Below are 141,453 nucleotides of genomic sequence, written 5' to 3'. Positions count from 1 at the left end.
TACATAAAAAAAAAAAATCTATATTTAAATTTCATAATAGGTGTGGCTTGTGATCATAGGGGTACCAGCTGCTGTGATACATGTGGCATATTAGAGCAATTTTCAAATATTCTCCTGTTTAAATGCATATTGCCTGTCGTGCACATTCTCAGCGGTATAAAACATGCTGCATGTTTTAGAGAGGTCGACTTTGACCAGTAAATATATTCAGATGACTTTGATATCGTTATTTTAAATTTAATTACATTTAAACATTTAAAAGTGGCTGTTTATAATACACTTCCATAAAATGTATGCAGGCATATTCCTCTTACCTGACACTGATATTAAAATAATTTTTGCGGTTTCTGTGATTTGGCTTTATTTTTTATTATTTTTTATTTAAAAAAAATATTGAATGCCACACATATTGAAATAAAACAAGCATGCTTTTTGCTGCATAAAATTGGCGAACAATCACAAGCTACGGTAGGTCAAAAACACATAAAGAGAAGTGTAAGGATAATACAACTTCAGCATTTGGAAAGTATTCTGCACTCATTTTGAAATTGACATTTGACATCATCTGACATAAAATTAATGAATAAAATGTAATTGATCTCATAGATGTGAGTGTTGTGGTTCCTGGTCATAGCAGCACCAGTTGCTGCAGTTAATGAGGTGAATTCAAATGACTTTGATATAGTCCCTTTATTTATTTTTTCCCATATTAAATGCCTATTGGCCTGCTGTGCACAGTTAAGCTGATGCCACCGGGGTGGCGGTGCCCCCGGCTTGGGCCCGTCATCGCTGCTCGCAGCTTTAATATATTTTGACATTGTAGCCCATTGACTTTATTTTGATTGATTTCTCAAAATATCTTTTTATGTACTGCAGTATAAATAAATGCGTACAGATTTAGAATGAAAGGATAGAAGAAAGTAAGTCATACATGAGGAATGAGTGAGTTTCTAGTTTTTAGACTTTTGAAACTAACTTGTTTTAAATGTTTTCAAATCATAAAACTTTATTTCCAGATATAAATTAAATTAGTTTTTCAATGTGATCGCTGACTTTCAGAACCCACTGTACAAGAGACAACCCAATTTGCTTACTTGTGCACTATTCAATGCATTTTAAGCATAAATAGTGCAAGTAGTGTGTTCACTGAAACTTTCAAAAAGAAAAAGTGCACTTAAATGCCTGAATGATGGACTTTTTTAACCCGTAAGTAAAACACTTATTTTTAAGTGTGGACTGTCGACCACTTCAACATTTAATAACGTAATTGATGGGGCAATCAGATATCAGACTGATGTTAAATGACAAAACAACCTCATAAAATTCATACGCAAGCCAGTAGATTGCTTAGTGCATGAACTGCATTATCTAATCATGTTCAAACTCAAGAGTGCTTGAGGGCATTACTTAAAAGAACTGTATGTAAGAAATGTATTTCAGTTAATCATAAAATGGCCCTGATATGTCACTAGACATTAAGAAATCATGTTAATTTCATATATTTATATCACTGACAACAGTAGTCCGGCCAGGATAGTGTCATTTAAAAGTTGTTGTTGCAGCCCTCAACTGATGTTGATGTTGTGTGTTGGTCTGAAGCTCCGCCCTCCACCTATCTACCAATCTTTGGCCACAATCTTACATACACTTCCTTTAACTTTTTCACAGGTCCAGGGGTGAGGCTCTTTGTGTGTTTTGAGTGTGTATCTGTAGAGATTTGGACAGTTTGTGATGAACGCTGTTATCACTTCTTGCGAGACCACACAATAACAGTGAACCTCTTGGAGCTTGACGCACTGCTTTGCTAAAGCTATCAGCGCAGAGTTTAGTTCAGGAGACGCGGTCGTCTGCAGCTCCAGAACCTCCAGAGTGCTTGCGTAACACTCCCCGACTATCTGAACCTCATTCAACAGCACTGTCCAAGTAAGCAGCCGAAGATATCGAACGGGGATGCTGGGCTGCAGTACACCTGGGACGTGCAATTCGGGCAGGGTGTGGTCCAGCTCAAGTTCCACCCAGAGACGAGGGTGTCTCAGTTTTAACTCTAACCATATTTGGTCACAGAGAGGCAGGGTGTATTTGAGTGAGCGTTCGCAACGGAGCTCTAGTTTCTTTAATGCTGGTCTTTCTGGCAACATGAGATCTTTAAAGACATCTTGTGATAGACTAGCCTGAAAAACTCCAAGAACACTGAGTGACCGGCAACACTTCAGCACTTGCCTTAGTGTCTCTGCGTTGATGCCACACACCAGAGAATGATTGTTGATGTAAAGACTTAGCAGAGCAGGGCAAAGCATGGCAATGCTCTTGACGAAGGAGTCGCTGAGGGTAAAGGGTACACCCTTTAGGTCAAGCACGGTTAGGGACGACCCATTCGTCAGTATGTCCACTAAGCCTTGCTGCAGGTCCTGACCAGCATAAAAGAGGGGTGTGTTTCCCTCACAACAGATGGTAAGTCCTTCCAGCCACCCATCACCCCTGGCAAGTGCCTGCCGCAGCACCCTCAGAGCTGTTTGGCGATTGGCTGGATCGGTCAGATTTATTATCAGTTTCAAATTTCTGACCAGTGGCAGAAGAGCAGAATATCTGTCAGGGACACTGGTTCCTGACACACACCTAAGACAGAAATAAAATATGTAAAACAAAGCAAGGCAGGCATCATCTCAATGTTGTTCATGGGTCTGTGCTGCGGTTCATTTGGTCAAATATGAGGCCAAGACGAAGAAAAAAAATCAGTAAATTGTTTCTCCAAGACAGCCAATAATAGTATTATGAAAACTGAAATTGAGACTTTTTCTTATCTATCAATCAATCAATCAATCAATCAATCAACTTTATTTATATAGCGCTTTTACAATCACGATTGTGTCAAAGCAGCTTCACAGTGTCAAACAGGATAATATTGCAACAAAATTAGATTTGGCTGTACAGTCGTTCTGGAGAAAACAGTGATGTTGTCAGCTTATTTTAATTTATCATATAGCAACAATGTTGGCAGATCAGTATTATAGTTTATAGAATTAATTAAAACCTAATTCATACATTTTATTTGTATAATTAGTTGAATAACTTTGATCATAATTTTAGTGTACCCAACTTAAGTCATCTGCTTTTCAAATGTTCTCACACCCCAAAAATCTCACACTGGCCAACTATGTCTCAAACTGTGCTCTGATTTTGCCAAGATCTCAGTCAGCAATCAAAAGAATTTCAAACATTTATCAAATTATCTTTATTTAAATTTATGTTTATGTTTCTATTTACATGGTCAGCGCTAGGTGTACTATTATTTCTCCTGAGAATCCTTAGAGTAACATGTGAGACAAAGCTGATACTATAATTAATTTCTTAACTTAACTTATCTGCCAAGATAAGAAACGGCAACATCTTAGTGATAAAATGTATTTCTGGGAGGGTTTCCTTGTATCTCTTACCTGACTTCGGTGTCTTTCCATGAGCTTGGATGTGTCATTATATAAGACCAAGCCTTACAAACAGTAAATGCATTGCATTTGTCCTGTAAAGGCAGGAAAGAAAAAATATGTGCAAGGATCTCTTCTGGCAGATCCATTCCATTCCCATTCAAGCCCAGTCAGCCGACTGTTAAAATACGCGTACAAAAAGGTTAGCTTATAATTTAGCAAAAATATCTTAATCCAGGGAAGTTCAAGATGACTGCTCTCTGCATGTCTGTCAGACTTCTAAAAAAAAGCGTTCTCAAACTTCAGTACTTCCTCCTGCGTCACGAGTTCCGTTGTTAAACACAACAATAAAACCAGATTCGGAGCTTTAAGCCAATCACCATTGAATGCGTGAGACAACCTAGCCAATCAGATCCTTGGCTATTGTAATGGGTGTGTCTTAATAGCGGCCAAGATAGTGCATCGACACCTCGAAAGTTTCCTTCGTGTATGTCTGCAGGCCTGATTAGACTTCCTTATCATTCAGACAAAGTTCACCAAATCGTTGTCCAAATCGTGTAAGTAACAAGTAACGTAGATAACAAAGCGCAGGTTTCATATTCGCTATGTAAATCGTGGGTTGTAGGGTTGTGGTATGTTAAACTTTTGTTCACGTGAACACTAAATGTATACAAAAATAAAAGTCTCGAAACCTGCGAGCGAGCATTTGAATATGTTTTATTAATTGATCTCTCAAAACTGTAAAAAGGAAGAAGTTATTTTTGACGCATCACATTACCTGTAAACATGTGCATCGCATATCTAGAAATCACCAACGTCTGACCTTATTTGTTTAACAGTATCGACCATTGAGCTCACAACCTGATAAGGAAGTGATTACATGATGCTGGAAACACAAAAGAATGTGTTTTTGTGCTCGTCTAATTAGATCTTCGTGAAATTATCCTTTGCTTTCACAATTTATTTCTGTTTTACAAACTAATTTGTTCACATTTACAGAACTTCAGACAAGAGTTTGATCAGAAGATGGACAGTATAGACACGAAGGTACAAGTGTTTACTTTTGTGTCTTTCCAGATGTTGAATGTGAATTAACAGTGTGTGTGAATGATTTCATCTTTACCTGCAGAGGTTAAATGACAACAACGCCAATGATCGCGAGTTTTCAGGGTGTGCTGTACTCTTCCTGGGGTGTAGCAGTCCAGAACACAACCTTCTATCGCTTTACAAAAATGAACAAGGGAAATTCACTGTGTTCAAAGTTATTAAACTCACCCTTACAGGTAAGAGTTGATTGTAGTGGCCACCAAGTACACACCAAGTTAATGAAATTATACCGGAATTAAAAGAGTATGTCGTTTTATGTATACAGGTAGATTTGACAATGTATTTGTGTTGCAAATGATACAATTCGATTTATTTTTGATCCAGATTCTGTTGGTGGACTGGAGGGGTATGAAATCCTAAAACTGCACGATGCTGATCCCTTCCTTGGGGTGGAACTTAAATTCATGTCCGTGCCTCCATGTCAGCGATTCTTAGAGAGCTATGCATGTGGCTCGCTTGCTCAGTTTCTGTCCCAGCATGCCTCACGCCTGCTTACGCTTCTTGATGGGGTTGCCATGGAAACACAGCTCAAAGCAGGAATATATACACTGGACCAAAACCTTCAAGACCTAGATATCTGTCTGGAGTACATACGCCAATCACAGGTACGTGTGTATGTTTATTCTGAAATGACCATCAGGATAGCTTAATACAAGCAGCTTAATTAAAAGCTAAATTTGCATATGCATTTTCCAGTCTGCTTCACAAACATTTACAATTTTACAATGCTTTAAAGGGGTGGTTCCGTGGTGTTTTTCTAGGCTTGGTTGTGTTTATGGGACGCAGTATAACATGTCTTGATACTTCTTCTTTTTTTTAAACGCTGTATTTTTCTTATATTATTATTCCACACCGCTGTCTCCACTGTCCTTTAAACGGCTCGTTTGCTTCCTGCTTCAATGAAGTCCATCCCTCCGAAAAACGCAATGGTCTTAGATTGGTTAGATGGCCAAATGTAGTTTCATGTATTATTATTGGCTGAAGTGCCAAGATCTGGTTGTCCGGAAATGCCACGGCCCTTACCATTACGGGCAGAAGTCACATCTGCAAAGTGTAAATAATGGCGTCAATATTGGCATACAAATATGAGCCCGAATCAGACCCAAATAGCAAAAAGGGTCCATCTGCGTGGGCGTTCCCGTCATGAAACAAGAACACCTATTGGGCATTCCTGGTACCGTCTCATCAACCAATCGCGATGAGTTACTCAAGGCACATGGGTATGATGTCATATGCGTTATTTCCCCCCCCCCCCAAACCAGTTCAGTGGAAAGCCTTGCAAACTGATTCTAAACATTTAGTTTGGCCATGTCAATCACAATAACGATTGCCTATACCTAACCCTGATCTCTAAACCTACCCATCACGAGATATATTCTGCATTTTTACATTGTCAAAAAAACATAATTTAGTACGTTTATAAATCCATTTACATTGTGGACACACACACACACACACACACACACACACACACACATAATAGTAAGTATTTTAGTTTTTCAAGTATTTTTGTAGTGTCACTGCTGTTAGTTATCTTTTCATATTCTGGTTACAGTTTTACCGTATCCGAATACACGACTGAGTAGTAGCTTGTTTGTAAAGGCATTGTTTTATTTGTAGCATGAAAAACTTGTTTATATAATATATTTTATATAAATAAGCGATGTTCGCGGGTGTGAGTACAAATAAGTTAATTTGTGTTTATAGCCGTTTGTTGGAGAAGTATGAAACAATTTAGTTAACTGCCTAGCATAGCCCGCGTTGGTCTTGATGCAACCAAAACACCCACATAAACTACACATTTAAAAGACATGTACTTACAGGTTTAGGCCCATAAACAGCAGCTTCTGCCTTTAATGTGGGAACTGCTTCATATTTTAGTATGAGCCTTTGAGCAAATCCAGTATTGAACTCATGAAGATTCTTGAAGCTGTCTTATGTGAAATGTGCAGCACAGATGGCTAAATTTGCATTGTAATCAGCAGGAACTGAATTAAACACAAATTGTAACCATTGCCCCCGTAGTTCAGCGTCCCGAAGGAAGTCCGTACACAGAAGTTGTGCACTTGGCATGAAAATAACGTATTTTTGATGGCTTGTCTGCAACACTAGCCTACTACAACAGCTCTTTCTTCTGTAATGACTGTGACGCGGCCTCGTCCACTTTGTTGCGTGTTCGCTTGTTGTTGTCCAATCCGGCTGTTTTTGTTGGCAATAAACTGCCATAACTTTAAAAGACAATATCTCCGTTTGCATTGAGCTTTCAGTGCTGTAACTTTGCCGATACTGTTTATGCTCAAGCAGCAACATTACACACTATCTAAAGTTAAAAAAGTGAAATCGCATGCAACCACCCCTTTAATCTTCAGTGTAAACATGGACAGTCTCCCTGATAAACCCATAGAATAACACTTTTTGAGTGTGAAATTGCTCAAGCCTTGAGTAAGGATTTCCTAAGAAATTTCAGGATGATTCATATTTAGTTAAAGTTCATATTGAGGCCAAAAGGTTGTTAGTGTAATTGGTGCTGGGAATTCCTCAAATCAAAGAGAGGCTTTAATTTGCCTCTGACATTGCAAGGAAATTCACAGCTTCAATAAGGATAGCACATAAGAAATGTTAATCAAGCATGTTCTTGACATTTTCAGCTCTGAGAAGAAACTACAGGTTCATAGATCGAAGATAAGTTGATTTGGTTATATAAGCATGTTTCAAACTGCTGCCTCCATTTGCCGGTTTCTATACAAAATAACATATGTGACTGTTAAAACGTATGCACTTTTCTTAAACCAGTTTATTCTGGTTGTGTGGTAAATGTGAAAACAACTGTGTAGTGTCAGCAAATTAAACATTTAAAATTATTGCAATGTGCAACATTATTGTTTTTGCTTTGATTTGGTGCAGTGATCCTTAGCTGTAGGTTCAGTACCTTGATTTCACTTTAGACATAAAGTGGAGATCCAACACACAACCAGATTGATATGCAATCAAACATTGAAATGTATGAATACAACAAGGTTACACTTTAGTTTAGGGTCCAGTTCTCACGATTAACTAGTTGCTTATTAGCAGGTATATTACTGGGATATTGGCTATTTATCAATATTAGTACTTATAAAAGACATATTAATGCCTTATTGTGCATGTTCCCGCAACTCCTACCCAAATCCTAAACGGAACAACTACCTTACTAAAATAAGCAGTAATTAGCAGTTTGAGGCAAAATTCATAGTTAATAGTAAGTGAAAATGTGGCCCTAATCTTAAGTGTGACCCAACAAAAATATAGGCTAAATAGAAAAAGGTTCTAATCGACTTGCTTGTCAATAGAAGTGGATGGTTAAATGCTTCTCTCTAATGTTTTTGAGGATAATTGGATGTCACACAACTGTCATGTGCTGGCAACTTCTACAAAGCTTAATTTGTGCTGTAGAGTTTAATTGGGGGCACTTGCTTGACTTGATGTCAACAAATAAGGCATCGGGAGCATTTTCTCCTGCTTTTCAAATGCTGATAAGCATATTTATTTCGCAATACTATCAATCTATCTACAGTTATGTGGTTGCATTTTAATAATTTGTATTTAGACTGTTTTCCTCCTGTCTGCAGCCCTATCAAAACAGAACTGTGAATCGGTTTAAGTGTTTAATTTTGCACAGTTAAAATTTAAGTGAAAATGGAAAATTTCACTTGAAGTTGAAGTGAAATCGTCCTTTGCTCTTAATTTTTCAGACTCATCTGCAAGTAAACATTTAGCAAAAATAATTAACCACTTGGGATTTGTCAAACCTTTTCCTTCCCAACTTTACATTTCACTAATATAAAATCAGAAATGCTTATTGTTGGACTGAGATTTCAGAGCTTGTTGCTGAAAACAAACAAACAAATGACATGTACACAAAAAAACCAACAACACTGAAGTGAATTCAAATTGACTTTTGACAAAGTTACTTGTAAAGATGGTCTGTTGGGCTTCTCATTAACCTCCTATTGCCCAAACTAGTCAGTTCTAACATCTAAGGGATGTAACCAGAAGACCTCTGACTGCTTGTATTGTCCAGTCACCTTTGTTTATATAGCACAATACACTTAGTTTCAAAGCTAGTGTTATAGTGTTAAACAGATAAATAACGATCAGTAAAGTAAACAGAGTTCAGTTCTGCAGTAAAGCAGATCTAGAAAGAAAATAGTGTCTTTGTTCAGTTGGGTGTTGTGTTGATTGTGAAATGTTGATTGTGTTCAATAACTGTGTAAAGTTCATCAATTATGGAATGAGTTCATTGATGTCATCATCCACCTCAGTTCAGTTCTCATCCGATAGTATCGGTGCAGTAAATCAATAATATTGCAGAATATTAAGTGTATGGCTCTATAAAGCTATCTTTCTATTTCCTGATATCATCATGGACTTTGTGTCTGCAAACATCTTTACAGTAGAAGTATGGTGGTACCTGAAACAGTATGAAGTATCAGTGAGAGAATATATCATTATTGTGAAGCTCCTAGTGGAATAAAGTTAAATCTCTTTTTTTAACTAAACTGCTAATGGAGGAGCCTTTCCTTCTATGGATGTAAAAAAAATTGTAGTTGAATTGACTGATGAATGTTTTGTAGCCTGTGCGTTTGCGTGATGATGAGGTCACACAGCTGGAGCAGCAGCTGCAGAACAGCTACGGTCCTCCCAGTCAACCGCCACAAGAGCTAGCCAGAAACTGCTTTCTGTTTCAGAAAAGAGTTTTCGGTGAGTGTTACGTATTTCAATGTGTGTGAGGACGCACTACTTAGTGTATAAATGTTTTACATTTGTATTTCTATGATCACAGACTAGTTTTTACATTCAAAATGTTTTCAATATTCTCCTCCGTCCTTATTCTCTCAGATGATAGGCCTTTGACTTCAGCAGACCAGCAACGGTTTGCTGCTCATGTGGGACGGGATTGGAAACGAGTGGGACGGGCTTTACAAAAGAGCTGCCGTGCCCTAAAAGGCCCTGCTATCGACAATCTGGCCTATGAGTACGAGAGGGAAGGGCTTTATGAGCAGGCCTATCAACTGCTTGGACGTTTCATCCAGTCAGAGGGCAGGAGTGCCAAACTGAGCCGTCTTATCGGTGCACTAGAGGAGACAAAATTGACCAGCATGGCAGAGATCATGTTGGGCATTCAGCAAAGAGATTGAGACTATAAGAGAGTGAATGAATGTTGTGTATGTGTTGTTTTTGTACATGTGACTGTTACCAAGATATATAGCTACATTTGAAGAGTGTGCACTCTCAATTGTGTGAAATTTGATTTTTTTTTTTTTTTTATATATATATCATGACCTTATAATTTCTATCTGTCTCCTACTTGAAATGTTCACAATCACCTGTCATCTGCCCAAAATGAAATACATTTTGAATAAAGGGTTTTTCGTGCATATTTCATGCGTACTTCCAGATTTGTCCTCCGCGTTGTCCTGTCTACATCTACGTCAACAAGCTGAAGATGCTAAAAACAGCATCACTTTAACTTCCAGAACTTTGAATTGCCCTCAGTATTGAAAGGAGCAGTGCTACTGTTGGAAGGCACTTAGTGTTGCAGGATAAGGATATGTGGATTGACTTTTAATCTGTACAATACATGAAATCACTCATACGTTAAAGACAACTGGAAACACAGAGCTTGACACCACTTTAAAAATTAAATTGTGAGGACCAAATTCCTGTTATGCATATTAAGGATATTGCTGAACTATAGATTACTTTCATAATAATGTTTCTAAATAAACTGCTTTCTAGTCCAAAAGCATGCTTAATCTGATTATAAAACTGGTCCACTGAGTATAGGTCACCTATACTGATCAAATGGTTTTTTTTTAAAGACTAGGAAGGATAAATATGAGATGAGGCGTTATTAAAGAACCCTTGTGGAATGTATATTGCTTTCAGAAATTCAGTCCTGAAATCAATATGCTGCAGTTCTATAAATAAACACCAACCTTATGATAGGGCATTACTACTTTTTCTGATAAACTGAAACACTTGAGGAGAAGATTGAGTATTTTCTGTTTCCCCCTCTGATCTGAGAAAAAGGTGTAGGTGTGACGAAGTTGTCATTAGTCAAATAATCTGTTAAAAAAAGGCAAAAATGAAACAAGTCAACATCTGGATCTGATTGTGTTTTAATACGCTATGAGATGCCATTATTCTTAGAAATTAATTTTAGCTTAATGGTATCTATTGAGGGCGGTCAGATTAATGAAATGGATGAGGCCTTTCTCCATTAAAGCATTACGCAGACCTGCCATTAAAGTATTACATGGTTAAGAGATCATATTCATTTTAGTTATGGGGATTTAGAAGCTCCTAGTCGTTTTCTAGAGTGAAATCTAACATTTTCATTTACGAAAAACCTGGTGATTAAATAACAGAGAAATTGTTGCTCAACGGTTCCGTTGTTACATCCCATGTCACGTTTTGTTAAATGTTTTATTTAGGATATCATTTAGCAAGAAATGTAGAGATTTCCATAATTTATTTCACTCAAAATATAAACTCTACTCACATATGATTATGTAATGATATTTCAACATACTTGTGACGTTACAGCTTATGGAGGAGGGTCTGTGATTTTGTCGCCATCCTGGTAATAATGATAAAAGCATGTTAAGCAGGTTATGTGGCTCGATATTGCTCTTATCTTAGTAAAGTAATCCATCAGAGTGACCTGTGTGTGTGTCACTGGTGTGTTCAGACAGTGAACAGTCCTTTGCAGTTGGGGCTGGGATTGGCATGAAATCAAAACTGAAGTTATGCATTACATTCTCCCCTACCCACTGGCACATTTCAAAGAATCAGATATTCATCTTTACCTAGAGGTCTATGCGTTTTGTATATGTGCATTTTGTATATGTTTTACAATATTAAAATGCACTTTATTCTTTTTGCAATAAGTGACAGCCTCCCCGATAAACCATAAGAATAATACAGTTTCTACGTGTGAAATTATTATGTATGTGCATGCATTTATTTTAAAGCCATGAGTGAGGCTATACTAAGATTTCCAGAGATTTGCACTACTAGTAGATTTTAAAAACTCCCGGAGTGGTCTCATCTTTCAAAGCATTTCACCCATATAAATGAAGCACAAACTCTTAAAGTATTATTATGTGTTGAAATCCAACAGCAGAACATCTGGCTCATATGCCAAGGGTTAGGTATTAGAGAAATCCACAGAAATCTTTTAGAGCTAGAGTGAACATTTTTATTATATATTTGAATATCTGTGCTCCAGTGTTGTGGTTTTATAGGCCTACATATTAAACTTGTAGAGTGTGGCACTTGCAACACCAATTCCATGGGTTTGGTTTCCAGGGAAATATATATTATGTGTCTCATCGTTGTGTTGGTGCATTTAAGGGGATAGTCCACCCAAAATGAAAACTCTGTCAACCTGAAAAGCCTGTATGGATATCTTTCTTCTGCTGAACACACACTGTAAAAAAAATCAGGTCTCCAATGGAAAAATTCCTAGTGACTGATCACATCTACATTTTTCAGGTGGCCAAACTGAATTTCTGTGAATTAAATTGCATCAGTTCACGAAATTCAAGAAATTCAATTTGGCCAATTGAAAAAAAATTATGTGATCTGTCATTAGAAAATGTTCAATTGGAGACCTGAATTTTTTTTAGTGCAAAGGAAGATATTTTAAAGAATAGAGTTGACTTCCTTATTATGGAGGGGGGAAAAAATACTGACATTCTTCAAAATCTTATTTTGTGTTCAGCAGAAGAATTACATTTATACAGGTTTAACAACAGCTTGAGAATATGACACATTTTTTGTGTGAACTTGCCCTTTAAGCAAAATCACAACAAGAGTCACACACAATTTTGACAGGAATATTACATTTATACAAATAATTTTTAGAAGTAATGATATCACCTTATTTTCAGACAAAACTGACCCAGTTTATTTGAAAATTTCCGTATTAGAAAGTTCTGAACAAAGCTAAAGCATTTAATTTTTGCGTCAGAGTCCAAGTGCAACTTAATAGGAAAAAGAACATAATTGTTTTATTAACGGTTTTAAATTAAAAGTAGCCTAATAATAATTGTATTAAATAAATTAAGCCCTTAATAAAAATAACTCCACAAAATGATTAAAAACAAAGCAATGAAAAAAAACTAAATTTTATATTTTGATTTCTTTTTATTGAAATACAAAATATTAGAACCATCCAAACATGGCACCCATACTGAAACAGCCACCCTGCAGGAAGACTCTGCATATTGCACAGCACAATACATAAACAGGCTTGCAGTTATACCACAAAACATACAAAATTAAGTAAAAGAAATAAAACGTGTGCAAAACCGTGGGACACATCCGATATACAAACATATCAAGCAAACGCGGTGCTTTTTATTTCGACTGCCACAAAACAGATGTTCCCGAGCCCTGCTCCTTGTGTGACGTCAGCGCGATGAGAGGGGTTTGCCCCTCGCGCATTAGGAGGGAACTACAGGATGAGACGAGCTCGTGCAGGCTGTCACTGCCGCCGCCCAATAGACACCCGCGATCCGGAGCGCGAGCAGGACGACCTCCTCCCAATCAAGAGGCCGGAGTGTGAGCCTTATCCTGACCTCAATTCGGCTTGGATGCTTTAGCTACAATCGGCAGACTGAGCAAGCGAGAAAGGAGAGAGTGTGGGACAGAGACGGATATTTAGGATTCAGCTCTCGCGCGTCCCTACTCCCTGTCTTGCAATGGGATGCACGTTAAGTGCAGAGGAGCGCGCGGCTCTGGACCGGAGCAGAGCGATCGAGAAAAACCTGAAGGAAGACGGATTAAGCGCAGCCAGAGAAGTCAAATTACTGCTGCTGGGTAAGTCGTGAGGTTTCACTGGCCCATTTGTAATGAGTGCATTGAATAAGGATGCTGCAGGTATGTGTGTGTGACACCACTGACACAGCCTGTGTCTCCGCAGGCGGAGGGGAGTCGGGGAAGAGCACCATCGTCAAACAGATGAAGTAAGTGCGTTTTTTTTTAAACATTCTCAATGATGTTGTGCCTTTTTTGTCGGTTCCGCCATGCTTGTGAGCGATTAAAGGTGGGGGACTGTTTGTCGCGCGCTGTTCATTGTGTGGTAGTGCTGAAACACAAGCTTACCCCAAGAGACAGAGCTGGGTGAGTGTGTATGTATGTATGTATGTATGTTAGTCGCATGTGTGCAGTGAAGCTCGACAGTGCGCGTGTGCTTTGCCGTTTTTTCTGCCGGCCTGGGCTCTAAAGTTCCTTAATGTTTCACGCTTTTGTCATGTGCCTTTAGTCTGGGGCCGGTTTTTGTGTATTGTGCCATGTTATGCATTAAGGCCTTGTGTTCATTTTGCCCTCTACGTGTGCTTGAGAGAGAGAGAGAGAGAGAGAGAGAGAGAGAGAGAGAGAGAGAGAGAGAGAGAGAAAGAGAGAGAGTTGGTGAGGCATTAGAATCTTTCTCTGTATTAATCTTAATGGGTGGCTTTTAGTGCTTGATCCCTGCAGTCTCGTTTAGCGTTATCCGCCCATTAAAAGGATTTACCGGGACTATGCCACCTAACCTTACATTTTCATAACTACAGATGCACACACATCTACAATCATTGCATTTGTCACCAAATGCACAGTTTTATTAAATGTCTATATAAATAAAATACAAGTTTACAGATCATTTTAATGCACCAGTATCAGTGCGCATTTTTGTATTTTTAAGCAGACACATCTTAATATCAGACCTAAAATATATTTTGATGTTTTCAGTACACTCTTACCAGTTAAATTTTAACTTTTTATTACAGTTATACAGTTATTGCATAGTTACTCTTTAACCTGTGGTTTAAAATATTAAAGCGACCAACAACTTGTGCTATGCAACCTGTAGAAGCGCATCATCATCATACTAGTACTTTTGCCACCACATACCCCAGTCACATACATATATGCGCATTATTGTGTCAGCACTGTTGACCCATTGGGTTTGTGTGATGCGCATGTGTCTATAATGGCTCTGTTGTGTGTTTGCGTCAGGATTATCCATGAAGATGGGTTCTCCGGAGATGATGTAAAGCAGTTTAAACCTGTGGTCTATAGCAACACCCTTCAGAGCCTCGCCGCCATCTTGAAAGCCATGGAATCTCTTGGCATAGAGTACGCTGACAAGGACAGAAATGTATGTAAACACACATGCAGCACACCCTCTTGTGAACTGACTTTAAAACTCCTACACTACACAGATAATGAAGTGCAAGTGGTGTGATGGAAGATTATTTAAAATATTCAGATGCAATAAATGTTTTATTGTTTGACCCGCAAACATTTTCAAAGCAATTACTGTATCTAAAATTTGTTCTAACCTCTTAATTCTTAATAATGTTATTACATTGATACAACAATGCAAGGAGGCCGAAAAAAACAGTTAATGCACCTTCTGTTAGTGTACCTGTGCACACTTGTTGTGATTTGCAGTGTTCTTTAATGTTTGCATTGGATTTTCCTGGTGATTTACCTCACCTTGCATTACCCAAACCCTTCTTCTCACATGATGCACTGAGCTACAGTGACACCTAGTGCATGAAATTAGAAAACATCATTGTGGTTGCCATTGCAGTGCACATTTAGTGGGTGTGCTTCTACACTCATTTAACAGGTTGTTTTTAACATTTTGCATGTGTTTATAGGCAGATGCTAAGATGGTATTTGATGTGGTTGGTCGAATGGAAGACACAGAGCCATACTCAACAGAACTGCTGAGTGCCATGATACGTCTGTGGACTGATGCTGGAACTCAAGCTTGCTTTAACCGCTCTCGAGAGTATCAGCTTAATGACTCTGCCCAATAGTGAGTTCCTCTGTTTTACACTCACAAATACAATAAGATGGTCCATGTCACCATCAGGTGTAATGTTCAACACCCTATATAAATCATAATACCCTATAAATCTGTGTTTCAGTTACCTAGACAGTTTGCAGCGCATTGGATCTCCAGATTACCTTCCCACTGAACAGGATATTCTCCGAACCCGAGTCAAAACTACTGGCATCGTTGAGACAAATTTCACCTTCAAGAACCTTAACTTTAGGTATCTATTAGGTTATGCATTTGATGTGAATTTAATATATTATTTATTGTACTCCTATATTGTTATCCTAAACGCATGTTATGGCACCTTATCAAACCTTTTATCTGCATAAAATTAGTAAATATATAGAGTTGAATCTCAACTGGTTTCATCTATATATATATATATGTATATATATATATATATATATATATATATATATATATATATATATATATATATATATATATATATATATATTGTCATATGATCCAGCCCGAAAACTTCTTAGTGTAAATTTAAGACATTATAGACATGCTAATATGAGTTTCTACAAAGCTGCATTAAAACAGTGTTTACTGAAAGAAAAGAAAAAAAGTGTTATAAAATCTGACTTGACTCATATCTTTAATTTCTTTACACTTTAATTTATCTTTAAAATATTATGTTTTAAATGTGAATGCTAAAAGAATTACATGGGAATATTTTGTTGAATAAAAAATAGTAGTCCGATGTTAGTCTTTATAGTTATTGTCTATTTGTGAAGGAATTTGAAAATTAAGATTTCTTTTCATTCTCTTTTAGATGCTACAAATATCTGTGGTCGACCTATTTTTTTTCTTAACATGCATTATGAGTTTTGACTTGATTGGACAGTTTTTTTGTGTGTGTGCACACATGCGTGTACATGGCTTCACATGTGTCTTGAAAGTGTGTGATGTTTCGTCCCCAGGCTGTTTGATGTGGGGGGACAGAGATCAGAGAGGAAAAAATGGATTCACTGCTTTGAGGATGTGACAGCCATTATCTTCTGTGTGGCACTGAGTGGATACGACCAAATGCTCCATGAGGATGAGACCACGGTGAACTACTACACTCAGACTTACACCTGATCATTAAGACAGCTTGCATACTGATATTATGACATTTAATGGTAAAGTAACTTTAAGCACTCTTGAGTTTTTTGTATTTTGACATTTTGTTCTCTAAAACAATCCATTGACGATCAACCTAAAATGGATTTGAAACACCGAAAATACAGAGGAATCCTATAGGTTTTACCAACCATATATACATTTTATAAAAAAGCATTTATTCGTGTGTGCTAATTGTGCAGTTCCAAAAGTGCAAGTATGTTTGATTCAGTGTCTTCTCTCTCTCTTCTCTGCAGAACCGTATGCATGAGTCTATTATGCTCTTTGACTCTATATGTAACAATAAGTTCTTTGTTGACACGTCCATCATCCTTTTCCTCAATAAGAAGGATCTTTTTGGAGAAAAGATTGTAAAATCTCCCCTGAATATCTGCTTCCCAGAATACACAGGTACAACAACCATGCACAAATCTATAGCCTACAAGACATTTACAGATTTAAAAAGTCATCAACTTTTAAATTCTCATCATGTCTTCATTTTTCCGACAGGCCCAAATACATTTGAAGCCGCCGCAACGTATATACAGGGTCAGTTTGAAAGTAAGAATCGCTCTCCTAATAAAGAGATCTACTGTCATCTAACCTGCGCTACAGACACAGGAAACATCCAAGTGGTCTTTGATGCTGTTACTGACATCATCATTGCCAATAACCTGCGTGGCTGTGGCCTCTACTGAGCACCGACTCCACTTGTTGCCCTTCGAAATGGTAACAAGTGACTGAACTGACACCCCTGTGACTTTGGCCAAGGCACTCCCTTAATTCATTTCACACTGTCAATTTTTGTCTTTTGTTCAGAACATGTATCCCTTATTTTCTTTTGTAGTTTGTCAGTACATTGCTGGAGTAAATAACGTATGGGTGTGCATGTATAGTGTAAAACGAGTGTTTGGCCGGGCATAGATGCTTTAAGCATGAGTGCATGTGTGTGAGTGTCAGTCACAACGAGTGAGAGTGTTTGTCAGGTGATAACACACAAAGGTTCTCTGCTGTGTAAGAGACTTCCAAGTGCTGACTAAATGATCCTAAACTAAAATGATCTCAAAAACCCGAAGGATCAGTGTCTCTTGCAGGCTTTTCTTAAAAAACCCAAAAATGTCTGTAGAAAAACAGAGTGACTGAGAGCAAGGTATATGGTGAATCATTTAGCAGAGCTGAATGTCATTTCAGAAACTGAATGTTGTCCAGGGGCAGCTCTTAAGCCAAAGTTGTTTGAGACCTGGCATCGCCCCTTATTGGGTCTCTCTGCTCACTGGCTTCAGGCTGTGACGTAAAATGCCTTTCAGCTAATGAAGCCTCTTACAAAGTGTGATGTTGACAACATTCTCACTCAACATGAGCACAAATAGTTCAAAATCTGTTCGTTTCTGTATAAATTTATTCTGTAGTTTATTTATTTATATAATTATAAGCGCATGTATTTACATATTTTGTATCGCCCCACACTTTGTGCACCCTATCAATGTCGGGCTACGAATACAAACAAACTAGCTTGCAGACTTTAGATGGAGAACAGCGTAAATATTAAGACAGTAATTCAGACTCATATATATATATAACTGAATTGCTGAACGAATGAGCTATTGCTTCTTTTCATCTCACTCTCTTCAACTGATGACACAATGACGTGTGAGAGTGTACATATGCGTGTGTGATGCATGCACACTCTTTATTCTACCATGACCTGTTACTTAACCCAGATTTCTTTTCCCAGTTTCCTCCTTTTTCTCTGCTGTGGATGAATTTTTTATTTATTTATTTTTTTAGGTTTTGTTTGGTGCACTGAATGTTCTCCTTTCTTCCCTTGGGGTAATACTGCACTGTACTGCTGGGTTTAGTCTTCTGACCGACCAATGAAATGTTTACATTAAAAAAGAAAACACTTTAGCACCATCTACTGGCTGTGCACTGATTTGTCTGTAAATCCTTTAACGTGGTTACCGGTAGGTTATTTTAACCTGCAGATATACAATACAATTATTATAATTACAGCAGTTGCATAAATAGATCAAATAACGTCAGTTTTGGGAAACTCATAAGAACGTTCTGGAAACATTTTTTTGGTAACCGAAGCCAAGCTTCCCAAATTTTTACAGGGAGGGTTATTTTAATAACCTACACAGAACCTTATCAAATTGATATTTTAGGTTTTATTTTATATTAACCAAAAACTATTATGCTGGAAACTAAAACTGTTTGCTGGGATACCTTGCTTTCCTTTTTATATGTGTCTATTCCTACATGACTACCAAATGAGATCCCGAGTTCATCCATCAGCGCGCTCACACTCTTCATATGACGTTTACACGTGATTGTGACGCACGAACGAGCGATTCCATTTATTTCTACCAGACAGATTTTTCCAAGACAGCATCGTACACACGTTGAAATTGAGGTGGGAAAATGGACCAGTGTGACTGTTCTAAAAGTAAGTATATAAACCAAATATAAATAAATGTATATATATATAATCGAAATAATAGCAAGAAACGCGGTGGTGTGCACGCGTCTTCTGGAAATGATAAGACCTTTGTCTTGTAGCTGGATCTTGTAACTGCGGGCAGAACTGCAAATGCACCAACTGCGCGTGCGCACATAGCAAGAAAAGTGAGTCGAATAACCAGCGCTTTTGGGTTGTTAAACATCACTTCACCCAGAGTTCTGCAGAATTTAATCAATTTTCCCCCTTTCGACCCGGTAGGTTGCAGCACTTGTCCATCTGAATGCAGTAATAAGGGCACGAAGGGCTGCGAGAGCGCGTGCAAGGACAAGGAGAAATCGTGCGACACAAGATGCTGCAAATGAAAAGGCTATATATGCGCTGTGACACTGTGCTCATTTAATAATAAAAACAACTCTATCGTGTACTCCCGCATTTGTTGTGATTATTCATAAGCTAAAAGTATGTATTTGACCTTATTTCTCACACATAGCCTGTCCTAGGATACGCTCATGCACACTGAATAAATACAGAAAATAACAGTCATGCTATAAGAACAGCTTGTTGCAAACTTCAGAAAACTAATTGTAGCATTCTCACACAGTTCTCGTTTCTCTTACCAATATTTAAATATATTTTCCTAAAAATATTTGAATATATTTAAGGTGTGTTTATGTGTATACATTTTTATTTGATACTGTTTGATAAGGTAAAAAGACAACCTGACAACTGGAACCTCGACTTTAGGTATTATCAGAATCAGTTATTTAAAATTAATTTAATAATCATAATAAATTAAAATAAGGATGTTTTATTTTATCACATTGTTGAACTCATGAGTTTTATGACCTTATAAATAAATACCTTCAAAATGTATTCATTTAAAATTGATCCTAGAGCTTGTAATAGCTAGGCCTACTGAATATAATTGGAGGACAGAATTCAAGAGATCGTAAAAAGTAACAATAAAAACATTATTGGGTGATAACGACAATGTAGCATAAAACAAGACAGGAAATTGTGTTTTAATGTAAAAACTTACAAACTAACAGGGCTACATTACTCAAATATTTGTCAGTTAATAACAGTTTGCTTACAATCAGGATAAAGAACGTCACATTAGCCACGCCTCTTTAATGTGTCGAGCCAATGATATTACTGCACACACTTGTCACGCAGAAGAGCTTGAAGAGACGCTGTCAAATTACGGACGTGTTTATATTTAATTTGTTTACAAGATTCGCAAATTGGTGGACGCTTTTGTAGCTTGAGTGTGTAGCAAATGGCTGTATGACCTTTCTAGTCGAGACAGTATTTTTCATGTTGTCATCATAGCGGCCATCACACGTCTTTGTCTGCGGAAGTTGTGTTATCCAGTTAAGATCATAACGATAAGATCATTTAGACTGGAATGGACTTTGAATTGAAAGGTATGACGAACTCTTTTATCATTCCTTTATGTTATAGCGTGCTTTCTTAAGAATGAATGCACCATATATGCAATAGACTGTCCCGGGGTCAGTGACCGGGCACATGCCGGTCAATATGTTTGGATTTGGACGCCTCTCCGCCGAGGGAAAAATCGGAATCGCGTCCGGGGTTGTTTTTTTCTCTATGCTTATGTCCAGGACATTAATATCGGAGCGTGTTGACATAGGCACGCGTGCTTTGCTGTTTCGTGTTCAGTTTCTTCTCTTCATCAACTCCCTGCTGCTAATCGGTTCTCTTTACATCTGGAAACGCGTGGTGAGGCGGCTGTGCGGAACCAGGGGAGCTCCTTCTGTCCCGCAGAGATGTTGGCGTCTTCTTGTCCTGCTGTTTCTCACTGTCGTGCACGGGAGCTACCTATGCATGTTTTTCCTCGTGGATACTGAGCCACACTGGTTTTCATTGTTGAGTTTTTCCTGTTTGGGGGTTTATGTCATCCTACTGTTCTTCCTGTTTGTTTTTGGCTGCCTAACCCGCCTTCGCAGGCTTCTCTCCCGCAGGCGAAGTGACGAGGATGCGGGCGCGAGCGGATCAGCCAGCCAGACCGTGTTGGCATTGATAGTAACAGCGATACTGGCAGTGTATGGTTTGGTAAATGCAGCCCAGCCTCCACTGGTAATTGAGGTGGAGATCCCAGTAGAGAAGCTCCCTGAGTCTTTGAACGGGCTCAGGTTAGTGCTTTTGTCCGACATACATCTGGGACCTACAGTAGGCCGCTCCAAACTTCAGCGCATTGTGACTATGGTGAATGAACTGAGCCCAGGTAATTAGATTACATCTTGTATCAGATTATTGTTTGAAATATTTAAGGGATCGCTCACCCAAACATTTAAAAAAAAAAAATGTCATCAGTTACTCACCCTTATGTTATTCCAACCCAATTGCTTCTGTGGAGCATAAAAGAAGAAGATATTTTTTAAGATTGTTGGTTAACAGTTTTGGTTCCTATTAGCTTGCATTGTTTGTTTGTTGTTTGGTTCGATGGCCCATAAACTGAAAGTCAATGGGAACCAAAACTGTTTGGTTACCAGCATTCTTCAAAACATCTTCAGAAGAAAGAAAATCATACAGGTTTGGAGTGACTTGAGAGTGAGCAAATAATGACAGAATTGTACTTTTTTTGCTTGACTATCCTTTTAACGTGTACCTGACATTGAATTTTACTCTTTGTTGCTGCAGACATAGTGGTTATTGTCGGTGATCTGACTGACTCTCAGGTAACTCGATTAAGGAGCGCTGCCGAACCACTGGGACAGATGAAGCCTCGACTGGGCTCCTATTTTGCTACAGGTAACTTAATGACATAAAGGGAAATAATCGTTTATATGTAAATAAATGTTTTTTTATTACATGCATTTCTGTATGACTTCCAGGCAATCATGACTACTACACTGCTGATGTTGAAGGCTGGTTTGAGCTCTTGCGCTCAATGGGGATTGAAGCTCTTCACAACAGCAATGTGAAGGTGTTCCGTCCTGAACAACCTGAAGACTGTATTTGCCTCGCTGGGATAGACGACCTCGAGGCCCGCATGCTACGGTCAGTCCAGTGATATCGTCTCAGGCTCATTTAAATGTATGCAAATCTGGTGTATGTGCTTTGCACTGGGAGTCATGTCAGTGGTGTTGTTTTGGTTAAAGATACCCAAGCCATGGCATGGATGTTGAGAAAGCTCTTAGTGGCTGCAGTGCAGAGAGCCCTATTATTCTTCTTGCACATCAGCCTCATGCTGCCAAACAGGCCCTCCAGCAACGGCCAGACATCAACCTTGTACTCTCAGGTATGTAAATGTCAACAAAAACATTGTGGTCTTACAGATGCTTTTAACGTGAACATTTAGGAGTGTACTGCTGAAGAGTAACATATGCCCTCCATTGAGTACTGATCTCTAAAATGCAATTTTGTGTTTGTGTAGGTCACACACATGCCGGTCAGCTATTCCCCCTCACCATCCTGGCATTCCTGCTGAATCCATTTTTCTGTGGACTCTACCGTGTCTCTGAACACACTATGGTCTATGTAACCGCTGGAACCGGTTATTATGGCATTCCAATGCGAATTGCAAGCCGTTCAGAAATCACAAACATTATACTGAAACGTGCTTGAGAGCACTCAAATAGTGCAGGGATCAAACATACATTTTCGCCCATACATATTCATTACCTCATCACCCTGTACACTGTCACACAATTAAACATGTATTACATAGTAATGTATGCATAATTCTGTGATACATCAGTCACATATACGATGTTCAAGTTTGCACTGATTTGCTTAAGAAAAATCGTATTTACTATTCAAAGAATGAGACACATTTAGCAAAATTTTAGTTGTCATTTTTTTTTTTAAATGAGTGTAGTATTTTAAATCATTTGCCAAACATGCTAGAAATTTAAGCACTTTATTTTGAGAATATCCATGTCCCAAAGTGCCAGTTTTTAAAATTAATTTGTATGTATTTGTACTGTTTTAGCCATTTAATTACAGACCATTACATGCTACCGGAAAGCATCAGCCTCAGAATTTCTCTTTTCTACTTATAAGTTTTTATCCAGCAAAAAAAGCCAGTCATATTGCAAACATGCTTTTATATATTTGCAAAAGTACTAACTGAATACAAAACCAATGGGAAAAAAGATAAAAGAAAATATATTTGCTATGGCAACTGAAGATACGTTTATTTAATTGGTACTACATTTACACACTTAAGTGTATAAAGTTTGATAAGCAATGCATGCAATAATACATAAACTTACAGTTTTACAATTTTAATTTCCTCAACAAGAAAAAAAGGATCGTTGCAAGCAAACGTCTATTTCTCGGGTGGAGGAGCTTTTTTCTTCACAGACCGCGTCAGAGCTTGCTGTACCACCGGATAGAGTTTGTGACAGCCGTCCATGCAGGTTCTCACAGCATCAGTCAGTGTGTCTTCCCGCATCTCCCCGTCAGCATTCAGACCAGACACTTGATTCAAATTGGGAAGCAGAGCCACGGTGACACATCCCCGATTCTCCTCGTATCCCTCCTGCCAGCTCCCACACTCCTCTGAGTATGATGGGTCAACAAGACACGTGTTTCCATTCTGCCGCAGTGCACAGCCTAACACCACATCATACATTTCAATACCGCCATCCGCCAGGGCCATAGAGGCGCAGGTCACCGCATGTGCTAGAGTCGAGCCGTCATTCTCCAGAACGATGACATTAACCTCAATCTGTGAGCGTGGGTATCTGTGCAGGCAAACTCCAGGCTGCAAACTTTCGAGTAGAGTCGCGGACAGATCTTTTTCTTCGCTGCCTTGGATCCAGGCACCCCGTTTCACACAGGAAAACGGCGCGAGCCTAAAGTCGCAAACAAGGCGACCGGTTTTCATGTCTGTTTCGTCCTTGCGTTCAATTTCCCTCGGTCCGTATACCGAGCATATGATCTTGGTGTTTCCAGCCTCGAGGTACGCAGAGCCCTTTGCCTGGCTGATTAGCCCGCAGCGCGCAAAAACCGGCCGCACGTCTCCATTCCCGCGAACGCCCTGCCTGCTGCTGGCTTTGGGAATTTTGTCTGGGGACAGAAAGAGCAGCGGGGACTGCGACTCCTCCGGTCCACGGATACGTCTTGTGTCAACCGGCATTTTCGATAAACCCACGTGTTTATTAAAACATAACTTCAGGAGTGAAACCGTTCAGGTCTTGTTCTAGGAATTGTATGCTACAGGACACTGCCGATTATGCTCTACCGCCATCTGTCGAATAGGCGGACATGACGCACAGTAGGGCATGAAGCTTGTTGCAATATTCAGCAGCAAGCAACACACACATACACACACACACATATATGTATATATATGTATATATATCAGTGGCGATTTCTTTAAGACTGCAAGGGAAGCTCGGCTTCCCTTATTATGTCACAAAATTAATGGTCAAATATGTACTATTATATTAACATTGTATTGACTAAAAATGCGTTAGAAAACGTTCATCTCAAAGACGAGTTCGTTCAGAATCAGTTACATATAGCAGGTCGGCTGACTCGATTTCCTTCTCATACATTCCCGCAGCGTCACAGTGCATTTCCCTATTGAAGCCCAGCGTCCATTGACTTCAATGGGGCTGCTTTGAACGGTTTTTTTCAGCGCTTCGAAACTAGACGGTCATTGGATAAACGCTGCGATTATGTCCCGCCCACGGACGCTCAGCGTCTCTGGGAGTGAATGGGGAGTGGGCTGGCCCGGACGCTGAGCTTCTGCGTGATGATTGGAGGGTCTGCATCTCCTTTTGACTGACAGCGATTCTGTACTATAAGGAATCACTGAAGCTATTCGCGCTCAGTCCCATCGCGGATTTCTCAAGTTCAGTCGAAATAAAAACTTCTGCAACCTATTTCTTTGATATTTGCTTGGCGAAATTGCTTGATTTTCATCATACATTTCACACAATTATACACCACATTCCTTGTTTCAGTTTTACAGAGTTTAATATTTTTTTTAGATCGTTCATTCATTCACAGGGTAAAAGACCATTTTCTTGAAAAGGAACGTAGGGCAGAATTTACTTTTAAATAAATAAGACAATTGGCCAAAAATGAGCTTCCCCTCTCTGACAGACCAGTAGCCGCCACTGATATATATGTATATATGTATATATATATATATATATATATATATATATATATATATATATATATATATATATATATATATGTATATATATATATATATATATATGTATATATATATATATATATATATATATATATATATATATATATATGTATATATATATATATATATATATATATATATGGGAACGCTTCACAGATGTAATGGTTTTGTAAAAACAAAATAAATACAAACCGAATGAAAAAGACAAAACAGGCACTTTTAATTGCAAAAGATGTGGAACAGTGCATGCATCACGCAATTCCCCTGCATATGGCAAACAGTGCAAGAACTGTGATAAAATGAATCACTTTGCTAAGATGTGTAAATCAAAAAAGTGCGGTTGATGATGTCACAGAACAGAGACCTAGGCCCTGTCCCAAATGGCACACTTCATGTGCACTTTCTGTCTTGGGGACTTACAATGGCCATTGCGTGCGCGTGTCCATTAAGTCCACAAGACCATAGGGTGTCCCATTCGTCATTTAAGCTTAAAGAAGTGTGCTCGTGAGCGCCCCCTTTGCGGCTGCTATGCGCCCTCGATGCGCACTTCAGCTAAGCCCTCAAGTTTGCGCGCTACGCAGAAGACTTCTACCCGGCAGTCAAAGCGGCATTACATCGTGAAAGTGCGGACTCAGAGGAAGACTGTGAGGGTTTAGGGTGCCATTTTGGGACAGGGCCCTAGTCTCTTCATAGGTGCAGTGGAAACGCAGACAGGGACAGGTGAATGGACAGTTGACTTGAAACTGGAGCACAAACATGTAAAATTTAAACTTGATACTGGTGCGTAAGCCAATGTAATCCCTTACAGCCTGCTGCTAAGAATTGGAAAAAAAGAACATACTTAGACCCACAAATGTGAAACTGTCAACTTACACCGGAGACAAGATACCCATGAAAGGAAAGTGTAACTAACTGGACAGGGAAATACAAAAAGAAAACTCATGTACTGGACTTCATTGTGGTGAAATCAGTTGCTAAACCAATATTAGGAATTAATGCATGCGAACAAATGGGGCTCATATGGAGAGTGCGGAATTGAGCAAAAGTGATAAAATGGATATCTTCACAGAGTATGTTGATGTGTTTGAGGGCATAGGTTGCCTGGAGGGTGAGCACACGATCCGAATAGATTCAAATATGGTTCCCAAAGTTCATCCACCTAGGAAAATTCCAGTGACCCTGAGAGAAAAACCTGAAACCCCGAAATGAACAGAATGGAAAAACTGAAAGTAATAGAAAGAATTGAAGAGTTCATTTTTCAGTGATTGTGGAAAAGTCCAAGGGGTAATTAAGAATATGTTTAGACCCCAGAGATCTCTACACAGCAGTGATGAGAGAACACTATCAGCTGCCAACGGTAGAAGAAATAACCAGTAGACTCAAGGGGCCAATTACTTTACAGTGTTGGATGCAAATTCAGGTTTTTGGCATTCGCCTTTGTACATTCAACACTCCTTTTGGCCGCTTCAGATTCCTCCATCTCCCATTTGGGGTTAACTCAACTCCAGAAGTTTTCCACAGGACGGTGAAACAACTTTTTGAAGGAACTGAAGGCTTTGAAATGTACATTGATGATCTGTTGGTCTGGGGAGAAACAAAAGTGCAGCATGATAACAGACTGAAGCAAGTGGAGAAGGTGAGAGTTAAGAACTTCAAGCTGAATAAGGAGAAATGCAAGATAGGCCTAGAGGAAACCAAATATCTCGGACACATCTTCGCACGGGTTGGTTTGAAACCTGATAAGACCAAAATAGAGGAAGTCAGAAAAATACCTAGTCCTTAATGCAAAAAGGATGTGGAGAGATTTTTAGGTATGGTCACTCCAAGTTCATTCCAAACATGTCACAACACACTGAGCCATTGCGTATACTGACCAGAGATGACGTTGCAGTGAGAGGAGGAACATCAACGCGCATTCAACAAATTGAAAATAATGCTCACTGAGGCCCCCTTGCTCAGATACTATGATGTCAGTCTACAAGTAACCCTTTCTGTCGATGCATCTAAAAGCGGACTGGGTGTTGTTTTACTTCAAGAAGACAAGCCAGTGGCTTACACATCGCGTACATTCGAAACAGAACAGCGTTACACGCAAATAGAGAAGGAGATGTTGGCAATTGTGTTTGGAGTAGAACATTTTCATGGTAAATGGTAAATGGACTGCATTTATATAGTGCTTTTAACAGATGTTTGGCCATCCAAAGCGCTTTACATCTTGCCTCACATTCACCCCTTCATACACCGATGGCGATGTCAGCCATGTAAGGCACCATCCAGCTCGTCGGGAGCAGCTGGGGTTAGGTGGCTTGCTCAAGGACACCTCGACACTTGGTCAAGTGGAACTGGGGTTCCAGTACATGAGTTGATGATATTGTTTTCATCAATATGTTTATGGAAGAGAGGTAGATGTACAATCTGACCACAAACCGCTTGAAGCAATAATGAAAAAGCCGCTGAGCTCCAGCGAGAATACAGAGACTGCTGATAAGACTACAAAAATATCAAGTGAATGTGTAGTACAAGCCAGGGAAAGAGATGTATAGCTGATGCATTATCCAGAGCGTCATTACCTGAGACCGGCTCTCCTGATCAAGAAATAGAAGTTCAAGTGCATATGGTAATGTCAAACTAACCTGTGTCAAATGAGAAACTAGATGAATTCATAAAGGAAACCAAAAATGATGTGATTCTGAAAAAACTCAGAGACAGTGCTAAATGGATGGCCTGAAAGGAAGAGTCAAGCAGCAAAAGAAATACAAGGATATTGGAACTTCAGAGAGGAAATATCAGTGATGGATGTAGTTTTGTTTAAAGGAGTAGTTCCAGCATCAATGAGAGCAGAAATGTTTAAGCGAATTCATGAAAGTCATCTAGGCATAGAAAGCTGCAGACGGAGAGCGAGAGATGTGCTTTTTTGGCCTGGAATGTCACAAAGCATAACAGAGATGGTAAACAACTGTGATGTATGCAACACATACCAGAAACGCCAAGCCAAAGAGCCATTACATCCACACAGCGTTCCTGAAAGACCCTGGCAGAGTTCATTTGTTAACCTTTGACCAGCAGGAGTATCTACTCTTAGTGGATTATCACTCCAAATTCATCGAAGTAGAGTGACTGAGGTCAGATACAAGAAGTACAACAGTCATTGCCCATCTGAAGTCACAATTCGCCAGACATGGTATTCCTGAAACAATAATTTCAGACAATGGGCCACAGTTTAGCTCCCGTGAATTTCAAACTTTTGCGAAAGAATGGGAATTCATGCACAAAAACCTCAAACCCCCATCAGACTGTTATACATATGCTAAAGAAGGCAAAAGCTGATGGTAAAGATCCATAACTGTGTCTGTTGAACCTGAGTAGCACACCCATGGAGGATATTGGAGCATCCCCAGCCCAACTGTTGATGGCCCCGATTTGCTGAAGCCTAGCATGGTAACTAACCCAGTCTAGCAGGTGTTAGAAAACAGGCAATAGAAGCAGAAGGAATATTTCGACCAAAGATCAAAACCTCTTCAGAAACTTCAGGTTGGTGACAATGTAAGAATATGGCAAGATGGCACATGGAATCCAGCTGAAGTTACTGGACTTTCTGAGCAGCCAATATCTTATGTCGTTCAGACACCAGAGGAACAGGTGTACAGAAGGAACAGAACGGTTTTGATGAAATCAAAAGAACAAAGAGACACACCAAGGAAGGACGCGGACAAACAAAATGTGACTCAAGAAAATGAGTGTGACAACAAAGAGCAAAACATGAAATGGACACTCAAACAGGGGAAAGAGATGTCAGCCCCACCAAACTCTTAAGCCTACCTGTGAAAACGGCATGTGGACTAGTTTTCTCAACCAAGAAGACTTATTGAGGAGTAGTTCAATGATTTTTCCTTACGTTTATTCGGTCACAGTTAAAAGGACAGGGTTATGTTAAATAAAATCCTTGAAAAATAAAGCTGTTTAGTTATGATGTGCAGTGGGGGGGGGGGTGTGTTTTGCCTGCAGAATGTCAAAAAAAGGGGGAGATGTCATGATACGTAATACATGAGTCGCCTATTGACACCCTGAATCATGTAATGTTGGAGTTACGGGGTGGGGCAAACTCAGATGAACAAGAGCATGGCTAAAACCTTGAGGAGGTCTCGTGTCTTCGATATACAACCCAACAAAACAATTATAAGCTTGTTTCCTCACTGGGAACTCAATCTAGGTCCCCACAGTGACACAAGTCTTACATCTATATATGGGATGACACTGGTTTTGTTTGTGAAGTTCCTTGCTTTAATTTTTTTTATTTGCTTTGTGTGGCTCCACGCAGGTATATTGATAGCTTCATATTTTTAGATCAATTTTAAATCCGAGTTATATGCAATGGAATGTTACATTTAATTTCTTTCAAAAATAAATAAAAGTAACCTAAACAGTGCAAATTAATGAGCTCACAAACAAACTAATTTTTTGTGGTCCCTTTAAAGAGACACGTGCCTCAAGTATGTGCCTCAAATTAATATTTGCTCAAAGGGTTCAAACAGGGTCAAGACGAGCACTAATTGAATTTTGCTGCAGTGTTTCACGTTAGAAAATATCACCGTCCTGACGTGAATTCCTGTTGTTCTAGACAAAACGCAGGTCTCATTTGATAAGTTGCTGTAGTCGCTCTTGTGTGAAATCAGAAGCAAATTCCTCCTGGCATGCATCTGTAGAGAAGCAATCATTTAGACTCGGAACCCACCGTTTCAAACGCTAGCAAGGCTTTACAATATTTCTCACCTTAGGATGACATTTTTAAGGGGTCTTACTTGAGAGAGGCTCACTCGCTATAGGCTACTAAACAGAACAGTGATTTTACAGCAGACAAGTGCGGATGCATTGGACATATAAAGCGTTTCATTATTACGCAGGGAAGTTTCTTGCATTGTTTTCGTCTTAGAATACAGAACTGTATAATTCTAGTAAGCCTATTCGTTTAGCGAACTGAAAATGGAGGAACTGGCCCGGGAGAGTATACGCAGCATTAGTCTGCTATCCAAACCTGCGCGGGGTTCGGACGTCCCGCGGCTGGGCTCGTTTGGGGCCATTTTCATCATGCTTAAATCTGCCCTCGGCGCGGGACTCCTTAACTTTCCTTGGGCTTTTGCGAAGGCTGGTGGCGTGAACACAGCTGTCATTGTGGAAATGGTGCGTTGTAATTAATAAATAAATGTATTTATTTATTTATTGAGAATTAAGCATTTGTGTCATTTTTCAGTCAGTGAGTGAGAATGTGATAGGTATATTTAGAAAAGTCATTAATGTTCATTCAACCCTTTAGCAAAGAAACAACTCACATAAAGCAATACTAATGTTGATACAGTTGAAAATGAATGTGTAGATTGTGGAGTTTCAACGCATTTCAAAATCTTTCTCCCTTTCTCAGGTGTCTCTGGTATTTCTGATAAGTGGGTTGGTCATTCTTGGCTATGCCTCATCAATCAGTCGGCAGAACACGTATCATGATGTGGTGCGAGAGGTGTGTGGACAGAGGATCGGCCATCTGTGTGAGATCTGCTTTGTTTTCAACCTCTTCATGATCTCTGTGGCCTTTTTGGTGGTTGTGCAGGATCAACTGGATAAATGTAAGTGTGTGTGTGTGTGTGTGTGTGTGTGTGTGTGTGTGTGTGTGTGTGTGTGTGTGTGTGTGTGTGTGTGTGTGTGTGTGCTCTGTGTGGTTCCATATGAGTCATTATGTTTCAGTGTGAGACAAACAAATGTGTGTATACACATGACAACGAGACAGATATATTTTTCCTTTGTTTGTGTTTGTTTCAGTGTGCCTGTCTCTGTATGAGACAGTGACGGGTAACACAGAAGAAGAGATGCCATATCATTGGTATACAGATCACCGGTTTGCGCTCTTAATCATGTGCTTTATTATCATCCTTCCACTCTCAATACCCAAAGAGATCGGCATCCAGAAATACACCAGGTGCATTGAAAGCTGACATAAATCTGTGACTCCCTAATTATTTTTACACAATATAATTCCATCATCAATTAAATTTGAGAAGGACTCACAAATCATTTGCTCTCTCACCTCTGTCCCATGTAGTAGAGCTGCTGTATCTATCATTATCTCTGATCTCTTAATGTTTCTTTATGTTTAATTGCCAGTGTATTGGGAACTCTGGCTGCTACATACCTGAGTGTAGCTGTAATTGCAAAGTATTATCTAAAAGATGAGCACACAGCAGACCTCACACCAGAGCACAGTAAAGGGTGAGTTATATGTACGCGCTTGCTGTAAAGTTGTGTGCATGTGTTCATTATTCATATTTATTTTGGCTCTTGTGTTTGTAACAGATTGGACTCATTGGCCTCCATGTTCAGTGTGGTCCCTACCATCTGTTTTGGTTTCCAGGTCAGAATCTACAAAAAAATAAGAATTTCTTTCTTTACATCTCTGATGCACATTTGCAACTTTCTCTGTTGTACTTTTGAACATTATGATTGCTCAAAGCTGATACGCTGTTATCATCATATGTATTGCAGTGTCATGAAGCTTGTATTGCAATCTACAGCAGTATGGAAAACAAAAAGATGACACATTGGGTTTTCATCTCAGTCACGTCTATGATTTTCTGCCTGCTTATTTATACCCTCACAGGTGAGTCAAATCAATATCCTCTAAATATGCACATATGTAGAGCATATTATTACCTGTAATAATATTAATAGTTTTTGTCTTAAATTGAGAGACTGACACTTGGTTGGAATATGGCAGGTGTGTTTGGTTTTCTTACATTTGGACGAGAAGTAGCCTCAGATATCCTGATGTCCTATCCTGGAAATGATGTAGTGATGATTATTGCTAGGCTGCTGTTTGGAATTTCGATCATCACCATCTATCCTATAATACTGCTTTTGGGAAGGTACTGTAAAATATAATAACAAATAAATGTGTATAACTCACTGCACACACACACACACACACACACACACACACGCACACACACACATACACACACACACACATGCACACACACACACACACACACACACACACACACACACACACACACACACAAACACACACACACATTCATGTGTCAATGATTGCGTCTTGTTCACAGGTCAGTGATTCTAACACAAATATTACGCTTTTGGGAAAGACGGGCCATAATGACGTCTGTGTTTGAGAGTCGGTGCCGTCTGATTCTAACACTTCTCTGGATCACTGTGACTCTCCTCATCGCCATCTTTGTACCAGACATGAGTGAGGTCATCAGCGTAATTGGAGGAATTAGTGCCTTCTTTATATTTATCTTTCCTGGTGAGACACTCAATGAAACAATTACAATCTAAAAACACACAAGCATGCATACATATTCTATACCTTTGAGTTCGGGGTTGGTAAGATTTCTTCATCAAGGCTGCATTTCCTTCAGAATCATTCTGATATGCTGATTTAATGCTCAAGGAACATTTCTTTATTCTTCATTATCATCATCAATGTTAATTAGATTGAGGAGGTTATTGAATATTTTTGAGGAAACCGCAGATTCTTTGATTCATTTAAAGTTCAAAAGAACAGCATTTATTTGAAATAGAAGGCTTTTTGTAGCAATGTAAAAGGCTCTTCTCACACATCTTTACTGAAAAAAGTATACGCACACACTAACACGCACAATAATAGACCATGATATGGCATTGACCAAGCTGTTTGTTTGCAGGATTGTGCCTCATTTTTGCCATGCAGACAGAACCTATAAATTACAGAGTGAGGTGCGTAATATATGTTGTCCAGATGAAACAGCCAGAAATAAAATCACGTTCTCTGTTACACATTTCTTTCTTTCTTTTTTTTTCTTTTTCTCAGAACCTTCTTGACAGGTTGGGGTGTGGTGACTGTCATTACTGGAGCTTTTATCTTTGGACAGAGCACAACTATAGCTGTTATGGAGTTGATGCACAAATTTTAATTTTCATCATCATCATCATCATCATCATCATCATCATCATCATCATCATCATCATCATCATCATCAGCAATATTATTGTCTCAGAAAAATGGTGTGTGTGTGGCTAAGACAATGCATGGGAGGATTTTGTTTATATATTTTTATATAACCTATTTGTGTAGGTTTATACAAGAATAATACACATTTTTCAAATGTGTTATATGGAATGACTGTGAACTGTATTTGGATAATAATGGAGAATATGTATGCAAGTGTTAAACACAGTAATTATTTATATTTGTAATAACTTATTAAATTGAATTAACATTTTGCCTCATTGTGAATGTGAAATTAAATAAAACTGTATTTAGCGATGTTCATTATTCTGTAATGAAATGTTAAAAATGAAACCAGGCAAATTCACCAATATTTTACTTATGTTGTGTTGATTAAATAATATCCAATTAAATAATTTCATTTTTAATAATGCAGTTTTGGATGAGAATGAGATAAAAAACAAAAGGTTGGTGTCTAAATAAGGTGAAAGATCTATACTATAATCGAGAGTTCTTGCTTTTTTAAAATTGGTTTAAATGTGGCTCAAGTTTCTTAGGACAATAGGAGGGTAAAATAATGGTGGTAAGAAAAGGAATTCAGTGGGTGAGGTAAGAAAACTGATATGAATATGATTCCGAAGCACATGAGGTCACGTGACTAGGAACCGGAAGTAACCTTAGCCGTTGTGCTGAACTGTTTCACGAGCAGCGCTGAACCCACTTAACCTATTTCTAAGAAAACGGGTACAATAAACGCTTCGATATCTCTTGATCTATGTTGCTTTTACGAACCGATTGACAGCCGTATGACTCTCTCATGGATAAAGTGTGTTGATAGCCTCTGAGGGTGAAGTGGCAGTCATTTGAGTGAATTAGCTGGTTAGCCGAGCTCCATCATGACAGTGGCGGTGTTTTTCGGATGTACGTTCATTGCTTTCGGCCCGGCCATCGCCTTGTTTCTGTTTACAATCGCCCGGGATCCGCTGCGTGTGATCTTCCTCATAGCAGGGTGAGTACCAGGGCAGATGTGCCTCCCTCCTCTCCCGGTGTGTGTGCGGCTTAGTGTCGCTGAAAGTCCCGTGATGCAGCACTTCATCTGTGCTGAGAACTGCCCTTCACATCTGTTGCTTTAGTGAAATCACTAGCATCTGAAGCTTATTGGAAATATTATTACAACATGACAAACTCACTCAACTTTGAATGCATGGAGGAGATTTTAAATCTTAAGATACTGAAAGGAATACTTAACACAAAAACACAAACTACTGTTCCAACGTTTTGGGCTGACATATCTTTATATTTTTGTTGAAATTAATAATTTTATTCGGCATTAAATTGATCCAAACATTTCGAAATTATATCGAATAACTGCATCCTTGTGTCGTGAGCATAAGACATTTCTTTCAAAAACACATGACAACATTTCGAACAACTGTGTGAGAAAATAATGCTAGAAGTCATTTTTGGCTGAACTAGTGCTAACAAGCAGTGGAATGGGGAAGTGCGACAGTGTTTGTAATAAGGTGATGATTGTATTTGTTTTAGGGCATTCTTCTGGCTCGTGTCTTTGCTTCTGTCCTCTCTTGTGTGGTTCATCACGGTTCAGATCAGCAACAAGAACAGTGCCACTCAGCAGAGAGGGCTGCTCATTTTCGGAGTCGTGCTCTCTGTACTGCTCCAGGAGGCTTTCAGATATGGTTACTACAGATTGCTGAAGTAAGTATTAACCAACCCTTTTTCTGTGTTTGAAAGAAGCTACAATCAATAAACCTAAATATAGCGGCATATCATGTTCTTGAGCATTGACTGCATTGATATAACACTTAAGTGGCAGGGCTGTTTTGTGTTTGTTTTAATGCCATCTATGCTAGTTTACTCTTAAATATAAGCAAAATTCACCTTTAGATATACTAATTTGAAATGTACAGCCTTTCTCTTCTGTGGTAATGGAAGCAAAAATATCTATAATAAATCATGTTGCACGATACAGATTTCTGTCCAATCAAATGCTCTCTAGAATGAAAATGTTCCTTCACTACAACAGACCAAGAAGTAGTGAATCATGGGTAATGGCTTTGACATAACAAAACATATTTGCTTTTCTTGGGGGAGGGGATGGGAACTACCATTACACATTTTGGGGTCAGTAATAAAAAAAAAAAAAAAAAGAAAAAAAAGTGATATTGTGAAATATAACAATTTAAAATAAATTGGGGGGAAAAACATTCTTCCCTGTGAAGGCAAAGCTGAATTTTCAGCATCATTACTCCAGCATTGTCACATGATCCTTCAGAAATCTTTCCAAAAAGCTAATTTGCTGCTCAAGAAATGTTTCTTTTTTTATGAATATTGAAAAGAGTTGCACTGAATAAAGGGATAGTTCACCCAAAAATGAAAATTTGATGTTTATCTGCTTACCCCCATCCAGTATGTAGTCTTTTTTTCTTCAGTTTCAGTAGAACACAAATGAAGATTTTTTTTAACTCCAACTGTTGTTTGTATAATGAATGTCAATGGGATGTATTTCTATGAGAGTCAAAAACACACAACATATGAATCCTTATTAAACCCTGGCTCGTGACGACACATTGATGTCTTAAGGTTACTTCACCGCTTTTTCATATTAAACTGTTATTCCCTTAACTAAAACAAGTTGATACATGCCTCTTTCGTCTGAGTGCGTGCTCTTAATCTCTCTGGCGCGCGGTGACATTCTGATAGCATTTAGCTTAGTCCACTAAGCCCAGTTCATTCACTGTAGTACCAAACAGAGATCAAGTTAGAAGTGACCAAACACCTCCACATTTCCCCTATTTAAATACAGTTACACCAATAGTTGAACGATCAACATCACATCTCCCCCTCCCCCCTATTGACAGAAATGAGAGTGAGGGAGGATTTTTCAGGCGGGACTTTTTTCTGTACTCGAAGAGTACTCGAAGAGAGTCGAAGTACTCTCAGAAGTGCTATTCCGCCATACATTATAGTTCTCCTTTTTAATCCACTTGGAAAAGCGGCACGTTTTATTTTGTCACCATACATGATCGTTCAACTATTCGTGTTACTGTATGTAAATAGGGGAAAACGTGTATGTATCAACTCGTTTTAGTTAAGGGAATAACGTAGTTTAATATGAAAAAGTAGTGAAGTATCCTTTTAAGGCAGGAAACGATTGGCTTCTGTGAGAAACCCAAGAGTATTTGTTGTTGTTGTTGTTTTTTACCTCATAGCAGACAAATCTCATCTAGTATTCCCATCGCCATTACTTAAGGTCAAAAACCTAGCGTGGTCATAGAAATATTTATATAGATGCCTCATTCGACCGATCTGCGCATGCACTAATGAGGCATATATATATATATATATATATATATATATATATATATATATATATATATATATATATATATATATATATATATATATATATATATATATAATATCAGTAATTCTTAAAGTGTGGTCCGCCATCGACCCCTAGTGGTCCGCGAAAAGATGACCTAAACTAGGTAAGTGTTTATAAAATCGTCACTTATTTAAGTAGATTTTTAATATACTTGCGAAACAGTTCTTGCCATTCTGTTTTAACAACGTAAAAATGAATCTAAAATCCACAGATCTATTAGTTTTGTAATGTACTAGTTTTTGTTTCATGTGTAAAATCCCAGTAATTTCAGTGATATTGGACATTAAAGGCCCTTTTAACGCCGGACGCGTAAAGAAAAAGCGAAACGAATAAGCGAATATTTCGCATGCAAATACTTTGTGTCAAAACTATTCACATCAGCTGCGACACGAATTTGCAACGTTCAGAGCTCCAACATTCCAAAACATTTGCTGCATCAGCTGAGAAAACACGGGCAGTGAAGATGAGCTTTTAATTTGAATTAAAAGACGGTTTCGGGTGCAACCCAGTCTTGAAGGACAGAGAGTCTGAAGGGGAGTATGCTAATCATGTACAGGAGCTAAAACTTTATCATGGCCGGTTCTGCACTTAGTACTTTCTTAAGTCTGTGGGACAATTTGAGGATCTCATCCCGAGACAGCAGCGCATCTGACGAGACAAACCGCGCTCTTCAGGAACCAATCCATCCGGTCTGTTTCCAGTTCAGTCACAATGTAAACATTTCAGTGCCACAGACATACTGATGGCAACACATTCACTTTCCATAATCGCGGACATAAGGTAAAAAAAAAAACGATATATAAAAGGTTAACTTTATTATTATTTAATTATTTAATTATATTATTTATTAACGTTATTGCTGTCTGTAAACACAGTAGTAAACACAGCTGCAGATGCACAGCTTTGACTAGACCTACAGCTGTAATCTCATGAGATATGCCATACCTGGCAATGGTTAATGTTGACTGAATAGCTCATGACATCAGCTTGACATTTCGTCACCTTTGTTTCCTTGTATGTGATTGGTTGAAGCCGTTTTTGACGCCGCTAGAGTAAAAAAAAAATGAAACTGAAACGAAAAAAATAAATGCCGTTTTTTCGCCGCAGCACATTCGCGTTCGGTGTGGAAGCGCTCATTACACAAACAGCTGACCAAAAAATAAAACCATTGTGTTATTCGCACGTCAAAATCGCGTCAAGTGTGAAAGGGCCATAAGGGGAACATTCTTTTCAGCATTTTATTGTTACCGTAGTTACAACCATAGACTTCCTATACCCAGCACCTCAGTTTTAAACTAATGGCTCTTTGGAATGGCATTAAGTGGGACCTGGGCTGCTACAGTCTGTTTAATTGCAGTTTTTTTTCTTCCACATGTGCAGTTTGTTGTACTTATAAAGCTGCAACTCATTTCACATTTACTTTTTCAAATTAAATAATAATGTATATAATAATTTCTGATCATATCATTGCATTTGTGTTTGAATAATTCGTTTTTGACTTGAAACAGTTGCATATTAAACTTAAATTTAGCTTATCCTTCCTATTTTGTTGGTTTTTGGGGGCGTGTTAGAGTGGGATTCTGTAGGTGGTCCTCAGAAGAAAAAAAATTGGAAGATATAGTGGTCCTTGGGCTGAAAAAGTTTGAGAAACACTGATATATATATATGACTTTTTTCTAGGATAATTTGGTAATTGAATTTCAAATGACCAGTGTTTATATTGGAATATATAAATATTTTGTAACATTAAACATTGTCTACAGTCACCTTTTCATCAGTTTAATGAAAGAAAAAAAGGGTGTATAGCCCACCAAACTATGCTTTAGTATGAAATACTCAACACAGGACAAAGCATTGTTGTCCTCATCAGGTTTCATGGAGTCTTTAAATAACAGAAAAACTACGTCAGTGATTCACATTGGCATTCAATGTTGGTGTTGTGTAGGAGGATGGTTGTTAACGTCTGTTATTGCATATCTCAGGAAAGCAAATGAAGGCCTGTTGGCGCTCAGTCAGGAGGACACCATGCCCATCTCCATGCGGCAGCTAGCTTATGGTAAATGTCCATCACATGCTTCTCCTAGTAGACAAATAAACAGCTGATTTTTGTTTAACTGGTTGTGTCGCTGGTTTGCAGTCTCGGGTCTGGGCTTTGGCTTCATGAGTGGTGCGTTCTCTGTGGTCAACATACTCTCGGACTCCTTGGGTCCAGGAACTGTGGGTATTCATGGTGACCCTCAGCATTACTTCATATCCTCAGGTAATGAAATGGCAGTTTGTGAGTGAACCCACATAATCGAGATTCAGACATTCAGAGTGTGCTTTTTCTCCTCAGCCTTTATGACCCTGGCCATTATCTTGCTGCATATGTTCTGGGGGGTTGTTTTCTTCGAGGCGTGTGAGCGACAGAGATGGTGGGCCCTTGGAGCTGTGGTCATCAGTCATCTTGTAGTGTCATGCCTGGTAAGTCAACACACAACATGCAGTAAACTTTGTCATCTGAACCCCTAAGTTGTAAAATATTTACATGTGGTATCCCCTGAATTTTAAGTTAATATTTTAATAATTGAATGTCACATTTGCATGTTCATGGTTTTCTGATGTTGGTTAAAAATGGATAAAACCTGTTCTCTTTTTTCAGCGTGTTTGTTATTTTAGTTTTCATGTTCATTATAGTTTATAGTGATAATACTTTTGTTAAGTGCTTTTGTCATTTCATGTCATAATACATTTTTTTAAATATTGCTATGTACGTTCTATTTTTTATGCTTATTTTTTAGTTAGTTTTAGTTCAATTATTTCCCAGTTATTAATTTTAGTGCTTCAAACTAATTTCAATTTATTGCCAAGGCAACATTTATTTAACAACAAACAAGTTTAGTTTTTTCAACTAATATTTATATCTTTTTTTACTTCAATTAACATAAATGTTTTTAATAGTTTTAGTTTAGTTTTTGTTTTAATTTTTTTTAAAGTAAGATAATATATTACTATTAATTGCCTATAAAATAAAAAATATATTTGATAATTATAGACCTATTAATTATAGTTTACACTAAAAATTATAATGCTAATAATAAATAATAATAATAATTTTTAAAAAATTGTTAATGTATAAATAAATTGAACCATGCCCAAAGTGCATGTTAAAGGAATACTCCACCGCTGTTTCATATTAAACCTATTGACAGAAATGAGAGAGAGAGAGGGGGAGAAGTGAGGGAGGTTTTTTCAGGTGGGACTTTTTACTGCGCCGAGTCAAAGTATTCTCAGAAGTGCTATTCTGCCATACATTATAGTTCTTATTTTTAATCCGCTTAGAAAAGCGTCACGTTTTATTTTTGTCAGCATACTTGATCGTTCAACTATTGGTGTAACTGTGTTTGGTCGCTTATAACTTAATCTCTGTTTGGTACCATAGTGAATGAACTGGGGTTAGTGGGCTAAGCTAAATGCTATCAGAATGTCACCGCGCGTCAGAGAGATTAAGTGCACACACTCAGACGAGAGAGGCATGTATCAACTCGTTTTACGCCCATTTCACACATACTCCGTCTGCAGTGCGTGTGCGGTGCGTGTTGCGTTGCGTGTGCGTTGCAGGAGCCCCACACCCTGTAGTGCTTTCACATATGCTGCGTTTGCAGTCCGCAACTGATCCGCTGTTGCATGCCACAAACACAGCATTTATTCATTATTTTTTATTTAAAATCCAAAAGTTTTTACTGAACATGCCTCGTCAGAATTCCAATTCTCTTTGTTTACTCTTTAATAGAAGTCAGGTTACGTAGCCTACTACATTTAAACAACATTTTATTAAATTAATTTATTCATATTTATATACTTTAGATTTAGCTCACACAAGTGGCAAAACATTTAAACATAGGTTATAGCCTAAATCACAAACATTTTAAATTAGAAACTTACAATAGTCTATTCAAAAACAGCCGACTCTCGTCTTTTCTTTCGTTTTTACACCCTTTTAAAAGAAATCGTGCAGGTCAAAAAGAACTTTGCTTTTCACCTCCAAGAAAGTAGGCTACGAGTGCTATCCATTATGACACTTGTTTTTACCTAAAGGCCAGGTAAGGTGTCGTTTTGTTGCTTTACTTGAGAAAAAAAGCCATGTGTTGACTTTGAAACGAGTATATTTTAAATGATATGCATCTGTGGTGAAATTACTAGATTTTCGTGTCAGTACATGTTTATTTTAATGCGAACAATGTTTTGCCGCTTTAATGCAGCAACGCAGCGCAGCAAAAATAGACTCGGTACGAAAACGATCCGTGCACTGCTGCAGACGCAACGCTCCTGGAACGGACTGACGGACCGCATCCGCGTTCAGTGTGAAAGCTGTCATCCGTTAACATGGGTACAGAAAAAAATACGCACCGCACACGCACTGCAGACGGAGTATGTGTGAAACGGGCGTTAGTTAAGGGAATAACAGATTATTATGAAAGCAGTGGAGTATCCCTTTAAAGTGCACACATACATCTCTGGTTAGTGAGAAGCAGCATTTACTGAAGCTTAAAACACTGTAAGCTGCACATGTTTAACACAGTACTGCTCTTCAGTCTGAAACATGCAGCGCATGCAGACTGTACTTATCTAAATCCAAGTCAGGTAGCACATTTAATCTTTTTAATTGTACATTTGCTTCAATTATTGGCTTTTCATCAATTTACAAATCCTCATTTGGGAAACCCTTCGGAAATGCATTACTATTAATAGTCTATTACTAGTATAGCAACAGACACGACTAATACAGCTGACTAACTATTATTACAAGTGATCATGTGAGACTTTTTTTTTATTCCCCACAGACTTTTGTGAACCCACACTATCAAGGCAGTCTGATCCCAACATACATCATACTGTCTGTTATGGCGGCCTGGGCATACTTATGTGCTGGAGGATCTTTGAGGAACCTCAAACTCTGCCTCACCTGTAAAGATAAAGACTTCCTGCTGGCCAATCACAGGCCTAGATAACCCATCAGCTACAAACAGGACTTTCTACAAAGACCGGCTTACTGAGTCAGTAGGTCGACAACACGGCCAGCAGCCCTGGACTCTGGGAGGCTTATGGTCTGAGTAGTCTGCATAAGAATGGTTGCCGAGTAACAGGAATTTCATGTCTGCAGATCTTGCACTTTCTGTAATTACCTCCTCTTCTGTTTTCTGTTCTGTACCGTGTGTGTGTGTGTGTGTGTGTGTGTGTGTGAGAGAGAGAGAGAGAGTCACTGAAACCATGTCAGAGAGAGAGAGAGTGTGTGTGTGTTTTATACTAAAGAAATATGTCTAGAACTGCTTTCATATGTGATTCTTTCCTCTGTAGAAGATTTTAAATGAGGTCTTATAAATGGGTTTGGCCTTTAAATGGTTAATTCTCCTCTTTATCAGGGTTTCCCCCTGTAGTTTGTTTAACTGACAAATTAGGCTCAAATCATCTGCTAATATCATGTCATGAGTCTTAGAACAGATCGTTAATTCTCTGCTGATCAAACCCTGGAGTGTCCTTTTAATTCATGTGTCTGTAAGCTTGTCTGTTAAAATATCCTCCTCAACCCTCCCTTGGGCAGCAGTTTAATTTTCCCGTGTATCGCCATTCCAGTGGTACTTGAATGCATTTAAACTGCTTGTGCTTTAAGTGAGCAATGCAGTGGCCAACTCTTCAATAAAACCACTAATCTCTGAATCTACTCTACAGGAAGCTCAGTGATTTTTAACACCTAAGTGGGGTCAGTGGTATCTGTTTAGATGTCACTTTTATTGGACTCTTGCTTTTAGTTTCCTTTGTAAGATGTAAAACATTCAAGTCATAATAAAGTCACTTGAGCTCAAATCCATTGCAATTTTTTTCTGAATACATTTCTAAAGTTTTTTTTCCCTCCATGTTAAATGTTTGTAAATAAGATGACAATCATTCCTGATGTATCGAATCATGATTTAAAGGCACAATATGTACTTTTTGCAACTAGAGATCACTTATTCAAAACAAAGGCATAGCTAGAGTTATCGCCTTGGAAAGGAATCTGACAGACTCGGGCAAAAATCATGTTCATAAAAGAGCGAATGTATTTAATTGTGAAGCAGGGCAGGCCTTGAGCTGCAGGAAGAAAAAAAAACCAGCAGGCAGCAATTGGTGCTATTGCTAATGTGCAAGGTCTGCGTGCAAAACGCATCGCGTATGGGGTAACGCAGTGCTCTTTTACATAAAACGATCATGCTGAATATGTTTGTGTGTTGGAAGTTATAAAGTCTGCATTCGCCTTGTAGTGAGACACCACTTTGCAGTAATCTAGATTGATATTAGAATATTTCTGGAAATCAAGGGTAGCGCAGCTATGACAGGCGACGCAATGACACGATCCGTAACACTGGTTAAAATAGCTGATTTCTCTGGATTTAAACTGTTGGAAACATTTGGGATAATGTAATTATCCCGACACAGTTCACAGATCAACAAAATATATAACACTGTTTTATATTCTAGTTAAATATAATTATATAGTATCTAGTTTTTTTTGTTGAAATTTCAATCTAAAAATATATGTTGTGCCTTTAACCCCCAAGCTTACACATAAAAGATTTGAGTGCTAAATGTCAATTTCTGAAACTTAGAAAAAAAAACTTACAAAAAAAAAAAAATTATTTGAATAAAACCAGTAAACCTGAAAATAATAATACATTTAAATATTAATATAAGTTTTCAATTTTAATATAAAACAATATTAAAATATTGTTTTTCAAATTGTTATTTATGCCTGTGAGGGCCAAGCTTAATCAACCATTACATCAGTCTTCAGTGTCAAGTGATCTTTCAGAAATCAATGTTGATTTGATGCTCAAGCAACATTTCTTTTTAATGTTGAAAATTATTGTATTGAACAGTTTTCTATGAAAAGTCTTCTTCTGATTCATTTCAGGATTCTTTGATGAATAGTTAGAAAGAATATACTTTACTTTAGATATTACTAGGCAACGTGGGGGAGAGGACGCTGGCGTTGTCTGTTCGCCGCTTCTCCACCCACAACAAATCATGTTAATGTACTATTAGATTTACATTTTATTTTATTTCCTTATGTTTGTGACTAGTCTAACAGTCAGAGCTACAATTGGGACTGTTGCTGATTGCTGGCAGCCACTGAGAGGACGTTGTTCGTCGTTTCGCCGTTTTCAACCGCTTCTCTAATGTTTATGTTTGAATTGCTGCGGTTGGTTTCTGGTTTGGAGGACATTTGATGTTTCTCGCCGCGGGTGCTCACTGGTGGTCTCCCTTGGGCTTGGGCTGCATGGTGGCTGAAGTTTGCACCGGGCTAGCGTCATCCGGGCTCTCGTCGTCGGCGTCCGGCATGATGTTGAGATGTTCTGCTTCTCGGCTGCGCCGCTGTTCCGTCCTGCATTGCGACCGTGGAGCGACATCTGCGCCGGCCCCGGTGTGTCCACAGAAGTGCCCGGAGGAATGTTCTGCCTCCTGCATGGTGCTGCAGCGATCCCCATCGTTTGAATCACCATGAAGAAGACCCATCATCTGGTCTTCAGCTGTCGTGCCTCGGCGATGTCATCGGGACACTGCCGCTGGGAGAAATCTGAAACATGGAGTGGACCACAGTGTGCTGCGGAGCTAACAGAGACTTCCACCATCAGCTGTTTTCTGTCCACCATCAGCTCTGTTTCTGTTCTGTTTTCTGTGTTGGTTGATTGTTTGTAGTATTCTATATTTTTACTTGTTATTCATTTTGTTGTTATTCCCCCCCCCCTCCCCCTTTGTTGCACTTTGAGATTCTTCGGAATGAAAAGTGCATTATAAATAAAATCTATTATTATTATTATTATTACTTTGGAAAAAAACCCTGAAACAAAAGATTTGTCATGTTTGATCAATGTTTCATCCTTAATGATTTTTTTCTCCTACTTATTTTGATTTGTGACCAATAATACACTGAAAATAGTTTCAGATTCAAACATTTATTGCATCTGACATAAGAAACCTGGTGTAGGCAATTCAAAAAAATCAAATAAATACAGATAGTCATGTAAAACAATTTCCTAATGAAGCATTATACACAATGTACAATTTTTTTTTTTGTTGTCATTCTATACAATTTTTTTTTTATTAAATAAAACACTTTCATGCAGAATAACCTGAAAAAAGGCCAAAAATCAATGGTGGAGAAAGACTGCGCTTTAAAGTAAAAAGAAGGAATATACAATCAACACACGTGCCCGTGTGTGTACATGTGTGTAAACAGATTGTGTGGCCCACCCAAGCTTTGCTTAATTGCTAAGAAATGAAAGGTGAAATAAAAACACTTGATTATGTGTTTAAGATGTATATGCAATCATAAAAATCCTAAAAGCCTGCACCGAATGCTAAACTGAGTCCTAACAGTGTACACTGTTTATGTTTGCACATAAGGTCAGTAATCTGTGTCAGACCCCTCTGCATTGTCCACATTGCGGGAGAGCATGTAGTTATCCATATCGATAGAACGGCAGTTATTAATAGCATAACGCAGCCGTTCCGCCATGACCGGTTGGCTAGAGTAAGGTGGGAGGCGGAGCTGGAAGAAGCATGTCTGAGAGGTGGGAAGACTGTCGTACGGCTGAAAGAGAGCAGAGATGCACATTAGTCACATAAACGCAAATGCATGTTCATCCAGAAAAACACGGCTACATTCTTACCCGGTCCACCTTCATGATCTGGAACCTCTGGGATATATCAGCCGTGTTAGCTGGCAGACGGGAGCGTCCCGAGACAAAGCGCATGAAGAGCACTCTCTCCTCGTTGGAGAACTCCTCCAGCGTCTGCCAGAACCACTGGACCAGCTGCTGCTGCTCATCCACCTCCCTGTACCGGACCACCTTCTTCAGAACCTCCACGCTGATCTCCGGCAGCCCGCAGACCATCTGCTCCAGCTGCCGCGCTGTTAATAAGGAGAGCAAGGGTACGGGCACGATCCAGGACATGCCCTCACGCACAGCCCCCACCTAACGCACATTCAGAGGCAAAAGCAAAAGAAAAGATGAATAACAGGATCAGATGACAAGTCATTGACGGGAAGACACAATTGAGCATTGACTAACACACCTGGCGATCGATTTCATGCAGACGATACTCTATGGCACGCTCTACATACTCCTTCCTATTGGAAAAGGTCAGCGGTATGCTGTTTCCTCCAGGGATGATGGGAACCATTTTCCCATCAGCACTTTGGCCAACAAATGAATCCAGTGGAATCATCTATTAAAAAATGAAAAACAATCTTTATTTATAGAAACTGCAACTCTAATAAAATATATAAATATTACAAACCATATGTTTTATAATAATAATATTAAAATAATTATAACAAAAATTATTCAATTTCATAATTTGTAACAGCTAAATGTTCTTCAGGGTTTAAACTTTTACCACCATTTACATTACTTTTCTAGCCATTTGTAATCAAAAAATGTAAGAAGTATTTTTTGCTTATAATTTCTGCCTGATAAAATATATTACAGCTTGACACTACTAGAAATATGTCTTTGAAAACCTGGATAGAAGTCTTTAGACCTGGAAAATATGAAATCTTACAAAGGCTGCAGGAATTCTGGTTCTTAAACAAAAAAATAATTTGTTGAGGGAACAAACTAAAATATGAAATATAATTTCAGCTAACATTTGCTTTAAATGAAACTAAATTAACTGTAAATTAATATACAGTAGTCTTTTTAGGGGCCCCTTAGGTTAAAAATCACTGAGTTAAAGGACAACTCCGGTGAGAAATGATCCTAGGGGTAATTAACAGATGGTTGCTGAGTAGATCGTTCTCTGGGATGCGTTTTCATGAAAATCGAATGTAAAGAGTTTTATCTCTAAACACAGATTAGCTTATAGCGCTTGTCTATGGGGCAACGGGTAGACACAGGGTAGTAAAATTAAATCGCTAGTTAATACCACTAACAAGGCTCAAAATAGCCTCACACTAACACAGTAGCATAATGAAGGTCCCTACATGCAAACCGAAGCATTGAGAACTTTGTAAGTGTACAAACAGTTTAATAAGAAGATGATTTATAAACACAGTACATTACGCGTTTATGGTCAGGTGCCATCTTAGAACAGCGTTCGTCGTTCGACTAGTCAAGACTGTTTTCCAAGTGAGCTGGTTAATAGGAATTAAGTTTGTGAAATCTAATAACATGGACATTTTTATTTGTATTTATTTATTTTCTCTGTTGCGTTCAGTGCTTTCTTCCGGAAACAACGGCCCATATGAGATTCCAAGTCAGTTCATCACTTAGTCTTGACAAGTCAAACCACGTACGCTGTGCTGTTTTCCAAGATGGCGCCTGTCCGTAACTGCTTAATGTACTTTGTAAGTGTACAAACAGTTTAATAAGAAGATACTTTATAAACAAAGTTCTCAATGCTTCGGTTTGCATGTAGGGACCTTCATTATGCTACTGTGTTAGTGTGAGGCTATTTTGAGCCATTTTAGTGGTATTAACTAGCAATTTAATTTTACTACCCTGTGTCTACCCTGTGCCCCATAGACAAGCGCTATAAGCTAATCTGTTTTTAGAGATAAAACTCTACATTCGATTTTCATGAAAACGCATCCCAGAGAAAAATCTACTCGGTAACCATCTGTTAATTACCCCTAGGTTCATTTCTCACCCGAGTTGTCCTTTAAGGCTTCAACATACCCCGTAAGAACAGTGAGAAAAAAAAGTTCTCCTCGCTCCCAGGGCTGCGGAAACAAAATGACGTCATTTTATTCTCGCAGCCCTGGTTTGAGAGTTCTCGCAGCTTGTTCTCGACACATCGCCTAAGCAGAACTTTTTTCTTGCGGGTGTCCGAGAACTATTGTGTGATTGGTCATACATTTAAAGAGGGCGTGGTTAATGTGGAGAAACGCAGATGATCGGCACCTGCTTTTCTCGTTAAGTATGAATGTACTGGCCAGAACGAACTTTATTCTTGTTCTTGCCACCTCGAGAAAATGAACACATTTCTTTGTTCTTGCAGAGTATGTTCCAAGCTTTAGAACACATGTCTGAATATTTTATTGGCATCCACTCCACCTCATGGAAGTTCTGCTCTGTGATGCCACTGTCCTCCAGGTGCAAGATGCTGTTGAGTGTCTGTACGTAGAGCAGATCCACTTCTTCCAGATCCTCAAGGATGAGAGGAATACAGCACAGCTGCTTCCACACCATTGGGGCGAGATGCAGGTCTAAAGGCTTCTTAGTGCGGATGGCCACTCCCATCAGAATACCCAGAAACTTGAACTGCAGCAGGTGCTCTTCCAGACAGGCTGAAGGATTCAGCAAGAACCTGAGGACACGCCAGGTTCAAGAAGATCTGATCAGTTTATTAGTTTAGTGGAATGCAATATTCAGACATTTGTCTGTCGGCACTCACCTGTCTCGGTTGTAGCCGACCTCTGCTGAAGCGTTGGGAGAAGGGATAAGAAGGTCCACCACTCCTGTCTCCAGCTCCTATACAGAACAACATTCCTCAATTAAACACTCATTTTTCAGGATTGTCATTTTGAGATTTGAATAGAGCAGCTGATGTGAGTGCTGTCGATCGATAAAAAGCAAAAAAAAGCAAAAAAAAAGAAAAGTGATCGCATATTTTCCTGTAATTAATCAAACCTAAAAGTATATTTTTTATGGCAGTATCTTGACTGATCACCATCCAGTCTTGAATGGATTTTCTTTCTAAGTTTCTGGGGATGAGTAAATTATTCTCTATTGTTTAATGGAGATAAAGTCATAATTTGTTGCATTTAATAGGCTTAAAAAGAGCATGTTAATTGAATTGAACTTGGTTTTTGTCAAGATTGTTTTGTCACATTTAGATGTGCCTTTAATATAGTGTATATAGTGCGTTTTATGTAGCGTATATAGTAATATTATGATGTTTCTGTCTCTGTCAATATCAGCTCCCTCTGTCGGCCGTGGAGCTGGTGAGCAGAACCTAGATAGAGTGAACATCTACTGGAACACTAGCCAAAGGACGTGAGCAGACATTAGCATAGCTAGTTCAGGAAGGGAAAAAAGGATGCTGCGTTTATCACGTTAAATATAAAATATTAATTGAAGAAATGAATACATTGTTTTCAACAGGCCTATACAGATTACAGTCGGGACACAATACCTGGCACATCTCTGTGATTGTGTCGTCAAACACCCCTCCCGCATCATCTGCCCCCTCCCCCACGAGCTTGACTTTCCAGGCTCGTGACGGCAGCCTCAGATCAGATGCGTTCAATTTCACAACCTGCCTGGCGATCTGCACGAAGATAGGTTTACACTTTCTCCCTCTGAGAAAACAGGAGAGAAAAAATAAGATGTTAACATTAGGATGTTCTTATATTCTACCGCTAATGAAAAGTAGGCAAAGATTAAGAATTAAATGCAGTGTTCTGGCTATAATTCTGGACATGACTGACCGTGTAGAGATTCTTTTGACTGTGATTTGTGGGCCGTAGTTCTTCCCCTGCACCATGGTTTTACCAATGGAGCGCACCATGGGGAGTGTGTAAACTCTAGGGGCCAGCAGGGGCCTCAGCTGACCCTGGACTATACCCCACGTACCTGCATTATAGCGTGACGTGCAGCTCTGAAATTGAAATAAGTCATGATTGCTACATCACAAAAAGTGCTCATGTGGTTTTGTCCAACAGACTCGAAGTAATGAGGAGGCAAAACATTTAAAAAAAAAACTTTTTAGTGAGTATTGAATGTGTGTATACCTGGTTGTTGGGGCTGAGGTTTAGCAGTCTCCATGAGGAGTACATGAGGTCAGAGAAGTGGTAGAGCAGGCGCAGTCGGGCTCTCAGAGCCTCCATACTGACCTCTCTTAGGGCACTGTACTGAGGAGGCACACACACAGGCAAGCCCAGCTGCAGAGGCACTGATGAACCTAAACACAAACAATTCATCACAACAAATATGTTTGTTTTGTTACATAATCATATTAAACTGAATGAAATGTAATTATTGGGTCTAATTACGATTTTCAGAAATAACTGATTATTGCGCATTTAATATGCCACCCAACTTCGGATTTTTAAGTGACTATGCAGATAACAAGGTCTGTCAAATTCATGCAAAACTAACAACACGTTACATAGGAAAGGAGCAAAACAAAAAGCTCAAGAAGGACAAGGCATACATTGACTACAACATAATCATCATATAATTTATATTTTGTCGGTTTTCTCATGCAGGGTATATACAGCAATCCTTAAAGGGATAGTTCACTTTGAAATTAAATTTTGATATGTTTTAGATTACCTCATTTTTTTTTTTTTTTTTTTTTTTAACCAGGAAAATATTAATTATTCATTTTAGGTCAAACTTTTCTTGTCTGTGCCTCACATAATGCAGGTCTATGGCCACCACCTCAAATAGCATACACAGAGAAGTCCAAATTAAACAATCCCCCATTGTAAGTACACACTGATGGCCTAAAACACGAAACGAGCAGTTTGTGTGAGAAAACGAACAGTATTTATCTCGTTTTTGCCTCTTGTACATCACTACGTCCGACTGATCCGAGGGCGCGCGTGCGTGTTTCCTGTGGTGTACAAGAGGTAAAAACAATATAAATACGGTCCGTTTTCTCACACAAACTGCTCGTTTCGTGTCTTAATCCCCCATCATAAGTACACACTGATGGCCTGTTTAATTTGGACTTCTCTGTGTATGCTCTTTGAGGTGGTGACCATAGACCTGCATTATGTGAGGCACAGACAAGAACGGGTTGACCTAAAATGATCAAAACTGAAACTACTGGGGAAACAAATACTCCTACATCCCGGATGCCCATGAGGTAAGCTAAAACATATCAAAAATTTAATTTCAAAGTGAACTATCCCTTTAAGTTAAATTTACTACTTTTTAATACCTTTTTACTACCTTAAGAATATTTTAAAACCATCACGACACTGAATTGCAAGTGTTAATCAGCAGCCTTTCTATTTTTTACACAGATTTTGACATATATAACATACAAAAAAGAATAGATTTAGAATCGACACCAGGAGGAAATCTGTTATAAGTTATCATTCAGACACAGTAAAATAGATCTCAACATTCACAAAGGTTGGTTGAGGAGAAGCATTACTGCATACACATTTGATTTCAATTAATAATTGGTAATTCAACAATTAAATAATTTAGTTTTTTTTTCCAACAACAAAACCTGAGCCAAATATTAAATTTCTATAACTGTGATAAGTTGTTGAATTTAACAAAATACTAAAAACTAGTGCTGTCAATCGATTAAAAACTTTCACTAGATTTAATCACAAATTTGTTCTGTGATTAATCGCAATAAAAAAAATGTTTTTGAACGTTTTTAATATATTTTTTAATATAATTCACAGTTAATCAAATAATGTAGAAACAACATAAAGACAGTATATTTTAAATACTTTATTTAAATAGTATAGTTTAAATGGCATCTTTTTATGAATGAAGGCCAGTATTACTGATATTAATACAACTACTGATTTTTTTTTAAACATTTATTATTAGGCTTCAAAAATATAACAGTTTTTAATTTAAGCAAACTTAAAACAATGCTAACATAAACCCATAATAAATGTCATGTTTACTCCTGCCCTTCCTGTCTTAACAGTTAGGAAATATACAGAAATTTAATAAAGTTATATACGGTCTGCATATATATAAATGAAATAGTTAATCCTTATTAAAGCTACAAAAGTTATTTAGTCAAGTGCAGCAAGTCATTTTCTCTGTTCCCTTTGTTCTTTAACTTTACTGACAGGAAGCTTTATTGGCTGCTGTCCCTTTAAGAGCAGACAGACACACGGATCTCACTGTTTACTGTCTAAGAATCTCGCCTCATTCTCTCAACTCTTTTTGCTAATTTGAGAGTTGAGACTTTATATAAATCATTTAAGATTGCTCTTATGAGGATAGTCGTTGAAGATATGCCTTGAAGCAAGTCTAAAATGAAACGTAAGCCAGCCACTTCTGTTGAGCGCGCAGTGTTCTGAGATGATGTCGAACTCTGAGAACACATTTAAAACTTTTAATGGCCTTAAATTTGACAATTTTGATTTATCTCTTTTTAATACTTTTTAAAACCCCGCGGACACCCTGTCATGTTTCTGCACGTTTTCATACAAAACAGCCTGCTCAAAAAAGGGTGAAGATGTCAATTTTACTAGGACAAAAATTGCTATAAATGTAATCATATTCTAATTATATTATATGCCAGAACCACATGGATTCCATGTGGTTCTGGCATACAATATATAAAATAGAATCAGTAAAAAATAAGCCTATGTAAGCCAGTGTTTGTGTGTCTGTACCTGGAGCACGTGGTGGTACAGGCGGTGCAGTCCATGCTGCACTGTGGCAGCGTCCTGCAGATATCTGCTGGATGTTTTTGCCTTGTAAAGCACTGATGAGTGTCGGCTCTCTGACATGGTTGGTGTGGCCCAACCCCAGCTTTATATACATATATAACAAATAAAATACAAAAACACAAACTGTTGCAAACCACAAGGCTGTTTAGATAATACATAAAAACAACTGAAAATGGGAAACATAATGAGTTTGTAAAAGGGTTAGTTAATCTAAAAATGAAATTTCCTTTATTAATGACTCACCCCAATGTCGTTCCACACCCGTAAGACCTCTGTTTATCCTCAGAACACAGTTTAAGATATTTTAGATTTAGTCCGAGGCCTTTCTGTCCTTTGAATGTAAGTGTATGCCCACTTACTGTCCATGTCCAGAAGGTAATGAAAACATCATCAAAGTAGTCCTTATGTGACATCAGTTAGTTAGTTAGACTCTTTTGAAGCGTCGACAATACATTTTGGTCCAAAAATATAAAAAAATATGACTTTATTCAGCATTGTCTTCTCTTCTGCGTTTGTTTTCAAACCTCAAATAAAGAATCAAACGGTCGGGAATCAGCAGATTGATTCGTGATTCATATCGCCAATGTCACGTGATTTCAGCAGTTTGCCACACGATTCGAATCTTAAATCATGACTGTTTGATTCTTTATTTGAGAAACACAGAAGAGAAGACAATGCTGAATAATTTTTGTTATTTTTAGACCAAAAAAACCTAAATTAATTTAAACCAAAATTGACGCTTCAAAAGAGTCTAACTAACCAACTGATGTCACATATGGACTATTTGATGTTTTCATTACCTTCTGGACATGGACAGTAAGTGGGCATACACTTAAATTCAAAGGACAGAAAGGCCTCGGACTAAATCTAAAATATCTTAAACTGTGTTCTGAGGATAAACAGAGGTCTTACGGGTGTGGAACGACATTGGGGTGAGTCATTAATGAAAGAAATTTAATTTTTTTAATTTTTTCTATCCCACCTTTAATACTTTAAAGGTGGGATAGGTAGGACTGATCTAAAACACTTTTATCCAAATTTGTTTAAACTTTTTTTTATATGTCAATACATAATTAAAAAGTAAGTACTCTGAAAAGGAGAGTATAAAAATCGATTGACTCTATACTTTTTAATCTGCAATTAACACCGCTCATTATTCTCGTTCGGGACGAAACAAATGATTGGCTTGGGCAACTGTCACCCTCTCTCGCTACCATGGCGACCACCACTTTCGCTACAGGATCTGCCCACATGCGCGCACTCGTTTAATTTGAGCAGTTCAAGAGGCAAGAAACCTAGGCAAAATAATGGCAGAGAAAGAGCATTCAAAATTCACAGTGCAGGGTTTTGCAGTCATCGAAGGCAAACAATGCAAAAAAAGGAAGACAGTACGAGAAAAGGCAATGCACAGAAAGTCTTTGGAGTAAATATCTGCGTGGCTTTTCAACCATGGTGAGAACTGAGGGACCTGAAAAACGACTCATTGCTGGCTGTATTTCTCCTGGACAGGTAATCTTTCAGTTTGATTTTAAAAAAAAATGTGGTTTATGTTTTCATGAAGCATGTATCAAGAGCACATGAAGCTGCCTAATATAGCTAACATAACATTACTTAGCATAAAGTTACAATATTATACACTTAGCCATTAATAGAGATGATAAATACTCAATATGCTTAGCTCAAGTTGATCGCTGTTATGTTGAATTTCACAAAATTTAACTTTAGATAACAAAATGCATGTGTAAAAGCTAGTACACCGCATCCAGGAACTTTTTTTTAGAACTTAGTTAGCTTTAGCTACTACTAATCAGCAATGCTTTCATCATGGAAACTCTTACATGCAAAACACAGTGTATGTTATGAATCTTACAAGAAATTCATCTTCATCACAGTATAACTGATGTTATTGGAAAAACATGATGCTACCAGTTTTCTTTGCCTTATAAATATAACAAGCTCGTTAACAAATCAAAAAAATATATATGTTAAACTTTACCAGTATCGGTATTCTAGCTTGATAGTGAGTACTAAAAAACATCTTATTTGTTTATTACATGCTCGATTTTTTTATTACATGTGATTCTGACATGATGTCACTACATGCACACTGCTCATCTCAGGTAAATAATGCGTCTTCCAGCAGAGCGGCCGGTGTAGCGCGTTCATGTATTTTGGGGGCGTGGCTTTGGAAAGAGCCCAGAAGGGAGAAGGTGGAGTGAATGGAAATAATGAGCTGTCTTTAAAACACTAATTTTTTATACTTACTTTTAAAGAGTACTTACATTTTAATTATGTATTGATATATAAAGAAAGTTTAAACAAATTTGGAAAAAAAGTTTTTTAACCAATTAATGCCTATCCTACCCTAGTAAACACACACCTGTCCCTCCGAGTTGCTCCCCCAGGCATAAACATCTCCAGTTGAAGAGAGTGAAATCGTGTGCTCAGCCCCAACAGCCACATCCTCTATAAACACGCCTGTTAAAGCTGGGACCTGCTGCGGCCGGTTATGATTTCGTGCTCGACCCTCTGGCAGACCAATCAAACGATCTGTTACATTAAAGCAAAAATATTTAAAAACCCAATGTCAATGACGTGAATGTTTTGAGAGTTTACAGAAGTGTACAGTTTCTCCTTGAGACAAGTACGTGTTCATGGCTTACCCTGGCCAAACGTGTACACGTTTCCATCTTTGGTTAGAGCAACAGAGAACTGCGTGCCACAAGCCACCTTCTTTATTCCAATTCCACACAATACATCCACTTTCTGTAAAATAATAAACACACTTAATTTAGCAAAGATCAAGAGTTTATGACATGTAATTATGCTTCATTGTTTATTCTTGTGAGTGTGTTGTCACATAAATGTGTTAGTTGTGGTACCTGTGGGGAAGATTTGGCTGTAGAGTTTCCCAATCCCAGTTTGCCATAGTCTCCATCACCAAACGCCCAGACGGTCATTCCATCAGCCGACACGGCCAAAGTGTGATTCAGCCCACATGCAACCTACACACAACCATTTTAAAATGTATAAGGCATTTCTTGTATTTGAAAAAGCAAGTGCTTTCAATTCATTCAAATTGTTGAGATTCTAATGTGTGAGTTTGGAATGAATTAATTGAAAACACTTGCTCTGCTCCACACCAGTGGACAGACCCGGAGTGGCCATCGGGAGAATTCCCGGTGGGCCGCTCTGTCCGCTCATAAATTGGGGCGGCAGACTTGGCTGGTTCATTTTTGTCTATATGTGTTTAGTTACTGTGTGACTGATATAACAACACTAGATTCGCTAGATTCCGCTAATTACACTAGATTCGAATTTAAAGCAGCGCATGATCATCAGACCGTGCACTAAAAAAATGCCACTTTCTGTTGTCAGAGCGCCCTCTCTCTCTCTCTCTCTCTCTAAACTCTAGCACGTTGGTGTACTCAGCTGGTTGCCATGGAGAAACAAAATAAAATCGTAATTTAATGCTGTGGAGAGAATAAGCTAATCGCAGAAGGATAAAATGAATAGTAAAAAGTTGCCAGGGGGAGCTGAAAAAGCCAGGTTAAAAAAAGGAAAGGCGTTGGAGGATGACACGGTCAAATGTGCCAAACCAACAGATATTTTTTTAGTTTGAAGAGTCGGTCTTGGGCTCCCGGGCTGAAAATGGGTCCCACCTCCCACCTCGCCCCTGCCAGTGGACATGTACCGTCAGTGTTCAGCGCTCAGGTTTCTGCTCAGTCATTAGCACCTCACGTTTTTAAATCCCACCTGAAGATCCTTGGCTTTTCACTTCAGCATACACTAGTTGTTTTTAAATGTGCTATATAAATAAACAGACCTTGACCTTGGTATAGCCATGCTGGGCAACGCTCGTAAAAGACAACAACAAAAAAACCAACACCCTCTCGTTCACCGACTCGCTCCTTGTTATCTGCCCACATGCTCTGATAATAATAGCTTCGTAGGACTATACTTCATTTTGATAGTAGATCAAAAAATAAATCCGTTGAATCTGATTCTGTTGCATAGAAGTGAATGAATATTGATATTAATATATTTCTGTCCAATTTTGCTACTCTAAATAAAAGTGTGGTTAATTTATTGACCTGAATTACAAAATTTTCTAATTTAATTATACAGAAAAGTATGAAATTAATAATTATAAAAAAATATTTTTTATTTCAGTGCATCCTTAATACAAATGGAAGTACTTTCAGAACTGAACTTTTGAAGCATTTATGAAGCGTGTCTGTATCTATTGCTCAGTTTTACCTGGCCGACCTGGTGGCCCTCCAGTGCACTGACTCTCTCTGGCAACTTTTTGTTAGAAGTGTTTCCAAGTCCCAGTCTGCCATAGTCTCCATTACCAAAGGAGAAGAGCTTTCCATCTGCAGTCACCACCGCTGAGTGCTTAAATCCACATGACATCTGCACAGGAACAAACACTGTTATCCATCATATGCACCTCAAAGGAAGATGAAGATTAGACCCGCCTATACTGGAGCGGCATGTGGGTGTATTTAAGAGTGAGAGTGAATGTGAGAGGTTTGTTTCTGACCTGCACCACCTCCTCTCCTTGCAGTGCTTCTATCTGCCGTGGCCTGCGCTGTCTGTCACTGTTGCCGTGGCCCAGTTTTCCGTAATCTCCATCTCCCCAGCTGAACACCTCACCACTCTCAGTTAGAGCCATCGAATGGCCATCAGACCCACAGGACGTTACCAGCTGGGTCACTACAAATCCTGCACACAAAAAAACATCACGTCACTGTTAAAGCTTCCAGGGTATTGTAAACATATATAAAGAGTTGAGTATCATTGCAGCATGCCTTGCAGGGCAGATATAACAGTGAGGACATGCAGATCATCTGAATTTCCTTGTCCGAGGCGGCCATAACTGCCCTCTCCACATGCAGACACTGTCCCATTAGCTTGGATCACAAATGTGCAGTTCTGCCCACACACAACCTGACAATACAAAAATGAATAAATGACATGAATTTGTATTTACTAAATTTGTATGAAAGTATACTATAAAAATCTATCTTTTGAAATTTGAAAATGAAGAAAGAAATTTGTGTGTGTGTGTGTGTATGTAAAATCATACATGTTGGGCCTGAGAAAAAGAGGGAGCAAGAGTTGGCACCAGAATGTTTCTTCCAGCCTCTGCAAGCTGCCCGTGCCTGCCAGCACCCCATAAAAACACATCACACTTCCCTCCGAGGTGCCAGTCCTTAAATTTCACAAGAGATATTGAAAGGTTTTTTGTTGTTGTTGCAATTTTTATAATAATAATTTAAAAAACAACAACAACATCATCATCATCAACAACAACAACAACAACATTATATACACAATTTGCTAACAATAAGAACCATTATTGAGCATCAATAATAATTGATAACAAATGAATCAGCATTTTAGAATGACCATGTGACACTGAAGAATGAAGTATTCAGCTTTGCCATCAAAAGCAGAAATTGCAGTTTTAAAAAAATTCAAATAAAACAAATTACATAAATGTAGCCATGGTAAGACTTTTTAAAAACATTTTTAAAATTTAATCAATCCAAATTTTTGTTTGTATTTAATGTATATATGTTAATTATATAATATACGTGCATGTGTTTTCTAGCCCTTTTATTTGCTCTCACCTCTGGTCTTGAAGTGGCCCAAGACATTATCTGCTCATCTATCCCAGACACCCACTTGCTGTTGTCCTGTGTATGATGACATTTTCAATAAAAATGTGACCATCATGAACAACGTTTTAACATCATCAAATCATTAAAGTGCCCATATTATGTTTTTTTTTTTCAAATATTCCCTCATATCATGCAGTGTGTAATATAACGGCCTATGAATGTAAACAGTCTGTAAAGTGAAAAATGCACAATAAATAAAGTTATTGTCTCCCAAATTAAAGAATCGACTCTGAACTGCTTAAATGAGTCGGCAGGAATTTGAATCCTAATCAGTTATGGCTAACACATTTGCATAATCCCTCCCATGTTCTACATTGTCTGTTGTGACCAACTTGACCCACCCTTCCACATGGGATTAACACTATCTAGCCCTTGAAAGATGGGTTAGTACCCAGTTTATTTGGACCAGCTTGCTCCTCAGAATCACGACCTGTACGTATGATTAATTGTTGATGTATACATTTTCTACCAGATGTTCAAAACACAGTTTTGCGTTTTATATTGTGCAGGTCTCCGTCTAACCGACTAACTCACATTATCACTGTCTTGCTGAAATAATTTTGCTAATCAGCTGTGGGCGACTATTAATTAGAATTGTGTCTATTAATGCAAATTATCATTGTTTGAGAAACTTTGAAAAATGTGGTACATATATTATGATAAAATGAAAGTGTTTTTTGACCTTTGATGCCTGTAAACCTGTTGTAGGAGACATTTTAAACAAAATTAGGAGCCTTTAAAATAGCATAATAGGGGCAATTTAAATATGGCAGTCTCACAGGACATGCATGTTTAATTGCCCTCACCATAAGCAGTGCCAGCTTGTCCTTGGCCACAGGCTCCAGGTCCGGGACGATGAAAGACTCAGGAAAAGTGTGTCCACGCACAAGGGCCTCGGCTGTTTTGACTGTGGTGGAGAAGCAGTGAAGCCACGCCCACTCACTGCTGGCCCAGGAACCGGGGGAGGGGGCGGAGGAGGAGCCAGGCTCAGGTGGGCAGTGGGCCAGATGAGGTGGGACAGGAGGATGACACAGTAGGGTGTCCAGCTGCAGACCCACCGCCAGAGACGCCAGACACTGCATGTAAGGACTGTGGACGAGCTGCTCCCCACACACCACGTGAGGCTAAAACACACCAAATAAACCAGGTATAATGACTTCACCAATGTCCCTACTTTTTGCATAAAAATTCTAAATCTAAAATTCTATAACTTTTGTGTACCTTCTCATATGCATACTGCTCCTGAAGCATGATGGGAAGTCTCTCCAGGAAGGCTTTCATGCATGGGGCCATATTCAGTCCCACAACGCCCTGCTTCTTCAGCGCTGTGCGGCAGGTTGCTAATACGTGATTGGTTGCCATAAACTCTGCTGAGCTATTAACAACCAGCACATCCTGCAGAACAAATACAGACTTTAATAAGCAAAATCTTTTCTAGCTATTTGATAAAAATAAATAAATAAATAAATAAATAAATAAATAAATAAATAAAAATCAACTAAAATTTAAACATTCTGGATTTTTTTTAACCTTTGAGCGATTGGAGCAGACAGCTACACCCACATCAGGGATCCAAACTGTGTTGTGAATCGCTCCAGATCCTGCAACTACTGTTTGCAGCACAGATCCATCCTACACATATAAACATACACACAATCATATCATGATAACACTACATTGATGTACGTGTTTATAAAGTGTGTGTCCATAACAGACACTGACCCGCAATGACCAGATGTTCAAAAGTCCACCAACCCCTCCGGATACCAAAGCTAGCCCATCTGGACTGAATGCTACCGTCCGCACAGGAGTCATATGACCCCGCAGCTGGAACACACACACTGCACCTTCACATCGCTGAGGGTCTAGCTGGAGAGAGATTAGGGAAATCATATTAAAAACACACACACAAATAAAACATACATAGATAGGGAAGAACAGACATCAAAGTACATTTCTGAGTTTCTAAATGGCTTAAATGTTTGGACACATTACCATCATTTTGGATTTGGATTCTGATTCCCACCATGCATCAGGGCAGGCAATGCTGGATTGAGAGTATGACGAAGGGTCTTGCGGTACAGTCCACACAGATACCAGGCCGTTCTGACAACACCTGTGAGACAAAGATTCTTAGTACACATCCCTGAAAGTTTTAATTACAAATTTTTTTGATGAAATTTAGGACATATTCTTTTCTAATGCACACATTTTATGGGGGAAAAAAATAGATATTATGAGTAAAAAAAAAAGAGTATATTGTGAGTTAAAAAAAAGCCCTCAACTTAAAACAAAAATTAATAACAGTAACATTAATAATACATTAAAAAAATGTATTTGCTATATACTGAAATATATACTCCTTATATACCAAGCAGTGGCACTAAATGTATTATTAATATTATTTAAACTAACATTCAAAATTTTGGGGTCAGTAAGATTTTTGTTATTGAATTTTTTTAAATACTTTTTCAACATGCGCACAATTAAAATAATCAAAAGTAAAATAAAATTTAGCTCTGCAATCACAAATAAATTGCATTTTAAAATATATTCAAATGCTAATCATTTTTCAGAATAATACAGTTTTATGATATTTTCAAATAAATACACTGTTGGCAAGCAAAAGAGATTTTCATAAAATCTCTCAACCCCAAACTTTTGAAGGGGTTCTGCTAGATTATCATTTTCCCTCATTAAATAAACCCCAATAGAGTGGTTTCTGGTTAAATGTTTCTGGGATGATGTATTTTTGTAGGCCAAAATCAAGAAAGGAGTTAGCATTTTAGCACTTCCTGGAGTCAGGAAGGTTAGGTTGTCAGCTGAATAAATAAACTTAACAACTCACCAGTCCATTTTCACAGCCTTACTGTGTTTATAAATGTTTTTAAACAAAGACTGAAAGAGTTGTTGGTTGCGTTAAAGTAATGCGACCATGGTGTAGTTTGTTTGTAGCCTACATTTAGTTTTTGACATCTACCTATTGTATTTGCCCATCAAATTTTTATAAAAGTTTGGTGTTATTTGTTTGTAGATTATCATGAGCAAAACATGTAAAAATTATAAGCTTTTCTTAGACACAGACCTTTTTTCAACAATAATACAAAAGCCAATGAAAAAATCCAGATAGGTTTTTCTTAAGGGAACCAGGGTGATGCTAAATTCCAGGTAACCCTACAAAAATATATCATCCCTGCACCTCTCAATCAGATTTAGCACTCTTTTGTATTGGTGTGCACACTGTCTGTCTGGACGTACGTGGCAAACATGTTGAGAGGTTTAGGTCCTTGACCAGACAGGTTGCACCAGGCAACAGCATTGACAACAGAAGGGTGGGCGATACTTTGCAGACATGTCCAGCTTTGGACTAAACCAGTCCCCGACCCCGTCCACAGGCGCACAATCTCCTCTTTAGCACAGCTTATTAACACTTCCCCACCTGGAGCCCAGCACAATGAACTGATGCTTTCCTACAGTCAAAACACACAAAGAGAGAACAAAGATTTGACTGTCAGTGACTGAGGCATGTTAAATTGCTTTACAGACATTTACAGACAAGAATGTGTGAAAGTACTGTATGTGAATGCCTGTTTATATGTGCATCAGTTTATGATGAATCATGATGACTCTAACCTTATGGGCATCAATAACCACCACAGATCCATTCTCTAAAGGCTCCTTAGAGCCAATCAGAAGCCTTCCATCAGCATATCCAACTGCAAAGGGCCGGTCCTCACTGTACCATGCGATTTGCATCACAGCCACTGTAGAGATCAGCAACAAACATGGATCCACACACATGAAAAAAAAAGAAAAAACAAGCAGCTGCTATTTGCACTAAGTGTAAATAGAATCTAGTTGTAAGTACAAAAAGCGATAGTGTAAATAGCAACTAGATTTTATTGACACTCAGTGAAAATAGCTTATTTCTTAATGTTAATTGCTATTTACACTATTTAAGTGCAAATAGAAACATATGCTATTTACACTCAGTGAAATCAACATATTTTCTTAGCGATATATGATATTTACACTACGTGCAAATAGCTTTAGATTCTATTTACTAATTTACAGCATATAAAGTTGCAGTTATATAAATAGTAATTACATGTAATTTATAGTTATTTTGGCAGATACATACTATTTGCACCGCAGTATTGTTGTACATTAACAGGATGCAATAATAACAGTGTGAATTATTATTTTTATTTAAATTATTAAATGTATGCCACCTTAAAAAAAAAAGGGATGCCTACCCTTACCCAATAAATGATTTTATTATTAATTAAACATTTTGTTAGGCACTTTATTATCACATTTAGAAAATGTTCTTAATTTTTTTTTTAAATAAATGCCTTTCCGATGTGATTACTGATTGCACCACTGATGATGTTGAAAATTGTTAGGCAGAGCTAGTGCAAATAGCACTTGCCAACAAGGCATGCTGTTTGCAATTAGTGTGATAGACACTCCGAAACAAAATGTCCTAAAGCAATCTTGTTTACAGTTTGAAAAAAATCTAGAATAAACTCGGTATAATTGCATGCAAAAAAAAGCTCATTACCGTCTTTCCTGAAGCAGTGTTGGAGTTCAGTTTTCTGCATATCAGAATCATCAAGAACTTCAAGAAGTCCCAATGTCCCATCCATGCGACCCACCAATAGAAGCTCTCGAGGCTCCCCGCCCCACAGAGAACCCGCCTCCTCTTCCGGCCAAGCTAACGATGACACCCAATGAGGCTGCAGGTCCATTGTGGCCTTCCCACCTTGTGCAAACAATGTGATGCACTAATATTACAATTCTGGCCAATACAGATGAGCCAATTATTGTTTTCAATATTAAAATGTATACAATTTGTTCCATTTTGTCAAAGTTAAAAATAAAAAAGTGAATTTAGGCATCACAGTATTATAATGAACAGTATGGAAAATAGATATTTTGCTAAACATAACATTTAACTGTGTTATTAAATAATATTTTTTTTAAAGTGAATTTAAATGTAAAAATAGCAGCAAAATCAATAAACACCGATAAATAAATAAAAACAAAAACTCAAATGTTGGCTGATAACCAGTATGGCATCAATATAAAAATAAGAATAAAAAAATATGTATTTTATTTAGCAAGGATGCATTAAAATAAATTTTAAAAAGCGCCATTTATAATGTTATAAAAAAAATATTTTTTAATTAAATGTAGTTCATTTAAACTTTCTATAAATCAATAAATATAAAATGATATTACAGTTTTCAAAATATTAAACAGAGCAACTGTTTTTAGACACTGATAATAAGAAATGTTTCTGCTTTGGTGAGCATGAGACTTCTTTCAAAAAAAAAATATATATATATATATATATAAAATATAAAAAATCTTATGGGCCCCAATCTTATAACGACATATATGGTGATGGTGACTCACCATTGACTTGCCAAATGTTTACTATTTTCTCCATGGCAGCAGCCAAATACATCCCACTGACACTCCAGGCCACAGGAGCCAAGTTTGGATCGCCTGGTGACCCCAGATTATTCATACACTCCTCTGAAGTATCATCTCTGAAAACAGACACAAAATACCATAAACCTCACTTTACAGACAGTTGTTTCAGTGGGTGAAGAACAGAGAGGGGAACTCACGCTTTGTTAAAAACGCATGTCTGCTGCAGAGTGTACTGGTTTTTGGTCACATTCCAAACGCGGACTGTCCCATCATTCCCACTTGTTGCCAAAAGTCCTTTTTTACTACACCACCCACATGTGATTACCTACAAGAGACCAAATGATTCAGCATCAGAAACCATCCAGTGCTGTTAAAACGCAGAAAACAAAGTGCAGTGGGAATCATACCCTGCTCTGGTGGGCCTCGAGTCTGAAAGTGGACCACTTCCGCAGGTCTCCTGCTACATCGGCAAAGGTCTGCGGGCGGCTCTGATTGTCTCGGTCATGAGCCGCCAGTGTGCGCACCAGCTGCTGCGCGGCCCATTGGCGGTGCTGCGACGAGAGTCGAGACGATAGGCAGCACGCCGCCAGCGCATTTGCAAGCTCCAATGGGCCTACAGCAAGGGGGGCACAGAAGAGGTGGGCATAGAGAGGCGACATTAACCCTGTGACGACCATGCAGAACAAAGCCAGGCCACGAGCGAGAGAAACATACACACGTGCACACAGACGGACACACACACACAATGAGAAAAAAAGAGTGAGAAATTAAAATGGTGGTGATTGGTGGCAAAGGCTGTGGCTTTCGATCTGCAACACAACAAAGCTTCATCTATTAACCCTTCTGCTGCTAAAAGAAACAAATCAACCATCAGATTTATGAGATTTAACCCAACAAAACAAAATAATAACAAAAGGAAATGACGGGAATAAACCCCACACAAATAAGAAAATATTGTGGTGACAGTCTCAAGCAGCTGGCAAGACGTTAACTAACCTCTCTTTTCCAGTTCTGCCTTGTCATAGCCATGTCGAAGTCTGGCACCTTTATCGGCAAGCAGAGCAACTAGAGCCTGGGTCACAACAAAATTGGGCGATGTCACAAGCTTGTTCTCTTCTGCCACTCCCCTCAGGAAACTGGGCAGAAACTTCCTCTGGATTGGATCATCTACTGTGGTCAGATTCATCCCAGTGGCAGCTGATATCAGATTCTAGAGGAAAAGTAAGGCAGAAAAAAAGAAGATTTAGTGTTTGTCATCATCTCTTTATTTACTAGATATTAATGGGAAGATCTGGCTACCTGTGTGCACAGCTGGACCAGGAGTTTGGCAGCGCTAGGGCTGTTTGATGCCAGGCAGCCGACGGCAGTACTGAGGTATGCCAAACAAGAGATAGGTTTGGTAGGCTTGCTAGCCCCTCGTGGACGCTCAGAGGATCCAGGGCCTAACGCTAGGCCTGTGGACAGTCCAGCTCGACCTGCCGCAGCCAAACACATCAGACGCACCAGAGTCCTAATGTCTGTCAAGCCCAGAGACTCCAATCCTGCTGCTAGACTGCAACTAGATCCGCTGAAGAGCAGAAATAGTAGTGTAAGAATGGATTTCACCTGGGAACGAACTCAAGGGAGCAAAGCTGCAAAAAGACAATAAAACTTAACTCATCTGAATTAGAGATCTACAAGAGAAAACAAAACTCCATCTGGTCCAATCCTATTTCCCCACCCCTGCTGAGTTATGACCCTCTCGCCCTCTGTCTCAGGGCCACACAAACATACAAATCTCACAGATACAGCCACAAGCTGTTTCGGTATCGTCAATTGAAATACTTGAGGTGTAATTGGTAAACAGGTTTCATTCTCACATCAGTGGAACAGGTCATAAAAAAGACAGACGGGTTTGTTTCTCTGGTGTGGGGAGATAAAGATCTTTTGATAAACATTTGCTGTCAGGCCCCAAGGTTAGGAGTGACCATTTGGGCATGAGAAAAGAACCAAAAGCTGCATAAATATTTGGGTGCTAAATGTTTATTGTTCTTTGTTCTGGTGGAGTATTTAAGGAGAATTGGCAAACCCCCTCAGGGAAGAATCTGTATCCAGAACTTCCCACACTGTTACGGTGTGTCTCTATTGACAGGTTAATGATGACTCTTTGAAACTATGTTTATATTATTTTGTAATTGGGTTATATTGTATGCTGATCAGTTGTGTATAATTGTCTTTTAATTTCTTTATTTTTATGTTTTTGCCTGGCTAAAATAAACATTAACTTTGATTTATATTGTATTATTCTGAGGCCGTTCTTTTAGTATGGATCAATGAGGAGTCTATTATTACTGCAAATTTGGTGCCAGGATAGATCAAACTGGAGGACTCAATGACTGGAGCATGGAGCACAGCATTAAATATAATCTGATTTCCGACTATCACTGTATTAGCAAGTTGCAGTTCCTGTGATTATTATTCCCATTACGCTTTTTGTTGAGTGAGCAGGTGCAACCACTTAAAGGTAAAATATTCACTCTGCAATCCTCTGACTAATATCCGAACTGGCCAGTTTGTGTCCGTGAGCTAATGTAATTAATTTTGCGAACATTCAGTCTCTGATTTCGGGTCCCTTGATGAACTAAGATTTGAGAATCGTAGAGATACTCCGGATATCAAAGATCTAAATTAAATTACAACTAATCATTCGATCAGCCGTGAATTTATAAACGTAACAAACTCAATGAAATTACATACAATTAGAATCAGATTAAATTCATCATGGAGTCAAAATTGGATTAAAATTGGATCTAAAATTGGATCTTCACATTTTAATAAATTGCAGTGTTCTTTATAGAAGTGTCAGAAAAGACATACACGCAGAAGTCCTTCAACCAGCTGCTGGATTCCTACGGTTGGAGATTACAGTAGTTTAGACATACATTATATTTAAAAAAATAAATATATATATATATATATATAATTAGGGCAGGGACTTTAACGCGTTAATTAAGATTAATTAATTATGTGACTTTAACGCGTTAATTAATTACGAAAAAAAGAAAAGAAAAAAAGAAAAAAAATTAACCACACTTATTTTTGCACCGCGGAACGTTTTTCAATGAATGAGTTTCGACGGACCGATTATACTGGAACACCAACTAGCACTCCGGAGTCATGACAACATCAAACCATGGGTGCGTCTCAATCAGCTCCCTAGTTCAGTAGTCAGTGCCCTGACTAGTGAACTAGGGAGCTGATTGAGACGCAGGGCATGAGTGAACATGAACGAAGAAGCTGATGAGACTGCTCTGCTTGGCCCCGTGGATGGGAAATTTTGTTTTAAAAAACGAAAGAATGGAAGCGTCGTGAAGAGCATGGTTGTGTGCAAGCTATACAACAAGGAATTAGCGTATCACCGCAGCACATCGAGCCTCAAATATCACAAATATGCTTTTGCTACACTTAATGGCAAACATTGCGCTGGTATGCTGGACTGAAATAAATAACCAATATTTTGTTGATTAAGCTTATGTATTCAGTCATTATTCAATGGTATACTAAATTACTTCTCATTCTAAAAAATTACTTCTCATTACTTCTTCAACTGTCCAATTTTGGTGAGCTCATGCAAATTGTAGCCTCTTTTTCCTATTTGTAGTGGAGATGAGTTGTACCCGGTGGAGTCTTCTGCTGTTGTAGCCCAACCGCCTCAAGGTTGTGCATGTTGTGGCTTCACAAATGCTTTGCTGCATACCTCGGTTGTAACGAGTGGTTATTTCAGTCAAAGTTGCTCTTCTATCAGCTTGAATCAGTCGGCCCATTCTCCTCTGACCTCTAGCATCAACAAGACATCTTTGCCCACAGGAATTCCACATACTGGATGTTTTTCCCTTTTCACACCTATGTTTGTAAACCCTAGAAATGATTGTGCGTGAAAATCCCAGTAACTCAGCAGATTGGGAAATACTCAGACCAGCCAGTCTGGCACCAACAACCATGCCATGCTCAATTTCTTAAAATCACCTTTCTTTCCCATTATGACATTCAGTTTGTCTTGACCAGGACCACATCCCTAAATGCATTGAAGCAACTGCGATGTGATTGGTTGATTAGATAATCGGATTAATGAGAAATTGAACAGGAGTTCCTAATAATCCTTTAGGTTATTCATATATTTATTTATGTATCTGTATCTGTATCTGTCTCCTCTATCTGAGTCTAAATCACTAGATATTGAGAATGTAAAAAAGCAGCCACATCAACACTAACCTAACTGACAGCAGGGACAGTGCTCTCATGACCATTGTTCTGGCCAACAGGACTTGTGCAGCTGCAGTGACTCTTTTCAGAGCCACTAGGCGATCAGCAGGGGTCTGCAGACCTGCCGCCTGCTCCCCCAAAGACAACCGACCTGATGAACTCTTATCCACTGAGCTCTGACAACCTATAGACAGAGCAGGTTTTACATCTATAGAAATACACATACATACAAACATCTTAGACTATAATCAGTGAAATTATTTTTACACCATAAATCAATGAGATGCATTTAATTCACCTAATCGCTTAATTTTATTATTGTACCTATCTGTAAGAGAGTCTCCTCCATGCTGTTGGTGGCAGTGACCATGGCAACAGAGGCTCCGAGAGGGTCTGTGTCAGGAAAATGGACAGCCTCAGGAACAGGTCTGCGCTCACTAAGACCCAACGGAGCAGAGAGCAACTCGAACTCCTCCTCACCCGTTAGACGCTCTGCATCGTCCACATCCAACATGTCCCAGTCCTCTGCAGGACAAATCCACATATATTTAGACACATCTACCCTGACATATATCAGTAAGTAGGTGTGTAACGATACATCATTATATCGAGATATTGCAATATAAAATTAAGATCTGTATCGTTGATGTAAACTATATGATTCATGGTTATGTTAGTTAGATTTATCCTATACTCAACTTACTGTATGTATAAAAGTTATAATCCAGGTCTTCTGAAGAGATAATAAAAACTCTTCCTTATTTTGGCTTAAAATATAACGATAGTTTCAATGTTGTGAGTTCAGTATCGTGATCTAGATCGTATCGTGACATGAGTCTATCGTTACACATCTACTCAGTAGTGACTGTTAATAATTCCAGCAAATTATTTTTGTTTTCTGGTATGGTTTTGCATGTAGACACTTAATACCTTCATACACACTATCTTGCTTTCCCAACAGGTCTGGGGCTTGACCTTTATACCTGAAAAGCAAAGATCAGTGAAATACATCAGATTGTTGTGAATTCGCTAAGATAACACATGCATGCAAACACAAAGCACACCTCTCAGGCAGTGGTCCTTTGATCTTGCTCTTCATGTTGAGGTATTTTTCTCTGCAGCTGCCACATAGCAGGTAATAGGGATTCCCACTTCCACACTCCCCTCCGAACCAGCCATCAACATAGGAGCCATTGCTGCGGTAACCCTGCCGATTGGCGCTGCGACCGCAGCCCGGGTGGCTCTTCTTCATGTGCTGGTTGAAGCTGGACACGCTGACCCCACACAGCTCACACACGACCACTTCATCGCGGTCCTCCGACTCACACACATGCTAACACACAAGCAAATGAAACAAAACTGCAGTCAGATGGAAGAGTAAGCTGTGCAACAAACGTTTGAAACCAAATGAAACCCAGTGGAACATGGAATAGGGCTGAAGCATCCCAGTATGCATCTGCTGCTTTCGTACTGTGCCAGTAAAACATGCACCGGTGTTAGTGAGTGTGAGAGCTGCTGTGCTTCAGCAGAAGTTTGTCTGTGTCTATTGTCAGGGCGTGAGTGAGCAAACTATGCGAATACATTATGTGCAGCTCTAAACTAACGTGTAGGTTCGTGTTCAGCCGTGCAGGGGTTAAAGGTGAGTAGTAAAGCAGCGGCAGCCCCAGGCTGCTGTCAAACACACCCATGTTGGCCAGTCCAGTACCTCCGGGATCCACATTCCCAGAATGTCTGAGTCGGATGCCAGCTCCTGGGTGAACATGGCCTCCATGGCTTCCTGATCCAATTCCAGCTCCAGCTCTTCGTCCAGATTGAAGTCGTACAGCGCCCCGAGAGGCCCAGATTCCTGCTGCAGTCCAGAACCTTCTCGACGGGCTTGAGTTCGATGTGCCTGAACTGAGCGGTACAGTCCAGCTACACAACAAAACACAATATTAGTGTTGTGACAACTGTTACAAATTAATGTTGTAAAATTTGATTATGCATACACGCATGTATAAAAATTAATCCATTTTCCATACATTTTGTCCAGATTCCATACTTATACAGATTATTAATATATTTAAGAAATTAACACTTATTTTGTTCAGCAAGGCAAGTGAGCACCAAATCGTCTAAGGATCATGTGACACTGAAGAAAATCAGCAGTATCATCACAGAAATATATATTTTAAAATATATTAAAACTAAAATATATTCAAATGCAGACTTTGTTTGTGTCGCTTCTTTCAAGACCATTAAAAATCCTACCAACACCAGACTTTTGAGCGGTAGTGTATATAAAAATCCTTATGGGGTCAGTTGAACCAGTCAAATTACACAGGGCTTCATTTAGACAACTAGTCGAAAACATGTATATTTGCAGATCCCTAGAGCGTACCTGCACGAGCTAGTAAAGTGCGTGCAGCAAGGTCAAAGCGGTGCTTCCTGCTGGCTGCAGAGCGTCCTCTAGGAGTGGGGCCTGCAGAGGCTGAGTCTTGATCAAGACCTTCAGGACTGTAGGAACAGAGAGGTCACAGAATGATAAATGGCCACAATAATGGTTTGTAATAAAACATGAAGACAAGAAGTACATTGTACATGACATTTTTTTATTACATAGTAATTAAAGACACATAATATAAACGTTGTGTCAAATTACGTAGATATTGTACCTATCACCGAATCCCTCCTCCACCTCCGCAGCATCAGCATTGGGGATGTCTCCTGTTGAGCGCAGGTAACTCCTCTCTGTGCTCTTACCCCCTCCTGCTGCCCCAGAGCAGGGGTCCACAGCCTCCTCGGAGTCTGCTGTGCCCGGATGGTCGATCATCCACATCGCAAGCACAGTGATGTTTTGAGCATCTGCCTCACCACGTGCACCTACAGACCAACACAAAACATACTCTGAATGTCTGATATGATTTACATGTACATTCAATCATTTAGCAGACGCTTTTATCCAAAGCGATTTACAAAAAGGGGAGAGGAATAGAAGCAACAAAACAAACAAGGCCAACAACCTGCAAGAGCTGTAAGAATTCTCAGTTAATCAAGCATAAAACACAAACATTTTTTTTTTTTTTTTTGGACAAACAAACAGAAAATTGAATTTGATAGTATGATAACATGAGAAGAAAGAAAAAATCCTGAATCAGACATGACATTTCTATGAGAGTAAGTATCCGTCTACCTGTTGCTTCCAAAGCTTTCATGATCTGTCTGAGTGAGAATCCCATTTCCAGCAGTGGAACAGCAATAGCAGGAGGAGGTGGAGATGTGGAGAGACGACTGCTGGGGTCTGATAATGCTTTGAGCGAATAAACATACACAGTCAGCTGTTTGATACATCTCTATGGACATAACCGCATATAAAAGTCTCAGACCCTTTTACCCTGATTTTAAAAATTATATTATCAGCATAATCTGAAAAGTTGAACTAAAAAACAATTATCCTAAAGGTTGTAATTTCCAAGTATATATATATATATATAAATCTGAATTTTGAAATGTCACTTATGCACACCAAGTCTGCATTCATCTTTTTTTTTGAGGGGGGATTTTTGAATGGTTGTGAATCACAATTTCCACACACACAAAAAAGATTTTTTTCTTGTGAATCAAATCAGCATATCAGAATGATTTATGAAGGATCATTTGACACTTAAGACTGGAGTAATGGCTGCTGAATAAATGAAAAATCATGGATGAATATGAGATAATGCTCTAAAATTAACTAGAGAGTGCAATTTATTTTTCAATAATTAACATACAAAAAAAGCCATCTCCTTGTTGCTTTTACATTTCAAATCCCTGAGTAAAAAGTCAGGCCAATATTAATTCTTGTTTTATTACGATCTTTGTCGCATTCTTAAAAAAAAAAAAAGAACATGCTCATGTCAAACTTTCGTTGTGACTAACCAATGCCACTCCTAAACCAAAGTAGCTGGAGCAACTTTTCCCTATTTATATATATGAAGATACACGTACAGGTAAGTGACATAAACACAATTTTCTGCAAAAACCATAAATAAAAAAAAACAACAGGTCTAAAATATGAACACTTAGAACAGGGGAAGACAAAAACACATTTTGAAAGAAGGATTGATAATATATTGACATTTAATTTGAGTATTTGATTTTGAACAAAATAGTACACACAATAACAACTTTTACTCTATTTTTGGTTAAATGTATTGACCCTTGGTGAGCGGAAGAGGATTAGGGCCAAGCCAAAAAAAAAAAAAAAAAAGCATCTCGAGATTTAAGTCATTATAATGCGAGATTAAACTCGTTAAATTTCGAGAAAAAAAGTTGAGCTACAATCTCGAGAATAAACTCATTAAATATCGAGAATAAAGTCGTTCTGTTTTGAGAAAAAACTCGTTATATTTCGAGAAGTCGAAATAAAATCTTGAGAATGAACTCATTAAATATCGAGAATAAAGTCGTTATATTTCGAGAAAAAAAGTCTAAATAAAATCTTGAGAAAAACGCATTCGATCAGTGTTCATTGCATAGCCTATACTGATAGAGGACATAAATATAATTTTGTCATAATTAGCTAAAGTTGATAGAATTTCTTTGTTACTGAAAGAAAGTCTGAAATATAGCTTGACTAAGTGATCCAACTCTGCCATGTCCTCTATCAGTATAGGGCTTTATTCTCGATATTTAATGAGTTTATTCTCGAGATTGTAGCTTAATGACTTGATTAACGAGTTTAATCTCGCATTATAATGACTTAAATCTCGAGATGCTTTTTTTTTTTTTTTTTTTGCTTGGCACTAATCCTCTTCCGTACAAGAGACTTCTTTTTTTTTTTTTTTTAAATCAAAAAAATAATAATAAATTAAAACAAGAAAACAATTCAAATTACATTTTGAATGCCATATTTTTAAATGTATTTTCAGACATTTGAACCCCATTTTATTAATGAAGAGAAACATTGTGACTGTGTGTATTTGCACCTGTCCTAGTGTTGGCCCTGGTAGGCTGGGACTCCGGTGATGTGAGGCTCTGTCTTCGGCCATGCTCGTCTGATGGCGAGGTGGGCAGCGATGAGACGGGAGGGGTCTGAGCTCTACGCGCCGGCAACAGGGTGGTTGTCGGGTAGCTGGAGAACATCTGTCTGCTCAGACATACACATGCAGATCAATCGTGACACATAGGTTGAAATGTTCACATAATCTCAAAGACAGGTTGGGTTTGTACCTGAGCAGGCTGAGGGGCATCACTCCAGGTGATTCAGAAGCCGGTACAGTCTCGGCATCTGTAACAGGTGTGGTTGCAGTGGTAACGGGTGTGGTTGCTGTGGTAGTGTCCTCTAGCGAGGAGCTCATGAAGGAGGTGCTGCTGGAAGCTGAGGGGGAGGTGGTGACCGGAGTCTGAAACTGTTGCTCTCCCTCTAACTCCTCACACTCTGTATCCACTAAAAACACACATTTACATACATTATGAAGAGAACTGTGGAAAGAGAGTGCTATCTGGGATCTAAAGATGAATGGAAAATAAAGGGTTTTTGCTACTATTGTGATAGGGAACAATATTTTTAATTTTTTAATAGAAAAAAAAAATCAGCTTGCAAAATATTAAGAAAATGTTTAATTACTAGTCGAAACAAAAAAATTATCTACCAATGGACTTTAAAATAATTATCCATTATTTAAATGTTCTAATACATAGTGATTACAATTACAAAGTATACTTCGACTCTCTGACACTGAAGAAGACTGGAGTGATGATGCTGAAAATTCAGCTTTGCCATCAAATTACATTTAAATTAAATAAAAATTGAAAATATTACTGTATTTAATGTATTTTTGATCACATAAATGCAGCTTTGGTGAACATAAGATTTCAAACTTTTGAAAAGTAGTGTTATATATTCGGTTAATGTATATCAGATTTGTTTTATGTTTTCTGAATGTACCTGGCTTGGAACTGTGGCCTTCCTGTTCTTCAAGCAGGCTATTGACCACTAGTTTGTAGATCATAGCCTGTGCCCGCTCCAGGTCTGCTAGCCCAAGTGCCCTTTTGATGGGTGACCTCATAACTGCCCGCTTCACCATGTGTCGCATCAGAAACTGCAGCGCTGATCGCAGCTCCGCCTCCTCCTGACACACGCTGACCCCAGGGCTTGCGCAATCCGCATTATGACCGCTATCAGTCGTCACTTTGGGGATCAGCAGCAGTTCGGCATATTTACTACAGCTCAGAAGTACACTCAGTGTCTTCATTGCTCCCAGATACAGATAGGACAGCTGTATCGCATGCACCTCCACCTGTGCAGCCGCCTCCTGTGAGCTTCCCCGTGTGACCACCATCTCCTGCAGTCTGCGGCGCCCATCCGTTGGAGTCTGCTGTGTGGCATCCTGTGCGTAGGTGGCCAGTTCACTCTCAGAGCGAGAGTTGGGCGGTGCACGAGCTCGAACCTCATCTAAGCTGTGAGATACACGCAGGTCTCCCGTTCCCTCTTTCGGTTTGGCGCGCGTCTCATTCTCTCGTTCTTCCTGGGGTTCGTGCCGGTGTCTCCGTTCGTGCCGCCGGTTAGAGGTGGATTTGGAGCTGTCGTCCTGCAGGCTGGCAAGGGCGGTGAGGTCCAGTAGCAGAGCCGCAGTGAGTCCGCGGAAACGAGAAACGTCGAAGGGAAGGGGCTCTATCGGCTCCAAGTTGTACAATGGCGTGTCACTGGGCGACCAAAAAGTGGGGAAGCTTCAATAAAAAAGAGTGACAAACCAAACAGAGAGAGAAAGAGACAGAGAGAGAAAGTGAGGGAGCAGGGAGGAGGGCCTGGGAACATGCAACATAATGGAGCTAATGCAAAGGAAAAAGTCAATGTAATGATTAGGGAGAAAGAAAAGTGGAAAAAGAGTCTAGGGATGTGCGAGACGAGTCGACTAAACCAGTGTTTCCCAACCTTTTTTCAGTCAGGGCACCCTTTGAAAATGTCCAAAATTTTGTGGCATAAATTCTGTGGCACCCCTCGCATAAGTTACGCTTGGGGGTATAACAGTACAAATTGGTCACAGTTTGATTTGTATCACGGTTTTGGTATGGTTCGGTATTTGCTACGTTCAGGGAAAAAAGGACTACTGTCAAATAAAAAAGAAAATAAGAAAACTTAAATACAAGCAGCAAATAAATACTATTGAGCAAAGATACTAATAAAATAAACAATGCTTTTCAGGTTTTTCAGGTAGGTCTAACATTAGTTTAGGTAGAGAAATTGAATAAAGTAATCAAATGTAAAATAATTGCATATTTCACTGTTTAAATGAAAGATTAATCCTTATTAAACTTACACAGGCTATTCAATCAAGAGTAGTGAGTGATTTCCTCATCTTTTGTTTGCCATTAAACAGTTAAGGCTACTGCCCCTTTAAAGACTAATGCAGCGGTTTGCGTAGTCTTTCTAGACTGTATAAAGTTCACTTAACGGATATTCAGACCATGACTGCTTGGATACTCATCAAGATGGACATGTTGACATACTTTTTGTGTGAGTTTGTCTGTTTAAGCGCAAAATTTGAAAGAGAACTCAACATTTGCGCGCTGTGTGATGTGTGCGCGCTTTCGTATGAGTGCAGAGACAGATCTTCTCATAGCTTGCACAAGTTTTCATTTGCGTCTTCTGGCTATGCACCCGGGTGATAACAGAGAAAACGACTGGTAATTTTCGAACATACGGCAGCACTCGGATGTATTAAAGTTTACAAAGAGAGACCGTTTTACCCACGTTTTTCTATTATCACTGTTGTAATGCATCACTGAGAAGCCAGCATGTATATCCATCGACAAAAACATACATAAAGCATTATTTTTAAGTTACAACCCATATTAAAGATGCGTAATCAGACGTGAGATGAGCCGCGGTTAAATAATGAATAGTTGCCTGTGCATGTCAAGCTTTTCTTGCAATTTTACCACCTCTCATGTGTACAGGTACTTTTCATACACTATGAGTTCAAGCATGGAGGTGCAAGCAGTGCCCGTGTACAATACAATACATTGACCTGCTGAATTGTTACTTTTTTTATTAATTTTTAAATTGAGTTTGTTCTTATTGTCCCTGCAATTCCTATTTGACTTTTTAATAAATATACTTATAATTGGCTAACGCTGATTAAGTGAACGCTTACATTTAAATGTAAAATAATTACAATGCACATCACATGTATATGACTGATTTTTTTTAACTGCATTCAGTGGATTCAATGGATAGCCTATACAGTCTTTTGGGTGTTTGTTAGACTAGTATGTTACAAAATTTCCATGTAATCTGTAATAGAATTTGTTGCGGCACACATCCATAAAAGAGACCAAGAGAGGGCCAGATAGAAAGGAGGAGCTCTGGGGAGCAGGAAAAAGGTAAAAGCCTCAATACAACATTTACAGATCAATAAATCATGCAAACGGCTACCTATCTCTCACCTGATGGTAATCTCCGCCTCATCCCACTGCACCTTAGCTGATGTGCTCCCCTCCTTCACCACACCCAGCAGAGTGGCGTGTCTCCCCGTCTGCTTGTGCACACACCGTCCCCCCATCCTCAACCCACCATCTACTCCCCCTATTACAGCTAACACCGGCCACACCTGGTGGCACAGCGTCCGCAGGTGTGCCTCAGACATATCTGCCGCAGTGTGCCGTCCACTTCTTCCTCTCTCCTCCTCTCGCTCCTCTTCCTTCTCATCCTGCTCATCTCGGCTCTGTGCAGAGCGGCTCTTGCGCAGTCTGGTGGCCCCTGCTGGAGGAGTTCCTTCTCGCAAACAGCCCCTGATCTGCTCGAGGCGTTGGAGTATGCTATGGTTGATGGTTTGGGTCCAGCGCTCCGAGCGGTGTAGGATCCGGACCAGCTGGGTGGTGGCTTCTGCGAGGACAGTTGCTACAGGGCTACAGATTGGGTCGCCGGGTAACAGGTCACGTGGCGTGCCCCTCATCTGCATGTCACAGATTTTTACCTGCGGGGTAGAGGACGAGTTAAAGCAAGAAAGAAAACTGTAGAAATTTGGCAACCTGTATACTTTTTCGTTGCTTTCACTTTTTAGGTAGTGCTATTAATCATATTTTAGTTCTGATTGCAACTGCAGTCTGAACTAAATATGAGATAAGATCATGTAGTACAAAATAACAGCAAGAATTTATTTTCAACTAAGAGTTTTGTTTTAAAAGAATCAAAAAACCACCAAATTTATCAGGGTTATTTAACATCATTTCAAACAAATAAAATACTTTAAATATTACAATTGTTGCTATCTAAACAATCTTTTCATTGTTATTTTAATAAATTATTTGTTTCATTGCAATGTATGCCTATTGAAAATTTTGCTATTGACCAAAATGTTTACATCCCGAACATGATATACATTTTCCTTTCATCTCTAAGGCAAAAGAAATCTAAGCTTAGACTGACCTTTAACCAATAATTGTAATGCAGTCCGAACAGTCAAAAATGGCGAGTCTATCAGTGTTATTTTAGACAAAATAAATAAGACCACAGGTGTTAAATCAACATCTCTGCGTCTTACCTTCTCCCCTGGGTTGCTGCTGTAGAACATGACACAAGGGTAGAGCTCCGTAGCATCGACATCTTCAAAGGCTAGTTTGGGTTCCTGCCGCATAAAGCCACATGGTTTAGCATACATAGATACGGTTAAAAGAAAGTAAAATAATGGGTGTTAGAGCTCAGCTATTGACAAGAGAGTTTTCATGAGTGGGCTGCACCTCTCCATTCTTGCCAAAGGACACAGTCCTCGCCTCCATGTCCAGTACACATGTGATGTAGTCTCCCTGTGTGTAGCTGGACAGCGTGAGGGTCTGTTCTCCATTATGGTAGAGGTTGCCACTGTATGCACGGTAAAGCCACATGTCTGCTGTTGTGCGGTGGTTGAAATCATGAACGGGCCAGCGTGAAACACCCACACACGTTCCCTCGTTTCCACGATTCTCCTTCACGATATAAAACTAAAAAAAAAAAAAAAGAGAAAAAAAAAAAAGATATGCACTTATACTCGCATATCTTGAAAGAATGTACATATTATGCTATCAGCTTGCATGTATGTTTCTGTGTGCGTGCGCACGTTTGTACACACACACAAACATACTTCCGTTCAAAAGTTGTTGTTTTTTCAATTTTTTTAATTAATTAATACTTTTATTCAGCAAGCATTCATTAAAATGATCAAAAGTGACAGCAAAGACATTTATAATGTTACAATCTATTTCAAATAAATGCTGCTTTCTAAACATTAAAGAACGCTGAAAAGTATCAGTTTCCAAAAACTATTAAGTAGCACAACTATCAACTGTGATAAGAAGAAGAAATGTTTCTTGAGCACCAGATCAGCATATTAGAATGATTCCTGAAGGATCACATGACACTCAAGACTAGAGTAATGATGCTGGAAATTCAGCACAGGAATAAATTACCACTTAAAATACACAAACATAATATTTAAAGTATTTAAAGTACACATTTAAAGATTATTTAAGGTATAAATAATCAAATAATACAAATAGTAAAGTAATTATTTTAAGAATTGAAGATTTTCTTATCTTTCATATTTTTGCAATAAAAATCTCTTATCAATCCCAAACTTTCAAACAGAACCGTCAAAAAAATCTGTATAACCTTCCACTGGTAACAGCCAGAGGAAATGCCAGTGGAGGCCAGGCCGTAACCTTTTCCCCCACTGCCGTGTGTAAGTCCCTGTCCGCTTTCCACCACACAGCACTGAGCCTTCTCAGGGTCAAAAGTCACTTCCTGAATAGGCAAGTTTTCTTCTTCCTCCTCGCTCTCACCCTAAAACAACCAGAAAGGCAATTTAATGGCATATCGGAGAGGTGAATTTTGAGTAAGAGTAAATATACTTGACTGACTGCATCTCCCTTACCTGTAGTTTGAGCTCCTGCTCTCTCTCTTTTAGCTGGATGGTGTGTTTTGCTTGAGCAACGGGTGCCTCCCACATACAGTCAGAGAGCAGCGAGAACAACCTCTCCACCACCTACCATACAAAATCGATTTAATTTAGCTCTGCTACACTGCTACACAAAAATCACAATACAGGTGTGTGGAGTCAGACCTGGGTCATCTGATGGTCCTCCACGCTGCTCTCACAGGCAGGAAGTACAGCTTCCAGAACATGCAGGGCTAACAGCCGTGTCCTCAAATTACCAACTAATGGAATGCCTGAAAAACACATACATTCAACTAATCTAACCACTAGCACATAGACAAGATAATGTTGTCGGGACATTGCTGTATTACCTGAACAGCATTTCTGAGCAGCAATGTTAAGAAGGACTTCAGTCCATTTGGGAGAAGCCATCTTGGACTGGATCGCTTTGGAAGAGACAACGCGCCGCAGAAACACCAAGAAGTCTCCGAGGTGCAGCTCTGCAGTATGTGTCTTGCGTAGCAATGCTACACCAGAATTAAAGCAATATATAAAAAACCCAAAATTAATTGACATAGCACGCTTGTGGCTGTTGAGCTCTTAGTGTCCTACCTCGAAAATCTTTTTTCTGAGCATCTGCGCAGTCGTCAGTCTTCTCCTGCATTTCTGTACTTGCATTGAGTGTGCTTCCAGCAGCCTGAGCCAGCAGAGTCTTCAGCTGACTGCACAGAAGATCCAACAGGGACTGGACCACCTTAGGACTCAACCTATCTGCATATGTCCTGATGAAAAGATAGGAGAGAGCAACAGTCAGTCATTTTGAACACTGTGAGATTTGAGCACTCAGTTTACACTACCGAGTCTGAATTTCCCTAAAGAACATTCAGGCATTAGCATTATAATTTAAAACACACAGCATTTAAGGTTCAGATTGGCTATGAAAAAACAGGTGTAAACAGTCTGTGAGTGTACCCGGTGCTGATGGCTAATATCTGTAGCAATCTGGTGCTGGCCACTTTAAGGGCAGTGCTGAGCTGAGAGCCTGCAGGCTTGTGCAGGAGTTGCAGTGTTTGTCCAAGCAGGGTTTCCGTTCCACAAAGCTGTGAGAGAACGTCTAACAGGCCACTGGAGATGGCTAATGATACATCAACAGGCTGGTATCGCACGCTTAGAGCGAAGACTGTCACCAATAGAAGCCTCTGCTGGGCCTCTGGGAACACACACAGCATTGTGAATTAGGTTCAGTATAGTAAAATATAATATTAATGTAGTGTATACTCAAAAATATTACCTATGTGGTGCTTGTTAGCTTGCAGGGCTCTCTCTAATGTGACCGACAGCTGCTGATATATCTTGTGCACAGCTGTCTGAATGTCCATCTGTAAACTTTTCTTGGCTGCTCTGACTCCATCCTATAAGGAAAGACAAAGCACATGCAGATCATTTAATAAATTATAACTTTTTCAGCATGTTGTGAAAAGCCATTTCAGTTCTTCCATGCCCAGTTTATTGTGAAACAAAATGCTCACATCCATTCTGATCTTTTTAGTTTTTTGGCTCTTTAGGGATATTTTCTTAATAAGGCCTTATGCTTACATACCCAGTCTAAATTAACTCATTTTAAGTCAGCATGACCTACAAAGAAGCTCAACTATGTTCAGAAATGCAATACATTGCTTGTTTTTCACTGAAGATGGACCTAAATACATTTTGAATGGTATGCCACACATTCAAAAACATTTTACCAGTACCTCTAATTCAGAGCCATAACCACCATAGACACTGAGGGGGACAAGTCCCCCCAAATATTCAGAAATGGTAAAATTGTCCCCCCCAATATTTGATATTCTTGATGCTGCTCTGCTGTACTCCATTAGACACCGCTCAGTTTGTTGCTAGGATGACAAAAGTAAAATATTACATTTTTGGGTTGGTCTGCCTCAGCGGTCTAACAGTGCTCATCACTGTCAGAATGAGAGAGATGGACAATCAAATCAAAGGTGGCGGGGATTACTGTTAGGGCGAATTCCAATGCAACACTTTAGCTTTATTTTACAATAAAAACTTTCTTTAACCAACAGTAATATCAAGTGATGCAAACTACTCAACATTTTTAATGAAATTTCACCAAATGTTTTATGTAAATCATAACTGAATTTGATGTGACAAAAAACATTTTGCATTTTTACATATTAGGAATGTGTGCATAGTTAAAAATATATATTTTTTGCAAATAGTTTACTTCATAATTACAACAGAACTGGAAATTTTACAGTTCTTATTTTTTCTTTCTTCCGTAAAAACCCTTTGAATCCTGTGCTTTAATCTGAAAAAAATTACATTAAATAAAAATTTTAAAAAAAGTTTAGATCAATGCCAGTTACCTGGTAATGGTGTAGTTGGACACTCTCCCCCTTTGCTCCCCCATTACTGACGGCACCCAGGCCGAAACATCCCGACAGGAACTGCAGTCTGACTGATGTTAGCAGAGAGGCAGAGTGAAAACTGAGGCTTATGCGTCCAGCTCCACCTCCAGTGCCTGGTTGACTGCTTTTCTCCTCCATCCCAGAAATCAACACCACAATCTGATGAAGAGCCTCCAAACGCAACTATAGAAACACATAAAACAAACAAAAGCATTAGATGTGGCGGTGGAAGGCATCTGCAGTAACAAACACATTAAATTAATGCACATACCTCGGCCCGGCTCTGCTGCTGCTCCATGGCTATAATAATGGCCTGCGGGCTGGTGGACACACTCTCTTCTGGTTCCTTAAACGCAGGAGCATTCCCAACATCTCCACTGATGAAGTTCACAATGTTCTCGATGAGTGCATGGAGCCTGAGTGATTGGCTCAGATCGATGTCTGACTCTTCGTAGGAATGTGGAGAGCTATACAAACACTCACGGGCTGAGCGTCCCCCAAACCAATCAGCAGAAGAGTCTGGAGAACTGTATAGAAAACCTTGGAAAAAAACAAAATCTGTTAAACAAATTTATAATAATAGGCAAATAAGTCACTTAAATACATGTATATTTAAAATGTGTATATAGATTATTTTTCACACTTTCAGGCCTGCTTTTAAGAGAAAATGGGGAAAGTCTTAATGTAAATAATAAAAATGTAAATTAAGGCCAGTTTTATTAAACAGGACAAACTAGCGTTAGAGCGGAATTCCATAAATGTGCTTATGGGAGTGGACAGTTCTGCACATAATTTACTGATGACGCGCAAATTAAAGAACACAGATGCAGCCCGATCATTTCCATAATGACCAGTGCAACCTACTGTTAGTGTCTGGTTTAAGCCACTTTTTTAGGGCAGTAAATAATGTAAATTGTAATTTAAACAGTAAATTGACGAGCGCAAGCTTTTATAAAATCACCTCGCATGATTCATTTAAATACTCTCCTCTAGGGCTGGGATAAACGATTATTTTTTAAACGATTAATCTGGCGATTTTTTTTCCGATGCATCGATTAATCTAACGATTAATTTTTCCTGTCCGATTCGGTTACGATTCGATTACCGATTATCTCCCCATTAATTGCCTAATAGCAATTTATACATGTTGATTTAATTATCTGAATGAAAAAACGAATTCCTTAACGTTGCAATATATGTTTATTGATCTTAAAATTCCAAAGTAAGACTATACAAGAGCAATGCATTCAATAAAACCTTGAAAACATAAAGTAGGCTACACACACACACACACACACACAAATAAATAAGTATTAACCTACAACACAGAAACATGTTATACGATTTTTCTATGTATGCAACTCAGCCTACAGTCTATGCCCATCGATTAAATATAAACAAGTTGGTTAATCAAATCCGGGGACACACTGCAAGCGTGAGCGTCTCGGCTGCGTGGCGTGTCCGTTTTTGTTTCGGCTCACATGTTAACAAGTTGGAGTTTGCACACTGCCTGTGACGCGCGGAAAACGCGTGCATGCTAGAAATAGAAGAGCGCCTATTTTTCACGTGTTGGGAGCGTCTCCAGGCAAAATAGAATAGGAAAATATATTTATATATCATTTTGACACGAATACATATTATTAAATTACATTTTCATGTTTGAAAGTCTGTAGGTTTACATAAATGCAGATATAGGCCTAATTGTAATAATAAAAAACGTCAATTATCGATTTTGAAATATTAAACCTGTCAATACAGAACAAAATGTTCTGTAGCCTATTTTGGCATCAATACCATAGATATGTGGCTACTCCCGACGTTTTCTTTGCTGTATCAGTAGGCTATTTATGTTTAACATTAGGAATAGGGCTTCCCTCCGCATCAATAGCAGCAGCAGTGCCGCGTCAGACACGCTTCTAGTGTGCAAAGGCAGAGAAAACGCCACGCAGCCCCGTGGCTGACCCGCAACAGAAACGCCACGCGCATCCGCGGCATGACAGTGAAAAAAGTTACATGTAGAGTGCATTATGGGCGCCAATATTCCGTTTAAAACCCGAATAGTCCTGGGATGAAACTGCTCACTTAGGATGGATACCCTCGGTCACATCAGCGCGATTAGACATTAAACATTTTAAATTTAAAACAGCTTATTATGTAGGTAACGTAGCCAATGTGTCCGATGCTTTCACTTGATGCAAACGTTTGTTTTTGTGAAAAAAATACATCAAATATTGCCAAAACATCTGTCTTCCTGTGTGCAGAAATTTGTTTATGTAGCCGTGACAACAAAACGCGTGCGCGCATGCCTGTGATGCTCCATGCGCACCGCGCGCCAACCCCATAGACTGTGGCCAACCCGCAAGCCTTGCACTTCTGAAAGTCTGAGGAGCCACTCGTGTTGCTACCATAGAGATACATAATAAATAATATACTTAATTACATAATATACTTTATTATGTACATCTATGGTTGCTACTACTCTCCGGCGCCGCCATCTTTATTTTGAGTCTGACGAATCGACGCGCATATTTTGCGTCGACGTATTTTTTGCGTCGACGTCATCGATGACATCGACGCGTTGTCCCAGCCCTACTCTCCTCCCATGAATTTTGCGCCTGAAAGGGAAACTCCTACAAATTTATCACTGTGCGTCTTTAGTAAATAATCCTGACAGTAGTTTTAAAGCAGCTGTTAGTAAATCTTGCCCTTAATGTCTAATTTACGTAGCTATGACTGTTTACACAATATACAAACAAAAACACATACAGAAAAAATAAGCATAAGCAGATTAAATGGCATCATATAATCTCTTGTTCAAACAAATCCCCTTATTTTAACAAAACCCACCGGATCTGATGCCAGCACATGGGAGGCAGGGTACGTGTATAATAGGTGTATAGGCCTGAACGTGAAAAATTAATAGTCAATATTAATAGTTCATTAATAGTTATGTGCAGTGAAATTACTATTTTATAGAAGAAATTAGTTGTGGGACAATTTGAATTTTGGCAGAACATGAAGATGCTTCAAATGTATGGACTCATTTAGCCAAGTAGAAGAAACAGACTGACAGAGAGCTGTCAGACACATTGCATGTGTACACAGAAAGACTCTTGCACAAAAATACAGAACAGTACAGTGTGTCCCACTGTTAGAGGGTCAAAGTGTTGGGGGAGGGGACATTACCTCTTTTTTTAGGAGTGAAAGCTAAATCCAGATCCACATTCCTCCTTGCATTCTGAAATTGGTCACACAGACATGTTACATAATTGCAATTTATATAGCAAGTCAATTAGATAAGGTAGTGTGCATGTCACAAATCTAACCAGTGAGTATCCCTCCTCATCAGACTCTGGCTGGGAGAGATCAGACTCACTCCTGGATTTTGTGAGTCTGTAGCTGGGACTGCTCTGGATAGACCGACTCTCTGCTGACAAGCTCTCGCTCCTAAACACAAAATGAAAATGGGAAATAAATGTTACATTTCCTATGAGTGGCCATAACACAATCATATCATAAAAAATGTGACCTAAATATAATAGTAATATTGCAATAATAAAACGAATACCACTAATAAATAATGTTTTCGAATGACTGAAATGATAGGTAGCTGCTGATTTTAAGCTAATTACAATTGGGTCAGCTTAAAAAGGTGCTTCAGAATTAGGGCAGCACACAAGGTCTCTTGCAAACTGGATAATATAAAATCTTGAAAAGTAGGTCAGGCATTCCTGGGCCGCACGAGAGCGCTGGAGAGTTAAACGAGTTGTGAGACCTTCAGACTTCAAAGATAAGGATTACATATGAAAGTCGAGGCACGTTTACGCTTGTTTAATCAGCTACATGTACGTGATAACAATGACAATGTCACTCACCTCGGCATAAATCCGCCTCCGTCCTGGTTGAGCCCACCTGTCAGGGGTTGCTGACTGCTGTGTTGAGCCAGCGGCGTGCTAACGGCCAGCAGGAGCATTGCACAGCGGTGGATGACAGCATTGCATGCGGTGGTGTAAAGATCCTGTCCCTCCTGAGCAGTTGTGCTGTTCCTGCGCTCGGGACCAGGCTGAGCCGGCTCTTCCTGTACACTCATGCTTCCTGTTCGATCTCGGTCCCTTCCCCGTGCTGCCTCCCGTGCTGATAGGAAACATTGAAAGATTTCTGTGGCCGCCAAGACATAAGACACAGAGCAACCGGGTTAGGAAAGCAGCCAAGAAGCATGACGCTGTTAAGTGCCTATGGCTGGATAATACACAGTCATGTGTAACAATTTTGGAGGTTTTATTAGTATACACTACAGCAAGATAATTTTTTTTTAAAAAGGATGCATTAAAGGGGTGATGAATTGAGAAATCAACTTTCCCTCGAGCTTTTGATCTATAAAAGGTAATTGGTCATGGTAATATAAGATTATCCTTTACGTTTCAGAGCTGAAAACTTCCTTGTTAGTCAAAGAAAAGCTTTTATAGGCACCAGGCCCAGAAAACGATTGTGTGCTTCATCCTGACGTCATCTAGTGGCGAAACATGCCTCTACAGAATAATAAGCAAGTGTAATTCAGTAGCCCCGCCCACCGACTCATCAGATCAAGCTATAAACACGTCAAAGAAGATAGCAAGATATTGTGGAAGAACATTCACTGCATAATCTTCCTTTGGATCCTAATATTAGGAATGTGTGATACTTCACACATTTTAGTTCCAGCTCATGTGGGAAAGAATGTTTGTGTGTTCGCTTCATTTCACTGCAAATTCGTTTGTAAACAAGTCTCAGGATCTGGGTTTGCAGACACAATGTTGTGCTTTCTATATTGGATCCGACAGGAAGGGTGCAACAAACTTATGTGAGTAAAACGTCTTTTTTATATGTATGCTTAATAGTAGTCCCGGGGCTGTGTTTCCCAGGCGAGCTATCAAATGTATGCCCGTCGGCAGAAATAATATGTTCTTGTTCTGGGCGTGCGCGCATGTGTGTGCATGTGTTCACGCTTATATCCACAGATCGTGCGGGCCATGTAATACAGAAATAATAGTCCAATCAATCGCATGTGGATGAGAAATAAATCATTGTGTTTGTTTAATAAAGACTTTTATGAGTCCTGTGAAAAAATCATTCCGGTTGCCGCTTTCAAATCAATCCCTCCCTTATGAACTGAGAAGGGGAGCAGAAGCTCATTAAATATGCAAATATATATATAGTATATATGAAATAAACCATGTTCTTTTGCACAACTGAGCACCAAATCAGAATATTAGATTGATTTCTGAAGGATCAATCAAGACAATGTGACAATGAAGACTGGAGTAATGGCTGCTAAAATCGGAATCACATGAATACATTAACATTTTAAAATATATTCAATTAGAAAAGTATCATATTTCACAATGTAACAGTTTTTACTGTATTTTTGATTAAATAAACGCAGCTTTGGTGAGTAGCAGAGACTTAGCAACCCCTTAGTAAAAAAAACTTAGCAACCCAAACTTTTGAACGGTAGTGTATATTGTGTGGTGTATTCTAGCAGTGCAATTTACACTGTCAATCCAATTACTAAATATATATCTTTAAAGTAACAGAGTAATAAATTCGAATTGTCATTATTTGCCCTAGTGTCATTCGAAACCTGTATGCTGTTCATTTTTGAAGGAGGAGATCGTTTGTGAATATTAACTTCAATTTTGGTCTTCAAACTTCAATCGATAGCGTTGTAAAAATTCTGTTTATCTCACTCAAAATATAGCAGCATATGGTTTAGGAATGATGAATAGAATTTTGTTGTGTAAAACTGTTTAAGTGTAATAGTTCTCAGACAGGAAAATGTAAAAATACACCAAAATTGTGTGAACGTGTGTGACAACTTTGCTCCATGCCACTCAAAGCATTAGCCAACATCAACACGCACACATGCCCTTCAAATGTGTCTGAACTCACTCCCTGCGGTCATGACTTCATGCTCTCTTTCCTCCTCGTCATCTTCCTGCTCCTGGTGTCCTTCCTCCCTTTCCCTTTCTCTGTCTCTCTCCTCCAGTTCAGCCTCCTCATCTATAGTTCGGGTGAACGAGTGTTCCTGAGGGTCCATCTCCACAGAGTCCACATTATCAGAGATCTGCACACAGGATGAGAAATGGCTTTACATATAGTGAGGTCCAAAAGTCTGAACACATTAAAATCCCAGGACTCTAGAAACAAAAACATTAAAAAAATATATATTTTATTTTGACTCATTTTCATGAATCCCCATTTGGTGCACATATTTTTAAGATGATCTTTTTCTGTTCCAAAGAAGAAATAAAATCATTAGGACTGACAACATGAGTTGTAATGAGGGTGAGTAAAAAAAAGTTATTTTTGGGTGAACGATCCTTTTAAAACAAAATGCTTTCACATGCTTGCTGTTATCAAAGCAAAAGGGGTGCATGCCAGATGCTTTTTTAAAGCTTAAAAAAAGTTATTCATTAAACTGTTATGCTGATAATATAATTTGTAATGAAACCATACTCTGCGTTCTCGTGATGATGAGCGGGTCTGGATGAGCTCCATGTTCTTGCAAGCCAAGAGGCGATTCCGCACCTTATAAACACTGCGATACACCTCTGCCAACAGTTTACAAGGCTGATATCTACAGGAAGACATAAAAACAAGAGAGAAATTCTTTAATCGTGTCCACAGTGAGGCTTTCTCCGTAGTCATGTAGGATATGATGTCATACCTCCCCTCTCCACACGCCTGTCCCAGTAGCCCTGTGTGTTTCAGTAGGACAGCAAGTACAAAGCGGGACACTGTGTCTAACAGAGCCTCATTCGGCAGTGACGAACTATCCCAATCTACACAAACACACACACAAACACATACACACAAAAAAAAGACTAAATGAACAGGTAACGCCAAAGACATTGGCTTGCACAATTGCAAATTGATCATTCTAATGTGAAATTTAATAAATTAACAAATATCCACTAAAATCCACTAACTTCATAATTAAGAAGCCATAGAGGTCTGGTTTATGACCAGCTGTAACAGTGTCAATTGCTTTATTTGTACTGTAACCAGACAGTAATGGTGGAAAAATATTGCACTTCAAAACAGCAATGTACACTCAAATATTACTCTAATTATAATTATATGCTTAGATCCAGATTGCTTTCTGAAACAAAAATGTCATATAAAATAAAACTGACACAGTCCAAATCAGATGCATCAAGACAAATTGTGTGTAGTGTTGTAAAGCAACCTTGGGTTCTTGAAAGGCGCTATAAAATAATAAACATATTCTTATTAGTGAGATTTTGGACCATTGAGATTTCACTGTGGGTGGGCCTACCTAACACCACAGAAATAAAAGCCATTACAAGGTTTGCATAGGTTAATGTGTGACTTCTGAGACTATGCAAGCACTTACGCAAGTAAGGCTAATCAGTGAATCATTCATAATACTCTTTCCATAATCCTCAATATATGTTCTGTGTTCGTGTCCTACCCTTGCTGATGGCATAGTCCTGCAAGTTTGTCCACAGGCTGTATGTGGGCTCTTTAGTTGATCCAAGGGCCAAATCGACCAGCACACTCATGTCAGAATGCAACTGACAGTCAAACGGTCTTTGTTCCTCATTTCCACACAGAGCCACCTCGAGTAGAGAGCTAATGCATGCATCTGAAACACATACACACATAGCTTTGACATCAACATGAAATGGCATTCACAACCTTTATAGACTTCCATAATAAGCCAAATTGAGTGTGTGTTAATGTTTTTTTTTTTTATCCAAGCGGGGACTTCAACCTGAATGCACACCGACTCATGGGGAGTTGTGTCACCATAGGGACTTAAACTGAGGTCCCCATGGGGAAGCAAGCTCATAAATCATACAGGAGTTTATGTGAAAATGTAAAAATGTATAAAGCTTTATGTTGTTGGTAGATTTCGGGGTATGGTTAGTGTAACGGGATAGAATATACAGTTTGTACAGTATAAAAAACATTACGCCTATGGAGAGTCCCGACAAAGAAAGTAAAACAGAAATACGCGCATGCGTGTATGTGCATACCTAGCTGGGGTATATCAGTCTCTAAGCCATTACTAAAAAGTGGTGTTTTGAGCCAGTGGGTAGTGTGTTGTTCTTCAGGTGAGGGTGGGGCTCCCTGAAGCATCCCTCCAAGGCAACGTCCCACCAGCAGCGCTACAGTACGCTCTAGATCCACCAACCACACCCAACACTGCACCGGTCCTGACACGCTCACTGGATCAACCAGATCTGGTGTGCCTACAGGAAGAAAGGAAAGAAAAAATGTTTTCAATATAAGATTTGAGAGTGAAAGAAGAAAAAAAAGTACTAATTCAAAACAATATCACAGATTAACGCTAAGGAAGTTGTACAAATGAGAGATTAGCAGCTCGAGCTAGTGATAGTTGATGAATCGACCCATGTGGGATTTAAATTTACAACCAGCTATCACTTTGCACTGATGTACATATTGATTCTTGCCAATTTCAAGACAGTGGTACAGTACTAATGATCTGAAAATCTGACCAAAAAGTTGAATGTGACAGACTGACCATGTAGTGGCCACTGCAGCTCCTGTTCCTCAAGGGGTGTGGCGGCAGGCAGTAGTCTATTGAGGCGGTCTAGCGGGGGAAGCAGGTCTAAGAGGTAGCTGAGCAGTGGCCGTGCCACCCAAACAGGCAACAACAGCAAGGATGTCACAATCTGACACAGCATACTGCCCGCTGCAGACATGTAGATCACATCTACCAAATCCAAACACAGGCAAAATTAGCAGAGCAATTTGCATAAGGTTAAGAATGCGTTTAGCAAACACGTGTATATAGATGTACCTCGTAGCTTCTCACGCACACTGCCGTTTCCAGAGCTTTCTCTCAGAAGAGTTGCAGAGCGATTATAGATATCGGTGGCATGAGGCAATAATAACTGCAGATGTTTATGGAGGAGCGCAACACTACTGGAGCCCTGAAAAACACAGATTCACATAAAGTAGGAAATCTATTTCTAATTCTAATCTCTCTCCCTCTAATTTATGTTTGTTCATGATATGTATTTAGTTTTGCAAATACCTCTGTAACACAGTTGATATGGCAATAGGCCAGTAGTTGTTTCTGTAAAGAGCAGAGCAGTTCATGGAGGTGAGCTGGTTGGCTGCTATCAGATGAAGATGTTCCCTGCAAGATTTTATCACTGTTCTTCTCCAGTTCTCCAAATGCCTGGTCCTGTGAGGTTAACACACACACAGGAAAACAGAATGTTGTTAAAGATCGTAGGAAAGAGCAGTTGGACCCCAATTTAGAAGATGATCATCATTGAAAATCAAAGTTTGCATTTACAATGCAAGTATAATACAGATACGATATTGTACAGCCATTTAATATATTTTCTTATATTCACTTGTATAAAATCTGTAGAGATCTGTAGAAATCTTTTATAAAAAAAAGTGTTTAACTGTAAGGCTGGAAAAACTAGCAGATGCTGAAAAGTCTAACTGAGGAACAAGGACTCTGAAAAAACAAAAGAAATTAACATCTGAACTGTCCCTCACGCACCACTGGAGACGCAGGTCTCACCTCAGTATCAGCTAATCTACATCTTTCCCTGTTGACCCCCTCTCCCCAAATTCCTACCATCTCTCATGCTGAGATCGCTGAAAATACACTCAAAATCTCTCCATTACAATGTCAATCCACAAGATACAGTATTATATGTGTTTGATATCGTTTGAAATGTCTCAGTGCGAATGGTACAAAGATCTCATCCCCACAGAAGTTAACCAAAAGATAATCAATGTTTTAAGAGTTTAAAGATATCTTTCCTTGGTGTATAGTGGGCGTAGCTTTCAGCCATTTGGCCTCTCTTCCATACAAGTCTATAGGACTTGATTAATGCAAATTCCCATTGTGAACATACGTTTCCATTTGAAAGAGTTTTTTCAGCATTTGGTCTGAGTATTTAAAGGAATGTTGCAAAAAAACATTCCTTAAAACAGGTCAGCCCGTAATGTTGGATGTCTCGAGATAGCCAGCATTATGTAATTTTCAGAAGTCAGGTATATATTTCATTCTTTACTTCAGAGTATTTAATGTAATATGGATTATCTTTGAATGGATTATGTAATTGGCTTTATACATGTACCTAACTGTTAATAAATTGTTACACTTTGATTGATTCTTTGACTTGCTCTGGAATTATTCAGGTTGGGTATAATTTCAACAAAGGGTTAAACGGAATAATTAAATGTGTAGTTAAACTATTAAATATAAATGACCAAATAACCAATTGGCATTCTAACCTAAATTCAAAATTATGATTAAATGGAGTCAGATAATGAGGAATTGGAATAAAATCCCTTTGCCCCGATGAAAATTCTGAACGCGCAGCGACCTTCACCCCGCCGATCGTTAGCCTTCATTGGGACGATTTGGGCGGCCTTACACATTCTTAACCAGACAATATGCACTAGGCTGACAAGAGTACTAGTTGAATCTCACCAAATATAATGAACAATTTTGCATGTCCTTTCTACTGAAATATCTTAAGGGGTTGACATTCACCACAGCACAATTATTAATCTCCCTACAGCCACCACCCCCTTCCTAATATGAGTATAAGTATACAAATATAATATATATACTGCAAAAGAAATGGCAAGAAAATATGCAGTTCTGTTGAGTTGTTTTTGTAGGATGCATGCAAAAACAGGCTAATGTATTGAGGAATCAATGACTTGCAGCATGATCTGGTTAATTTCCTAAATCATTGAAAAGACTTAAAAATAGTTCCTGATTTGAATTAGTCTGGTCGGTGAATCCTTTACTCTATGAACTCACTGAATAAACATTGTTACTTTCTGAACTGCATTATTTATTTCAGTGATGCCTGTCTCAAAATAAAGAGTAGTAAAAGTTTGTTAAAGTCACAAGTTATTAACTGACACATTTTTCCTATAACAACATAGATACACATTTGAAATATTTTGTAATTAAGGATTATAAAAATTAAACATTTAAAGCTGCTGTCTGTAACTTTTTGTATTTAAGATTTACAGAAATTATATAATGAGAATGTACAACACAAATCCATTTCCCAAACCGTGTTTTTGTCTTATCCTCAATCATTATGGTACACTTATAATTTGTGTTTTTATTGCGACTATTTCAGGCCAGTCTTGTATGAACCGCTGCAGAGGAGCACAGACTCGCCATAGACATAAACAGAGAGAAGTAGCTTCGGCTGCAATGTTCTTCCGAAAGACACATGCAGTTCTGTTTATTAACCGCAAGAGCACAAAAAGATACAGATTGCAGCTTTAATAAAAATGTGTAAATCAAGATCAGAGCCAAATTATATCTGCCAAGGACTGACCGTATAAAATCCCAGGTTCCTGAGTAATGTTTTCATGAGGATCTCTGCCAAGTGTGTGTCAGGATGCGTATCAGAGTGAGCGCCCGGCACAGAGTCAGAGGGTGGAGCAGGAGGCTCAGAGGAATCTGGAGGACAGCTGTACCCCAGCAGAGATGCCACATGGGTGTGATCCTGCAGACTAGTGAGGATTATGTCCAGCTGCATCCTCTTAGACAGAAACAGCATATTCATATGAGCATGATCAACAGATGCTTCTTTAAGATAAGCAAATTAACTGCATTTTCTTTTCATACAAGCACACACATGTACCTGTCCTTTGGAGAGGCTCTCCCAGCGGTCCGGTCCTTGAGGAAGGAGCGAATGCAACAGCTCCATTCTTTCTCTGAGAGGAGGCAGCAGCATTGTGGCCCCCACGGAGAGAGTCTCAATGACAGCCTACAAAAAACCTTATTTTCACTGATCAGATAAAACACAGGCTACGCTAAACAATTACAGCAACAAATATGTTGCAAAACACATTTCTACACAAACCTCCTGGATTTCATCAGGAACTGACGCATCCATTAGTCTGAAAAGCAGATTGCGGAGTGGTCGCGCTTGCCGTCCCAAAATACTGGTGGCCACGCCCCCTGCCAGCGCTAGAGCCAAGTGATTGGATAAGAGCCGTAGACATAGTTTCAAGAAGTTATGATGCTCCCTGTTGGCCCCAAAAAAGTATAATTTACTCCCTCCATGGTGCAAGGTAACACACACTCCACATTTAATACTCCAGGATGGGTTAGAAAAATCAATTGAAACTTGATCTCAACTAAATTATATTAGCAGCAATAATCTTTCATTGATATTAATGCACTTAAAAAACACAGCAGGCTCCACTTGTCTATAGTGGTGGCAGAATACACACTTGGAAGATGGGAAAGGCAGCGGTGGGATCTCGTTGTTGATGCCGTCACAGTATCGTTCCAGAAACGAGCGGAGATGAGAGAAAGTGCTTTCTTCCAGGTCCACACAGTACGGCCTGTGCCAGGCCACCACCTGTCTGTATACATACACACAAGATTATTATCTAAATTGATAAATAAACTAAGACCTATATGGCACAAACCCATTTGAAATATATTGTATATTCACAAGGTACAGCAAATGTGTTACTTTTTTAACAGATTATGTTCAATGAGTTTGCTAACCTGTCTCTCGGAAGGGCAGTCCATGCCAGGCTGTGGGAAGTGCCAGCAGAGATCTGCTGAATGGCCACTCCATCTAAACCAATTACCTTCTTAGGTTTGGTGATGGGGCCGGTGGAATTCCCTTGACCACACTGACCCATGGAGTTATTCCCCCAGGCATACACTTCATTATCTGTATCAAAACCATCAACAAGAAAAAAAAATTAAAGATTACATGACCATTTTCCCTAATACACGTGAACTGCACATGTTCTAAGTACATAGCGTCAAATTGTCTGTGACATCATGCATGAGGCCCCCTCGCTTCACCTTATCTGAGTCAGCACATACCCTCCAGCTACTAATCTGACCCCCCTCTCCCTTCCACCACTATCTCGAACCACAGTTCACACAACCCAGGACAGCCTCAAAAAGAAGATTCAAAAAGAAGAAGACCAACAGCACTTAAATCACCAGCCAGTAATTACTGAGTTTACAATACACTGAAAATAAAAATATGAACATATTTATCTAATGATTATTTACTGTCATTCAAACCTCATTTCTTCATTCATTTATATACGTACTTTTTTTGTGTTTGTTTTCTTTTAAAGGTTTTTTTTTCCAAAAATGAAAATTTTATGTTTATCTGCTGACCACCAGGGCATCCAGGATGTAGGTGTGTTTGTTTCTTCAGTAGATAAGGAGATAAACATCACATTTTCATTTTTGAGTGAACTATCCCTTTAATGTTGTGCATGCTCTCTTCATGGATGCATCAAGATTTTACAAGTAAAAATGATTGTCCTGTCTGCTAAAGATGTGGTTTAGTCCAATCCTAAAATGAGGCTTAGGTGTCATCATACATTTTTTATATTTTTTATAATATAAAGTACATCAAAACAAATAAGATCATTTATGTTGTAGTGCACTTTCACAACCTGCTGAAAACTACTAAACATTTATTCAATATATAAAAATAAATAAGACCAAAATAAATCAGGTCAAATATGTTGCAACATTTTTGTTGACCAAAGGCTCTCATCTTGGCTCAAGCTGAACTAAACATACCACAGCCTGGCCGGGAGTGAGTTTAGGGAGGGGGCAAAAACTAAGCACATCGCTGTTATGACAAAGGGTGCATTAGATTTATAACAATAATTTATAGACAAAACAAGCAAATTATGTGTTACAAGTACAATTGTGTTATCGATTATCTTTAAGAATATATATAATTAGAGGAAGTAAAACTTTGCTTTATTGCTGTCCTTAGTTGTTGCCAACCATTTCTGAAAGCGGTAATTTTCGAGCTAGTGAGAGTTACATTTTGGCTTCCTCATTTCACTCGAAAATGACCACTCATTTCTCATGAAGCCTGCTCCGTCACATACATAAAAAAAAAAATGTAACTAACAGTCAAACTGGAACCAGAGTACTACCAAAGACTTGGTGTTACACATCCTAAAAGCCTCTTTTCGATCAGATTTAAGAGCTTGTCTTAAAGGAACACTCCACCGTTTTTAGAAATAGGGCTTATTCAACTTCTTTCCTACATTTAGATATGTGGGCAAATTCATTTTTGTCTCAGTGCATACATTGTTTTAGTTTGGCGGGGTAACCGCTAGCTTAGCTTATCATAATGAATGGAATCCTATGTTACCAGCTAGCATGTCCCTCCCATGTAAAAGTGATCCAAAAAACCCCCCCACCTAATTACTTCTTGTGGCCTGCGTATTCACAATGAGTACATATAGTGATGCAGATTAGGACTAGGCGATTTCCTAAGCAGATATCGACTTTAGACTATATTATGGGGAAGCACAAGCGAAGCAACGCTATTTGGGCTCTCATCCTCACGTCCATTGAAGTGTGTTGCGTGATATCTCTGCTCCCAAATAGTGGTGCTTCACCTGTGCTTATGGCCTTAAAATCAGGAGATTCTAATTTCAGACTTTATATCCCTACGGGAACCCTGATTGAAAATAAAAGTCAATTAATCGTCCAGCCTTATATGGGGAAATATCTCATTCTCTTTAGTAATGTTGTAGCATCAACATCAACTACTTCAGCATACTGGATAGAGACATTTTAATTCAATGGGTTTGGAGTAATCCCTTACCATGTGATAAAGCAAGGCAGTGGCTGTCTCCTATGGAGATGTCTACTACTCTGGTTGTGGCAAGTTCCTCGATTAGCTTCGGCCTTAGAGCTGTTGCCTCCGAAGAACCACAGCCAAGACATGCACCACAGCCCCAAGCATACACCTGCACAAAACATGCATATAATACATTACAAATGGTTTCTTTATAATTAATATTCACTGCATGTCAATGCAGTCAACATGAACTCAAACTGGCTATTAAAACACAATAATTTGTAGTAATGCGTCATACCTGACCAGTAGAGGTGAGAGCCAGAGAGGACTGACTTCCAGCACATACTTTGCGTATAAACATTCCTTGGAGCGCCTCTACCACCTTGGGTTTATACACACGATTGGTGTCACCATGACCCAGTTTCCCTGCAGATAAATAACCGCAAATTTCACAGAGTACAATAATTATATGGTGACAAATAAAAGAAGATAACTTGAGCATTCTATGGTCTTAAACTTCTCGTTGGCAGACAGAACAAGTGGCCCAGGTTAACTCAACTCACCATTGTCTCCGCCCCCAAAGGACCAGACTGTACGTCCATCTTTAGACAGAGCAATGGTGTGGGAGCTTCCACAGGACACTTCACCCACATTACTGATGTCTTTAACTAGCGTGGGAATGTTCCTACTGTTACTGTCACCATGACCTACAAGTGTAGACAATTGTAATCAATAATACACAAATATACCATGTAATTTATTTCGCTGCATTTATTTGACCAAAATACAGTAAAAACTTAATTTAAAAAAAGTGTCACAATTCAAAATTAGGTTAAAATGTAACTCCTTCCTGTGATGGCAAAGCTGAATGTTCAGTAGCCATTACTGCAGTCTTTAGTGTCACATGATCCTTCAAAAATCAATCTAATATGCTGATTTGATGTTAATTTTTTAAAAAAAAAGTACATTCTGTGGAAACTGTTTTTTCCATACATACTATGTACAATAAATATAATAATTATATACCTAATCTACCAAAATCACCCTCTCCCCACGTGTAGAGTTCTCCATCCTCACTGACTGCAGCACTGTGTCTATAGCCTGCTGAAACGCAAACCACCACCTACAAACAAACAAACACACACACACACACATCATTTAAACACACAGGTCCATTCTAAGAGCAGAAATAGCTTAAGTGATGCATAACTGCATGAATTCAGTACCTTTCCTTGTAGAGGGCCCTGTATTAGTTTGGGGTATTTCTGGGTAGAGCTATTTCCATGACCCAGTTTGCCATAGTCTCCATCACCCCAGCTGAACACCTCTCCCTCACTGGTGAAGGCTAACGTGTGGCCGTCTGAGCCTTTGGATGACGATACTTTCTTAATGGCACGGTGAGGTTCAAAGGTCAGCTTTTTAAGAGTGGACTGGTTGTTTGAGTCTCCCAGTCCCAGGCGGCCATAGCTGCCCTTCCCACATGCTCGGACTGAACCATCAGAGGAGATGACGAATGTGCAGTACTGGCCAGCTTCAATCTGAAAGATAGGAGATGTGGTCATCAAATATCCATGTGGGCATGAAGGTCGATACAATATGAATAGTTTATGTGAAGATGCTTTCTACCGTTTGTGCATCACTGAAGCTGGGAGCTAGTTTTGGCTGAAGGATTTTCTCTTGAGTGCCCTCTACAAGTTGGTGGCTGCTGTTGCTGCCCCACACATAGACCTCACAGGTCTCAGATACCATGGCCGCCTCACCCGCCTGGATGCTGTCTGGACTCGCACAAGTTCTTGAGTAGTCCGAAGCCATGCGACACACCTATAACATCAGGAAACCGATTTGAAACAAATCAAGAGTGACAAACCATTGGACAATTCAGCCTACGGGATGATTTTAGAAAAAAAATGAATAAATAATGCTAAGAACTGGCATGATATTATAAATTCTGAATATTCTATTTTTAGATACAGCAGGACAGAGCTGTTGTGCAGTATGTTATAGACTGCAGCAGAAACAAGTATGTGAGAACAAATCACTTACAGCAAAAATGATATCATTGACAGGTATAATGTATGAATTCATTTGTTGTGTTTAACTGACAAGTAGATGTATAATGAAAATGATGGCAATGTTTGGTTTCAAATGGACTATTAGAACTAATGTTGACCCGCCAAGAGCAGTGAGTCAAATCTTCTTTCTTTTTTTAATCAATTTTGTTATTTGAATCATATCTCTTAATAACTACTTTTGATATGTCATTACAACCAGTACAAATACTCATTCATATCCATGTTCTTTTTCTTTAATTTCATTGTGTTTCTGGTACATTGTTAAACACTTAGTTAGGTCAGTGAGCATGTTGTCTATGCTCTCTTTATGGATGCACCAAGAATTAACAAGTAAAAATTATTGTCCTGCCTGCTAAAGATGAAGTTTAGTTTAATCCTAAAATTAGTTTGGGTATCATAAAAAAACAAGAGTATATAAAAAAAGTCAGATTCAGCTGCAACACAAGTGTCAAACTGATCCCATTGATCATTTCATGGCTACATTTATTTACATTTTTTCCATGTATTGTTATGGTAGAACATTATGCATTGGCAGCAGCTGCTACCTTTTGAGCGTTTGAAAATTTACAGAAAACAACAAAGACTCTTTTTATCTTGATTAATTACATCACTAAACATTACAACCATTTCTCTCTTTTCTAGGACATAAACAATTGCTCAGTTAGACTCTTGAGAACTTGAAAAAAACTGAATGTGTAAAGTCCTTATAAAAGACATCCTACATTTCCAAAAGAATAATAGTGATAGCGTTCAAATTGTTTTGTTTTCTTAAGCCTATAATAGCTACTGTATACATATTTAATATGCAACTCTCAATGCCTTTAAATTATTAACTTAAAAGTAACAACTGTATTATTAATAATAATATTTCAAGGTGAACACTGAAGAAACTTAGGTTAACTTGATCATCCATATATAATCTTTTAGAACAAAATTCAAATGTTAGTATCAAATATGATGTTTATTTGTGCGTCTCACAATCATTAATGTATTGGATACATTTAATATTTTGCTTAGTTTGGACTGCAGAACAAAACTTTTTTCTCCTTGATATGAGCTCCATATTGTAAAAACTGCTGTATCAAATATGATGCTCAATAAAATAAAATAACATATGCAGTAGATGTTTTGATTTTTTAAAAACATTTTGTCTAAAGGTTCAATAAACTGCTCCATTACAAAATATGTGATTTTTCTGTTATTTCGTGTCAGGATTTACAGGATTAAAAGACTATTTCAGAACACCAACAATGCAATAATAACAATTTCATTGAGTGATTCATGTAGAACTACACATCTCAAATGGCATGGCCTCTACTTGTCTATACTACAAATATACATACATATAAGTATGCGTTTGTTACCTCCTCAAACAAACAGAGTGCAGCCTCATATAAGGAACAGAGTCCATCAGGCGTGCGGGTCGGTTCTCTCCACTGGCTTCGATCAGCAGATGAACCCTACAACACCAAAAATCCAGTCATTTCACAATATCCAAGACTATGAAAAACACTTGGTTAGACAGTTTTTAGAGAAGACGTACCAGTGAACGTCTCATCTGCATCAGAATGTTCATGAAGCAGTCATATCCCATCAGCCCCTCCTGGCTCTGCTCCAGGCTGCTGACACCAGCCGATGCAGCCAGGGCCATCTCAACCCACTCCAGCAGGTAGCGCAGCGACCCTCGTTGCGCAGCCAAGCCCAGCAGCAGCTCACATGCCAGCCTCCTCCCCACTACGTCAGCCCCGGAGTTCCGCATGGTCACTCCTTTCAGAAACGTGGTGACTTGGGCCAGGCAGTCCAAACCCATTGGTGGAATCTTGCTCTCATTTGCCAAAGAGAGCGGTGGAAGAGAGCCCACCACTTCAATGGCTGTGGTGATGACATCATTGCAGAGGTTGATCCCTGGACCAGCCGGAGGAAGCGTCCAGCTTTGCCTGAGCAAAGCAAACAGCAAGCTAAGACCCGTTCGCACGCCCATCTCAATGAGGGCATCTGTACTAGAGCGCGGCCTCTCGTTAACTGCTTGTAAGTCCGCAGAACCTAGAGTATTTTCAGTCGCGTGCTGTTGCTGTTTAACCTTGCCCTTGTCATGGTATTTGTTAGAAAGTGCATAAAAAACCCGCTGCAGGACCAGCAGGCGTTTACGTAGGGCAGTGGCGAAGGGCGAGTCTGAGCACACTGTCTTGGCCAGAGCCAGCTGACTGGCCAGCAGCGCGTCAAGATAATGCTCCTGTTCATCGCTGGACAGACACTCTCGCTCAAAGTCCGGCAGCTGAGGGCCCTTTAAACATAGCACCTGTTGAGGGAGAAGAACCACCTCCTTATTGGCCAGCAGCTTGCCATACAGCAAAGTGACGCCTTCACGGGTGGAGATGGACTCGCTGTCCTCAGCGATCCAGGAGCTGTTGAGATGCTCCAACCATTTTAGTTTTACTGGTGGTATCATCACAGCCATGGCGCCACCTTACACCCTCACCGTCACATCTGAGAGATAGAGATAAATTGACTCAATTATTGTGTTATAAAAACCTTAAAAATTAAGTGAGCTTTAGATGATGGCAGAATACATTATCTAAAAGAAAAAATAGGGGGAAATGAGCAAGCACAACAACAAAATTTACTTTGATATTATATTTGATTACATAACATTGACAGCTAAAAGGGGCAAGGAAGCATTTCATCGATAATCAAAAGTAAACAGTAAAGACATTTATCCTTTCAAATAAATGCTTTTCTTTTGAACTTTCTATTCACCAAAGAATCCTGAAAAAATGGTTCGACAAAAATATTATTATTTTTATCTTTGTTGAGCACCAAATCACCACATTGGAATGGTTTTGATGGATCATGTGACACTTATTTTAAATTGTAAAAGCATTTTCACCATATTACTGTTTTATTCTATTTTTATCAAACAAATGTAGTCTCGGTGAGGACAAGATGTTTTTTAAAAACAAAAGCAGAAATATAATGCAAATCTAATGTTTAAATTAGTGTATTGACCGATACAGATATTACAAACATATCTAATAAACCCAATCTCTAATATTGGTTGAAATCCCTAAATGAATCCATTTAAACCTTAACTGTTACACACACACATTACCAGGGAAACCAGTAACTGAAATAAAACCAGTGCATTTCATTTAATTTGATAAATAATTCAAGATAAATCTACAAGTCTACATCTCCACATTCTTGTATGACCATAAACAAAATGTATTGCAAAAGTGATTATGAAATATGCATTCGTCCTAAAAACCAGTTTGATTCGGAAAAAATGGACTTAGAACTAGAAAGTTCATCAAGTGTAGATGACACATACTTGTCAGCTTTCCAATGTTCCTAACTATGCCTGGAATCCTTCCAGCAAAAATGTACTCAGCATGAACACATGTAAATGTAGGTCTTGAGTCACCCCATTGATTATTAACTTATTTATCTAGTCAGAAAACTTTCATAAGATGGCTGGTATTAGACTTTTATGGGTCTGATATTCATTTTCTTAAACTATTGTCTGTTGAAAACCTACCCAAAAGTATGACACTAATGAAACTTATCTCTAATGCATGCATGGTTTACACAATATAAATTACATCATTCCAGCTTTTAGCTCCTTAAACTTGTTCAAATACTTTCAAAATCCTATCATAACAGCTAATAAATCCAGCAATGCTAAATTACGAGGTTGCCAGCAGCATCTAAAAAAATCGTTAGTCAGGAGTCAGAAAGTATATGGCTGCCCATTCTCTGTGCTATAAATTCACAAAATTTTGATTATTCTCCTCTACATGGGAAAATATAAGGAATCTGGGTGTATATTTAAATCGGATCTATCCTTTTGATAATCAGAATGGCACAATAGTCTTGCAAGTTCTTACAGCTAATTATAAAACAAACTGGACCTTACAGGTTGTCAGCTAACGCATTAGTAACGTTAGAGCAGCAAAGGAGGTTCATCTGCTCGAAACATAATATCTTGCTAATAAGCCCTTTTATTGTCTGTGAAAATTAGGGTGAGATTTCCACCAAGCTTTTTGCATTGAGATTAACGGTGATGATGTTGACAATATTGTGGTTTGCTTATTAATTCAGCTGGCTAACTCACCACATAGCTTGACTTGCATAGCCATTGTTACGTAAAATGCATTATCCAGGAACTGTCTACTTAAATCATTACATGAGACCTGCAGCATATTTTTTATATGTATTCCAAAGGAGCCTATTACCATGCTAACGTCTTTAAGTGAAATATAACAAGCGTTAGCTTGTTAGCATGAAAATAGCTAACAGACCAGTAGACGCCAACAAGCTAAGCTAATCCACTACACTGAAATGTTTCCCTAACATCGCAATTTAAATTGTGTGCCTAGATTTAATTATCACATTGATAGAGCCTCAAGTAAAATAACCGACTGTCTTGTGAATGTAGGGCTGTATAGCACAGGTAGCCCGTCGCATTAGCTCGACTGCAGAGGTGCTTGTCTGTGGTTGCCAGGCTGTGATCAACTCCCTCCGCCACTTACTTTACATGAGTCAGCTCAGCTGCTGCTATTTCACATTAAAATCATGCACCCCCCAAAAAACATCTGCCCAATGTTCAACGCATGCATTTGAAACAAATGCTGCTACAAAGACAGAAAGGCAAATTCAGAAGATCAAACACCATGTCACGTTTGAAATGGTTTGAACCTGTCGCATGTTGTGGTAATAAAGAACTGAAAAGGTGAGGCTGGAGCTTACCATAAACTGCCAAAGGCCTATTCAGTGAATGCACGAAAGTGGCTTTCATGGTGATTAACGATCCCTCGGCAACTGCATGTGACAGTGCATGATAGAAAAGACTCGTAATCGCTGGGTTGAGGATCTGGTAAGGCTGAATATTTGAGAGTTGGGAGTGAGCTGAGCAGTGCTCAATCCCTCCCGACTGAATAAGCAGCAGGCTCAGTGTTCAGTCCCTCCCTATCATTCATTACCCGCCGCTGCACAAAACAGCGCTTACAGCCCTGAGCGACTATGCATAATATGCAACCATACCTGCAACCATACCTGAATATATACATAATATGCTCGCTGTCCGTTTTTTCAAATGATTTGAGAAAATCATTTCTCACACAAAGCGCAAAATTCCCTAGTGTACAGTTAAGTATTATTTTATTTATTAATATTTTGAATTACATTTTATTTTTAGTTTATATTTTTTGTATGCCTTAATTTTTTTAAATAGTATTTCTATTTAGCTTTTTTATTTCATTTATTTTAATGTCAAGTTTTAGTTTTATTAAAGGAACACTCCACTTTTGCAAATAGGCTTATTTTCCAAGTCCCTTAGAGTTAAGTTTTACCGTTTTTGAATTCATAATAAATATCTTCTGAATCACTCACACGTCTCCATGGTTACAAGGCAAGCTCTCTGGGCAAGCAAGTTGTCACGTTGGTTATGTTGGCGAAGTTTGCCTATTTTCAGCCGCTGCATAATATCATTACGCCGCTGCACCCATGATGGCCGGAAAGTTCTGTGATTCTTACGCAGAAATGGGAAAATAGTTCCTAGTCGGTCTAAAAAAAATCGCAACCTTTAATTTTCCGTTGGTCTTAGTACACGATGTATGTCATTTTTCGTGGGACAACAAATTAATAAAACAAAAATGGTTCACAAGAAGGTTGACTCAATCTTCTGTACACGTAGGCTACAGATAAACATTCTACAGAACTGAGTGAAGTCTAGTACAGTAGTGCGCGTGCACTCTCACGCACTCTAATAAAATGGGGGTACCAAAACAAAACCATTAAAAAATAAAATAATAGAGCTTAATTAACCAGACTAAATTACTGTGAAACCTAAAGAAAAACCAATTGTTTTGTTATTTAATTGCAATAGCCTACATTCGATCATCAGACCTGTCCAAACACTGTTCTCAAGTCTCAATTTTAATACCTAACAAACATAGGCCAGATGAAATAATAGGTAAACGCTGCCCCCTATAGGACTAAAAGAATAATGCAAAAACAAGTTTTTTTTTGTGCTGCTTTGTTATCATGCTGTGTAGGGAAGTGGGGGTGGACACCACAAGCGTTGCTGCAACAGAATGTATTGTGTTGATGTCTGTGGACACTAGGCTATTACTTTGTAAACGCACTCTCTTGGACCTGAAAATGACACACTTCCCTCCTAGGGTTCTGCCTTTTCTTATGAAATCACCCAGTAATTGTTATTAAGAGGGTCAACTTCTGCAGCATATGAATGAAAAGCTCTGTTGCTCAGGAGAAAAAAAAACCCAAGTAAAATTAGCATGACAGTGTCGGATAAGGATCCTGTTTAGTGGTTTAGCTTTACAGTTGCACTTACAAAACTGGGTTATGTGTCTTTGTATTACAGCATGTGACAATGACAGATACATTTGGGGAAATCCCACATTAAAAGGCTGCAAAACAATTTTTATTCGTCCAACAAAAAAATAGAACATACTATACCCTACAAAATGCATGCATTTGGATTTATAAAAATATAGCAGTTAGTCCTTAAAGGGGGGGGGGGGGGGGGGGGGTGAAATGGCGTTTCATGCATACTGAGCTTTTTACACTGTTAAAGACTTGGATTCCCATCCTAAACATAGACAAAGTTTTAAAAACTAATGTTGGATGTTTGATGGAGTATTTCTGTGTTAAAAATACTCCTTCCGGTTTCTCACAAGTTTCGGAGAGTTTTTTTCGAGTATGGTCGACTTGACGTTAATAGATTGGAAGGTCCTTGTATGAGCCGTACGGGCTATTCTCCCGGTAGGGTGCGCGCGCGTGACTAGAGGGAGAGAGGAAATGCACGCCGTAAACACTCGCTCAGCTGCAGATCCAGTCGATCCAGGCGCCGCGCTCCACTTTATTCTTATGGGCGATTTCAACGCTTCAGCACAGCATTCCGGGAAGGCAGCGCTGCATTTGAAACGATTTGAACGCAGAAATGACGGGAAGCTTCACAACATCGCTTCAGTCGCGACGCAAAAGTGGATCTTCACCGTTCACTGCTGTCAGGACTTCACCAAATCATACCAAAGAAGTGTGTTTTTTACGGAGCGGTTCCAGCGATAAAGGTTCGGTCCTGCTTTGGAAGCAGCTGGTGAGTAAAACTGCTTCAAATGTCTATGCTGTTGGGTCGTCGAGTGAGTAAACATCGACACAATCGACACAATCGCGTGCTTCGTTATTCAAATGCGCTAACGGACTCTATTGTTGTTCTCTGTATAACGTTACACTAGTCTGACGTGCAAAACCATTTTGCTTGCTACTGCTAAGGCTTAATCACATACAATAGTCCATAAACCGAATCATGTCCTCATAAACTGCGAGTAAACACACACAAATGTTGACAGGCCACTAAACACAGTACATGCCACAGAGACGGATATCCTGCTGTTGCCGTTTCTCCTATTCAATTTATTTCAGCCTCCGAATGATTCTGGATCATTATCTGTGATAGCCATGAGTTTCTCCACGCTTGAGGACGTCACCGCTTTGCGCTTGTCATTCTTTAGCTCCGCCCACACGATACGCCTCCAGGCGCTCGTTTTTTCCGGAAAGACTCGGTACAGCCTATATTTCTTTTATAAATATAATAAAACTAAAGACTTTTCGGAGATACGAAGGATGCAATACTACTCTATAGGTACTCAAGATTGACATGAGATTGACTGAAACTGAGTGTTTCACACCCCCCCCCCCTTAAAAGGACATGAGATTGACTGAAACTGAGTGTCCCCCCCCCTTAAAAGGATGCTTTATAGAAAGGAATCTCTTCAAAGTATAAAATAAAGAATGCAACAACACTGAAAATAAAATCATATCTAATTGGAGTAATAGAACAATTATAACAAGATAAGAGCCAACACAATGCTAAAGCTTAAATGCATTACTCACCAGTAATGGACACAATCTAGCTGAGTGATCAGTGGAATAACATCCTTTAAGAGTTAACAGCTTCTCCCAACAGTTCACTGAGTCTCATCCCTTTCCAGTAGTTCCAACAGTGTGGTCAACTGTTTAAAAGAGTCTGCACTCCGATAGGTCCGTGAGTACATGCTGGAAGGAGCATCATTCCACTAAGCATAGCAACTTATGCCATGCAGACATAACAATCAGTACTTTTTATACACAATTTCAAACACTCATTCCTCTGAAACATTACAGTAGACAGCAAGTGGAAAATGAATACAATTTGAATCTGAAACTGTAAGGCATAGTCAATACATTAGCAGGGTTTAATCAAATAAGCTTGTTTCACTTCCCCTTTCAACCTTATTTAATCTGGTGAACAAAAAATCACAAGTGGACACCATGTTCTGTGTAAACACTGCCTGAACAAATTACAGCTGATCACTTATATAAAGAAATAAAGCACAATGATTTTAAATAAGCCTAATACATAACATCTTGCTTTATGATTTTACAACTTACGAAGAAAAAATATTAGATGTATTTTATCCCCCTAAACAAGTTTTGTGGCACCGTTTTTTCCGACTTAATAGCAGTGTTAAACTATAGCTTCTATCAGAATCATTACATGAGTGGTTTATCTGACCATTATATGACCAGAAACACCATTTTGGACTACCATAGTGTCTTCAGGTTGAGAGTCCGGGTCTGGCATCGGCTGGAGAATGGCATAATTACTGGCTGTACAATCTCTGTGCCACTCTATACTCTTTGGATATGAACATGATTGTCAAGTCAGCGGAGGTGGAATGTAGAGGCCTCATGTCGAGATCTGGTACTCGGCAGCCCTCCAGAAGAGCATTCATGGATGACCTGACGGTGATAGCTACATCCATGCCTGGGTGCAGATGGCTCCTCCGAGGGCTGGAAAAGCTCATCTCATGGGCAAAGATGAGTTTTAAACCAGCCAAGTCCAGGTCTCTTGTTCTGAAGAAGGGAAGAGTGGCTGACCAGTTCCGCTTTACCCAGATTGCAACGGTGACAGGTCAAGAGCCTGGGCAAGATTTTTGACAGCTCCATAAATGACACTGCCACATTTCAGCAAACCAGGAGCGACGTGACTGCCGGGCTTACGATGACTGACAAATTGGTGCTTCCAGGAAAGTTCAAAGACTGGATGTACCAACACACAGTCCTGCCAAGGCTACTCTGGCCCCTGCTATTGTATGAGGTGCTAATGACAACAGTGTGGAGGCTCTAGAAAGAAAAAAAAACATTTGTTTTTCTGGAGATGGTTGGGGCTCCCTTAGTCTCTAAACAGCATTGCCCTGTATGGGCATTCCACCAAGCAGCTCCCAATCAGCAGCCTGGTGGAGGAATATAAAGTCATTCAAGCCAGGTAGGTTAATGTAACTGACGTTACTCTAATGTTAAAATCGCAACCACAGGAATCCCTAGTAAAGGCTAGAAGGAAGTGGCAGGCCCAAGAACCTTTCAACAGAGTGGAGACACGACTGCACAACATCTTGGTGGCCACTGTGGTGGGCAGGACTGTGGGCAGTTTTCCCAAACCTCCCTATGGCAAAACCCATGGAAAGGAGAAGCGTCAACGAGTACCACCACTGTGCAAAAAGCTTCTTTTTAAGCATAGCGAATATAACTTAATGATTATTTAATGGATTCATTTAAAATTATTTATGAATGAAAGGCAACACTGCAGTGACAAGGCAATCTTTATTTGAACGAATCATCGTAGCCCAGTGTGAAATAAACCCCCGTCTTTAACCACATAGGCTACTAAAGACACATTAGCCTACATTTAATGCATTAAATTAAGTAATAGGCTAATAAAACATAAAAAAATAAAACAGTTGGAAATTTCGGTTTTGGTGATTGTTTTCGTGAAATTAGACATGGAGTTTTTCAGGTTTATTAGGCTTGGAGGTGAAAAAATGTTTTGCTTGCTTGTTGAGGTTCTAGATCTCAGATGTCGCAATGTCAGTATGTCGTAGGGCTAATGTCAGTATGTCACGCAAAAATAAAGTTTTACAGTAACGGACGCGACTGTTAATGCCTTATTTGTACACTGTAAAAAATTATATGTTCAAAAAGTTATGACAACATATGTTTTTACGTTGTTTTAACTCATCAAAATAAGTTAAGAAATGTTAAACTTCTTTTTATTAGTTATACAAGATGTAACTTATTTTTTAAAGTCAGTTTAACATAATTTAAGTTGAAATAACTTAAACATCCAAGTCGCTTGTACTGCAAAAGTTCAAAATTTGCCTTTTTTTTACAGTGTAGTCGTACTGACCCGATTTATTTCGTGTTTTTCCTATAATGGGTGACGTAGGCTATTACAAAACATTCAGTGGTACATGCCAAAATACAGACGTGACACAAATAACATGTTTAAAAAATATATTACTGACTTTAATGCGTTTTATTGACATCTAAAATACAACAAAATTAGGCTATTTATTTAGGATTTTGTGTCACGTCAGTATAGGTGCTCGAGTCTGTCAGTAGGCGTTACGACCATCATAGACTGTAAAAAACGCACGTCACACGGCGACATGTTCCGCAACTCGGTGTCATGCAGGTGTCGTCACTGTCAGTCACGATAATGTCGGTGACATGACAATGAAGTGCCACTACGCGCATCATAGATATGTACATTATCCGCGCATAGACATGTGCCATTGGCTTCTGTGTGTCACCTCATGTCTTATGTCACTTAATGTTGCCATAGATATGGAACGTTATACGTATAGACATATCTGTGGTTGATACTGCAGTCTGACTGCCACTACTGTCACTCTTATTGTGGCGGATTAATTTCGAACTGTAATCAAACTGACTGGAACTACCTGTGCATTTAACGGTTTTACTGCACACCTTCCAGCCAATCAGAATCGAGTATTTAAACAGACTTTGGTATAAATTGTAATAATTTAAATGACGCATGATGCTCATGATGCGTTTGAGCATGATAATTGTTGGTTCGTGCACTCATTTTAGAATTATGTAAAATTTAGGTGCAATTTTGTATGATAAATGAAAGTTCAACTATTTCTGAAGTGCTTCTTTTATAAAGAACATACTATTTTCGCATAACGCAGTGAAACAGCCCCTGAATAGAGTAAATAATGGATTATTGAGCCATCAATATAAGCCAATTCAGCACCGCCGCCACGGACAGCACCCGCTAACGTCGCACTTAAGAAGGTATACCTTAAAGGGATCCCATGGTGTTGAGACTTGTATGGCTTAATATAACATAAATGATGTCTCTTACTGAATTATGTGGTAGAAAACCCATGAAAGATCTACGTTATTTAAAAAATCGATTTTATATTTGGACCATGGGCGGCGCCATTTTGTTTGCGTTCTAGGTTGATGACGTAGAGTGGTTGAACTCCTCAATCAGCTGGCGTTACCCGTTGCTATTTTTACCACAACGCAACTCGAAAATTGTTTCAGAGTTAAACAAAACAAATGAATTGCTTTGTAATTGTACTTAAAACACACTCAAACATACATGTGCACACAAACTCACCTACACAAGTCACAAACAGATCGGCGGGCGCGCACACACACACCTGACTGCTCTGTCTCAATCGCATGCATCATCACCAAAACATCCTGCCTCTCTTCTTCACGTTACTTTATCCCATCGTCCTACCTAGATATTTCCCTCTGCTGGTCACATTAGGCATTATAGTTAATCTACTATCAACAGTCTATCTAGGGAACAGGATGTGTTGAACAGGATATCAACACAGATTGAGGGTTATGTATGCGCGCGCAGTGCGTGCGTGTGTGTGTGTGTTCGCGCCGATCTGTTGGGGTGTGTGTGTGTTCGCGCCGATCTGTTGGGGTGTGTGTGAGTCTGTGTGAGAGAGAGAGTTTGTGTGCACATGTATGTTTGAGTGCGTGAAGTCGGACAGCTGTTTGTAAATCGGCTTTACTCGGTGGAACGTGAGACTGAATGACTGCACTCGAACATGTCCACTATGGTGTCGGACAACACTACAAATGTCCGTCCCTTCAAATAATGCCCTATTTAAGGGTATAGGGTCGATTTCAGATTCAGCCCCTGTCGTGGAGACTGAGCAGCCCAACATCTCGATTGAGACAGAGCAGCCTGTCGTGTGCGCGCCCGCCGATCTGTTTGTGACTTGTGTAGGTGAGTTTGTGTGCACATGTATGTTTGAGTGTGTTTTAAGTATAATTACAAAGGAATTCATTGGTTTTGTTTAACTCTGAAACAATTGTCGAGTTGCGTTGTGGTAAAAATAGCTACGGGTAATGCCAGCTGATTGAGGAGTTCAACCACTCTACGTCATCAACCTAGAACGCAAACAAAATGGCGCCGCCCATGGTCCAAATATAAAATCGATTTTTAAAATAACGTAGATCTTTCATGGGTTTTCTACTACATAATTCAGTAAGAGACATCATTTATGTTATATTAAGCCATACAAGTCTCAACACCAGGGGATCCCTTTAAGCGACCTCCTTATGTAGATATTAAACAGTTTAACATATTGTTTCAACTCGTTCTAGGGCACCTTTTTTGGTCATTTTGTTGTGTTTTTGTTATGCTGAAAGAGGTCGCAGCCACTAGGGAATAACAGTTATAACGTTATATTCTATAAGTCAAAGTAACTGTAGCCTTATACATATCTGCATTTAATAATTTTGTACGATTTAATCATGTAGCTATGTCTAACTTGTCCTGTGTGGCCCTTCGTTTATTTTGCCAAAGTAACTGTGGCCCTCAGACTAAAACTGTTGCCCACCCCTGTCCTAAGGTATAGTTCGGGGAACACACCTAGAAATGGTATACCTTCAGTTAAGTTAAACCTTTAGAGTCTTCGTAGCGCTCTAAGAGACAACGTTATCGGGGAATGCAGCCCTGTTCCAATTGCAAATTTAGATTTTGTTTACATTTTTGAGTGATTACCTTTATACATGCGGGGAAAAACTTGGTTAACCACAACAGCTGTCATATTTTGGGCTATATGTAGTTTAGGATGGTCCTGGCTCCTTGCTATAAAAAAATATTCTCTAGTGCAAATTTTAACAGTCTGGTGGTTTTGCAATATCAATACATAATCTTTTAAAAATCTTACTTTCTTTTTTTTAAGTAAGCAAATTAAAAAATAGCCAGGCAACTAAATTTACAACTTGAGGGGGAATTACCCTATTAATATTATATAAAAAAAAAATAGTCATCAATTAATATAGAGTTCCTACACATTTTTAAATTCAAAATACCCAACTTTTCCAGGCTCATATTTCCAAACCTCTTTGTAGATCATTTTTTATCATAAATGTTTCATACATTATTATATTTGATATATAGTACAATCATCTGTAAATATTTCTTAATGTATTATTAATGTATATTTTTTCCCTTTGGTTTTCTCAGTAATAACATGCACTTACATAATGAGAAGAAACCTAAAATGTTTTATAACCTGCATATATTCACCACTGACACATCAGTTTGATGCTGTAAATGTGGTATGATGTTTCTTGTTGTTCGATCACCAAAACAGCAAAGTACAATCTGAAAGAAATATTCAGTATAGCATTTGTTTCCTCCTTTATCCATTGCTAGTTTGAGTGGCACATGCACATTCGTTTAGTTTAAAAGAATCTCACTTTATGGTAAAGAGAAATTCCGCAATGAAAGTGTAAGTCTTGAATTCATTCTGTTATGCTTGACAATCACTAAACGAACACTAAACGTTATCTATGAAATAACTCTGCTTGTATGATATATATATATATATATATATATATATATATATATATATATATATATATATATATATATATATATATACAAACACACACACTCCTGAACAAAATCTTAAGACCAGGGGATGCATTGCAAGTTTTACACATTTCACACTTGTGGATCATAACCGGGTTGTAAGTGCTGCTTCAAAATGCCAAAAGAAGAAACAGGAGCAAGAGACAAAAAATAGAGAGAAGGCAATTTATTGAAAACTGCATTTTAACTCAAACAGGCCATTCATCAGCTGATCAAAAGTTTAAGACCATAGTCCAAAAATAAATGCACAACAGTACTAAAAGTGTCAAAAAAGGACTCAGTAGTGAGTAGCCCCATCGTTCTTGTTGATCACTTCAAAAACTCGTTTCGGCATGCTTGATGTGACTGGATCCAGGAGGCTGGTGGGAACGTTGCTCCATGTGGTAAAGATAGCTTCACGAAGGGCATTCACGGTCTGGAAATTACGTCCATTTTTGTAAACTTCCCTTGCCATCCATCCCCAAATGTTCTCAATGGGATTTAGATCAGGGGAACACGCAGGATGGTCCAAAAGAGCAACGTTATTCTCCTGGAAGAAGTCCTTCGTTAGGCGGGTGTAGCGACTCAGGCGAATCAAACACACAATCGCCAGTTACATTTAACAAATATGTTTTGAAAGTTGTGCTCACTAGCATACCTTCCCCCAACACAACAGAGAAGGATTCTTCAGTCACCCTGGAAACCATCTGATAAGGTGTTTTATGGCCCCCAAAAGAATTCGGCCACATGAAGTCTTATACACAAAGAGTTTAAGACACAGAGCTTTTGCCTCAAATTATAGACAAACCATCTATAAATGAACATGCACCCCAGGACATTATATGTAAACACATAACTGTCTTGTAAAATGTTTATTCTGTATGGTATTTTGCATCTTTTTATCTTTGTCTTAACAAATTACTAGTTCAGATAACCTCATATATGTCATGTCTCCTATCAAATTAATGCTCACTTCACGACTTACACTTCCATGTATATCACTTATTCAGAAAATGCAGTGTGTGTTTGTTGCATTAATTATAGTATGAAGACTCAGAGACCCACTGAGTCGAACTTTCAAACAAAGGGCTATAAATTCTGCTGAGGAATTTCCCGCCGGGAAATCCCAACACTCTCATTGGTTAAGTCTAACCCTGGAGGGTGGGACTATTTCCAGACCTTAAAAAGACCAGTGAAGACAGGCTCCCTCTCTTCTCTTCTCCGAAACTCTCTGGCTCTTACTTCTTCAACTCTCCCTGTGGGAGCCAAAACACCCACGGGGGGGGGGCTGGCACTTAAGCCATGCCACCAATGCAGGCCCTCCAAGCAGGCCTCAGCCCTTCCAAAAATCTTCTCTTCTACAATCCGATCTTCAAGAACACGAAGCCTCGCTAAAGCAAACAGCCGCTTCCCTCCCAACCTCGGAAAGGACCGCCGGACACGCAGGACATTTGAACTCGGAACGCACGCGCGCACAAGCGAGAAGCCAAAACGAAACCAAAAAGAATGCAAGTATTCTTATTCTTACTGCTGTAAAGAGGGTGTGTTATTTTCCCGTTGGGATAAATTAACTCCGTGAAGGTCGTATTTTGGTGAACTGAAGGAAAGTTGTTTCTTACCCTCCCCCACTCTCTTTGTCTCTCTCTCTCTCCCTCTCTTTGTCTCTCTCCCTCTCTTTTATCTCTCTCTAACTTCAGTCTATTCATTATTCTCTTTTATGTATTCTTTCGTTAATATCTATACTTCTACTCTCTTGATGCATATTTAGTATGTACTTTCTGTGTGAATTGTAGTGTTATTTTTAGTCTGTGTTTATTAAACCTTCAAAAGACATTTAATGAGTTGAGTCTGTCATTCTGCCACATACACAAAGTCAATGAAACTTGCGATCTAAACGTTACCTAACTGCTTATGCTACTATGTTAGTAAAGTAAACTGTATGACCATTTGAAATATTGAACTTGTCCTGATCAGTAAAGTTAATGTTTCTTATGCGCTCGTAAAGCAGTAATCCCTTTATTGAGAAAAATGTTGAAAAATCTATAACTAATTTGCAGGACAAACTTAGTAGGATAATTTTAAGCAATTTCATAAAGGGTTACTTGTATTTAATTAAACAATTTTCCCTATCGGAAAATTTTAATACGTAATGAACAACTGGCAAATCATATTCATAAATTCATGAATATTGAATATTAAATCCCTTTTGAGTTAATTATTCCCCGAGACATTAAACTGATAAGCTCGTTGTTGTTACATGTATTTGGTGGAGAAAAATGCGGGCAAGTTTCAAACGTTTGTGTATGTGTGAATGATATTCATATTCTATTCATTGTGTATTTTTGAGGTATTAATAACCACAAACGCTTTTTTGTTTCGTTTTGTTTTGGTGTTGTTTTGTGAATTGAACGGTACGCGCAAGGCGAACCCAAGCATAAACAGATGCTGAGAAATGTTGAAGTAGCCGGATTATATTAATGAAATATGAACGGTACGAAAATCTCCGCGTGATCTCCGAAAAACCCTGCAGCCGTAGGCGCAATAGGTTTTATCCGCGTGATTTCCAAACAAATGTATTGTAGGAAACCCATACATTTGACTCGAGCAATATATTATGTGTTCCATCAAAATAACGAGATTTTGATGAAGTCTGTAGACACGTACGTTGCGTTATCCCGCTTGATCTGAACTACGGAAAGTTTCTATCATTGCGGAAGATTGGGACAGGGCGAGACTCTCCTGTACAATATAAGGGGCCTCAGAATAATTATTATATCGTTAAGATAAACGATAACTCCTGGTTTAAGTCTGGCTTAGCTAACCAAAGACTTGAGACCTAAAACATTTGAATCAGAGATGCTGAAAACCGTCAGCCATATTGATAAATGTCTATTGGAGTCCATGTAAAATGCGTGAATAGGCAGACGGAAAATTCCTGCGTTCACCCGTTTTGTTACTTGTGCATCTAGAGCACCAGTCATTTGTAAATGATTTGCAAGAGCCAGTAAAGTGCAGAACGCCAGGGCGACTCAGAAATTGCAACGCCGCTTGCAAACCGCCAGAGGGCGACTCAAGAATTGCAACGCCGCTTGCAGAACGCGAGGGCGACTCAGAAATTGCAACGCCGCTTGCAAACCGCCAGAGGGCGACTCAAGAATTGCAACGCCGCTTGCAGCACGCCGGAGGGCGACTCTAGAACCAGACAAAGCCATCTGGTGAGCATTTCCGCCTAACTAACTGTAGTCTAGGGCGGGCGCAACAGCGCCATCGTGTGGATAAATTCGGATAGTTTCACTCTCCGTTATTTGATTCGGCCTTAACAAAATAAGTTTGAGCCTATAAATTGTTTATTGCTTACTGTTGTACACAGTTTCATTTATACAATTTTTCTAGCAACAACCAAATCTCCTTTCTCGCTGATTAAACACCCTTATTCGAATTTGAAGTTTAAAAAGAAACATAACTTCCTCTAACTCAAAGTGAAATTAGGTTTAAGTCACAGACAGTCCAATTGGAGGGAAGGACGCCACCGTGTGGTTATACCCTGTTAAGTCAGCGCAACACTAAATCCCTACTCCCTTTCTGATTAATTCTTTTATTTGGATAACTCCCACTTAGAGATTAATCGTTATAGGATAAGATTTTTGATTGGCTTTCTTTTATTTGATTTTTCCTTACAGGCTTATTTAAATTTCATTTAAACTTGCTTTGAATTTAATTTGAATTAAGTTGAGCTTCTAATTTTTTTATTTTATTTTATATTTATAATTTTATTTTTATTTTTAATTTTCAGTTTTCAATTTTAATTTTTAATTGTAATTAATTTTTTAATTAAAAATTATTATTATTATTTATTTTATTTTTTAATTATTATTATTATTATTTTTTTTTTCTCTCTGCAAAAGTTTTTCTTTTCCCCTACCAGTGGGAATAAAGCTCAGTCTGGTAATTACAAACAGTATCAAAAGTGCTTTTGTTTATCATTACTTGACAGAAACTTTTGCCTTTTTCTAAATTGCTCTTGATATTTAATCTTCCACTTAAGCGACCTCAATCCACCCCGGATGAGCTAAATGGGATAACCCATAGTACAAGCCGAATTTTAGTATATCTTGAGCATTTAGCCAATTAATTTCCCTAACACTCCCGGCGCGCACGCTGACATTCCTTTCATTACAGACCAATTCATCTTGTGTTTGTTTCCACTGTGCTCTTTCCTATCCTCACTGTTGGACTATCACGTTTGTGTTTCTTTCAGTTCACCAAGAGACCCCAAGGAGAATTAGATAGTCCCGGGACGACCGAGCAGCAGTTCACCAAGTGACCCCCCAGGGCTACCGCCCACCTAATTGTCTGAATTGTCTAATTATCTAACTGTCTAGATCAGTTAGCCAAAATTCCCAGCTATCCGTACGATAGCTCGTTAGCTTAGAACAAGCTTGCATTGGCTCTCTCTCTGTGTGTGTGTGTGTGTGCTGTGTTTCTTTCGTCCGCAGTAATGTTCCGTGCACCCAGTTCCGCCGTCCCGTGGGATCGCCTAACGACATGGCTGGAAGCGCTAACGGCCACCAGTCAAGGAAGTCTGGGGCAGCCGAGCGAGGAGCAACTGGACACCGAGTTAGACCAGCTGATGACACACGACCCCACGCACAGCTACTCCAACAAGGAAGTGGCCAAGATCCTCGGAAGCCTCGCCCACGTCCTCATCGCACAGGCACGTCTAAGCGAAGGGAGCTACGACAACCTGGAACAGGAGGCAGCAACGCTAAAGCTTCAAGCCAAGGAGGCCCGGAGAGACCAAGCCCTCACCCAGCTTCGTCTAGATCAGCTTCTAGACACAGAGAAAGACGACGAAACAGACAAAGAACAAAGAAAAGAAATAGAAAGACTTCAAAAGACCCTGAAGGAGCTCCGTCGTGACACCGACCGACGAGTACAGTCAGAGAAAGACGCCAGGAAACACCTCGACGAAAAGCTTCGGCGTGGCGAATCCCTCCTGGAGAGAGCCACTGATGAACTTAAAGACAGAGACATTAACGCTAAAGTCTATGCAAAACATTTGCAGTCGGCACAAGCCGAGATCGACGAGCTCATCCAGCAAAGACACGAGCTCAAAGATGAACTTGACATGGTGCAAAGAGAACTGAGACAATCATATATAGTGCAACGTTACCGGAAGGGGGAAACACACAACACAGAGTTTCCCCTGACCAGTTACTCCGCACATTTTAGCCACGAAGCAAGAGCTACGAGGGGGGACGACAGCCCCCTGTTTAAAAGATCACCCGCCAGTCTCCACGAATCCCCGTCAGCAGCAAAGGAAAGGACGCCCCTCCAGGAAGTCAAGGTCAACAGCCACGAAGCTTCAAAGAACCTTGACAAGCTGGCCAGAAATATTCCTACCTTCAGCCCAGACCCGGCAGGAGGACACGACGTCCACGCATACTTAAAAGACATAGACTTTTACTTGCAAACTGTCGCTCACGCGAACAACTGGGACAGACTGTACCTGCTCAGGGCCACGTCTAATCGTGACGTACGCAGCTTTCTGGATCGACAACCAGAGGCCATCAAAGCGGACTACTGGCATCTACGACAAGCTCTAATTCGTGAGTACTCCGACCCCGAGTCAGACCAGGGGTTCATCACTGCCATGGACCTCAAGCAAGCTCGACGTGAGACCTCACAGAACTTTTATAACAGACTGCGACGTGCCTACTTCGGGGCACGTAACGACCCAGGCATGGAGGAGGACATCAACTTCAAAACTCTTTTCCTCCGAAACCTGCACCCTACCATCAGTTACCACCTGGGGGTGCTGGCGTGCCCGCGCAGCATGGGCACGCAACAGTTAAGAGACTTGGCTCACAAAGCTTACGTCAAACAGAAAACCATTTCTGAAAAGACTGTAAAACAGCCCACCATCTGCCCTGTCTCTGAGCACCACCCAGAGCTAACCCTAGAGGGCGCCAAACAGAACCACAGTTACCGACCCGTCAACAGAGAGTCCAAACCACTCCAAGTCAGCAGAGGGCAGCGTGGTCATAATGGCGACCATCCACGGTACCAGAGCGATCGCTCTGAAGGATCCTGGGACCCGCCTCGCCCAAAAAGCCAGCGAAGAGGCCACTCTCGACGGGACAATGGTAGGCCCAGACCTGAACCCACGTCTGGTAAAGAAAGTGTAGCTGCTTCTGAAGTTACAGAGCTCATAAAGATCCTGAAAGAGCTCCTCCGACAGAAACCTCACAAGGAAGACAAGAAGGACGGACCAGGTACAGCACGACTAGACATGATACCTGAAATCAACCTTCCCGCCCTTCCTGCAACTGAATCATCCACCCTGAACACTGTTCCCTAACCACGGACTAGTGTAATAACTGTTGCACCCCCACACGTCAGCAGCACACCCACACGACAGCTGACAGCAACAGCCTCTAATCAAGACAGCAACATGGGGCAGCCCAGCGTACCAAAAAGCGCTGTTTTGATTGTTTGCACGCATAATGAGACACTTGACACATATCCAGACGGCTTATCAAGCAACACACAGGTCCCCACACCAAGACTCCTGGGAAACCTAATCGAGAAGGGGATGGCTCGAAAACTCTATCTGACTATCACTATGGAAAGGGAATTTAAGCTCGAAGCCCTAGTGGACACTGGCTCCGACCTCACGCTTATATCCGCCCAACTGTTTGAAAGACTCAGATTTGAAGCACAGAGGAAAAATCGCACCCTTAACCTTCACACTTGTAAGCTAAATGTGCAGTCGTATAGCCAAAACGACATCCAGCTCAAGCACGTAGCTTCCATCCACCTGACAATTGGACCTATGAGGCTGATACACCCAGTCTATATCTCCCCTATGAACACTTATCCGTTTCTCATCGGAAAAGACCTGCTGGACCGCTTCGAACCCGTACTGGACTTCAAACAGCTGAAAGTCTGGGCTCAAGTGCGTGACCCTCTGCCCCTTCAGACACACACATCGTCTGAGCAAGACTGTCAAGTCACAGAGGTCACGGGAACTCCCACAGAGCCAGACTGCCAGGTCACAAAGGCCACGGGACCCCCTGCAGCACATTGTGACAACACAGCCTCAGCCCTAAAGCCAAGTTCAAGTTCGCTACTTTGCACATTTCAGCTATCCAAAGACTCTGATACCTTCTGCCCCCAGGTCATGAATGTCCTACAGCTGAATGACATTATCACAACGAACAGTATCCCTGCACTGTGGGCAGACAACTCAACCAAAAGTCTACCACTGTGCGATGCAATCTGTAAAAACACACCACACGGCGACATGTGGACACCCCCAAACCCCACATCCAGCCCCATTGTTGCAGTGCTAACCCACAGCAAGCGATCGAAACACACCATGTGCTGGACACCACGGCACCAGAGCCACGTATGACACACTGAAACAGGTGGCATATGGGCCTGGGATGCATCAAGATGCAGCAGAGTATGTTAGAGAAGGGCTAGTTCGCTGCCGGTTCCAACCAGCAAACCCGAAGCACAGAGCCCCACTACAACACAGAGGGACCACGTTCCCATGGTCAAACCTACAAATCGACCGGGTAGAACCCCTGCCCAGGTCCACAAAAGGCAAAAAGTACTTTCTCACAGTGGTGTGCCAGTTTACCAAGTGGGTGGAGTGTCAACCAGCACCCAACGACACCGCCCAGACCACGGCATACCACCTGATGAATCACATCTTTTTCCTGTCAAGATTGCCACTGAGAATCAACTCAGACAGAGGCATCCACTTCACTACTGAGGCCATGCAACAGATCTGGAAATGCCTAAGAAACGCGGCCGTGATCATGCTCCTGTGCCTCCAGACAATCAGAGGCCAGCCACCACCAGACATCATCACACCGGGTCCAGCCTCGGGCATCGTTCTGAGAGAGCAACCTGGACTGCTGATCACCAACTGCAAATGAATCATCAAAAGAAAGACGTACTCTCCTGAACTTCACATCAGCAGCGCAAGCTCCTCCAGCCCTGCACATAAACGCAAAAGGGGGGAGGAGCCCAAGCCCTCTGCCTAACCTTACACCAGCTTCAAGAACCTTCTCCTCCAACACCAGTTAGTCACCTTGTAGGCAATACTGCCAAGCCCCACACTATGTCATGCATGTGATTTGAGAAAGAAGGCCTTTAACGAACACAAGGCCGCCTCTGAAGGGATTCTCAAAACCCCAATGACTTTGAACTTTTGAAACAGAGAAACCAAAGTGGATCACCAGAAGGCACCCAGCCTGGCCACAATGCGAGGCACCCTCTGGAAAAGTTCCTAGTCAGCATAGGACATAAAAGTGTCAAGATGCACAGCCCATCTTCCTAGGCAGGAGACCTAAAGGACTGACTGGCCATTGCGAGGAACATGGTTCCACCCAGGGCTGCAGAAAGCCCACAGCACACCTGCACCACACAAACGGACTTCTGGATGACAGGTGACGCACCGTCAGGGCACCTGCTGCCTCGACACCTGCTGCACAAGCACAGAGACCTGAACTGGGCTACTGTTTGCCTTATCTGCCGTGGAACGACCATCACTTCAGGAGACACAAACAACTGGAGCCTAACATGGCTATGGTGTGTCTGATCTTCCTGAATCTTTGATATCGCTCGTTGTTGTCCATAGGAGGGACAACAACTAGCGAAAGGGGGGATTATGTAGCGACTCAGGCGAATCAAACACACAATCGCCAGTTACATTTAACAAATATGTTTTGAAAGTTGTGCTCACTAGCATACCTTCCCCCAACACAACAGAGAAGGATTCTTCAGTCACCCTGGAAACCATCTGATAAGGTGTTTTATGGCCCCCAAAAGAATTCGGCCACATGAAGTCTTATACACAAAGAGTTTAAGACACAGAGCTTTTGCCTCAAATTATAGACAAACCATCTATAAATGAACATGCACCCCAGGACATTATATGTAAACACATAACTGTCTTGTAAAATGTTTATTCTGTATGGTATTTTGCATCTTTTTATCTTTGTCTTAACAAATTACTAGTTCAGATAACCTCATATATGTCATGTCTCCTATCAAATTAATGCTCACTTCACGACTTACACTTCCATGTATATCACTTATTCAGAAAATGCAGTGTGTGTTTGTTGCATTAATTATAGTATGAAGACTCAGAGACCCACTGAGTCGAACTTTCAAACAAAGGGCTATAAATTCTGCTGAGGAATTTCCCGCCGGGAAATCCCAACACTCTCATTGGTTAAGTCTAACCCTGGAGGGTGGGACTATTTCCAGACCTTAAAAAGACCAGTGAAGACAGGCTCCCTCTCTTCTCTTCTCCGAAACTCTCTGGCTCTTACTTCTTCAACTCTCCCTGTGGGAGCCAACACCCACGGGGGGGGGCTGGCACTTAAGCCATGCCACCAATGCAGGCCCTCCAAGCAGGCCTCAGCCCTTCCAAAAATCTTCTCTTCTACAATCCGATCTTCAAGAACACGAAGCCTCGCTAAAGCAAACAGCCGCTTCCCTCCCAACCTCGGAAAGGACCGCCGGACACGCAGGACATTTGAACTCGGAACGCACGCGCGCACAAGCGAGAAGCCAAAACGAAACCAAAAAGAATGCAAGTATTCTTATTCTTACTGCTGTAAAGAGGGTGTGTTATTTTCCCGTTGGGATAAATTAACTCCGTGAAGGTCGTATTTTGGTGAACTGAAGGAAAGTTGTTTCTTACCCTCCCCCACTCTCTTTGTCTCTCTCTCTCTCCCTCTCTTTGTCTCTCTCCCTCTCTTTTATCTCTCTCTAACTTCAGTCTATTCATTATTCTCTTTTATGTATTCTTTCGTTAATATCTATACTTCTACTCTCTTGATGCATATTTAGTATGTACTTTCTGTGTGAATTGTAGTGTTATTTTTAGTCTGTGTTTATTAAACCTTCAAAAGACATTTAATGAGTTGAGTCTGTCATTCTGCCACATACACAAAGTCAATGAAACTTGCGATCTAAACGTTACCTAACTGCTTATGCTACTATGTTAGTAAAGTAAACTGTATGACCATTTGAAATATTGAACTTGTCCTGATCAGTAAAGTTAATGTTTCTTATGCGCTCGTAAAGCAGTAATCCCTTTATTGAGAAAAATGTTGAAAAATCTATAACTAATTTGCAGGACAAACTTAGTAGGATAATTTTAAGCAATTTCATAAAGGGTTACTTGTATTTAATTAAACAATTTTCCCTATCGGAAAATTTTAATACGTAATGAACAACTGGCAAATCATATTCATAAATTCATGAATATTGAATATTAAATCCCTTTTGAGTTAATTATTCCCCGAGACATTAAACTCATGAGTCGTTGTTGTTACACGGGCTTTGTGAATTGCAGCGTTGTCCAGTTGAAAGACCCAGTCATTACCGCACAGACGGGGGCCCTCGGTCAAGAGGGATGCCCGCTGCAACAGATCCACATAGCCAGTCGCTGTTGACGCCCCTGCACAACCTGAAGCTCCATTTTCCCATTGAAGGAAAAAGCACCCCAGATCATGATGGAGCCTCCTCCACTGTGCCTCGTAGAAAACATCTCAGGTGGGATCTCCTTGTCATGCCAGTAACGTTGGAAGCCATCAGGACCGTCCAGGTAAAATTTTCTCTCGTCAGAGAATAAAACTTTCTTCCACTTTTCAATGTCCCATGTTAGGTGCTCCCTTGCAAATTCTAAACGGGCAAGTTTGTGTCGTGGGAGGTAACGTGGCTTTTGAAGACGTTTTTGTTCTTGAAGCCCTTCTCTAGCAGATGACGTCTTATGGTTATTGGGCTGCAGTCAGCATCAGTAAGGGCCTTAATTTGGGTTGAGGATCGACCTGTGTCTTCACGGACAACCCGTCGGATCCTGCGGCTCAGTGCAGGTGAAATCTTTTTGGGTCTACCACTTGACTTTTTTGTCCCATAACTCTCAGGATTTTTTAAGAAATGTAAAATGACTGTCTTACTGCGTCCATCCTCAGCAGCGATGGCGCATTGCGAAAGGCCTTGCTTGTGCAGCTCAACAATTAATGTTCAAAGAGAGAAAGCCTTTTTGCCTTTGCCATCAGGAGATCTTGACAGTATGACTGCTTGAAGGACAGTGACATAAAAGCCATATTTTTGTGCAGATTTTACCTTTTTATGGCTATGGTCTTAAACTTTTGATCAGCTGATGAATGGCCTGTTTGAGTTTAAATGCAGTTTTCAATAAATTGCCTACTCTCTATTTTTTGTCTCTTGCTCCTGTTTCTTATTTTGGCATTTTGAAGCAGCACTTACAATCCGGTTATGATCCACAAGTGTGAAATGTGTAAAACTTGCAATGAATCCCCTGGTCTTAAGATTTTGTTCAGGAGTGGATTATTAGGAACACCTGTTCAATTTCTCATTAATGCAATTATCTAATCAACCAATCACATGGCAGTTGCTTCAATGCATTTAGGGGTGTTCTCCTGAACTCCAAACTGAATGTCAGAATGGGAAAGAAAGGTGATTTAAGCAGTATAGAGTAGCATGGTTGTTGGTGCCAGACGAGCCGGTCTGAGTATTTCCCAATCTGCTCAGTTACTGGGATTTTCACGCACAACCATTTCTATGGTTTACAAAGAATGGTGTGAAAGAGAAAAACATCCAGTATGCGGCAGTCCTGTGGGTGAAAATGCCTTGTTGATGCTAGAGGTCAGAGGAGAATGGGCCGACTGATTCAAGCTGATAGAAGAGCAACTGTTACTGAAATAACCACTCGTTACAACCAAGGTATGCAGCAATTTGTGAAGCCACAACACGCACAAGCTTGAGGCGGTGGGCTCCAACAGCAGAAGACTCCACTGGGTACCTCTCATCTCCACTTCAAATAGGAAAAAGAGGCTACAATTTGCACAAGCTCACCAAAATTGGACAGCTGAAGACTGGAAAAATGTTGCTGTTTCTGAGATATTCAGATGGTAGAGTCATAATTTGGCGTAAACAGAATGAGAACATGAATCCATCATGCCTTGTTACCACTGTGCAGGCTGCGGGTTGTGGTGTAATGGTGTGGTGATGTTTTCTTGGCACACTTTAGGCCCCTTAGTGCCAATTGGGCATCGTTTAAATGCCACGGCCTACCTGAGCATTGTTTCTGACCATGTCCATCCCTTTATGACCACCATGTACCCATCCTCTGATTGCTACTTCCAGCAGGATAATGCACCATGTCACAAAGCTCAAATAATTTCAAACTGGTTTCTTGAACATGACAATGAGTTCACTGTACTAAAATGGCCCCCACAGTCACCAGACCTCAACCCAATAGAGCATCTTTGGGATGTGGTGGAACGGGAGCTTCATGCCCTGGATGTGCATCCCACAAATCTTCATCAACTGCAAGATGCTATCCTATCAATATGGGCCAACATTTCTAAAGAATGCTTTCAGCACCTTGTTGAATCAATGCCACGTAGAATTAAGGCAGTTCTGAAGGCGAAAGGGGGTCAAACATAGTTTTAGTATGGTGTTCCTAATAATCCTTTAGGTGAGTGTATATATTGTTTATATATTTTTAAAATTATTAATTTAAAATTTTAGAAAACTGAATAATAGAAATAGTCTGGAAAAAATTATATTTTAATGTATTATTGTTTTTTTCATACACTTGGATATTATTCAAATCAAATTCCATACTTTTCCAAACTGCATAGGAACCCTGTTAATATATAAGGCTATTTAGTTGAGATTATGTTAGGATGACTGACTACATCTTTAAACTGATAATCATAAGTAATCAACACAGACACAATTGTTTTATATTTGATGTAGCTCTCTCTAACTGACCATACCTGCTTTTATTCAGATCTATATTCCCCAGCGCAGTATCTCCAGCATGTTTACCTCGCCTGTGTATCTCAGTTGGTGGTGGGTTATTAATATGTCATCTTTGCTGGTCCAAGTTGCTGCCAGTCAGCAGGTCTCCTCCACAGGATCTATTAAGCAACTCTTTCAGTGCTTCATTGACATCGGTATTAAACACGCTGCTAAAGCTACAGTTTGGAAAGGTGACCTGGAATGAACCCACCACTTCCTGTACCCACTGCAGCTCAGCACAGAGCTCTTTCTGCAGGCCCTCAAAACGTGTTTGCCTCTCTTTGTAGCGCTCGCTCACTCGGCTAACGCTGCCATCCACGCTCCGCATGTCTTCATGAACGCCACGTCTCTGAGCTTCGACTTTACGAAACTCATAACGAAGCTGGGACAACTCATGTCTGATGCTTTCGCTTTCTTCTTTGTACCACATCTCCTTCTCATTGTAGATGGACACTAGCGCATCAATGTCTTCCTGCAAGGAGTCGTGGGCCGATGCCAGCTGGCAGAAACTGCCCTCCATTGCGGACACATCCTCCTCCACTTGTGCGAAGCGTTCAAAGTTGATGTAGGTGTTATTAGGAGGCATGCTGGAGTGGGACTTGATGGTGTACTCTTTGAGACGCTTCGTCTTCAGCTGCCTACGCTCTCTCTTCCTCTCTGGTGCTTTACTGCGCTCGTCCTTATGCTCATTAGACTGCCAATTTACAATGGGGTTAAGATTGAGAGAGAGATTTAAAGATTAACAGACAAAGCATAAAATAGAGGAACTATCAAAATGCATGGTACTAAAAAGGCTTGTTTACACCAAGAAGGATACCTATAAAGATAACTATAATGATGACTATATTAGCAACCACACCAATGCGCATTAACATCTGCCACTTTAAATGCTAGTGTTCATTTTAACAGTATGGATTCTGATTGGCTGTCAATGTTTTTATGATTCATTTGTTGGAAAAAAGTTATTTCAATGATATAATTCCTCTGTGACTGTTGTTATATTTGTGGTGAGGATGGTGTGAATTTTAATTTTAGAACAATCTTTATTATTATCTTTATAGTTATTGTCTTATTGCCTTTCAGGTACATAATCTCAAACTGATAACATACCTTGATCCATGGGTGGTTCAAGGCATCTTGAATAGTGAGTCTCTTTCTGAAAGACATAATTGAGAAAGTAATTAATTCCATATTACCGGTACTTGAATCAAGCATCATATTTTGCTCTCTGTCACAAGCACGAAACTCACACGAAACACGCATAAACTCAGATGATCTCAGCTCACTTACTTAGTGTCCTTTTCCAGCAGTTGTCGTATAAAATTCTTAGCAAGCTCACTGGTGTGGCCAAAAAATTCATCATCAAACTCGTAGTTCATTGCCGAGATGTTTCCCAGGGTGTCTTGCTTTGTTTCTCCTAGGAAAGGAGATGCCCCACTCAACCTGCATTTAAAAAAGCATATTAGCAGAACATCGCTAAAATCACACATTATTATATTAATAGGCTTTAAAAAATAATTGTGTACTTACAGAATATATGTAATAACACCAACACTCCTATAAAAGTAAAGCACTTAATTATTTAAAAATAAAAAAACAAATTCAAATTATTGAGATATATATATTACTATACATTAAAAATGTATTGTACCACATATCTGCTTCCAGTCCCAGTGGTTCATAATTCACAATTTCTGGAGCTGAATACAGAAATAGCAATATGTAGTATAAATAGGAATAAATCAATAAGAATTTTAAAAAAAGTGTTAGGAATCGTTCACACAGAAAACGTTTTTGTATCCCACTGTGCTAGCCTGGATGCCAGCCAAACTTAGCCCCGCCCACAATATTTGAGGTTGGGAAGTTTGGTCTGGACTTGATCAGTTTTGGAGCAACAATGCTCGAACCAGAGCTGTTTGGATCAATCAAATTGTCAGGGCGGGCTTTATACGATGATGGAAAGATGATCAACATTAATGTAATCATCCACGTCACCAAAGAGAGCTTGGGTTGAATTTGTTTACCAAAAGGAGAACTTGCTCATATATGCATTCCCCTTTACTATTTATCACAAAAATGATGATTATGTTGGTAAATACTCTGTGTATCCCTAAAATCTTTTTACAAAACCAGCAAAGATCATTTATACTCATCTTCTTCTTCTACTTCCTCCAATTTGCATGCAGTTGAGTTCTGTAGACAACCATGTGTCGCTCAACATACGTCACTTACTCTGTTGCTCTGATTGGTTGTAGGTCTATCCAATTGAGTGCAGAGGCATTTTCGCTCCATAATCACAGCCCAGTGGAGCAGTATCGGACTCATATTCTGACTAGAATCTGAGTATGACGATGTCAGGCTACCACTGTGCTGCTTTTCCATTGTTTTTCTACGTGAACGTGAGCTACACTGACTAGTTTGACCATTGCACTTGCATCTTCTGTCTTTTTCAGCATCTCTCGCATTACACAATATTCTAAAAATCCAGAACTCAAATTCATTCCACTACCCTGCGCCTCACGTTTTTTAAAACAAAAAACATTTTCTGTGTGAATGGCCCCTTAGTGTACATGGTTAAGGCTGCAGGCTTTATAATTTAAACAGAACATATATCATACCAACAAACTCTGGTGTTCCAAAAATGTTTTTAAATTCAACCCCTTCAGCAATCTTGTGGGCCAAGCCAAAATCAATGAGTTTGATCCGGGGAAGTGGGGCGTTCTTATCCAGAAGCATGATGTTTTCAGGCTGCAAACCGGAAAATAAATTACACACACAGGAGAACACCCACACTCATATGCACACAAAGACACACTGTTCTACTGACAGAGAATTATTCAATGTTCCACATCTGTCAACGCGAATATGCAGTACTGTAATAATCTGGGCAGTGTTATGAGACCAGTGGGTGTACTGTACCTTTAGGTCAAAATGAGCAATATTCCTTGTGTGCAAATAGTGAACTCCTTCTAGAATCTGTTTAATAAACTGTGTGGCTTCCTCCTCACTTAAAGACTCTTTCTGTGCCAGAAAGTCGAAAAGCTCTCCTCCAGACACCCTACAAAAATACATAATCTCTTCTCAATAAGGATAGGCAGGTGAACAATGATTATGCACATAAAAAAATATCCAAGCATAAACTCATACAATAATGAAATCATTTGTATCAGCATTAATACAAGCTTAACTCACAACTCCAAAATCAGCACCACATCTGTCTTGTTCTCATACACATCATGTAGCATGACAATATTGGGATGGTGTATCTGCTGGAGGATGTTGACCTCTCGCTCAATCTCTTCTCGGAGCACACCTCGTCGGCTAGCATTACTCTGACGCTTCTTTATGAACTTAGCTGCAAAATCCCGGCCTGAGCTCTTTTCCTGACACTGCTTAACAATTGCAAATTGTCCACTGAAAGACACATGATAACAATTTCATATTATAAATATAATTAAATAACCATACACAAAAGCATATTTAAAGGTATATATCTAAGGTTTTCTGATTTCTTGTAAAGATTTTCAGATTTTAAACTACACTGTGAATTCACAGCAGTCTTAAACCCACAATATATAATTTTTCACAGCTAGAGGTCGCTTATTCTCAAACCAAAGCTGTAGATTGATGACGCCTGGATTTCACGGAACTTGAATTATGACGCAGGCGACCACTTCCACTTCTGCAGGCCATACACTGTTTTATCATATTAGATACATTATTTGAGTGTGTTGAAAGTTATGTTATAATGCTACTCTGTGCCTCTGCTTGGCAGCTATGTAACACTTGTTACACACTGACTGCAGTAAGCTAGATTGATATTAGGCATGGTAAAACGAGTAAATCATTAAAACGAGATTTAAATAAGACTAACTGTGTTGAGCTATACAACAATGATTTGTTTTCTGTTGATGTATTTGTCTAAACAGTTGCTCACCTGTCTAAAAAAAATTGAGAGTCCTGGACTGATAGAAATTGCTTATTTCTCTGGATTTAAAGCGGGGGTGAAACACTCAGTTTCAGTCAATCTCATGTCAATCTTGAGTACCTATAGAGTAGTATTGCATCCTTCGTATCTCCGAAAAGTCTTTAGTTTTATTATATTTGTAAAAGAAATATAGGCTGTACCGAGTCTTTCCGGAAAAAACCGAGCCCCTGGAGGCGTATCGTGTGGGCGGAGCTAAAGAATGATGAATGCGCAAAGCGGTGACGTCCTCAAGCGTGGAGAAACCCTTGCTATCGATCTCAGCTAATAGATATGATCCATTGATCCAGAATCTAATTCGGAGGCTGAAATAGAAACAGCAACAGCAGGACGTCCGTCTCTGTGGTATGTACTGTCAACATTTGTCTTTACTCTCAGTTTATGAGGACATGATTCGGTTTATGGACTATTGTATGAGACTAGACCTTAGAAGTAGCAAGCAAAACGGTTTTGCACGTCAGACTAGTCTAACGTTATACAGAGAACAACAATGGAGTCCGTTAGCGCCTTTGAATGACGAAGCACGCGATCGTGTCGTTTACTGATGTTTACTCACGCGACGATAAGCAACAGCACAGACATTTGAAGGAGTTTTACTCACCGGCTGCTTCCAAAGCAGGACCGAACCTTTATCGCTGGGACGGCTCCGTCAAAAACACACTTCTTGGAGTGTGGAGATCCACTTTGCGATGTGACTGAAGCATTTCTGCGTTCAAATCGGTTCAAATGCAGCGCTGCCTTCCCGGAATGCTGTGCTGAAGCGTTGAAGTCGCTTAATGTCAAAGTGGAGGAATGAAGTGGAGCGCGGCGCGGACTATAACCGACATTAGTGTTCACGGACGACTGGATCTGCACCTGAGTGTTTACGGCGTGCATTTCCTCTCTCCCTCTAGTCACGCGCGCACACACCCTACCGGGAGAAGAGCCCGTACGGCCCATACAAGGACCTTCCGATCTATTAACGTCAAGACGAGCCATACTCTAAAAAAACTCTCTGAAACTTGTGAGAAACCGGAAGGAGTATTTTTGACACAGAAATACTCCATCAAACTGTCACGTTACAGACAAAGGAAATGGTGCGAGGACTCAAGTGCAGAAAAGGATATATATTTATAACAAATAAAACATAAATACAAAACAAACACCCACGAGGGGGCAAAACACATAATAGAACATAAACTAAAACTCAAAACATACCAACAGAAGTCACTGGGGGAACGGGAGACGCAGACATTACACAAGGATCCAACACAGACTGACAAACACAAGGAGATTATAAAGGGAACAAACAAGGCAGATAATGAGGGAGAACAGGTGGGGCAAATTAACCAATAATCAGATAACAAGGGGGAGGGAACTGACAGGGACACGAGCACATGCTCAACATAACAAAACCCACAAGTGCACACACTACAGGACAGGCATGTGACATTACCCCCTCCTTAAGGAGCGGCTACCAGACGCTCCACTAGGGACGGGAGGGACAGACCCGGGCGGGACGGGAGGGACAGACCCGGGCGGGACGGGAGGGACAGACCCGGGAGGGACGGGAGGGACAGACCCGGGAGGGACGGGAGGGACAGACCAGGGAGGGAGGGGAGGGACAGACCAGGGAGGGACGGGAGGGACAGACCAGGGAGGGACGGGAGGGACAGACCAGGGAGGGACGGGAGGGACAGACCAGGGGGGCACGGGAGGGACAGACCAGGGGGGCACGGGAGGGACAGACCAGGGGGGCACGGGAGGGACAGACCAGGGGGGCACGGGAGGGACAGACAAAGAAGGTACAGACAAGGGAGGGGTAAACAAGGGAGGAACGAGGAAAACAAAAAGTTCAGGAGGCCATGGTGGCCCACAAAGTTCGAATGGCCAGGGCGGCCCACCGAGTTCGGGAGGCCCACCAAGTTCAAGCGGCCGGGGCGGCCCATAGAGTTCAGGCAGCCAGGGCAGTGCGGGTAGAGCAGGACGCCAGGGAGGCGCGGTGAGAGCAGGGTGCCAGAGAGGCGCGGTGAGTGCAGGGGGCGCCAGGGAGGCGCGGTGAGAGCAGGACGCTTTAGTGGCGCGGTGAGAGCAGGACGCCTCAGCGGCGCACGGAGAGCAGGACGCCTCAGCGGCGCACGGAGAGCAGGACGCCTCAGCGGCGCACGGAGAGCAGGACGCCTCAGCGGCGCACGGAGAGCAGGACGCCTCAGCGGCGCACGGAGAGCAGGACGCCTCAGCGGCGCACGGAGAGCAGGACGCCTCAGCGGCGCACGGAGAGCAGGACGCCTCAGCGGCGCACGGAGAGCAGGACGCCTCAGCGGCGCACGGAGAGCAGGACGCCTCAGCGGCGCACGGAGAGCAGGACGCCTCAGCGGCGCACGGAGAGCAGGACGCCTCAGCGGCGCACGGAGAGCAGGACGCCTCAGCGGCGCACGGAGAGCAGGACGCCTCAGCGGCGCACGGAGAGCAGGACGCCTCAGCGGCGCACGGAGAGCAGGACGCCTCAGCGGCGCACGGAGAGCAGGACGCCTCAGCGGCGCACGGAGAGCAGGACGCCTCTGCGGCGCACGGAGAGCAGGACGCCTCAGCGGCGCACGGAGAGCAGGACGCCTCAGCGGCGCACGGAGAGCAGGACGCCTCAGCGGCGCACGGAGAGCAGGACGCCTCAGCGGCGCACGGAGAGCAGGACGCCTCAGCGGCGCACGGAGAGCAGGACGCCTCAGCGGCGCACGGAGAGCAGGACGCCTCAGCGGCGCACGGAGAGCAGGACGCCTCAGCGGCGCACGGAGAGCAGGACGCCTCAGCGGCGCACGGAGAGCAGGACGCCTCAGCGGCGCACGGAGAGCAGGACGCCTCAGCGGCGCACGGAGAGCAGGACGCCTCAGCGGCGCACGGAGAGCAGGACGCCTCAGCGGCGCACGGAGAGCAGGACGCCTCAGCGGCGCACGGAGAGCAGGACGCCTCAGCGGCGCACGGAGAGCAGGACGCCTCAGCGGCGCAGGGAGAGCAGGGCGCCTCAGCGGCGCAGGGAGAGCAGGGCGCCTCAGCGGCGCAGGGAGAGCAGGGCGCCTCAGCGGCGCAGGGAGAGCAGGGCGCCTCAGCGGCGCAGGCAGGGCGTTGGGGAAACTTCTCCAGTCCAGCAGTATCCACCGGCACTGGGACCACCGGAATACGATCTGCTGGCATTGGGACCACCGGAACATGATCTGCCGGAACTGGGACCACCGGAACATGATCCACCGGCACAGGGACCACCGGAACACGATCCACCGGCACAGGGACCACCGGAACACGATCCGCCGGAACTGAGACCACCGGCACACGATCCACCGGAACTGGGACCACCGGAACTGCCTCCGGGGCTTCGGATAAAGCCCTGTGCTCCTTCCACGCATGCAGGACTGCCACCACAAAGCATCCCATCACAGCCCTCCAGGCCGTTTCCGGACTCGGGACCACCGGAACGGAGTCCACCGGCACAGGGACCACCGGAACACGATCCACCGGCACAGGGACCACCGGAACACGATCCACCGGCACAGGGACCACCGGAACACGATCCACCGGCACAGGGACCACCGAAACACGATCCACCGGCACAGGGACCACCGGAACACGATCCACCGGCACAGGGACCACCGGAACACGATCCACCGGCACAGGGACCACCGGAGCACGATCCACCGGCACAGGGACCACCGGAGCACGATCCACCGGCACAGGGACTACCGGAGCACGATCCACCGGCAAAGGGACCATCGGAGCACGATCCACCGGCACAGGGACCACCGGAACACGATCCACCGGCACCGGGACCACCGGCACAGGGTCCACCGGAAGTGGATCCATAGGTACCACCGGACTCCGGAGAGGGGCCCTCCTCCGCTGTCCAATGAAATAATCCACAGTCACCTCGAATGTTGCCCCCTCCAGTGCCCTCATTACAGTCCAATCGAATGGTTTGTCGAGGGCATAATTGAAGAGCTCCTTAAGAGTTTCATCTCTGTATCCCAGTCCCTCTGCAGCCCTCTTAAACTCCTGTGCAAATTCCCTCAGATCAGTTCCTTGTTGCCGCATAGCTCTAAGGGAGCTAAACTGGACTATACGGTCCCAGAGGGGACAGGAGATAGCAGAGGGAGGGGATTGCGGTGACCTCTTTCTCCGCTGAGTCCTCATATTGGTTGGATCCTTCTGTCACGTTACAGACAAAGGAAATGGTGCGAGGACTCAAGTGCAGAAAAGGATATATATTTATAACAAATAAAACATAAATACAAAACAAACACCCACGAGGGGGCAAAACACATAATAGAACATAAACTAAAACTCAAAACATACCAACAGAAGTCACTAGGGGAACGGGAGACGCAGACATTACACAAGGATCCAACACAGACTGACAAACACAAGGAGATTATAAAGGGAACAAACAAGGCAGATAATGAGGGAGAACAGGTGGGGCAAATTAACCAATAATCAGATAACAAGGGGGAGGGAACTGACAGGGACACGAGCACATGCTCAACATAACAAAACCCACAAGTGCACACACTACAGGACAGGCATGTGACACAAACGTCCAACATTCGTTTTTGAAACTTTGTCTATGTTTAGGATGGGAATCCAAGTCTTTAACAGTGTAAAAAGCTCAGTATGCATGAAACAGCATTTCACCCCCCCTTTAAACATTCTTGGAAACGTTTGGGATAATGTAAGTACACAAGTCAACAACATATATAACATTGTTCTAGTGGTTATGGGATATTTTAATCCAAAAATCGTACATATTGTGCCTTTAAATTAAGACTTAAAGGTATAGTTCACCAAAAAATGAAAATGACACCCTCATGTCATTGAAAAACCCGTAAGACCTTTGTTCACCTTCGGAACTCAAATTAAAATATTTTGATGAAATCCGAGAGCTCTCAGGCCCCTCCATAGACATCTATGTAATTAACACTTTCAATGTCCAGAAAGGTATTAAAGGCATTGTAAAAATAATCCATGTGATTCCAGTACTTCAACCTTAATTTTATCAAACGAAAAACTATATTCCGACTTAAAAATCTGACTTTATTTAAGAATTTCGTTCTAGCAATTCTGAATTTCATCTCCAATGCTGAGAGCTCTTGGATTTCATCAGAAATATATTAATTTGTGTTCCAAAGATGAACGGAGGTCTTACACAGGTTTGGAATGACATGAGGGTGAGTAATTAATGACAGAAATTTCATTTTTGGGTGAACTAATCCTTTAATACAAGCAATACACCATAAAGCAACGTGTGAGTGTCAAGGAAACATGGGATATTAAATATAATATTTATTATTAAAATCTTTTTAGCCAAATGTTATTATTAAAATCTACTAGCCAAATGTATACATATTATGAATAACATTTAATGAACAAGTATTAACATGTAACATATAACATTATTATTAGACTATTATGTACAGCAGATTGTACTTGTTATATTTCATATCAGGACTCAATAACAATGCAGCTTTAATCTCTGATTTTCACTAGCACTGTGCTGGGATGAGGGGTGGGACCGGGTGGGACGAATGACTAAATGACCCCACCCCCATGATTGAAACTTAATGTGTATCATCATGCAGTATATTGCAGCAATTAGCAAGTAAATCAATAAAACACCAAGTAAACAGCAACATTTTTACCTTCCAAGTTCCTCTCCAATCTCATAGAAATTCTCAACCTGCTGCTGCTTGAACACAGCCATTGTGATCTTGTTAAAAAACAACAAAACGCTTCTTAGATTGACTGGATTTAACAAAAAGTACACACAAAAATCTACAAATATTTAAAGGAATATACAAATGATCATAATATACTATACAATAAAGCTGATCATACATATAGTTTGTTGTGACCTAAATATTTCATTCATGATGGAGAGACAAATTTAGATCTTACTCAAGTGTGCAAGATAAGGATAAGGCCTCAACTATATTGAGCCTAAAATGTATCCAAGGAAAATAGATGTAGCCTATAGAATGGAAAATGAAACAACAAACTCATAAATGCAAATTGGAAGAAAAATATATTTTGACAGGTATTTTCTGACTTACAAGACGTAGGCCTACCTCCCATGCTTTTATCATTTATGTGCCTACATTCTGAAGGTATGGCATGTCTTGACAAAGAAGCATTTTTACCTGACAAACGTGATTTTATATCGGTCACACTAAATTCGGTAGGTCTGACTCTGACCGTCACCGGATACCTTAAAAAGGCCTAGCCTATACTGCAGCTACCTACTCCTTTGCTTTTAGGATTTCGAAAATATAGGCTACATAAAGTTACACAAGCACGAGCGATACAACTAATTTAAATATCCCAGTCACTCCCGCACAACGGTAAACTATAAGGGCTATCTTTTAAAATTGCATATAAAATCAGTAGTAGTCTACAAGCACAAGACATGTAGCCTACCTGTTATCGCCAACAAATAGTGACGTTCTGAATCCTTTCATGCGCTCACGCGTCTTTCACAGAGCTCCAGGAAAGCGCACGAGTGAGTCCCAGCAGAGTGATTCTAAAAGTGGACACGCCACCTGTTGAACTCGTGCATGAGCGTAAAAACGTCAACACACTGACAGGCTTGTTCCATGGCTAAAAAAATAACCCAACATAAAGGATTTTTCTGAATTATAAGTCGTTATCTGCTCGTTTAATCGCAATGTCGCTGACTGCGGTCAGTTTCAGTCCGTTACCTTGTCTCACTCATCTCTTCTGTTTACTGCTTCTGGCTTGTGGGTATAATTTTTAACATGTGACAAATAGTTGATTTAGTTCTTGTTGGAGTAATGAACCACTTGCAAATAGGCTACTTAAATAAACAATAACTGCAATAATCATGTCAAACTTTTAAACAACATTTCATCACGTGTGTATACATTTGATTTCATGGCCTATCAAAAATATTTAAATAAATTCAAAAAAGTTGGTCTCAGTTATGCTTGTTCGTGGTTGATAGTTTTTCTCCCATGATGATCTCCTGCATGTGAATTTTGATTTATTAAAAAGCAGCCATCCCCCTGACATTTTTTTAAATTCAATCTAAAACACACAATATAGATTTAATTATTATTTAGTAGCCTAGATATGGAAATGGAGCGTAATATTAAAACACTTTGAAATGCAATGGCCAAGATATTAATAATAATAATAATAATAATAATAATAGTGTAACACTTTATTTTACATGTAACAGCATAATTACATACAACTAACCCTAATCCTACCCTAATGCTAAGTACATGTTGTTATTTAATATTACTAAGTACACAGTAATAATGACACATTAAAATACTATATACTAAAATACTATAATGCAAACTATTTCACACTTGTATTGTGAAACACAAGTGACATCTAATTATAATACTAATTTTTCATTTTCCCAGTTGAACACATTCACTTATGTATTAATACTGTATAGTCTATGCAAATGTGCAGTGGTTGATCTAGTTCCTGATCTAATCTAGTTATTTATAAAGACTGCAACTCTGGCGGAAGAACCGTCCAAAGATAGTGCAATGAAATCACACTAGTAAGCTGTTATTGGCTAGGCAGATAATTAACTCAAACAATAGAACCTTTTACACTTGAAAGATCATACATTTACGTATGAGGAAACCATAGGCAAATGAAGTGTGCCAGTCTTCCTGGCGCAGTAAATGAGTGATGAATGTTTGAAAATGGAAAGTCTGGCTTATTGGATGTGTGCACTGTGCAGTGCGTTTGTGAGGAGCTCACAATGGAGCAAATAGAAGTGGCTATGTACCAGAAGATGCAGATATCTGACAGATTAAATGAGAAGCAGGAGGAAAGAATGGAGGGAGATCTCACCACGGACAGAAGACAGAGGGAGCCCATCCTTAAGTGGTTTGTGGAGACTCAGGCTGAGCTCATCCTGTGTGATGGACGTTTCCCACCATGGTTCCAGGGCTTCATCTCCAGGCAGTAAGAACTAATAAGAGATAAGAGCAGTAACCATTTCAGAATGAACGTATACTGTTTATATTTGGGTGCAGGGTACTGAGATAAAATGTTTATGATTGTATATTAAGGTAGTTGCACTGATGCACTTGTATAACTGTTGATGTTTGCAGCGAAGCAGAAGATCAGCTCAGAGACAAGAATGATGGTTGCTTCCTTATCAGACTCAGCGAAAAAGCCAGTGGATATATTCTTTCATACAAGTAAGAATAAAGATTTCTCTGGTTTAAAAATGATGGTTTAAAAAATGTAAATATCTAAATGAACAGTAACTATGCAATGTAATTCTGCATTCTTTCAGTTCTTTCTTGGTTCATGTTAACTATAGCTTACAAACTTCTTTAACAGAGGACAGGATCGTTGTCGCCATTTTGTCATAAATCAAACCAAGACTGGCCTGTTCATCGTTTCTGGTGATTCCACCACACATAACAGTCTCACAGAGCTGATCAATCACTTTAAAACCACACCAATCCAGCCTTTTGGAGAGTACCTGACTTCGCACAGCACAGAGATGGATTCTGTAGGAGAGGTAGAGAGTCAACCATTTTTTGCATTCTTTTTAAAGGTGCACTCAGTAATTATTTCTTATTTATAAAGAAACTTTTACCTATACTGGGTAAACACTGCCTGATCTGTTGGCGATTTGATTTCGCCCTGCAACTCAGTCTGGAAACCTGTACATTCATTTCTACTGCTTCTGTCACACTTTTGCGGGAACCAATCACAGACTGGCTTTTCCGCCTGGCGTGCTATTGGCGGGTTTAACATGATGACAGATGGGTCTTTGGCATTGATCACGCCTCTTGTGGTCTGATTGGATGACGGACTATCCAATTGCATACAGAGTAATTTGAATAATGCTCATTAATCACGCCTCTTGTGCAGTAGAAAATACTCCCCGGACAATGTTCAATTTTAAACTGAGCTTGGTTTGGTGATAACCAGACACTTTTACCTAAAGAAATTTATATATTTAAAAACTATGTTTAAAATCAAGTTATTGCACATTAGATCAGTAGCTTTAATCTTAAGATAATTTATTTTAGCATCTGGTGTTGGGCATATTGGCCAGCACAACATAAACCAAAAATTACAAAGTGCCTCTTTAAATAGGCTACATAAAAACATAGAGAATACTAGCATGTTAAGAAGTGTTTTACAATGTACTTTTGCGTTTCTTTCTTATAGGACGCCACAAATGATCTTTATGATGTGGTTAAAAATAAGCCCTGGGTTAATTCAGGAGTGAGCGTTAAGGCTCTAAGAAGTTTATGGGAACAAACTAGCAATGTCCCGTATAGCACGCCTCCTGTTCTGCATTCTAAAAGTGGCCGGAAACTCAAAACCTCCACCTCTATTGACAGAGACAGCCTGTCACAGGTAACCTGCTTCATTGGTTCTCTGGTAACCATTGCTAATTCAAGGGAGTACATTTAAAAAGTAAATAAATAAATCAAGTTAATGCACATTAGATCAGTAAATAAAATGAAAAAAATAAAATGAATTATTTTTATATATATATATATACAATTCATGTATGTACTGTATGACTTTGATCAATAGGGTGTCATTAGCAACATTCCACCTGGGCCAAAGAAAAATGCACCACTTCGGAATTCCTTAAGTGCTGGTTTTCCTGGTAAACATCTTTCACATGAACAACCCAGCTTTTCAGAATCAAGGACATCTGAAAGGTCAGGTGGAGACGAGAGTGTAAATGGCAGAAGTGATATCATGGACACTGAGGGCTACAACTCTCAGTTAAAGTCTCCAACCTCTAACTCATGTAATCTTATGCCCTCCACCCCTCAACAACCTCCTTTACCTCCACCTAAAACAGCCCCCTGCTCTTACGCTGTCCTTGATCTTAAAAAACTCCATACTGGAGCTGGCAGAGTACCACAAATTGACCAAGTAGCCCTACAGCCCAATCCACTCTACCAGGCCTCATCTGTGGTACAATCGGAGCAGAAGGACCAGCCAGGGCTAGTGTATGACAACCGTGCAAAACCCATTTGTAACATCCTTTTAGCAGAAAATACCTACCAAGACATACCTGAACAACGTGCCAATGACACCTATGAACATGTGGCTGAAAGCAACACCTATGAGGACATTCGAATGACAGACAGCAATACATATGCAAGTTTGGATGAGATGCAGCCACACACACAGAACATCTTGGAGAAGAAGGTAAGATCTGATATAATTACAAACAAATATACATAATTTCTGCATTGATTTGTATTGAAATTGTTGTTTTTAACAGAATCATAAGTGGTGGAAACTTCGTCTGGAGAACAAGAAGTTCTAGTCATCATAGTATTGGAAGAAAGGGCAGTTTTGCTACACATTTAAGTTCAGAATCATAAAGTCATAATATTCATATTGGTGTGTGAAATGTACATAACTTCAGTACAGTTTGGCTTCCACAGTTACAAAATCCAGTAACACTTTAGGGGAAACACATATCACAATTAACTATGACTTTTGCCTCATTAAACTCCTAATTTACCTATTAATATTTAGGTAGTTGTTATGTTACGCTATTGGGTATTAAGGGATGTAGAATAAGATCATGCACAATAAGGCATTGTTATGTGCTTTATAAGTACTAATAAACAGCCACTATCCTACACCTTAGAAGAGTAGAAGGTTACTCCAAAGAACCTTTTATGCTAAAAAAAGGTTCTATAATGACAAGAAAGAACCCTTTGGCCCTTAAAAATGGTTCTATATAGAACCTTCTAGGGGTTCCAAATATGTAGGGCCGATAGAACCTTTTAAGGTTTTTTATGGAAGCTTTTCTTCTAAGAGTGTAGTAATATGCATACTAATAAAAAACTAGTTAAGAGTGAGAATTGAACGCTGAAATAAAATGTTACCCAAAAACCTAAACACTGTTAATGCAAATACAATGGTATTTTTGTGATAAAACATGTTTTGAAATAGTATTTGAATACCTGCTCTGATTATATATTGTTGCATTTCCTGCTGTTTTATGTTTTCCCAGGACTTCATTTTTCTACTTAATGGTAGATTATGTGTGAACAGCCTGTCTCATTTCTGTAAACACAATCCAGTGACTCCACACTGTTTGTATGATAGTCTTTGTCTACACGTTTTAATCCATAACACTGCACAGCATAACTGAATAAAGGGATAATATACAGTAAATGCTCTGTATGAAGTTAGTATTGAGTAGACTGATTGGATTGTACTTGTCTCCTTTAAAGTGATGTGTTCCCCTAATTTACATTCATATGTGGAATAAGATGTAGATGTAGAAGCAGTATAGAATATACAAAACCATGCCCTTCTGTCATGCCTATTTTGGGCTCTCCGTTAGACTCCACCCACTGCAGTTTGCTTAAAGCTTTTTTGGATGGTAAAAGCTTTTGGATGGTGTCTTCCCAGTGGCTCAAAATCTTTGAGCCACTGGGATTGGACTCTAAATACTGATACACTTACAACCTCATGATGGATTGGTCAGTTGCAGAAGAGACTTATGCTATATAATAAACTCTATTGTGTTGTTTTAGCCATCAAGCTAGAAAATCAAGTTAGCAGGAAAGAAAAAAAGATCTGCCTGGGGCTTCACAATAAAATATCCTATATTTTAAATTGGACAGCTAGGATGAAATAATGTAACTTGAAGATCATGCCCTCAAAGACAAGAAGCGAGAGAAGCCTCCTTTATTACCTTCTGGGCAACCAGTCTCCTCTTCATTTCCCCGAGAATGGAGAACATGTACACAGGTCTTCCAAAATACCATCAAAACAACCACCCCTTTAGAAAATGATTAAGATGATTAAAAGCAAATTTTACTTTCAGCGCTGGTATGATGGCAATGAGACAGGACAGGTAATATCTGGACAGACATTCTGGACACAATTGGCCATACAGAGGAAATAAAACTCTATTTCAAGATCTGAACTAGAGAGAGATTGACAAATGATGATGTGTACAGTTATCTCATCATTTGTTGAATGAAATATTTAAATGTTTAAATAAATGTTCACACGCTAAAATCTTGCTAGTAAAAATCATTACAGAATCATTAGCCTACAGAAAATACCAAGCGACCTGAATCTGGTTACACACACCAACCTCAATTGAACAGAGAAACAAAAAAATCATTCTTTTCATCTGGTTTTCAAATTGTTCATCTTTAAAAGTGAATTGGTTGTCGACAGACAGGCTCATATCAGACGTTCTAATCTGCTGCTACCGCTTTTTTACATTTCAGGGTAGATTAAATGCAAACACGTTCAAAGCTCTGACGCAATTGGAGATTAGTTTATTTATCAGTCCCATTGGTGCTCCAGAGGATTGGATTATCTCAGAAACTCTACGGCGGTGAAGTATCAGTTTCCTCCAGCAGGCGGTGCATTGCACAACCACAATTCACGCAGTAGCATATAGAACAAACCTTTCAGAAATATTTCAGTTTCCTAGTTACACAGTGTTTGTTGCTAAAATAAACTTTGTAGCCCTCATTCAATTAAAAAAATAATTAAATAACGTTTTACATTACGTTAAATAAGCCATAGGCTATAATGTATGACTTCTTCTAATCAGAGTTATTTAAAAATGTCCTGCTCTTCCCAGCTTTATAATGGAAATGAATGGTACCGCAGTAGGCCTATATTTTTTGCCCTCCAAAAGCACATTAACCTATCATAATAACAAAAACCCACATAATCGTTAATAAAGGCCTTCTGAAGTGAAGCGCTGCGTTTTAGTAAGAAAAATATCCATTCATAACTTCATAAACATAGCCTTTATGAAGATGCAGATTTCATTTTCCAACAGGACTTGGCACCTGCACACAGTGCCAAAGCAACCAGTACCTGATTTAAGGACCATGGTATTCTATCACTGTTCTTATTTGGCCAGGAAACCTGACTTAGAAAATCTATGGGTATAGTAAATGCCCCATTATTGTAAATGAGGAAGCTGCGATATGCCAGACTCAACAATGCAGAAGAGCTGAAGGCCACTATCAGAGCAACCTGGGCTCTCATAACACCTTAGCAGTGCCACAGACTGATCGACTCTATGCCACACTGCATTGCTGCAGTAATTTAGGCAAAAGGAGCCCTATTGAGTGCTGTAAATGCTCATACTTTCATAGTCATACTTTTAGTTGGCCAAGATTTCTAAAAATCTTTTCTTAGTATTGGTCTTTAGTACTATTCAAATTTTCTGAGATACTGAATTTGGGAAATCGTGCTTTGGTCATAATTATGACATTAAAAGTAGAATGACCCTTTCCTCATAATTTCGACTTTTTTACATATTAGCTAGGCCTAATTATTGACTTAGTATTATTATTTATTATGTTTCTTATGGGGAAACAGTGTGTGTCTAAATCAGCTCCCTAGTTCAGTAGTCACTCAGGACACTGATCAGGACATAAGTCAATGGGCTGACTTGGAAAAATTTAAATAATTTTTAATTGGTTTTAAAGAAACATAAATATAACAGCTGTAAGGGTACAGTGGATAAGCACAGTACAACATAAATACAATA

At 39.8% G+C, this 141,453-nt stretch overlaps 11 protein-coding genes across 18 annotated transcripts; 7 read left to right on the top strand and 4 right to left on the bottom strand.

The window, feature by feature from the left end:
* Window positions 1-808: 808 nt before the first annotated feature.
* On the bottom strand, window positions 809-3,687 carry fbxl8 (F-box and leucine-rich repeat protein 8). The gene is made up of 2 exons (XM_067451103.1): window positions 3,435-3,687; window positions 809-2,616 (listed from the first exon to the last, which is right to left on the bottom strand). Exons 1-2 carry the CDS (start codon window positions 3,569-3,571, stop codon window positions 1,617-1,619), a joined length of 1,137 nt encoding a protein of 378 aa, XP_067307204.1. The 5' UTR covers window positions 3,572-3,687; the 3' UTR covers window positions 809-1,616.
* Window positions 3,688-3,847: 160 nt separating this feature from the next.
* tradd (tnfrsf1a-associated via death domain) lies at window positions 3,848-9,948 on the top strand. Its single transcript, XM_067442497.1, has 6 exons — window positions 3,848-3,979; window positions 4,422-4,469; window positions 4,552-4,705; window positions 4,854-5,134; window positions 9,143-9,269; window positions 9,408-9,948. Exons 2-6 carry the CDS (start codon window positions 4,449-4,451, stop codon window positions 9,704-9,706), a joined length of 882 nt encoding a protein of 293 aa, XP_067298598.1. The 5' UTR covers window positions 3,848-3,979; window positions 4,422-4,448; the 3' UTR covers window positions 9,707-9,948.
* Window positions 9,949-12,604: 2,656 nt separating this feature from the next.
* Window positions 12,605-18,435, top strand: gnao1b (guanine nucleotide binding protein (G protein), alpha activating activity polypeptide O, b). The gene is made up of 8 exons (XM_067442492.1): window positions 12,605-13,397; window positions 13,501-13,543; window positions 14,577-14,718; window positions 15,227-15,387; window positions 15,500-15,628; window positions 16,341-16,470; window positions 16,779-16,932; window positions 17,032-18,435. Exons 1-8 carry the CDS (start codon window positions 13,280-13,282, stop codon window positions 17,217-17,219), a joined length of 1,065 nt encoding a protein of 354 aa, XP_067298593.1. The 5' UTR covers window positions 12,605-13,279; the 3' UTR covers window positions 17,220-18,435.
* Window positions 18,436-18,666: 231 nt separating this feature from the next.
* mtbl (metallothionein-B-like) lies at window positions 18,667-19,409 on the top strand. Its single transcript, XM_067442507.1, has 3 exons — window positions 18,667-18,970; window positions 19,084-19,149; window positions 19,244-19,409. The coding sequence occupies exons 1-3, from the start codon at window positions 18,946-18,948 to the stop codon at window positions 19,345-19,347; spliced, it is 195 nt and encodes a 64-aa protein (XP_067298608.1). The 5' UTR covers window positions 18,667-18,945; the 3' UTR covers window positions 19,348-19,409.
* A 711-nt stretch (window positions 19,410-20,120) lies between these two features.
* Window positions 20,121-22,981, top strand: tmppe (transmembrane protein with metallophosphoesterase domain). Its single transcript, XM_067442482.1, has 5 exons — window positions 20,121-21,233; window positions 21,650-21,760; window positions 21,844-22,009; window positions 22,111-22,250; window positions 22,386-22,981. The coding sequence occupies exons 1-5, from the start codon at window positions 20,516-20,518 to the stop codon at window positions 22,574-22,576; spliced, it is 1,326 nt and encodes a 441-aa protein (XP_067298583.1). The 5' UTR covers window positions 20,121-20,515; the 3' UTR covers window positions 22,577-22,981.
* A 141-nt stretch (window positions 22,982-23,122) lies between these two features.
* exosc6 (exosome component 6) lies at window positions 23,123-24,214 on the bottom strand. The gene has a single exon (XM_067442502.1). It carries the CDS (start codon window positions 24,093-24,095, stop codon window positions 23,283-23,285), a length of 813 nt encoding a protein of 270 aa, XP_067298603.1. The 5' UTR covers window positions 24,096-24,214; the 3' UTR covers window positions 23,123-23,282.
* Window positions 24,215-29,507: 5,293 nt separating this feature from the next.
* On the top strand, window positions 29,508-33,125 carry slc38a8b (solute carrier family 38 member 8b). The gene is made up of 10 exons (XM_067451091.1): window positions 29,508-30,305; window positions 30,544-30,742; window positions 30,936-31,092; window positions 31,278-31,382; window positions 31,467-31,524; window positions 31,656-31,770; window positions 31,888-32,035; window positions 32,237-32,436; window positions 32,837-32,888; window positions 32,983-33,125. The coding sequence occupies exons 1-10, from the start codon at window positions 30,108-30,110 to the stop codon at window positions 33,083-33,085; spliced, it is 1,335 nt and encodes a 444-aa protein (XP_067307192.1). The 5' UTR covers window positions 29,508-30,107; the 3' UTR covers window positions 33,086-33,125.
* A 655-nt stretch (window positions 33,126-33,780) lies between these two features.
* On the top strand, window positions 33,781-42,385 carry aph1b (APH1B gamma secretase subunit). The gene is made up of 6 exons (XM_067451078.1): window positions 33,781-34,129; window positions 34,666-34,836; window positions 38,509-38,582; window positions 38,664-38,786; window positions 38,862-38,989; window positions 41,350-42,385. The coding sequence occupies exons 1-6, from the start codon at window positions 34,017-34,019 to the stop codon at window positions 41,515-41,517; spliced, it is 777 nt and encodes a 258-aa protein (XP_067307179.1). The 5' UTR covers window positions 33,781-34,016; the 3' UTR covers window positions 41,518-42,385.
* Window positions 42,386-44,486: 2,101 nt separating this feature from the next.
* On the bottom strand, window positions 44,487-102,712 carry herc1 (HECT and RLD domain containing E3 ubiquitin protein ligase family member 1). 8 transcript variants are annotated; one of them, XM_067442419.1, is made up of 78 exons: window positions 102,694-102,712; window positions 98,849-99,792; window positions 98,670-98,765; window positions 96,860-97,054; window positions 96,460-96,771; window positions 96,260-96,356; window positions 95,797-95,940; window positions 95,532-95,659; window positions 95,258-95,402; window positions 93,160-93,331; window positions 92,877-93,011; window positions 92,504-92,669; window positions 92,282-92,407; window positions 91,973-92,179; window positions 89,674-89,826; window positions 89,437-89,569; window positions 89,158-89,349; window positions 88,649-88,864; window positions 88,081-88,254; window positions 87,313-87,427; window positions 87,102-87,222; window positions 86,535-86,709; window positions 84,482-84,764; window positions 83,933-84,053; window positions 83,793-83,844; window positions 80,878-81,146; window positions 80,565-80,789; window positions 79,472-79,592; window positions 79,153-79,390; window positions 78,793-78,962; window positions 78,552-78,707; window positions 78,367-78,473; window positions 78,178-78,288; window positions 77,916-78,086; window positions 77,009-77,248; window positions 76,813-76,896; window positions 75,716-76,245; window positions 73,215-73,996; window positions 72,497-72,713; window positions 72,253-72,413; window positions 70,476-70,592; window positions 69,958-70,165; window positions 69,684-69,799; window positions 68,988-69,217; window positions 68,368-68,636; window positions 68,234-68,286; window positions 67,628-67,828; window positions 67,313-67,511; window positions 64,361-64,628; window positions 64,058-64,271; window positions 63,469-63,725; window positions 63,259-63,386; window positions 63,041-63,177; window positions 62,184-62,384; window positions 61,253-61,383; window positions 60,878-61,089; window positions 59,615-59,735; window positions 59,342-59,488; window positions 59,150-59,251; window positions 58,841-59,014; window positions 58,426-58,743; window positions 57,569-57,634; window positions 57,022-57,147; window positions 56,744-56,882; window positions 56,476-56,657; window positions 56,190-56,345; window positions 54,812-54,934; window positions 54,593-54,695; window positions 54,310-54,479; window positions 51,873-52,011; window positions 49,281-49,450; window positions 48,978-49,147; window positions 48,683-48,848; window positions 47,942-48,018; window positions 47,602-47,854; window positions 45,620-45,772; window positions 45,214-45,519; window positions 44,487-45,134 (listed from the first exon to the last, which is right to left on the bottom strand). In XM_067442419.1, exons 2-78 carry the CDS (start codon window positions 99,761-99,763, stop codon window positions 44,949-44,951), a joined length of 14,643 nt encoding a protein of 4,880 aa, XP_067298520.1. In that variant the 5' UTR covers window positions 99,764-99,792; window positions 102,694-102,712; the 3' UTR covers window positions 44,487-44,948. The 8 variants fall into 8 exon arrangements, with proteins under 8 accessions (XP_067298520.1, XP_067298512.1, XP_067298557.1 ...); XM_067442411.1 differs by lacking the exon at window positions 102,694-102,712 and adding an exon at window positions 102,052-102,247; XM_067442456.1 differs by lacking the exon at window positions 102,694-102,712 and adding an exon at window positions 102,052-102,247 and having other exon boundaries at window positions 63,469-63,674.
* Window positions 102,713-105,229: 2,517 nt separating this feature from the next.
* Window positions 105,230-134,561, bottom strand: dapk2a (death-associated protein kinase 2a). Its single transcript, XM_067442473.1, has 11 exons — window positions 134,346-134,561; window positions 133,571-133,638; window positions 127,118-127,339; window positions 126,845-126,983; window positions 126,544-126,673; window positions 125,577-125,625; window positions 125,456-125,482; window positions 125,216-125,368; window positions 125,036-125,081; window positions 123,901-124,619; window positions 105,230-106,601 (listed from the first exon to the last, which is right to left on the bottom strand). The coding sequence occupies exons 2-10, from the start codon at window positions 133,630-133,632 to the stop codon at window positions 123,993-123,995; spliced, it is 1,455 nt and encodes a 484-aa protein (XP_067298574.1). The 5' UTR covers window positions 133,633-133,638; window positions 134,346-134,561; the 3' UTR covers window positions 105,230-106,601; window positions 123,901-123,992.
* A 1,050-nt stretch (window positions 134,562-135,611) lies between these two features.
* On the top strand, window positions 135,612-139,118 carry sh2d7 (SH2 domain containing 7). Its single transcript, XM_067451065.1, has 6 exons — window positions 135,612-135,878; window positions 136,028-136,117; window positions 136,263-136,446; window positions 137,106-137,297; window positions 137,481-138,110; window positions 138,187-139,118. Exons 1-6 carry the CDS (start codon window positions 135,673-135,675, stop codon window positions 138,229-138,231), a joined length of 1,347 nt encoding a protein of 448 aa, XP_067307166.1. The 5' UTR covers window positions 135,612-135,672; the 3' UTR covers window positions 138,232-139,118.
* Window positions 139,119-141,453: the final 2,335 nt, after the last annotated feature.

This window comes from Pseudorasbora parva, chromosome 1 (assembly GCF_024679245.1).
Source record: "Pseudorasbora parva isolate DD20220531a chromosome 1, ASM2467924v1, whole genome shotgun sequence".
NCBI lineage: Eukaryota > Metazoa > Chordata > Actinopteri > Cypriniformes > Gobionidae > Pseudorasbora > Pseudorasbora parva.
This window is presented reverse-complemented; position numbering and strand designations above follow the sequence as displayed.

What these genes read in the sequence shown, in the direction of transcription:
- fbxl8 (XM_067451103.1), bottom strand. Translation starts at nt 3,571, where the DNA reads ATGGATCTGCCAGAAGAGATCCTTGCACATATTTTTTCTTTCCTGCCT. An exon ending in TGGAAAGACACCGAAGTCAG is followed by an intron (nt 2,617 to 3,434) that starts GTAAGAGATACA and finishes TTTCTGTCTTAG; the next exon opens with GTGTGTGTCAGGAACCAGTG.
- tradd (XM_067442497.1), top strand. Translation starts at nt 4,449, where the DNA reads ATGGACAGTATAGACACGAAG. An exon ending in TATTAAACTCACCCTTACAG is followed by an intron (nt 4,706 to 4,853) that starts GTAAGAGTTGAT and finishes TTTTTGATCCAG; the next exon opens with ATTCTGTTGGTGGACTGGAG. An exon ending in AGTACATACGCCAATCACAG is followed by an intron (nt 5,135 to 9,142) that starts GTACGTGTGTAT and finishes AATGTTTTGTAG; the next exon opens with CCTGTGCGTTTGCGTGATGA.
- gnao1b (XM_067442492.1), top strand. Translation starts at nt 13,280, where the DNA reads ATGGGATGCACGTTAAGTGCAGAGGAGCGCGCGGCTCTGGACCGGAGC. An exon ending in AGTCAAATTACTGCTGCTGG is followed by an intron (nt 13,398 to 13,500) that starts GTAAGTCGTGAG and finishes GTGTCTCCGCAG; the next exon opens with GCGGAGGGGAGTCGGGGAAG. An exon ending in CTTAATGACTCTGCCCAATA is followed by an intron (nt 15,388 to 15,499) that starts GTGAGTTCCTCT and finishes TCTGTGTTTCAG; the next exon opens with TTACCTAGACAGTTTGCAGC.
- mtbl (XM_067442507.1), top strand. Translation starts at nt 18,946, where the DNA reads ATGGACCAGTGTGACTGTTCTAAAA. An exon ending in CCAGTGTGACTGTTCTAAAA is followed by an intron (nt 18,971 to 19,083) that starts GTAAGTATATAA and finishes TTTGTCTTGTAG; the next exon opens with CTGGATCTTGTAACTGCGGG. An exon ending in GTGCGCACATAGCAAGAAAA is followed by an intron (nt 19,150 to 19,243) that starts GTGAGTCGAATA and finishes TCGACCCGGTAG; the next exon opens with GTTGCAGCACTTGTCCATCT.
- tmppe (XM_067442482.1), top strand. Translation starts at nt 20,516, where the DNA reads ATGCCGGTCAATATGTTTGGATTTGGACGCCTCTCCGCCGAGGGAAAA. An exon ending in GGTGAATGAACTGAGCCCAG is followed by an intron (nt 21,234 to 21,649) that starts GTAATTAGATTA and finishes TTGTTGCTGCAG; the next exon opens with ACATAGTGGTTATTGTCGGT. An exon ending in GGGCTCCTATTTTGCTACAG is followed by an intron (nt 21,761 to 21,843) that starts GTAACTTAATGA and finishes TATGACTTCCAG; the next exon opens with GCAATCATGACTACTACACT.
- exosc6 (XM_067442502.1), bottom strand. Translation starts at nt 24,095, where the DNA reads ATGCCGGTTGACACAAGACGTATCCGTGGACCGGAGGAGTCGCAGTCC.
- slc38a8b (XM_067451091.1), top strand. Translation starts at nt 30,108, where the DNA reads ATGGAGGAACTGGCCCGGGAGAGTATACGCAGCATTAGTCTGCTATCC. An exon ending in CAGCTGTCATTGTGGAAATG is followed by an intron (nt 30,306 to 30,543) that starts GTGCGTTGTAAT and finishes TCCCTTTCTCAG; the next exon opens with GTGTCTCTGGTATTTCTGAT. An exon ending in ATAATACTGCTTTTGGGAAG is followed by an intron (nt 32,036 to 32,236) that starts GTACTGTAAAAT and finishes TCTTGTTCACAG; the next exon opens with GTCAGTGATTCTAACACAAA.
- aph1b (XM_067451078.1), top strand. Translation starts at nt 34,017, where the DNA reads ATGACAGTGGCGGTGTTTTTCGGATGTACGTTCATTGCTTTCGGCCCG. An exon ending in CATGCGGCAGCTAGCTTATG is followed by an intron (nt 38,583 to 38,663) that starts GTAAATGTCCAT and finishes GCTGGTTTGCAG; the next exon opens with TCTCGGGTCTGGGCTTTGGC. An exon ending in GCATTACTTCATATCCTCAG is followed by an intron (nt 38,787 to 38,861) that starts GTAATGAAATGG and finishes TTTTCTCCTCAG; the next exon opens with CCTTTATGACCCTGGCCATT.
- herc1 (XM_067442419.1), bottom strand. Translation starts at nt 99,763, where the DNA reads ATGGCTGTGATGATACCACCAGTAAAACTAAAATGGTTGGAGCATCTC. An exon ending in CTGTCCCTGCTGTCAGTTAG is followed by an intron (nt 64,629 to 67,312) that starts GTTAGTGTTGAT and finishes TCTGCTCTTCAG; the next exon opens with CGGATCTAGTTGCAGTCTAG. An exon ending in GGAGCAACTCGGAGGGACAG is followed by an intron (nt 52,012 to 54,309) that starts GTGTGTGTTTAC and finishes ATGTATATAAAG; the next exon opens with CTGGGGTTGGGCCACACCAA.
- dapk2a (XM_067442473.1), bottom strand. Translation starts at nt 133,632, where the DNA reads ATGGCTGTGTTCAAGCAGCAGCAGGTTGAGAATTTCTATGAGATTGGA. An exon ending in GTGGTGCTGATTTTGGAGTT is followed by an intron (nt 126,984 to 127,117) that starts GTGAGTTAAGCT and finishes GTATTTTTGTAG; the next exon opens with GGTGTCTGGAGGAGAGCTTT. An exon ending in CTGCTGGAAAAGGACACTAA is followed by an intron (nt 125,082 to 125,215) that starts GTAAGTGAGCTG and finishes TATGTCTTTCAG; the next exon opens with AAAGAGACTCACTATTCAAG.
- sh2d7 (XM_067451065.1), top strand. Translation starts at nt 135,673, where the DNA reads ATGGAGCAAATAGAAGTGGCTATGTACCAGAAGATGCAGATATCTGAC. An exon ending in ACAGAGACAGCCTGTCACAG is followed by an intron (nt 137,298 to 137,480) that starts GTAACCTGCTTC and finishes TTTGATCAATAG; the next exon opens with GGTGTCATTAGCAACATTCC. An exon ending in AGAACATCTTGGAGAAGAAG is followed by an intron (nt 138,111 to 138,186) that starts GTAAGATCTGAT and finishes TGTTTTTAACAG; the next exon opens with AATCATAAGTGGTGGAAACT.